Here is a 110,921-nt window from a genome sequence, read left to right on the forward strand (position 1 = left end):
ATTATTCATGTCACACAATCCTTCTGAAATCATTCTAATTGGCTGATTTGCAGCTAAAGGAACAAGTATGTTGAAAGTCATGCTGCTTAATTTTGATGAAAAATTAATTCTGATAAAGAAAAGAACATGTATGTGTTATAGTAAAGGACGATTGTTATAATATAATAATCAGCTGACTTTCAATCAACTAAATCCCTCCTTATTCAGTTCTTAATAATAAATAAATTGCTCTGACGTCAAACTTTTGAACAACAGCATACATCACACACCCAGAGAAAACTTTTGGAAACTGAATATAATCAGAAGGCCAAGCTTTCACTATTATCTGCCAGCCTGTGCTTATTTTGCTTTGCCATTGATGCACTGATGTAACTAAGTGTTTATTTTACATCTATTCGTGTTGCTTCTGGCCATTTCTGTGTGTCCATTGTCTGTCAGCACTGCTACAATAGCTTTGTTTATCTTTCCATCCTCCTCATTTAGCAGACCCTCCGAGCTGCCCGATAACACCTACAGTTCAAACAGCACTGTGGCAGTCTCTTCAGCAGCACTAAATACTGAATTAAACACTTTAATCCAGCCGCTTGAATCCTTTTTGAAAATACATTAATGTATTTTAATTCAAATGTAGCACTCCGCAAGTGTTGTGCACTTTTCGAACCACTTTACATTTAAATTCAGGAGCAGGTCTGCTGTGCCAAGTCATTACCAGACCCGCACTGCAGCATCGCCTAAAAGAGCACATATAACAACAGCTGGGGGAGGATCCACGTGTATGAAATATTTATGTACTTAAAAGAGTGCTGTCAAAATAAAAGCCGCATAAAAGACAGATACACAAGAAACAAGTGAAGGAGAAAGGGAAAGTGTTGTGCTCTGTGAGACATGAATCGTAAGAGACTTTAAGACTGATTTCTTTGAGCTGGAAAGTACAACAGTGCCCTCCTCTGAGCAAAGCAAGGAAAAGTAGAAAGGAAATGGAGATTCATCTGTAATTAACTTTCTAGCATCATTTATTGCTTTTTCTAATCCATATGTCTTCTCTGGGATACTCGACAAGATATTTAGGGAGATTCAAATTTAGTCAGACCATATTTAATTTGTAACAAGAATGAAAACAAGGCCATGAGAGTATGGTGTCTTTAGCAGATTATTATTTAGTTTACAGATTGTTTGAAGAATATGGGAAAGCATTAAGGATTTCGAAAGTTGTAAGTAATAAGAGACATAAATATTGTAAAAGTAACTCACAGCCTTTCTTTTGTCTATAAAAATTGGATACGGAGCCTACCCTGAAGGTCTGACAGGCTTTTTCACAGCTCATTTTGAAATTTGGATCATGTCAGTTGTTAAATTACACAGGTTTGGCACAATATGATGACAGAAACTCCATTTTTAAGAGAGATTAGCTAGCCATTTAAAATGGCTTGAGCAAACACAACAGCAGGATAACAGCCTCTTGTAACAATAATCTTCAACTAGGCCCTCTGGTGGTTGGAACCAAAACTACCTGTGATTAAAATTATTAAAAAATGCCAAACTGACAAGGTTAACAACTTACCGTAAATTAAATATAAAAATATCTATATATTGTCAGCAAGCACAATTATGCCTCAATGCTATTGTTGGTCCTTTTAAAAGAAAAAAGGAATGTGTACTTACTGTCCTGCGGTTTCTCTTTCAGCACTGAAACATGCCTCTTGTAACCCTTTTTCTCCAACAAAATATTGTGAGCTTCAAGTGGAAACAGATTCTCCCAGAGTGTAAATCAATATTAAATGAATGTAAATTTATGGAACCTCTTTCCCTTTTATAGAGGGACTCAGAGGTTTGTAAACATAGATGAAAGCTGAGGGAATCTGAAGGCCAGCGTTGTTTAAGCAGCCACTTTTATTTCAGCGTTATTGGAGATTTTGGTGAATAATCACCTATAAAGGCCAGAATATGAGAAATGATGGTAATGTGAGAGGCGTTCAGGAACAAATGAGCAGCGGCGCGAGGCAGCGCTATTCCTGGATCTGCAGGCCGCGCTCTTACTGGCAGCAGCAGCTCAAACTCGCCGCAGACACATATCATCTCATCTCCTCTCATCTCATCTCTGAGTGACGAGAAACGAATGGTTTCAGGTGTCTAATGAGCTGCGGACGGTTGCAAAAAGGAATGGGGTGGGGTGGTGGGGGATATTAATTGAGGTGTTTAGTCATTGTCTCACCGCAGTGAAATAAAATATTGGTTGGCAGACTTCCTCATGCTAGATGTCAAATTCGTTAAACCATTTCTCACTGCTACAAATTTGAGTCTAATAATGTTAATAGTATTTTCTAACTTTTTGTATGAAACTGTAGATAAAGTGTGCTGTAAAGTATCTTTGCAAAGATTTCATTTTTAATGGTTAACAGGTCTGGCTGCCAAGGGCTTCAGCTTTCAAGCTTTTCACAATCACTATAAAGTAATTTACAAGAATGATATCAAGATATAAAATGTATTTATTTTTGATTTCCCTCAATCTCTTTTTTGTCATATCATTTTCATGCAATAATAAAGACTTCCTGTGTTTTGAAAACCTAAACTCAGCACTTGGGTTGTCCTAAGAACATTTTTTTTATATAACGCACAAATCAAAAAAACCATACAAAAAAAAAGTTTGATATTAATTTGAGCATACGTTGTTTTTGGAGGGGTGGGGTTTAACGTGGACTGGTATTTAGTTCCTTTAATGACCTTGATAATTTGCGCTGAAAAGTAGCTGAACTGCTCTAGAGCAGGTTTCGCAATGTGTTAGAGATTGCAAACCAAAGCTGAAAACCTAATAACCACCTGTAAGCGAAGTGGCATATAAAGCCAGTCCTAACAAATAATAGCAGCTTACAGAGTTATTAATTTTAAAGACAAATTTCCCATTTTTTCATAATCATAATTTAAATTGTGTAATTACAATATCAATTAACATTAAATTGTTAATTAATATCAAACTTTGCATTTAACTTCACATATAGACTTTTTAAAAAAGTTTTTATGAGCTCATAAAGCATTATGGTGTGACTATTTTGATGATCCCTATTGCGCATTTTGTTGACTAAAAGTTGCATTGCAACTACATGCCAATTACTTCTCATTTGAGTATTAGTAGGCTGTCTGCTTAATATCTGCTGATACTCCTCCTTCAACAGACATTAAACTGAGAAACTATAAGAAACTTTGCAAGTACATGTCAACTTACACTTACCCTATCCTAACAGCCAACTTATAATCTATTGATAACTAGTTGGCATGTATATGCAATGCAACTTAAATTCAACAAAATGCGTTAAAGGGACCATCAAAATAAAGTGATACCATCATTACATTAATAGTCCAGTTGATTAATTTACATTGATATAATTTGATATTGTCTTTTAACTGCCTTCTCAAACTTCCTATACAGCAGGATTTACTCCTGCCTTGTAGATTTGCATACCCTTTCAAGTATGTACTTTAATTATTTGTATAAACACATCCATTCTATATAGTTTGACTATCTGTTGTATGACTAATCTAGAAACCAGTCATCCTTTTGCCTACATTTTTATTTAAATGGATAGTTCACCCAACTTGTATTTATCCACTATTTACGCACCCTTAATGTGGTTCTGAACCTATATGTGTTTCTTTTTTTCTGATAACACAAATGATATTTTGAAAAACTTGAACCAGTACAATTAACTTCTATATTAGTATAAACAAATACTATGGAAGACAATGATGGTTTCCAACATTGTCTTTTGTTTAAAAGAAGAAATAAACTCAAACAGGTTTGTGACAAGTGAAGTGTGAGTAAATGATCACATAATTATCAGTTTTGGTTGAACTATCCCTTTAGGACATACTTCATATTCTGCTTGTCACCCATGTGATTTCAGATGCAACTAAACTGACTCTCTTCATGTGCCGTGTGATTCAGTTTTCTGCACGTGTCAGATTCTTTAGAGATCGTGATCAAACTGGTATCCACGTGCTTCACCTTTCGGCTGATTTTCACTTAAATGTTGCTCTAAGCAGCGTGGACAGCATCTGTACAGTGTGTCCACAAGTCATGTGATCTATACGCTAATAAAATAAGTTAATATAACAGCCACCAATATTTGCTGAATTCTGCTTATATAACTCCTTTAACCACCCTGATGAATTTAGTATATTCATAAGGTTTTGAAGACAGAATCATTTGAAATTAAGAGAAACACTGACTAAATAATAAAGATACTTTTAACATATACAATAAATGTTTTAATAGCAATGTACAGAGACATCTTCAGCTGCAGATGAGCAGAATATATCTTTCCCCAGAGAACATGTAGATGTAATACCACAAGAAATATGTTTTTTGGATGTCCTTCCCTCCAGCGACACCAGTGCACCTCACTTCAGCCAGATGCCTTTGTCCCCGACATCTTCATTATAACCTTCAGCGTACCTCTTTCCTGGGAGCTAAGGAGAGATTTTCATGTCACATGTTAAATTCTTTTAAGCTATAGTATGCAATAGCAAAACATTTTACAATGACCTTTAAAGAAATACACTGAAATCAAAATAAAACTAAAGACCAGACATGGAATCTATATTCATGAGTTACTCTTACACATGTTCTCTTGGCTGAGGTAAAGCTCCATATGCTTTAAGGTGAGTACTTACAAGGGAGCGAGCAGATACAAATAAAAGAAAAATCTAATGAGTGAACACACAAGGAGCTCATTACTCTCCAAGATCAATATTACAGTGGCAGGAATCACTAATGGCCATATAAAGTGCTTCTGACACCTATTCCAAAAGTCTATTGGACTACTGATTTTGTAATGCTCTTGACACTCCTGGATGTCCTTAGGTGACACACATGCTCTGAGAAAACACGCAGTCATCGTGCAGACACTTGAAGAAACACTGCTTGTGCTCGTGGAAATACACCATTACTAGTAAGGCTGACAACATTATGGCTTTTCATTTGCATATGTTTTTGAGGTGTGTGATTTTATGAGGGTTTAAACTGCACAGTTTGTAACTATAATAATAATTACATTTATTCAGGGGCGTAGCAACGGGGGGAGTTGGGGGGGATACATCCCCCTCAATTTTAGAGACAGACCATTTAGAAACAGGTGATTAATAATTATATGAACGTAAATTTTGGATCTTATTCAGCTGTCCCCCCACTTTAAAAAAATGTCTGATACGCCTCTACATTTATTAAATTGTTTATACAACAAAGACTATGAAGTGTTATTTTACATTTGATTATTCAATTACTGTATAATGTTAGACTCCCTGGTAAACAATAAAACATTGTTTATTTAATTTGTATATTTGTATCTTTATTGTATTTATCTATGCTTGCAGATCGTTTATAATATTTTATGCAGATGTACTTCCAAACATAATCATCCCAATCAAGCTAAAAATAGAAATTCTTTGCAAATAGAGATTTTCAAGTCAACTGGTAAAATTGTATTCATATCCCAATATAACGAAATATTGCAATGTAGGTTTTTCCACTATTGTGCAGCCCTTATTACTAGTACACATATGTATCTGACAAAACCCTAATTAAAGGTGGATACATCATCACTGACACATTTAATGCTTCACATCATCTGATGTTGTCAAAAGCACCAGTTCTAAAACAACAAGCTGATATGTACAGTTTGAAGGCTTTCAATTACTTATTGGAAAATTAAGTTTCTTGAATAACTTTGCTTGCTTTCAATAGCAATTGAACATTTTGAACAGTTCCAACAGTTTTAAAATGCAAGACTAAATCTAAAAATTGCTATGAGGATTTTAAAAGCATACTGAAACAGTATCTGACATTGACAGGACAAAATAATCAATGCATGAAGTGCCACAGACCTGTCACTGTTTCCACTTCATGATTAAATTAAATGGCTTCCGAAATTGATAAAGAGAACTGTTCAATTTTACTCACTGGTAAAGACTGCTTAAATTATGATACTGTGACAGCACTGACTGCCTCCATGCTGTCTTTAATAATTTAAATAAAGTCACTACTGATAAAATAAACAAGAACATTATTTCTAAAACAGTTCACACTTGAAAGGTGTGGTAGAACAGGGCTAAACTTTGGTTTTAAACACATATGAATCACTACATGTAGCACAGTTTCAGTGGGGATCACATACCGATTTGAAAGCATAATAGGTGGAATCTAACTCATGAGCCCCAATTGTGATTTCTGGGATATAGCTGGGAAAGCTGGTCAGGCTGGTTACCCTCTGCTTGTCTTCCACCCTAATGAATGAGTGGAAAAGGTATGAAAAACAGACCTCTCAAAACAGATGTGCAACTTCTGTAAAGTAAAAAGAAAGAAGTATCTATGGAATGAAAAAAGACACACAAAAACAATACTCACAACATTCGCATATGATGGAAAGTGACATCATTCTGATCCACCCAAGGGCCCTTCTGAAACTTGAGGCATTCAATGTCCTCAACAACCTGCAAAAGCAAAGAATAAAAGAAATAAGTCACATTTGCCTGCCTCAGGTGCTCCATACAAAGACTGGATCATTACCTTCTCGACATCCTGGGCTTCAGCTGAACCATAAGTAAGAACCTCTGCCTCTTCACTGAAAATGAGATTTACCACACCATCAATAAAAACTGGTTGATATATTTTAATTATTTCAATAAACAACAGCTTTTTATAAACATATAAGCAATTTTTATGGTAGTTACATTTCCAACATTAACTTGGTTGCTTTAGTACTTACCTGATTTTAGGGAGGAAGGTCTTCTTGTATGCAGTCTCAATGTTCTTCAGGTAGCTCAAAGGAACATTCTGTAGGTATGGCTGTAGAAGCGATAAGGATGAATTCACTGTCAACATTTTATAAACACCAGTCACTAAATTCTTCAAATCTTGTATATCAAGTATTTAAGCAATTAGGTATTTAATAACAAAGTTTTAGCATTGAAAAAAAAATTATAAGCTGCTTCAGCTAATGTTTTGTGTAAGTTATTTTCTAAATATTCAAACAATGTACAAAAGCTTCCACGCAAACAAAGTTTTGAATACTTAACATTACCTATTATAAATGTTCAAATTAAAATATGTATACCTAAACAAATATTAATTAAATTATATAATAATTAAATTTTAATATGAAAAAAAAAAATAATTATGGCTAACCAAAAACATGTTAAAACCAGACAAATTAATATTTGTATGGTACTTGTGTGCTTATGAAAAATTTATAAAGTAATATTTTTTTGTACATTGAAGTCCATGTGAAACAGAAATATTAATAATTTTTTTTGCTAGCACACATTGTTTTTCTTTGGGTGAACAACTAGTTTGCGCAAGTTAATCCACTAAAAGAAAATTCATTTTTTTGAATCTTCTATTGACGCTTCGCTAAAGCCTGGTTTATACTTCTGCGTCAAGTGATCAGCGTGAGCCACGGCGCATGCAACATGCGTAGCTGTGCATTCATACTTCTGCACACTGTTTCTGCTGCTCTGCAACACATCCGAAACGCTAGTTGACAGTGAGGTGTTTATGTTCCTCTGTGTCGATTTTCTTCCCTGGTGTACTGTTTTTTTCTGAATGCTTCCTTAATGTACAAGTGGTTCAAACTCGCTCATTTTGACACAGGAACCGGCGGACGTGCAACAACTTTAATCACAAGGTAAACACAAAGCAAAATTTTTCATCTGGAGCTCCTTTACGGGACTCGACACTTCGTCACCTTGAAATTATTAGGTTCTGTCTGCGGTCTGAATGATTTTGAGCTTGAAAGTTTTTGCATTCCACAGCAAACAGTATGTGTGTAACATTTGTTTTTAAATGAAAAGTCTTAAAATGTAAACAACTTAGTAAAAAAAACATCCCATAATATAAATAAGATGTCATTTAATAAGAATATGTCAATAACTCAATTTAAATGAGTAAAATGTCAGATAGAACCTTATAATTCTGAGGTGACGACTTGTAAACAGTCACTCCAATCACAGAGCTTACGCTTTTCAGAAATCTGAAGAAGCCAGACAAAAAAAGGACTGCAGTATGCATTACAGGGGTATATTCATGACCTAAATAGCAACTGATTAGAAAATCATTTAATCAAAATTGATTAAGGCTAAACGCTGCCCATTCAACAGCTTAGTTCATGCACAGCAGGACAGGTGAAATTAAAAAATAATCTAATTATATTAGATTAGGCATTAGAAATAATCTTATTATATCTAATAATAACTAATTAAACCGCAATTTCTCTTTTTTCATCCAAAAAGCCTGAAAGACTAATTGTTGTGCAATGAAATATAGCATTACTAATCGAAGAGGAAACACTCATGGAGAGTGCTTTTACATAATTAATTCATAGAAAGAGTAGCCAGAAAGGGAAAATTGATGGATTTGTGTCAAATATTAGCATCATTGACCCATAACAATGTACAGTACCTATAACTGTCAGTACGTTTGTGTGCTCTTTATCCAGTTTCTGTTATAATTTGGAGTTAAGTGGAAAAAATAAATAAATTGAAATGCAAATCAAACTATAAATAGCAGAAGTGAACAAATAGATTTTTCCTACCCGCAAATATGAATCCAACACCAAATATAAAGACAGACACTAACCCGGTATAATTTTTTTTCCAAAAGACCGACAAAAACAACAGTGAATTGTAGCTTTGACATGGACATGAGGGTAATAAATGACTGAAAAACAGCTGCGGGTGAGGTATATTAATCACAATCGCTCAGTTTGTTATGTTTTGTTCTGTTAATATGTAATCCAAATATTATTAGTAGCTTGAAACAACTGAAAAAATGACTGGATTATGCTGCTTTTACGGCCCCTCACACAGCTTGATCCACGTCAGCATTTCTACCCTTAAGTTTTAGATTTTGGAAAAGAAAAAAAAAATTCCACCACACAGTCCAAACTTTTAGGATACCAGGTATCAGATTTGCACAATCCATACACACAACACTTTGGCTTGTTTTCCTCGTTCAAAAGCTTGACAGATCTCCCGCGTGTAGCCACGGTTGTTACGCCACTATTGGTGTGTGGCGGTTTTCGGGTGTGGCTTAGCAAAGGGTCAATTAAAGTCTGACTATTTCTTCTGGGTTTGGAGTGGTGATCTTTCTCTGTTGACATCAGTTTAATGTCTTGAACCACAATATTCTTAACTCCACCCCTCTTACCTTTAGCTTTCTTCAAGGAAATGGTGCGCCCCTACTCAATATTCTTTTTTAGTTAGAAGTACATAAACATACTGAAACAAAAGTCTTAGCAACTTCTAATTCACACAGCCTTAAATCAAGCAGCTAATTATTCTGGCCAACACTTAGTTTGTTTCTGTCCTCACACATACCTTTCCTGATGCTTTGAGCTTCTTCTGGACCTCTTCAGCAGGTGAGTCCACATAGATGACAAGATGAGGGGGCAGAAACTCACAGATACTGATACCCTTAATCTCATTATAGTGATTCACGCCTGCAGGATAACAACAAACACAAACGTTCTAACAAAATAGCTTTGATGTACATCCCAATATGACTCTAGTACTCATTCATATATATTTTTACATCATGAAATTCACACACTATCACTTACACTGCTTGCGGATGTAGCCTTCTTTGAACATGGCCTCCAAAAATACCATGTCACTGAAAGGAGATCGTTCCAGAATAACTCCCTGTCCTGAACGAGAGAAATCAAAAAGAAACCACCTAAGTATGATTGTGTTCTCAAGTGCAACGGTGTTCTCAAAACTTGCTTTATAAAGTAAAAAGTACTTCATTCTTAATTGCAACATCCATCTACAACTCCATGTAATACAATAAGTCTGCTTTGGTAACCTGTCGTGAGCAGGTGTTCAACAGCATCAGAGTACTGCAGAAGCCTCATGAGGTACATCCAAGCCTGCAGGCGGTATGAGTTTCCATCACTGGCTTTGGGCTCCAAGTAGAACTTCTCCAGAGAGCAGTTCCCATTAAAAGCCTGATCTAAAGGAACTTTCTCCTTTGTCATTTTGTCCACATAGTGCGTGTCTGGCTCGGGCATGTACAGCATTCCTGAAGAGACATAGAACAAACCCTGAATATTCACTAAACAGTTACAGAGTTAATACAAATAATATTTCTCTAAGGTAAAGATGATCTTTATGAAGTTCAAATTAAACATCAGAGAAGGGAAGAAGAAACTGTGATTTAAGTGATTTTGAATGTGGCTGCTGATGCCAGATGGGCTGGTCCGAGTATTTCACTAACACAGAAAAGCAAAGAAAATACAGCAGCATAAGAACACACTGGAAACCGGATATAATTCACACAGGCTCAAATCTGAAAGAGGTTGCCAATCTGAATTCTGAACAGAACTTAGTATACACAATACATTTGCATTTACTAAAGTATTGTCTCGGTGAATCCCATTTAATTCTATGAAAATTTGAGTTATTAGTTTAAAAACTGTTTGGTCAGGATTTTGCATCAAAAATAATTCTATAATAAACAATAAAGATATTAATCCTCATCTTGCTGTTTTAATGAACATTTAGTAGGTTTCTGTGGCACATTATTCACTGCCATCATGTAATTCAACTGTTCACTCTAATAAGTACTGGCTTAAGGTTCAAACTGCTATATGACACACACACACACACACACACACACACACGTTTGTTTTTGTGAAAAGTGGGTACATTACATAGGTTTCCATTCATTTTATACTGTTCAAACTGTATATTGTACTGCCCCCACCTCACCCTACCCCAAACCAAACCACCAGAGGAGACTGTGTACAGCTTTACTATCTAAAATAAACTCATTCTGTTTGATTTATAAGCTTTTTGAGAAGTGAGGACATCAGCTATGTCCTCGTCTTTCACCTCCTTTTTGTAATACCCATATCATACCCGTCATTATACAAATTTGTGTCCTGATATGTCACAAGTTTTTAGAGTTTTTACTATACAAATTGTACTTTCTATCCTCAACCTTTAAAGAAATCTTTTTGCATTTTTACATTTTCTTTTTTAATTCTTCATCCTGTGTGATTAAGAAGCATGTTTAACCACTGGGACCTCAAATTAAGTCCCCACGAGACTGTGTGCATGGGGAAATGAAAACAAAAACATACACACAAACATACACAAAGCGAGTCAGAAACGATCTTACCTAGTTTTTCGGCCAATTCTTGTGCAAGTACTCCTTTTCCAGAGGCCAAGTTGCCATCAATAGAAATGATTTTGCTGTTTTCCTTGAGGCGGGAGCTTGTCCTCTCACCCATAACATAAGCCAGCCATCCATAACGCAGGTTTCTGACAGCACTTGTGTGGATTTTAGCCTTTGAAATATAAAATATCTTGTTATTCTTCTCTTTCAGAATGTGGTAGTGTGAGGGCGTTGAATGTTGTAGAGTGAGTTAACGTTATATCTATGCGGAGTCGAATCATTAATGATTTCTGACACTGTTAGAGCCGCTTCTGACAGAACTACAGCCAGTCGAAAACACTCATTTAATATTGTTCATATCTAATTGAGTGTGAATAGACGTTTATATAATCGTTACAATGATTATGTGAAGAAATGGATAGAGACTATCATGTGACAGCACGAAGTGGTTTCCACAGCTGAGGTTCTGCTGTTGTCCTTCAGTCTGAACTACATTAGGCCCAACATAAACGATGAAGCTTTCGCTTGACTAATAGAGGCTGTGTGTATCAATCTTACCGTTTGCATTGGCGAAACAGGTTTCCAAGCTGCTGCACCCGAAGGCACAACTAGCCGAAATAACCGCAACGCCATAGCGAAACTTCAAGATCTCTAGCGAGTCTGATGATCCTCAATGTCGCCGAAGGATCTCGCGTCGCGGGAGATGTACGTCATCGGTGCGACATGTGGTTGTTTCATATGACAAAAGCCTTCGTAAAATAAAATAAAAAATAAAATAAAAAATAATAAAATAAAAAATAAAAATAAAATAAAATAAAAATTTACATTCTTTGATAAATACAAAATCTTCAGTACATTCAAACATTTGGAACATTACAATAACCTGCAATGTAAAAAAAAAAACTATAAATAAAATCAGTTAACTATATGGGTTCAGGGTTATTCATTCATTCATTCGTTCATTCATTTTCTTTTCGGCTTAGTTCCTTTATTAATCTGGGGTCGCCACAGCGGAATAAACCGCCAACAGCTGCAATTGCACCCATCACTAGGAAACACCCATACACTCTCATTCACACACAGTCAATTTAGCTCACCCAACGTTCAGGGTTACATATTTTAATATTAATTATATAGTATATTATGCACATTCTGAATAAACTTTCAATAACAGAATAAAACTTTACTCAAACTAATTGAAAAAAGTGAATTTACTCTCAAAAGACTATGGTAAAAGCGTAAAATAAACAACAGGCCAAATCATGACATTCTGATTCACGTTGAGTAGTAAATAAATAATAATATTATCAGAAAAGTAAAACAGTATAATAGTTTGAGGCATGATATAAAGACATTAAGCTTTTTTGTTCCTAAAACCAACAATAGAGTGAAAATGCAATTGCAATCAAAATTGTGGTGGGCTGATTTTTCCAGGGAGAAAACAAATGTACAAAATGGTGTTCACGCCAAATGTTGACAAAATTTAGTTATTAGAAGATTATTCATAAATAAAGTCAAATTGTTTATTTTTTTTTAAAACATCTTCAGGCTTTGCAGGAAGGTTTTTGAAGTGAACTGGAGATAATTTCTTCATGAAGAAATAAGTAGGACTACCTAATTCTATGTAATATTAGTATAAGTGATTTGGGCATATTTCATTTAGGTTGGTTCTTCATTCTGTGAAAAACAGATTGTGTGTATGTTTGTGTTCTGGAGATCAGTAGACGTGTGGCATGGCAGAGTGAATTGTATCTTATTGCCAGTAGAGGTCAGTAAAGTTCACGTCGGCGTTTAAATCGGTATAAATGCGGACAGAAGAAGAAAAAGAATCTGTTGCCATAGTAACTGTTGTTAGCTGGAGCAGATTTGTTGTTGTTGGCTAATTTTGAAGCTCTTCGTGTTGATGCTGTTGGCGTCAGATGTGTTGATAATTTCTACCGCGTGGAAAAGCGTATCTAATAAAACCAGAAACGCGCTTTATTGCAGCTCTGATCTGGACCGGTAATTACATGTATTTCTTACTGCTCTGACTCTTGTTTTGGATGACCGACACTTGTTCAGCTTCACAGATTTAGTGGCTCTGACACATCGCCAGCAATACTTTTTAAAATCGAGATTGATTTTAACCAATGGGTAGTAAGTCGATGTAGCGTTAATGAAATATTTTTCACATCAGTGTTATTTTTATTTCTCCGCAAGGCCGTTTAACAGTCGCTGTTTTGCAATGGTTAACATTTATTGATTATCAAACAAATCAAAGAAGCCCACTGCTATCGATATGAACGTTGACAGCAGATCAACAGCAGTAAAACCGATCAATCACACACATCTACTTGTACTAATTATGTTTTATTTATATTTCCACATTTGTGCTCTGCTGTGCTCGTGTAATAGTCTGTTCTCGTTCTACATTTGTGTGAGATAATAATTCAGTCATGTCTGTGTTCATATCTCTCTGAGGTACTGGAGGACAGACGATGTCTGGAGATTTGGTAGCTGTGTGGGAAGTGGCTTTGAGTGATGGTGTGCACAGGATTGAATTTGAACATGGCACAACCACAGGAAAACGAGTTATTTACATCGATGGAAAGGTAACAGACATGTATTTTACACACATGCAGGGTAGCTTGCTGACACTCTGGATAATACATGTAGAATTGCAGTCATGGTTGTGAGGTCAATCAATGAAAACAAAAAAGTAAAAATGACGACAACAACAAACAACTTGAGTAAATGAGGTGCACTCAGTCTGTTTGTTGACAAAGTTGTGGAATTTATTGAAGGAAATTGGTTGTCTATAAACAGTGGTGTAAAGTAACAAATTACAAATACTCAAACTACTGTAATTGAGTAGTTTTTTTAATCAGAAATTTTAGTTTTTAAGTAGTTTTAAAATGCAAAATAAAAAAAAATTAAGTAGTTTTAAAATGTGTACTTTTACATTCCCTTGAGTACATTTTTAGTGCAGTATCTGTGCTTTTACTCCACTACTTTCCTTCAACCTGCAGTCACTACTTTATTTTTTCTTGTCTATGGGGATTAGAAAAATCAGTCCTGTCCAATCAAAATATAGAAGAGAAATCGCATCATAATGATCTTAATACATGCAGAAAATTGTTTGGAAGCGTTAAAATTGTCCAAGACGATGTCTAAAATCTTTGCACACAATGACCCAGAGACTGTTTAGATGCATGTCACTGATGAGAAAATGACAGATGTTTACTGTATGATGTCCGAAATAGCCTTAAACACCCAGCAGGCACAAGACATCAGCATGACGTCAGATTGACGTTGTACCCTAATGCCGTGGGGACTTTGCATTTTGTTTGGAAATGAAAATCAGGTTGACGTTAGAACCCAATGTCAGGCCGACGTCAGTGTTCAACCTGAAATCAACCAAATATCAACGTCTAATAATGTTACAGCTTGATGTTGTGTGGACGTTACTTCTATGTCTACTATCAGACGTTGGATTTTGGTTGCCATACCTGATTAATAAATGTCTGTATTTGACAACAATATGACGTTTGTTTAAGATGTTGGCTCGACGTTGGATTTTTCCAACCAAATATCAATGTCATTTGACGTCATTATTGGACATCAAAATAACATCGTCCTTAGACATTGGATACACTGGCTTGGTCACCGGATATCACAACCTAATCTAAGTAATCACCTGACATCTAACCTAATATTAACGTCATATAACATTGTGTGCCTGCTGGGCAATAACTAAATGCACTACAGAAAGTTACGTTTGCACACATCCACAAATTACATGTAAACGCATCAGCTTTTTACAGCGTAATACTCACTACTCACTACTCTTGAGTACTTTTGAAAGGTCTACTTTTTACTTGAACTTTGAGTAATATTTACAACAGATACTTTTACTCCACTTGCACTACATTTTAGGCAAGTAATGATACTTTTACTTAAGTATGTTTTTTCAGTACTCTTTCCACCACTCTCTATAAATAATTAAACAATAAGAGAATAATTCTATGAATGTTATTGAAATAAATACAAACAGCAGGGGGAAAATTTAAAAAGTAGCAGTTGGTTTTTGCTTTAGCAATAATAGATTTTATTGAAGAAGTGTGTATGTATGTGTTCGCGTGGGTTTCCTCTCAGTACTCCACTTTCCCCCACAGTCCAAAGACATGCGCTATAGGTGAATTTGATAAAACTAAAATTGACTGTAGTTAGTAGTACAAGTAGCTTCTTGTCACTTGAAATAATTAAAACATATCTATGTAAGGAGAATAGTCAGTTATGCACTTTAAGAATTCACAATAAAAGAGCTGAATAATTATGCACTTTATATCTCAGCACAGTAGAGTCACACTTTATTAAGTGTCATTGAATACTGACTACAATGTTTGGAATTGGATACACAATAATTGTTATGTACATACATTTTGGTACGTAGTTAGACAAACATACTCTTGCAGGGATTTACTGTACAATTATATTACTATACTGTACTAGTTAGGGTCACCATTGATAGATAATCATTATGAAAATTAGAGTTAGTGACTCTTGCATACTGATGATTTGAAAAATAATTACAAGTGCCTTACAGAAATGTTTGTAATTTTCACAGGAAGTCATAAGAAGAGATTGGATGTTCAAACTGGTTGGAAAGGAGACTTTCAATGTGGGTAGTACGGAGACAAAGGCCACTATTAACATTGATGCAGTGAGTGGCTTTGCGTATGAATACACTCTAGAGATTAATGGACAGAGCCTCAGGAAGTACATGGAGAACCGCTCTAAAGTGACCAGCACATGGCTCCTCAACCTGGACGGCATTGACTGCAGGGTGGTTCTGGGTAAGAAATACCTGCTCACAGCTTCCTCAAATAAACATGATTTGACTTATCTGTGGGTATGTTGTACCTTTTGTTTCCTCTGGGTTAAAAACACTTGTTTAAGTGTATCATACAAAAACTGAATATTAATTTAAGCTGAAATGGTATTAAGCAATAACTTTTGAACAGAATAAGTAACGTACAGTACAGCTGATCTCTGAAATGCTGAAAGCCTTTTCTCACTTAACCTCTGTGATCTGCCACACAGCAGCAGTGATTAGCTTTAGGTTAAATAAAGGTTAAAAAAAGATTAGAAATCCCTTTAACTAATTGGTGCTTCGCAAGAGAAGACACCTCTCTTGGAATAAAAACAAGAAGCAAGATCCTGCAGTACAGCAGTTTCAGGAACACATTTTCTACAGAGATTTTGTAGAATGAAACAAAAAGTGAGAGTGAATAGTGTTTTAAAGCACTCACTGTTCTCTTGTGTTTTTCTATAATTAAAAAAAATATATATTTAATGTTTTAATTACTGATGGTGCCTGGACCCTGTTGGATTTATATGCTCTTAAACAACCTCAAAGCCTAAACATTACCACTGTAACCTTTAGAGAGGAAGATATTCTTTTTTCATAAGCTTTTTTTATCTCATTGTGGCATAATGCTTCTTTATCCAATGTGTGGATGGCTTTATAAAGTGAATTAATGAACAAATCTGTTTGTGCTATGTATATTAGGATAATTAATGAAGGATTATGGAAAATAATAGTTTTCAACATCAAGCAACCTAACATGTTTTTGCACAGCTAATATAAATAAAGCAGCTGACTTCATAAACCTTGCATACAGTTTAAATGGTAGTGTCCACTTTTAAGTTAAATGTAAGTTGAAAATGTCATAAAAATGTAATGATTCCCATCTATGGAGTCAATCTAGGGCCATATGTACTTGCTAAATAAAAGAAAGTTTTGCAAACAAAAAATAAAGTATTGAGCAAGAAATAAATGCAAATCTCCAAAAATCCCAAAGCAAAAATGTATTTTTGCTAACAAAAATAAAGAACTGCAAAGGGAAAATTATGTTTTGAGAAATAAAAATGAAATTTGCAAACAAAAAAAGAACTGCAAATAAAAATCAAGCAGTGCAAAAAAACTAAAATATTTGCAGTTAAAAAGAAAACTATATATATTTGCAAAACATTTTTATAGCATTGCCTTTACAAAACCCTTTCAGTCAATTGCAATGCTCATTTTGATTAGCATTTTAGTCAATCGTGAGTTTACAATGCTGTTTTCTCTTTGCACTTCACGTTTCTGTGCATTTCACTTGTGGCCCCTGATTTGACAAGGGGCGCAGTCAAGGGAACTTGGGCATTTAAGGCAGGCATGAACCTGCATCCATTTAAGCGACGTCATCAGCTAGAGACATAGTATCACCGAGGTGGTCTTACAACCCAGTAGGTCCGAGCCTGCCGTAAACACCCAAGTTCCCTTGTAACGTTTGGTTTGTAAAGGCAGTGCTAAAAAATGTTTTGCAAATATATATATATAGTTTTTTTTAATTGCAGATATTTTAGGTTTTTTTTTGCACTGGTTGACTTTTATTTGCAGTTATTTTTTGTTTGCAAATTTCATTTTTATTTCTCAAACTTAATTTTCTCTTTGCAGTTCTTGATTTTTGTTAGCAAAATGAAATTTTATTTCTCAAAAATTAATTTTTGCTTTGCGATATTTTGAGATTTGCATTTACTTATTATTTTTTGCTCAAGATTTTATTTTTTAACTTTCTTTTATTTTGCAAATATATATGTCCCTAGATTGACTCCAAACCCATCAGTCTTCTCTTTGCACCTGTTGGTTTTGAATCAGGTCTCCTTTTATTTAGAATAACTGACTAGGTGTTACTGTCGCTGAAACTAGGGTTTCAGAAATGCTGTCTAAAAACTGCAGTTTTCTGTTTTGTGACTAACTATGATGAATAATAACAAACATTCTCAAAACAGCAGTTTTAACCTCATGGGGGCGCTACTGAGCAGGAAGTGCGGATTTAGTCAACATTAGCGTTTTTTTTTTATCAAAGCATTTGACTTGGTTAGATTTAACTGTGAAAGAGAAACTAGCAATAACTTTCCAGACCTTTGATTTATGAGTTTATGCTTCGTATGGGTGTTGCAGGAACTGTTTTAAAGGCTTTCCACTATGAGACCAATCACAGGTCCAGTCACATGTTCACATAAAAAAATTTCATTTAGTGATTAATCCTTTAAAAGAATGTGAGCCTAAAAAGAAGACTTGTTAAAGATGAAACATTTAGTGCGATTAAGTCCTCCAAACTGCATGTTTAAATAGCAACATGGATCACTAAAATTAAAGTTTTTTTTGTCAAACATTTTGGGAACATGCCATTCGTGTTACTGATTACCTAATTTGTTTTATGTTTTAAACTGTACTGATGTACAGAGGGTATGTTTCATAACTGACAAGTAACTGAACAAACAACTCAAATGGCAGTGAGAAAAGCTTAGCACAAGACACAATATAACTAATGCAAAGGTCCTAGATTTACAGTGAGTCAGAGTCTAAAGGTGATTAAAGATTGAAAGCAGGATTTATATTGTTGTTTTTATCTTTACCACTCTTCCTGCAACCTGCTAATTCATCACTCATAAACTTTTTCATCTTCAACAGAGAAAGATACCATGGATATATGGTGCAATGGACAGAAAATGGAAACAGCTGTAAGTCCAGCAGCTTTATTTATTCACCATTATTTTATAAGCAATTATTCCTATTATTATAGTAACACTTTTAACAATAAGGTGTCATTGACTACCAATGAACAACATTATGAAGGCATTCCAATGTTTGTTTTTATTTATTAATTTTTTAACATTTCAAGTTGCATAAATTAACATTAGATAATCATGAACAAACACTGAGATAAAAATGAACAGTGTAACATTTATAATGTCAGCCCAGAGCACAAATGTTGCATGAAAGCATTATTTTATAGCTCATCATACCTAAAGCATTAACTAATGGTAACAAATTGATTCTTAATACAGTGTTACTATTATAATTGTATTTTATTATTATGATATTAATTATGTTCCATAGTTTTAGCACCACAAAAGAAAAGTCTCACTATTTTAAGTAAAACAAAGAGTGTTTGGAGTTAAAAACTGTTAATTTAATCTCAGTTCAACAGCACATTATATATACTGCAAACTAGAGGTGGACACAGGACTGGATTTTCAAATCTCTACCATCCCACTACCAAAACATAAATAAACACGTTTGGCATTACCACCCCCAAATGTTATGGATGTGGAGTATGTTCACTTAACCAGCTACACCAAACAGAAGAAGAGTAAAAAGAGACAGGGCAACTAGAATTGAGTTTAAAATTCAAATATATAGCTTTGTATATAAAAGTTACATTTGTGTATAAATTTGTGTATCATATTATTAGGATTCCCACATAATGTCCCATCCCAGTCACGTGGTTTATAGAGATTTTCTTTCCCATCTCATGCTATTCCTGCAGGAATGACTTGATCTGCAGAAAGCAATTTCAACCTCTACAACAAACTTGGTTTAATTTAGTGGAAAAACATGCCCAATTAATTGATATGCATTTATTCATTTTCTTTTCGGCTTAGTCCCTTTATTAATCAGGGGTCGCAACAGTAGAATTAATCGCCAGCTTATCCAGCACATGTTTTTACACAGCGGATGCTCTTCCAGCTGCAACCCATCACTAAGAAACATCCATACACTCATACACTACAGACAAGTTAGCTTACCCAATTCACCTATAGAGCATGTCTTTGGACTGTGGGGGAAACCAGAGCACCCAGAGGAAACCCACACGAACACGGAGAGAACATGCAAACTCCACACAGAAATGCCAACTGACCCAGTCGAGGCTCAAACCAGTGACCTTCTTGCTGTGAGGCGACAGCGCTACCCACTGCACCACCGTGTCGTCCTATGTATTGGTGTGACTTAATGAAATCAAATCATAAAATAGTCTATCTAAATCTACCTAACGCATTAAGTGCTCTGACAAGACAGTTGGTGCAATGAAAATGTAAACATGTGAACAATGATTCAAGATTGTCACTTTCAAAGGACATACTGGCATACCGGTTTTACAGCATGCCTGCTACCATAACTACATCTCTTCAAGAGAAAAGCATTCACCTGTCATGTTGTTCTCCTTCAGGGTGAGTTTGTGGAGGATGGCACAGAGACACACTTTTCTCTGGGTGACCACGACTGCTGCATCAAAGCTGTGAGCAGCGGCAAGAGACGAGATGGCATCATTCACACACTGCTGGTGGACGGCATGGAGATCTCAGAGGCAGAATGAGCTGTCTGAAGGACTGTGTGAGTGTGTCTGGATGATCCATCCTCATCAGAAGAGTGTACAGTATATAAGGATGTTGGGTTAGCATGTGCTCATTTTCTGACCACAAATCAGCATGTGCTGGTTCAGTAATGGTCCACTTTGAGGCATGAGAAACAGACGTGTCTTACAAACTGTTATTTATGCTGCTCTATAGCAACATCAGATATAATTGTGATTATGAAGTGATGTATATGTGTTTTTTTTATTCTTACAGTGAAGTTAACTGAGACACAGACACACATTTGTGGATACTTGGACCTAGATTCACTGCAAAAAATATATATCTTTAATATATCTTTATATCTTTACTATTTTACTTTGATCATGGTGTCCAGTGCAAACATTCTTAAATTAGAATTCAAGATAAATATATGATAAACGTGGCCTAAGTATGAATTAGAAATGAACATGTGTATTGTTTAGAGAATTATGTCTAAAATCTACTGACTCATAAAGGGTCAAAATACAGCAATAATATTGTTTAGGAAAATATGATTTAATGGGACTCTGTGTTTTAAGATACTTTGTCTCAAGGCTTTTGACAATAACATATTTCTGGTGGTTCAAGCTTCTTGTCTGGTGAATTTAAGGTCATGTGCTCGTCTTCTGCTGGCATTAGCTTACTTCTGTAACAACTCTCATATGTGAACATATTATCATGACACACTGTTTAGATCAGTGTTTAGCCTGAACTGAAAAAAATGTACCTGAATCTAAATATAAATCAAGCTTTATTTGCCTAAGATGAATACGGTCCGATTGGTCAGCAGCGAAATTACATTTGGAAGGGCTCATCTCTGTGCCCTAAGTCCCTTTGGAGGGTCCCTTTATGTGACATCAAACAATTTTCCTGCTCAAAGGATCATGGCCTGAAGTGTCCATCAGTTTTAAAATCTTTTATTCCAAAGGGCCCTTCGAATTGGCCAGTTTTTAGCACTTCAGTTTGGAACGACACTTTAATATGGTGCTCATGATGTTTTTCACTCTGAATTGCCCTTCAGAGTGTGATATATCCAGGCTGCATTCCAGTAAATGGTTTTTTCCTAATCAGATCTATATCTCGCAAATATGTGAACAGAATATTTTACCCCTTTTTATGTTTTCTTTGCGTTCTGGAATATATCTGTTAATATTGCACCCCACTGAACCTGGAAGTGTGTGTGCCTGTTTCTGTTTTGTGCAGGTGCAGTCATATGCCGTATCCAAAATTGCCCCTATACCCTCATTCACAATAGCCTACATTAGTCCATTAATGTAGTGAGTGAATTTGGACACTTAGTAAACCAGAAGAGATCCCCCCCCCCCACGATAGTTATTTTACACTTGGTGAGGTGTCTATTAATAATAAAGTTGTTGATTTTATTCCGCTGTGGCGACCCCTGATAATAACAGACTAAGCCGAAGGAAAATGAATGAATGAATGATTTCTGTCATTTATACAAATATTACTTTAATTAAAGAATATTTTTTTATATATATATATATATATATATATATATATATATATATATATATATATATATATATATATATATATATATATATATATATATATATATAAATATAATAATATAAAAAATTCACAATCATGTTCAGTGTTCAGATAAAAGCAATATTGAGAGAAAGTTTCGGGTTGGAATTTAGCATTCTTTTATTTATGTCAAAGCATTCCATATTATTCAGCTGTGCAAATCACATTGAATATGAAGATCTTGATTACTCATAAAATAAACTGCGTCCCAGACTTTGTATTTTATTAATTGATAAATGAATTTAGGCATACTCTTAAACTATTTACCCTTATTCTGTTATGATCAACCAATAGAGAATCCAAGAAAACCATGATTACTTACATTTCACACCAATATTTACAAATGTCTTAATACAAAAAGTTTCAAAAAATTTTCTGAAATTTTTATAGAGAAAGAAAACGTCTATTTCTATTAATCTTATAGTGTAAAATTGAAAATTAACACCAATTGTTATTCTAACCGTTTTGTATTTTAATATATTAAATTTTTTTACTTATTCCTGTAATGTCAAAGCTGAGTTCACATGCTCCTTCATAAATCATACTAATATGTATATTTTGTACATCAATGCTTAAAACTGTAATCTGTAAGATGAGTTGTCCATGCTGTCATGTTAGATCATGGAAAACACTTGTGAAAGCATAATTTAATAATAATAATAATAATAATAATAAAGAATTTATGCTCAACTCAAAATTTTCACCTGCAGAGTAAATGAGATTTATTTAGGTTTAGAACTTATTTAATTTTTTAATAGTGTCAATAATCATAACTCACCTAGTCATATGTGACTAATGATTTCAATTTTCAAATAAAAATGTGAGCATCTAAACAAAGCTTGATTTGGCACATATGATCAGGTATTCAGGAAGAGCTTGTTGACCGCTGAAGATGACGTGTGTTTCTACCTTGTCAGACAAGCTATCATAACGCTCCAAGGGGTCTCCTGTTACGGAAGGGGGCAAAATTAAATCTGGAGAACCATATGCAGATTTCCCAGTGAGGACCTGTGCCTGAATAATGTAGATGTACAGTTCGTTTTCCGGATTACTCCACAGCTTCAGAGCTCCATCCACTGAACTGCTGAAGTAAATTCCACTGCCATACTTTTGTTCTAAAAATGAAGAAAAACATCTTGAATGAAGATCTTGCAACCTGAGGCTGAACATCAAAATAACAGTATTTATACTTTAAAGGGTCAGTTTACCCAAAACTGAAAATTCTGTCATCATTTGCATACCCTTTACTTTACAAACCTTTATAAGTTTCCTCCTTACGTTGAACGCAGAAGAAGATATTTTGAAAAATGCTGAAAACCTGTAACCATTGACTTTCATAGAATTAGTTTTCTACTATGGAAGTCAATGGTTACAGATGTTCAGCTTTCTTCAAAACACCTGCTTTTGTGTTTAATCAAAGACAGAAACTCATTAAGGTTTGGAACAAGTAAAAGGTGAGCAAATAGCAAGTAAATATTTATTTTGGGTGAACTATTCCTTTAAAAAAAACACTGCATAAACTGACAAGAAAAGAACACAAGTTACCAATTAATTTTCCTTTTTATATATATATATATATATATATATATATATATATATATATATATATATATATATATATATATATATATATATATATATATATATATATATTTTAGGGTTTTTTCACCTTTGTTACAGTATATAGGACAGTACAGATGAGACAGGAATACATGAGGAGCAGAGAAAGGGGGAAAGAATCGGCAAAGGACCTCGAGCTGGGAATCAAACCCAGGTCGCCGTGAGCACCTCAGTGCTATATGTCAGCACACTTTATCACTAGGCTATTGGGGCCTACCCAATTACTTTTCAATTACTACCCAATTACAATTACTAATGTTTTCACATCTGTTACCTGCAGGAGGGGCAAACTCCTTCTGAAAGCCTACTCTGCAGATGAGATCACAGTATTGAGCAGACACACACTGGTAGAGGCGCTTCGGCTGGCATTTTATTCTCTGCCCATTCTTGTCAAACAGCTGTTTCAGCACGATGTTCTCTAGCTTCTCCACCTGTAACAACCAGTCCAACCACATGCCATTAGATTATTTTAGTTCTATGGCATTGTGCTACAGTTCCTCATTGATTTCTCCGTTGTAAACTATCATTTGCATAACACCAATATAAACTGTTTTATTATTTTAACACTAAAATAAACTGACATTTATACAAATCTGAACTGAAGCAGTTTTAAATTACTAGAACTACTACACCATCATTCTATACTACTCTTCTGCCTGCCTTAATTGCTGAAATGTTACCCAATTTGAAAGGTTATGCTTTTTACTATGTTAAGCTGCTTTGACACATTGTAAAATGCACTTTAGAAATAAAGATGAATTGAATTGATGCACAGCAAAAAGGCAAATATAAATTACAGTGACTACATTGAGCAAAATATTGTTGGTCCAGCAAATTTGTGCATCTTTATAGATTCATGAAAATAGCTTTCAGTGATGTTCTTGCAGAGTACATTATGTAGTGTGGTGTTTGAGATTACAGTTTACTCACCTTTACGATATGGAGCCTGGAAGCATTGAAAGCTTTCTTTCCATCTTTTTCAAAAGAATCATGCCTGGTCACAGGTACTCTTCCAAAAAATGAACTCTTAAGAGACTGGAAAGGACCCAACAGGCCTGTGTTGTGACAAAAATGACAAAAGATTGAATCCAGATTCATCAGATGTTATGAGACATAAACTTAACATCAACAATAAAAACATGTGCATTTAACATGTCAGAACTTACATTTCCTTTCCACACTGCTTAGGCTCCCCTTGTTGTCTATCACACTTCTTAAAAGAAAGTTGACCTTGTAATTATTGATCTCAAGTCGTTCTTGCCCTGCCAGATAAGCTTTCTCCAAAATTGCACTTATTTCAGGTGTTTGTATCCAAGGTTCATCTTTACAGCTCCAGCGAACCACAGAATAGAGAAGGTCACGTTCTTCAGCTTGAGCAAACTCATCCTGAGCCTTACAAAGCATAGACTCCACCTCAATCGCTGCACAGCTGACACCTAAGGGACTTCCAGTGATGGTTATACCACCATTCCCACTCTTAAAGAACTCTTCAATGCGAACATCAAACATCGTTTGGAGAGTGAGCAGGAACTCATGTTCTTTTTGTCCAAGATATACGACATGGTTATTCTTTATTGTTCTCTCTTCTGGTTGCTTTAGCATATTAAGTGCCCACTCTTTTGCTTCTCTCATGGCTTCGGTGGAGACACTTTGAAACTCAACAGTGGGTGTTTTATTTGCTGAGGTTTCCCTGGATGCTAAAGCAAACCCTGAAAACAATATAAGAACATTTATTTCATGTTTTCATTAGTATCTTTATCGTTACTTTCTAGCTATAAGTACAGTATAACACTATGAAATTGCTAAGAAGCTTTTTTTTAGTACATAAAAAACAAGGTCAGATATTTTGCTCACTTGTTGTGTCTTCGTGTCCTCCTGGTGACTGTGCTTCTTGCTTCCACTTTTTAATTTCTTGTTCAAAAGCCTAAAAAATTATTGTCAAATGAGAAGATTAAAAAAAGATTAACTGTGCTGTGCATAAATCGTATGCATTCAAAACAAATTTGCAATAGATGTTTTTTTGAAAGTGGGGACATATAAATATACAATTTTTTATACAGGATTTTTTTTCATTCTGATGCATTTCATAAAAGTGCATTTGTGCTGCTGCTAATTGAAAGGAGTAGAATTTACCTAAACTAATTAAATTGTGTTAAAACAAATTAATTCCTCCTAATACATCTTACTCACTGTTGTGGCACACACATACATGTTTCTTAATTTTTTTTCCCTATCTGATTTACATTTTATATTTGTCAACATACACACATTTTGTTTTTACTTTGTTTTACTTTCTAATACACCAGCCATATTTATGGAATATTTTGTTATTTTCTCTTGTTTGTCCGATTGAATTGTCAATAAAATACAACATACTAAATATGTACTAATCAGTACTTTAAAAAAAAACACTAGGCCACCTTTGTACTTCAAGTCAAGCTAAAATGATGCTAATTTAATGCTTTACAGGGATTAATATTTTATTAAGGCAGATGACTATATCTGTCACTTCATTCAAGGACTACCAATAGAATACATCACCTCCATCATGCCATTGTCCTCTGGAAACACAACGAAGTTTACATCCAGCTTCATGTTCTGTTTGGCAAATTCTGCCACTGCATCTGTCATGATTGCAGCAACCTCTTGTTTCTTAAAGCCCAGATGACCAGTACCAATTGCTGGGAAGGAAATGGACTTGTACTTTGAACCAGCTTTTTTCAGACATTCCAAGACCACCCCAAAAAGAATCTAAAAACAACAAAAGCAGGACAGAATGTATGTACAGATTACATCAAGAATGATCTGAACAACTGGGGAAAAAAATACAATTTACCTGTTTGGAGTTGAACTGAGACCTAAATGCACATGCAGTATGATAAACTGCTTGACACTTCAGATTATACCCACTGGTCACATACACATTTGTGGAACTATATTTTTGTTTGTTAATGTCTTCTTGAATCTTTTTGCCAGCCTTATTCAAAATTGCCATCGAAATCAACCCCTTGGACAAATTACAGTCTGCTGCAATTGTATTCACAATTACATCAACCTGGAAACAAATGTAAAAAATAAAGGAAGAATGTCACTGCATTGTTTTTTCAACTTAATAGCAATTCCTTGGTATATTTGAATATTCTTTAAAAAAATGTAACGTTATTAGCAGTTAGTCAAAAAAAATATAAAACCTTACACTATTAAAATGTCATTGAGCTACAGATCTTTTTAATTGATGGGTCTTTTTTTTCCCTTAATGCGTAATGATTTAAGTCTTACTTTTTCTTCTTCAATTGCCCCTTTTTTAAGGTGCAACATCACATTTCCAAATCGCATTCTGCTGCTTGAAGTCATGCTTCCCTGATGAGCTCCACTGTGTGAGGTGCTGGACTGCCCTAAAATAGCAACAGTAGCTCTCTCCATTTCTTGTACTGAGGGTTCATCATGATTGACAAGATGGATTTTAACGTTCTTGCCTTGAAACCCAGTAAAATCATTGAACTGTTTTATAGACTTCACAATGATGTCTGCACAGCGATCTCTTGGAAAATTGTATAGACCAGAACTCAGAGCAGGAATTGCAACAGAAGAAATGTTTTCTTTTACAACTATTTGTAGGATACTGCTGATAGCGTCACTTAATAATGGTGCAGCTTGATCAACCTCCTTCTTTGATGGACTTGGCGATACTCGAGGACCCACAGCATGTATGATATATTTACATGGGAGAGCTCCAGCAGGACCACGTACAGCCTTACCAACTGGCACTTTTCCAAATTTTTGTATATAATCATTACTCAGTTTCTGGATAATTGGTCCCCCAGCTGTACTCAGGGCTTGTGCAAGACCTCCTCCATGCTGTAGTTTCTCATTGGCTGCATTGACCACAGCATCCACCTTATGCTGTGTAAGATCATCTTTCCAGACTGATATTTCCACTCCGCTGGACAGGTCTGCGAAGTACCTCTTTTCAGCACGAAAGACTCGACTTGTGTTATTAAAGGAGCCCGCATCTTCTATATTGCGAAGAATAGCAGTGCAATTAAATTTTTCATTTATAGCATGGCAAAAGGCATTTCCACACTTTGCCAGAATGGCAGCCTGCTCTGCAGCCAGTGGCAGCAGACCCTGTTCTTTGTCACTCATGGCTTGTAGCTTCCTCAGGACACAGATGCTAAGGCTTGAGAGAAAATAGCATTTAGATAAAATAAAAACAATCAAAACAAATATCAAAAGTTATATTTGTTAACATTAGTTAATGTACCTTAAAATAACATGAACACTGTCTACAGTCTATTTTGTCTTATAACCAAGACAGCAAAGTCATGTATGATTGCACTACACAACATCAGGAAGATCAGTCTTTCTTTTCAGGTCTTTATCCTTTCTAAGATGGCATATGTTCTTAATATAATCTTCTCTTGAATGTTCTTTGTATTTCCTGCAAGTCAGACACTCCCATTTTTCAGCAACATATTCATTAATTTTCTTTCCGGCTTAGTCCCTTTATTAATCCGGGTTTGCCACAGCGGAATGTACCGCCAACTTATCCAGAATATGTTTTACGCAGCGGATGCCCTTTCAGCTGCAACCCCATCACTGGGAAACACCCATACACTTCCATTCACACACATACACTATGGACAATTTAGCCTACCCAATAGGGTATATGTGGAAGTATGCTAAAGGACTATTAATTCGTCAGTAATCTGGGTTAAGCGCTTCCGGTGAACTTTATGCCATCGCAAAATCACCATGTTTAAGGTCTGTTTTCTTTAAAAATCAGGAATCTCCACTGGCTGAGTGATATCCGATATAAAGTTGGTCTCAGATTGTACAAGAAGCACTGCATTAAATTACATTTTCCACCGCCATGTCTTTAAAATATGAACATTTATCTTACCCCAGTATATTCAATTCTACGCTAGCCTGCCGATTCTGACGGGCGCGTGTGAGTCGTTTTACGTTTGAGCAATTAAATGAATGCCAAAGTCTATTTAACTGATTGTATTTTAATTACATTACAACAATGATGCTATAAAAGGAACCGTATAAAATGGAAAAAAGTCACATTAACCGTTCACCGAAAGTTTATCAGTATGGGAAGAAACATTAGCTCCGCATTTACCCTATTCACCTGTACCGCATGTCTTTGGACTTGTGGGGAAACCGGAGCCCCAGAAAAAAACCCACACGAACACAGGGATTAGATGCAAACTCCACACAGAAATGGCAACTGACCCAGCCAAGGCTCGAACCAGCACCCTTCTTGCTGTGAGGCGAGAGCGCTACCCACTGCACCACCGTGTTGCCCTTTTCAGCAACACAAAATTTTCAAATATCAGCAAAATGTAGCTATCAAAAGGTTAATAAAGCTCTAAAATTATATTACTTGTAGTTGTTAGTGTTACTATAAAATAGGGATCTTTCAGTATTCTCTGATTTTTGACCAGGAATTGACCAAGAAAAAACTCAGTATGACATCTACAATTAAACACAAACAAATACATACATATTTAAAATATTATATTAAAATGGCGACTGATGTAGCCAGCAATATTCTGTACATCTAACTTTTATTGAAGAAGACACGTTTGGGAGGAGACGTTTTTATTTAGTCATTTAGGCCTGCTCTTTTAAGGCTACTAGTTATGATTTTTGTCCTCGTGTAACAACAGTCAACAAAATATTGCAATTCCACATCCCACGAACCGTAAAAAGAAAAAAAAAAAACATTCAAAAAAATCACTTCAAACTTATATCAGGTGAATATTTAATATAAGCTACTATAAGTTAGGCTATTAGATGTTCTGTCAGACTGTGTGTTTTAGACAGCGAACAGTTGTTAATGTAGATATAACAGGGGACTTTCATAGCACGTAGGCTAACTAATGTTAGCTATAAGACAATTGTTTTTGAAATTACAAACAAATCTTACCTTGAGATTGACAATCTTCTGTTAAGGCACAAAACATTTAAAAGTTAGTTTAACTGAAATCGAAAGCGAAAGAATTTAATGTTTTATGTGAAAACGAGTGCGTTTTACTCGACATAAATCTGTAAACTCACCTTTAATTCATTTACTACGGTTGGCTATTTTCCGTCTTTTTCTCTCTAAAACAGCAATGGAGGAAGAAGAGAACACTTGAGCTATGAAACGGGTTTTTGCACGTAGATGAAACAGTTTTTTTTTTGTTGTTGTTGGGGAAAACCCCGCCTGTTGGACGCATGACCAGAAATCAAAAGTGAAAGTTTTATGCCTTAGACTGAATTCGACAAACACATCAGTCACCGGACAGGCAGTCATGGATAATGCTGAGTTCCCTTACGCTGTCTGCGTGGAGGGCCAGTGGGACCCCCGTACTCCTAAACTAAAAAACAAGTTTATAATCTATTTCCAGAGTAAGAAATCCGACGGGGGCGATTGTGTGGTGGAATACAGCGTTTCTGCTGGACAAACAGCGACTGTTCGGTTCAAAACAGAGGAAGGTAAAGTTGCTTACCTGTATGAATCACTTAATAAATACCATATTATCTCAAATGCGTAAAATAATGAGTTAGACGTTTCATTTTTATAGTTTAAGGTCGAAACGTGTTGCTAGTTACAGTGGGAGGAGTCAAGGAACGAAACTTAACAAATGTCATTGCCTAAAGAATATATAAACAAAAACTGGATCTGTCCACTCATGTATGTTCTCATGTTTACCTTAGTGAGACGGCGAGTTCTTAATAAACAAACGCATGAGCTCAAGATTGGTCAAAAAACTGTCAAAATCACTGTGAGTCTTCCGTCATCAGAGGCCTCAGATCCCCAGGTAAAAAAAAAAAAAAACACCATTACGTATCCCAACTGAGTAACATATAACATTACGTCTAATACACTGACTTGGACTAAATAGTAAACTGTTTTCTAGGAAGCAACGTCTTCAGTCAGCACAACCACAGCGGGTAAGTTCTCTCCAGCTTCGAAAAGCGCGGTTCTGCTGCCCTCTGCTGGTCTTTACCACTAGGACACTTTCTCTTCTTTACAGGATATATCGGTTTTATTATTTAAACCTTGGTGGAAAATGGTGCATGTTGTACTGCAAATTAAACAAGGAAATCTGTTTATCTAAATACCAGTTTTGTCGTTTTGATCAATTAAATTTCCAATTTAATTTAATTAGAGAAAAGAGATGGCAACATTGTCTTACACTGTTTGCATTTTATGTTTTAACAAAATCGGCATCATATACTGAAATACTGAATGACATTAAAACTGTCACAATTTATTAAAGACAGTGACAAATTAGATAAAGGCATGGATTTGAGGTTTTCTATTCCACTGTTTTCACTGTTTTCACAATATTTTTCTTCACAAGCTGCTAAATTTAAATATTGGTTTCAGAGTCTAATGTTAATTTTCCCCTTATATTAAAGACTGGATATAACAAATATAAATGTATTCTATACAACAAAAAGAAATGTTATCAAGATTCTTTTGACAAAGTTTGATAGTCAACACTGTAGAAAAAAAAATGTCAAAAAATGATCTGTCACTCCATTGTTAAATTATTAACAAAAGTGTCTTTCCCACAACATTTTTATTCCTCTTACCTTCATTCCTATATGCATACAAAAACTCAAAATCATGTAAAACTGTTTAATATTTCACTGGATTACATGCAAAGTTTGATGAACTCTGACCTGCTGCAAATTCATATCACATAAATATCAGCAGTAAAAGACCTCTTAGCTGAATTCAAGAATATACAGAATAACTATAATATGTAAATATACTGAAGTCAGCATTGTAGTAAAATGCTATAGACTGAATATTTGACATTTAATCATTCATTAATTTTTTTTTAGAATTAGTCCTTTTATTAATCAGGGGGTCGCTACAGCAGAATGAACCGCCAACTTATCCAGCAAATGTTTTATGCAGCGGCTGCCTTTCCAGCCATAACCCAGCATTGGGGAAACACCCATACATACTCTGGCATTCACACCCACACATACACTACAACCAATTTAGTTTATTCAATTCACCTATACTGCATATCTTTGGACTTTTGGCAACCGGAGCACCCAGAGGCCCCAAATCCTTATAGTCTCTGCTCAATCATACTACTCCATTAAGATAGATGGTGTTAGTCCATCCTTCTTCCACTATACATAATCTAGTATAATGTTTGTCTCTGGGCTACATTTTGAATCAATTGGTTTGTCAAATTCTCTTTCTTTTATTTTTTTTATTTTGTGGTTTGCCCAATAAAGTCTTGAATTGCTTGCAGCTAATTCAAAACTCTTAGATACTTGTTTTCTTTCATTTACGAAAAAATAAAGCCCACATTACTTCAAATTTATAGCATTAACATTTGATATACCAGACAAACTTAAGTTTTAAAGGCATTTTAAGTTTAAATGTACACTTCCATAGGCACTTTTATGGGAGTGTGGTCTCATACCTATTACAAAAAATGATGTATATAGTATATTGTGACTGAGATTTTATGCGTGTGGTAATTTGAACACATCATACAAACAGGAGAACACAAGAACACATCGCACAAACAGGATACCCAGCGTAAAGAGACCAAATTCAAAATTCTGTTGTCATTTACCCATACTTTACTCCTTTCTAATCTTCATGAGGTTAAGAAGATATTTTGAAGAAAGCTGAAAACATGTAACCATCGACTTCCATAGTAGGAAAAATACTAATGCTATAGAAGTCAATGGTTACAGGTTTTCATCTTTCTTCAAAATATAGTTTGTGTTCGATAGATTAAAGAAACTCAAAAAGGTTTGGAACCACTTGAGGGAGAGTAAATAGTGACTTCATTTTTATTATGGGTGAACTATCCATTTAATTCATCTTATTTTGAAATAAAAATGAAATGATTTATGAGCTTACTGTTATAATTTTTCAGTTGTGTCACACCATGCTGAATGCAGACAATATTACTGATTCTTATGTCTTCTTATGTCTTCTTATGTCATGACGGTTGTGTTCAGAGTTGACATGATTTCATACTTTTTCAAATGTATGACATTTTATATTCAGATGAACCAGCAAGGGAAGAAGATGAGAAGAAGTCATCTGAGAAGAATGAGGAAGACACAACTATTAGATCAGCTGTAATTGAAAACATTCAAAACAATAGTCAAGAGTTTCTGACAATTCTGGTTGAAAATGTGCTGAGAGGATCTTCAACTGAATCAAACGACTTCAGCATTGAAATAATACCAGAGAGCAACTGTGCTGTGGTGACATTTTCCAATAGAAAGGGTAAGCCATTTGTTGTGTCATCTAGTACTTCTCAGACAAAATACTAGAGGGGAAGACTACCAACATCAGTGTGTTGATCACATTGCCTTTTTCCTATTACCTGTATTTAATCCCATAGATACAGAGAGCTTCATCATATCTTGTCAGAGCAATGCAATGGTTAAGAAGAAACACATGAAAGTGGGATTACTTGAGAAGACTTTAAAAGTGAAAGCTGAAGGTCTACCTCCGAACACAAACTCTGACTACCTCATGCTCTATTTTGAGAAATTTGGAGAAATAGAGGATGATGGGGTTACAGTTGAAACAGAAGAGTCAGCAATAATTACTTTTACTAATCCTGAAGGTGAATAAAAGTGCTACATTTGATTATTGGTGTCATTTGATTTGCTGTATATGTATAAACTATGCAATATGTGCTTACAGATGTGCAAAAAGTCATCAAACTGCCACATCAGATTAAGAAACATCCGTTCAAAGTATTGCCATACTATGAAAAGCTACAAACAGCTCTATATGGCAAAGACAGACCCACCCTGAAACTTCCTGAGGCTTTCACTGAGAAAATGGACAGAAATGTATGGCACCACTTAAAGGAAAACCAAATATCTCTGAATTCAGTCAAGCAAGCAATGTCCTGTCATTTTTGTGAGATGGATTTTCAGTCCTCAGAAGTAAAGATCAGTCCTTTGCCATCCCTACTTCACCAAGGTGAGCAGACAAGAAAACTCATTCAGACATGGAGAGAAAATGCCCTTTCTGGGTTCACTGTGTCAATGTCTAAGTTCAAATCCATTGAGCTCCACATTCAGAAGGATGCATGGACAGATGTACAGCCTGAAATTCACAAAACAGTAGCAGAAGAGGCAGTCACACTAGTTCCCTATGCGGATGAAGGGACAATAGCTGTAGCCGGACTGAAAGAACAGGTGAACGACATTGAAGGAACTCTAAAAGAAACTGTTCAGAGAATCACCCAAAAAATCCAAAGAGAGAAGGGCAGCGAGTCAGATGAAATCAGCATGACTCCATCTATTTACAATCTTGTTCTCTGTGATGGACTGAAGCAAGAAACTAATGACAAATTTCCAGAAATGGACATAACATATCTTGCGCACAGCCAGAAGTTAACTCTTTATGGTTTAAAAGACGAGGTCCTGGAAACAAAAAACAAGATACTGGAGGCCGTTCTTCATTTGATTCGTAAACCAATTGAACTCAGTGAGTCTGTTTTAGATTTTCTGCTGAAGAAGGATCTGGAGGAGATGACCAAAGATTTGTTTTTTAGCAAAGGGGTCAATGTAGCTTTAGAAGCTGATGGACAGAGAGTTTTGCTTGTTGGGAAAACAGACAAGAACTTGAGTGTTGGTGAGAAGCAGCTGCAGACGGATTTGGGTCATCTGAGCTTCAATGTAGATGATCCCAGTGTTTTTAGAAGATCAGACTGGCAAGACCTCGTCTCTAACATAAAAAACAGCGTCACAACTGTTGCTGTACAGACATCTGCTAATAAAGTTGTGGTTTCTGGCTTTGTAGACTTCATTAATGACGTTGAACAACAGTTATATGATTTTGTTCAGGAAAACTCTCACATCGAGAAAACTCTGAATGCTCATAAGACCGTTATCACGTTCATAAAAGATCACAGAAAACAAGACTGGTTTGAAGAGGTGAAAGGTAAAGTGAGTGTGGATTTCAAAGATGACAGCATCGTGATCAGTGGCCCAAAGCTTCATGTCTGTGACTGTGTGCCTCTGTTTGACAACTTGCGCACATCTGCCCATCACTGCACCATGAAAATAGTTAAACCAGGAGCAAAAAATTTCTTCAAAGAGAAAGAGCCTATGTGTGTTTCATATGCCAAGACAAATATGAATTGTTTGGTCCAGTTAATAAATGAGTCTGACCACCCACAAGACACAGTTCAACCACGAAAAGTCAAATCTGTCTATCAATTTAAAACACGTGAGGGAATGGAGATTACTGTCCACAAAGCTGACATGTGTTCATTCCAAGTGGATGCAGTGGTTGGTGCGTGTAAAGAAACCCTCCTACTGGATGGAGGATTAGCTAAGGCACTCTCAGATGCTGCTGGTCCGAAACTTCAGAAAGACTGTGACGAGCTTGTTAAAGGACGGAAATTCACAACAGGAGATGCAGTTCTCCTCGATGCAGGAGGGCATCTGCAATGCAAACATGTCATTTTAGCAGTAGGACCACATTATAATACTTCCAAACCTCAAGAATCTGAAAAGCTCCTGAAAAAAGCTGTCAAGAGGAGTTTGAATGTGGCAGATCAAGAAAGCTTCCAGTCTATAGCAATCCCAGCCATCAGTTCTGGAGTGTTTGGTTTCCCACTGGACCTTTGTGCATTTACCATTGTAAAAGCCATAAAAGAGTTCTGTGATTTTGTCGAAGAGGACATTGCATTGACGAAGATTCACCTAGTTGACAATAATGATAAGACAGTTCAAGCCTTGGAAGCTGCAGTGAAAAAAGTTTATGGTGTCAGTGACCAGAGCACAACCGGAAACAGTTCAAGCAGCCAGCAGCAAAACAAAGCAAGTGTTTCTCCAAGTCAACCTCAGTTAACCACATTCTTTCAAGGAGCATCACAGAAAGAAAGTTTTCAGACAAAAGAAGGTTTAACCATCAACCTAATGAAAGGAAACATTGAGGATACAACAGTGAGTTCAGTATTTACAGATTATGCATTTAATGTCTTACATTTGTGTATTTAAAGTATGAAAATGTCAGTGCACTCTAAACTGAAAAATCTGTATTAATTTCTGCACCCTCATGTTGAAAACCCATATGAAAATTCTTAATCTTTGGAGCACAAATAAAGAAGTTTTTTATTAAATTTTTGAGATTCGTGACTGTCTATTGACAGTCTATTCAAACAAAATAAACATCTAAAAGTCTTTAAAAGTGACAAATCTTTTTAAATGAGTATAAGATTTAATTTAAGATTTTAATCACATCTAAACATTGATCAGCTGACAATATTTGCAGCATTTAAATTTTGTCACAGAAGCTTAAATATTTAACAAGTGAGAACCAAATAAGTAGTTTTAAAGGGTCAGGGTTTAGGTGAATAGAGAGACAGAAATGTCCCAGATTTCAATATTTCCTTCAGTGTGGTCCAATTATGAACAAAATAATTATGGGTTTGGAAAAACATGATGAAAAATGAATGATTTCAGATTTGTCATTTTAGGATTTACTAAATAATTATGTAAAAATATGATTTCAGTACCAACGTGTTGAAATCTGTTTATTTGTACAGATTGATGTTGTTGTGAACACTCTCAGCAGTGACCTGAATCTTAGTGTTGGAGCTGTTTCAAATGCCCTTTTCAAAGCAGCTGGTCCACAGCTTCAGGTTCTGCTCAATCAGCAAGCCACAGGCCCTGCAAGCAATGGTGCAGTCTTTGAAACAACAGGGGCAAACCTGAAGAATAAACTGGTGTTCCATGCTGTTGTACCACACTGGAATCAGGGACAAGGAAAGGAGCAAAAGGTGATACTCGTGATATTTGTGTGATTTTTAAGTGAGTATTACATTTAACTGCTTTTAACAGTGTTTTTATTCTCTTTGAGCAGGTGCTGGAGGATGTGATGGATACATGTTTGAGTAAGGCAGAGCAGCGTCAGCAGAGCTCCATTGTATTCTCTGCCATTGGCACAGGAAACCTGGGATTTCCAAAGCCACTGGTAGTCAGTACAATGCTGGACTCGGTCTTCAAGTTTAGCACTAAAAGAAGTTCTAAGCACATACAGGAAGTGGATTTTGTTCTTCACCCCAAAGATACACAAACCATCCAGGTACAAGATGTATAATTTCTGTCTTATTTTGTAGATCTATATGGAGTCACAGTTCTGTAGATGTTTGACACTTACAGTAATAATGAATTATTGGCAACTCTATGATGTCCATAACAGGTGTTCACAGATGAGTTCAGCAAAAGGTTTTTGGGCCAGTCTGCCTCTGCAAGTAACTCCACACAGACGCAAAGTACAGGTGTCCAAAACTTTAATTTTATATTGTTTCTTACCATTTTATTCTGACTGCCAAATTTGCTGTAGCTTGTTCTCACATGAAATACAATGTTTGCATAGCTATTTAAGCTAAATCCTTATTTAATGCCTTTTGAACCATAATGTGTTTTTTATGATCATTATTATTATTATTTCTTAATGAACTCACAGGCCCCTTCTCAAAAGTCACAACAAAATCTGGTATTCATGAGACTACAGTGGGAGGAGTAACACTTCAGGTCCTGAATGGTGATATCACTACTGAACAAACGGATGCTATTGTGAACTCCAGTAATAAGGAATTCACACTGAAAGCAGGTAAAGTGTCTTATGCTGAATCAGTGGAAGACTGTTATTACATGTATAATGTACTCATAACCTCTAAAGCACTTGCTTCATTGCTTCAAGTTAAAGATGATTGAGCTGAGAGTTATGTTTAAAACAAAGTTTTATTTCAAACTGTCAAGGTGTCTCAAAGGCTATTTTGGATAAGGCTGGTCCAAATGTTGAAGCAGAGTGCCAGCAACTTGGTGAGAATCACATTTTAATCATTAATAAAAAATTAAATAATACTTTTAATGTAATAGTTAATAATCTGCCAAACGTGCACTGATGCATTGAGAGTTTTAGCAAATTTAGGTGGAGGTTTTTAATTGTGTTTTTCAGGAGCCAAGACTGACAGTGGACTGATAATGACTCAAGCAGGGAATTTACAGTGTAAAAAAATCATCCACATTTCAGCACAAAGTAATGCCATTATGATCCAAAAACATGTTAGAAAGGCTCTGGAAATGTGTGCTAAGGAAAAGTTAACCTCCATTGCATTTCCAGCTATTGGTACAGGTAAGAACAAGCTCAACAGCAAACAATGTTTTGTCAAAACGAAAGAGCAATCTATATGTTTCCTAAATGTTATGTTTTCTAAATTATAACTGAAACAAGAGCAGTAAAAGATCGGGTTTTAAGAATATTTTATCATATTCTGAAACAGTATGAAAAAAAATCAAGATATTAAAAAAAGAACACCAATCAAAATTAGAGAACACTTTCAGAAACCTCAAACTTCTTGGAGTTACATTGGAACCTGGTGGTAATTTCTTTAATAATCTGTAAATTTAACTGGCAGCCTAATTTAACAGTTTTCACTGACTTTTCAAGATTAAAACATCCCCCAAAGAGAATTGTATTATTGCATGTTTTCCAGCTGAACTGTTTTGACCTTGACAGAAAATTTTTAGTTGAATTGAACATGGGTCAAGCTAAAACCAAAAACAAAACCTAGTTAAAGATGTTCTCAATTTTTGGCGACAGTTATGGCTAAGAAACCCATTAAAGTCAGTAAACTGTAAGAGACTGAAGGAAAGCTGATTACATCACAGCAGAGCAGCGTGAGAGACTACGGATACTACAGATGTCCTTAACTTGTTCAAAACAAAAGCTAGTCAACTATTTGACTACTGTAACTTTCAGAACTTTTAGTTCTTTGTGCTACAATCATAGCTTTTCTAGCATGGCATAGCCACTACTAAAATTCCTACCAATTTTGATTTATCAAAATTATATCATTGCAAAAATTGAAAAGTTTATTTTTTTTTGTTCTCTTATTTTGATCTTCATTACTTATTTTGATCTTCAAGTAATGCTATTTGTACAATTTCTAACCTTTGGATTAGCATTATTTTAACGTTTAATTATATTTATTCTCATGCTGTCAGTTTAAACTTTTACTTATATCATGAACATGATTTATAGTGACAAAACTGAATTTTTTCTAGGACAAGCAGGTTTGTCTCCAGGTCAAGTAGCAGACTCCATGCTGGATGGTATGCTGGAGATGCTAAGAAAAACTCCACAGTCCAGTCTCAAGCTGATCAGGTTAGTTGTGTTTCAGGCAAACATGCTCCCTGAATTCCTCAAAAGTATGCAGAATCGAGAAACTGGACCTGCCAAACAAGAGAGTACATGGTCAAAAATCAAAGGTAATCAACGTCTCATCACTTCCATATCATCTTAAAGTCATAGAACAGAATAAAGTCTGCATCATTATTAGAACCCCAATTCTGAAAAAGTTGGGACATAAATGCAACAAAATCAATATCTGATTTGCCCACTCTCATATTAGCCTTTATTTTAAGATTCATAATGTTACACGGAGCAAATAAATTGGATTTTGTAATTGTAAATTAATATTGATTTCAATGGCTGCAACACACTTCAAAATAGTTGGGACATATGCATGTTTAGCAAAGTGTCACTGTGACCAGCTTGCTAAAGGACAGAAATCCACAACAGGAGATGCAGTTCTCCTCGATGCTGGATGGCATCTGCAATGCAAAAATGTCATTTAATCATCTGGAAACTCAGAATACTAATTGTTATTCAAAGATTTTGCACAATCTGACATAACACAAAACTTAAAATGCTAAGCAATCAGTGGTCATACATTTTCAATAGCATACAGAGCTGAAAGGAAATCAAGCCAGTCAAGCACATTCACTGTTTCCTAAACCATGCTGCTGTAGTACAGTTAGAATGAGACTTGATATAATAGCCATAGGCTTCCACTGAAAGATGCCATTTTGATGGCAGTAAATGTCTCTGTACTCTCCATATGCATCTATGTCAAAGGTACCTTTGCACACATATGCCAGTGACTCATTTTTATTGTTCTGCTGCATCCCAGAACCACGAAAGATGTTTGGTTCTGTCTCTAAAGAAAGTATGGTTGGTCCATTTGTACTCTGAGACTATGTTTGTTTTTCCCAGAGACATGTTGAAATGTGGAACTCCTCTAAGCCCAGCTCAAATTTTCATTGTCTTTTGACAATCAGAGATGAGCTGTAGTCTGGAGAAACAGCAGCATCACTACACAAAAGTGATGTAAAGCTTTCTCCATCAGGAATAAATATTCAACTGGCATTTCTTGGTGCAGCAGCTTAGAATGTTTAGTGACAGTGATTTTCTAAAATTGTCCTCTGCTTATGTGGCTTTATTTAACAGGACATGACAGTTTTCATGCAATATCACCTGAGATTTCCTGCCTTGCTCTACGCAGGTTGGGATTTCTCTGGATTCCCTCAATGATTGTACAATTTTATAGAAGTTATTTGATGTAAGACCTAAATAGGTTGAAATTTTGCATTGAGAAATGCATTTTTATTTTTTTACAGTTTTGGCCATCTTAACCTTTAGTACAAAATGACGAGCAATGATTTTCTCATGTACCACCAGTTTACATACATATAGTGGACAGCTTCAAAACAGGTTTAATTTGGCTATTCTATAACCTTTTCACTTTTTTTTGCTTTTTATTCATTTATTCATTCGTTTTCCTTCAGCTTAGTCCCTTTATCCATCAGGGAGCGCCACAGCAGAATGAACTGCCAACTTATCCCGCATATGTTTTACACAGCTGCAACCCAGTACTGGGAAACGTCCATCCACACTCATTTACACACACACACACACTATGGCCAATTTAGTTAATCTAATTCATCTATAGTGCATGTGTTTGGACTGTGGGGGAAACTGGAGAACCCGGAGGAAACCCACGCCAACGTGGGGAAAGCATGCAAATTCCACACAAAAATGCCAACTGACCCAGCTGGGACTCGAACCAGCGACCTTCTTGCTGTGAGGCAACATTGCTAACCACTGAGCCAATGTGTCGTCCCTATTTTGCATTTTGTAACTTACTTTTTGTAGTGTGTTGCAGCCATCAAAATCAAAAATTGTTTACATTTACAAAATACATAAAAGTTTGTCTATGAAAACACTGGAGATATTTTCTTTGTCAATTCAGTAAAAGTTGGAAAATTAGCCATTAAAAATTCTTGATTTCATTGTATTTTACGAAATGTCACCTTTTGGGAATTGGGGTTGTTAGATGCATGTTTTGTGGTCAACATGAACAGCAAAGATATCAAATTACAGCTGTCTAAAGATTTTATTTTTGCATAACTTGCAGCATTTGCAGCCACTGCTAAATCATTCCTCACTGGATCTTGGGAAAAGGAAATAAAACAACATGGTGGCAAAGACTTTGTCATTGATGGTGTGGAAGTAGATCCAGTATTTTTTTCTATCTGTGGACCATCACAAGCAGAAGTGGATCAAGCAAAGCTTTTCTTAGAGAACATGATCACTAAAGAACAAGTGTTCCAGTCCATCACAGACACAGCCATACTTTCCTTAACAGATAAAGACCAACAGCGAATCCAGGACCTGCAGAGCACTATAGATGTGACTATACGGCTAGAATACAAAGCTAATAAATCTTCAGATGAGACTCCAGGAAAGGCCACACTCATAGTACAAGGTCTCAGTCGAGATGTACTAAAGGCCACTCAGGAAATCCATGAAATGCTCAAGTCAGCCAAAGAAAATGAGAGCCTAAAAAAGGAAATGGATTTTGTGAGTGAACTTGTGGATTGGCAGTATGAACAGGGTGGGCAATATAAGAGTTTTGATGAACGTACAAATTTAGAATTGGAAAAGGCCCTTGGCAGACAAGCTTCAGACACCAGTATCACCTTCCAAGGCCAAACTTACCATGTCAAACTGCCTGAGGGTCCTGCAGTAAACAATGCTGGTGGAAACCAGATGAACATCAGACGCATTGACAAACTGAAAGGTATTTGTAGACAGTATCAATCACATAACATTATTATTATAGATGCTCATTAGATGTTATTTGTCTAGTAACTTTACCACCGTTTGAAATAACTCATGTTTTTCTCCATTAGCTACTGAAAGTATTCCCCAGCATTGGGATACCATGCCACCTAATGACCTGAACAAAAAATTTAATCTGCAACCAACAAATAAAGAATACCAAGATGTGTTGGGGCGTTTCAAGGCAACATGTCCAAACCAAAATGTATTAAAGGTGCATGTCATTTAATTGCATTGATCTAATTTCATAACAGATTGTCTGTATATAATACACTGAAATGCCTCTCCTAAAAAAATTTATTAAGTTTTCTGCATGGCTCCTACAACACTGTGGGTTTTCCTAATTATTTATTACTTTTGTATGCTATATGTAGGAGGATCAAATATTTAAATTAGACAGGCTGGGCACATCTTGTAAATGACAAATAATAATGTTCATTATGGGATACTTTGCTGTTTTTTGTTTTGTTTTTTACAGATTGAACGAGTTCAGAATCCTGGCATGTGGAAGAACTACCAGAATAACAAAAGTGTCATGGAAAAAAAGAATGGTCATCAAAATAACGAAAAATTGCTTTTTCATGGAACAAGCGAGCAGACTGTCAATTACATCGAAAGGAGTGGTTTTAATCGCAGCTATGCAGGAAAAAATGGTACATCTTTTACTAGTAACTTCAAGATCCTCACTTCACATTTCATCATCTTGCTTCTTTTGAAATGCTGTTGTGTGTTGTTCATCTTGTTTCTTGTTACAGCTGCTGTATATGGAAATGGCACCTACTTTGCACTTAATGCCAGCTATTCGGCCAATAACACGTACTCAGTGCCGAATGCTCAGGGACATAAGCACATGTACCTCTGCAGAGTCCTAGCGGGAGACTACACTAAAGGACAATCAGGGATGATTGTGCCACCTGCAAAAAATGCCAACTGTGACCTGTACGACACTGTTGTGGATAACCCTGCTGCTCCCACCATTTTTGTGGTATTTGGAGATTACAATGCTTATCCGGAACATTTAATCACCTTCACTTAGACTCAGAAAGAGAAGTCATTTTAGACATCACATCAGATACACATATCAGGAAGATTTTGCAAAAAATAATAATAATTAAGTTCCTTATTGACTTGTTAAAATTTGAAAGGGAAATTTAGAAAAAAAAAGTATTGTGCCTTATGATAAATCTATTTTCTGTTATTTCTGCTGTAAAACGTTCAGCTGTTTACACGTTTTTGTCTCTTTAATTCCAATGATTTCACTGTATTTTTATTCAATTTGTATAATACACAGAGCCAGATTTAAGCAAACTGCATGGCAAATAAAGAACTTCAAAACTTATAATTGTTTTATTGCTATTTCTTGCACCCATATACAAAAAGTATCTATCTATCTATCTATCTATCTATCTATCTATCTATATACACACACACACACACACACACACACACACAGAGAGAGAGAGAGAGATATTTATGGACAATCCATGAGTGTTTGTTTTTCCACATCTTTTAATAAATATTAAAATAAGTCAGTGTAGTTAGGTTTTTGAATTGAGCAGATATATAATACATTGGAAAAATAGACCTGAGGAACCTTGAATTTCTATTTACAAAATTCAATATATGAACTTTATATGACAAAGTCAGAATATTATTAGTCATATCATAATCATACAAGGAGTTCATAGTAACACATGCACACACTCACACATACATGCATACATAGAAACAGTTTGAAAGCCAAATAAACATTTGACATGTTAAGAATGACTGTATTACACACATATGACTGCAACTTAATACAGAATAGAAACCTATAGTTTGGCACAGTATGAAACTAAAATGAAGAGGAAATATGTTGAACTAGGAATTGTAAATTCAAATCAAAATCAATGACAAAGTATTTTATCAGTAACATCTAACAGTCTTAGTTATTTTGATCTCAGACTAATGGACCTCAGCTTTGCCCGTTTGTCTTCTTTAGCCCCGGGAGAGTGAGTTCATACCTGTTTGATCAGAGAGAAAAAGTTTTTCATAAACAGACACCATCTGTATACCTACTAAAAAATTATACTTAAAATATTCTCAGCTGTTCAATAAAAGTTCTTCCACTACACATTTAATAGCCAACAACTTCTGCTGTCCTTACCATTCTGTTGAGCCCTTCAACAGATCTATTTCAGACATATCAATCAAAACCTATGGAAAAGGAATGTTACTTGTTAGAAAAAAATCCCAATAATGCATCAAACTGGAGAGGTTGTCTTAGTTTTTAGTTTAGAAGTGGCCTGGTATGTTTATGCCAATACATGTTTGGTATCTACTAACCATTCCAATCTCCTTTCGCTCTCTTTTATGAAGCATTTTATTGTTTTTTACGGCAACGTCCAACTTTCTGTTTCTTGCTTCCTCCGGTGACACTGCAAACTCAAAACTGAGATCAACAGTAAGGTTAGAGATCTTCATAACATTTCAAATAAATCATTTAGAATACTTTGCTTTCAAGAAGTGAAAAATTGTACTAACGTTTCATCAAAGACTGGATTCACAGTCTTCTTTTTAACCGCGGTGCGCTTTCGGTGTTTCCATGTCTGGTCAGGCAGCAGATACATGCGAACGTAAGTGTCAGAGCCACTCTCATTGGAGGAGAACAGATTGCTAAAAGATCAGTGAAGAAATATAATCATTCATATGATTCTTTAAGATGATGGGCAAAATAGTTGCTATAATAGTTATCTTACTTGCAGCTGTTGACTATCACAATAAGCCGCTTTCTTAAGGTGGCATAACGCAATGTAATCTGGATCTGTCCAAAGGTGCCCTGATGATTCAAGATGGCCCTTTAATTAACAGAGAAGTTCACTGGTTAAATCTGAGGATATGTGTAGGATGAAACATTTGCACATTTGGTACTGAACTTTAACAAATCAACACTGAACCAACTCAAACTCAAAGAAATCATTCACATTTTCAGTCATGCAAGTCCTGTGAGTGAGCAGGAAGACCTAGAGGGCAAAACATTCACAGAACAGTACAGATCAAGCCACAGATATTTAGATCACCTTTCAGAGGAAGGAAAATAAACAAACAGCAGGTTTGTAGACAGCACCTTCTGCTTGTTTCAATCATTAAAAACAATTATACATATCAAGAGAGGAATATTTAAAGATCAAATTCAGTATACATGCATGTCAGCCATAGTTTAACTCACACTTTACTGTAGTGCATTCAGATTCTGTTTATCTGCATATAGTTTGTTTAATCAGCCAAGTGTATAATGAATTTGGTCTTTTAAATGTCACTTGATTTGTAACTTAGTACAGACCTAGTAAAATGGGGATAAGCCTTGTCTCTCCAGTTTTTTTTTAATGGAGCCTTCTGCAGAGCTGCTTATAGCTAAAATATTTTACCCAAAAACTCTCAAACAATTCTGCTATTTATCACTCACCCTCTTGCCATTCACAAATTTAGGTGAAATTTGAGAGCTTTCTCATTCTCCATCCCGAGATGTTTAGAGTCCAGGAAATAAACCAAAAACATTGTCAAAGCAGTCCACATGACTTCAGTAGTTCAACTGTAATCATTTTGAGGAGGAAAATGCCTTCCTGCCTCTGGCGCCTTGACTGCAGCTCTGCACAAGACCTTTGGCCAGTGGAGAAATGTTCGTGCCCGACTGAGCCTAGTTTCTATGTTATATGTGTGTGTGTATGTATATATATATATATATATATATATATATATATATATATATATATATATATATATATATATATATATATATATATATATATATATATATATATATATATATATATATATATACACACACATATAACATAGAAACTAGGCTCAGTATGTGTATGTGTATATATATATATATGAAATTATATTATTTAATAGCTGAAGCTGATATTGTCAGTGCTGTTCTTTTCATTTACCAAACCATGTGCTTTCAAAATTGGAGCTAAACAAAAAAAAAAACTAAACTAAACAAAACAATAAACATATATAGAATATTGTACCTACTCTGGGTAAGGGACACTGTCTGTGAGATCAAAGCGTGAAGAGGCAATCGAGTTCTCCGACAAAAGGCTGTGGGAATCATAGCGTCGCATTTGACTGGGGGTGGAAGGGGTCGATTGCAGCCCCTCTGAGCCCACAAAAGTGCTTCGTCTGTAGGGAGGATACTCTGCTTGGAGATCATTTAAAGGCACAACTGAATATGGAACCTGTGTTCTGGAGAGCGGGACTGATGAAATGGGCCCTTTTTCTTTTGGGTTGCTCTGTACAAGCGGAGCTGCAGCTGGAGGTGGAGCTGGATTTGAAGCTAGATTTGAAGCTGGATTTGGAGCTGGATTTGGAGTACGAGGCTCAGGGCGAATTTGGGTAGATGTATTTTTATTCTGAGGTGCTGGAGTGACAACCTTTTCTGGTCGTTTCTCTAATGTAAGAATCTAGTAGGATGACAGATGCAAGGGATTTGTTAACTATAGATTACATTTCAGAACAAACATATCATTATTCAGCTAACATATAGGACTACTTTGCAAAATATCTGAATGAGATAAGGGTTTTACCTAAGCAAGCATCTCTTGAAGCAACACATACCACTACTGTTTAAGCATAATTAATTTCTTACTTAGTTTACAGTTTCCTGAGTGAGGCAAATTGTCTGACACATGTAATATTCTTTAGATGGAAAAAAAAATTGATTTGGAAAATATCAGAATGACAAAAAAAGTAAATCACTCTGCTACTCTGAATTAATTTATATAAAACTGTTGATTATATTTACAGCCTGTAAGACAGGTACATTATAAGTAACTGTAATTAAATGATATAAAAATCATCAGTAATTCTTTACTTTTTGCAGTGTACTGTCATGGCAGATGGCATGCCTTTGACAATTTAACTTACTAAAATAAATTAAGCATGTTTCAACTTCATAGTTGTCAAAGTCTATTTAATGTAATGTAGGCTAAAATTACTTGTAAGTTTAATTTGATTTAACATAAAAAGTTATGATAGATTTATAACCATGTGGATAAGTATTTTTATTACAGTAACTAGTAACTTTTTACACCAGACACTGGCTAAAAATTTGGGATGTTTCGAGCAGACCTTGCATCAGCTGTCATTCAATAGATGAATTACCAACCTACGTCACACATGACGTCACACGGGTTCCCGGTTGCAAAAAGAGACCAGTTGGAAATGCAAACATGTTGTGTTGTGCAGTAGGATGCCAAATTTGAAAGTCCAAAAATAGAAAACTTACTATTTATCTTAACTTACTTAACTTTTACCGTACACCACACTGCTTTAATGCCAACCACAGACGTCTTTGGCTAAAAGGGAGCTGAATGAAGTGACGACCTAATTAGAAATGCTGGACTCTGCAGTTCTCATGTTATATCAGGTGAGTTCATGCTATGTTGAATCATTCACATTACTCGTTTTTTATTGCAGAAATGATTTCAGCAAAAACAGTTACATATGGTTAATTAAACTGCGGACACCGAATGCTAAGAATGAAACGTGAAAGTGTAAGTTATTAAGGTAAAGTTGGTTTTGTATTCACACATTCATTCAGTGACAAATTGTGACACACTCCCTATATTGTTAACCACGACACTTTGAATATTCGGTCTGAAATAACCTGCAAGTGTGACTTGAAAACAACAACACTGTTTTTTTGACTGTGAACAATTTTGTACTTTGATAGTCATTAGCTGCAAATATGATTTCGCTGTGTAGAGTTTGCAAATAATACGTTTATAAAATTATATTATTAAGGAGAAAGTCTGAATGTGTGAATATAACTCCAACTTTACCTCTATGTGCGTTCACATACCCTGCCGTACAGGTGTAGTTCGCTGTCAGAATGCAGTTGCTTGTTGATGATTACCCAGGCCTTGTATAGTCCCGTCTTCTTTCCTTGTCTTTGGCTAGGCAGAACCTTGGTTTTTAGCTCTACATAGTGTTGAATCTGGTCATCATGGACCATTATTTCTTGCACATGACCACACAGAACAAAATTGTAGGCATCCAAAGACTTATAGGCCTTTAACTTCTCTCTTGTAAAAACACTTTGAGTTTCAATGAGAGTGTGTATTTGGGGCTGGATGCTTTGGGAGGGTACTATGGCAAATGGACCTGTCAGATGAACGCCACTCACTTTAACGGTAATTTTGCCGAATCACTGTGCTTATCACTGGGTGACAAGCTGTTATATACGCTGAAAGCATTATGTAAATAATATATAAAATATGTAATCAAAATATCTTTTTTTTAAGACAACAACAAACTCTGTACCGCATCGAATGTCATTCCTTCGCTGTAAATACTAGCGCTCTGGGTATTTTCTGCCACCTCACTGCATGCGTATCCTGAATGTTTGCAAACATGGTAATTCATCTATAGTTGACTGAAAATGCACCTCCAATGAATGTAAAAAAAACAATAAAGGTCTGTTCCAGGACTTCATTCACATTCAAGCTTCAATATTTTATGCTGTTTGTAATAAACTGTTCAAAATTAAAGCCACAAAACTGTCTGGTAATTTACTGCAATAATGCACTGCTGTGTTTCCTGCTTTAAGAAAAATAAACATGCTAAAAAAAATTAAAAACCTAAATTAAAAAAAATCCCTGTTGACATTAAAGTAATCTGGTTCTTGGAAGAAGCTAGTCAAACATGGTCTGTATTAACCACAATGTATTTCAGTACAATTACTGACTAACAAGTTTGATTGTAACACTTTACAGAAGGATAAGTTAGTTTGTTTTAACGTTAGAGCTGATTTATTTCCCCTCACCCACTCACCCTAAGAACAGCTTTCAACTTGATCTGGCTATTGGGTGTGGAGCGCTCCAGCTGAAAGCGCTGGTCCAAAGTCATGTCAGAAACATTGAGCAGCCGCACCAATGGCAGACTGAATTTGCCCAGTAAGGATTTCTTCTCATGCTCCTTTACCTGAGGCCAAAGGGTAGAAAAGTGAGATTTTATATGGAACATTCCTGCTTTTAGTCCTTTTATTTCTGTTTTGAATGGGTTTAATATAATATGAACTATAATCGTGATTTTAAGAGTCTTACCTCAACATTTAACACTTGGTTTTTCACACTGTGCACAAAGAATGTGAAGCACTCATCAAAAATCGGGTCTTTTGAGCCAAACACAACCTGTCAGAACAAATAAACACTCTGATGAAACACTTCAGGTTCTAAACATCTGATAAACTGTGTTTATAATAATTGAATTATAATATTACACTATAATAATATAAAGAAGTTACCCTGCTTTTCTGATTTTGCCGATCAATGGAAAACTCCACATACGAGTTGGGGTTATTTGTTTTTCTGGTGACCTGTGATATAAAATGAACATCGCTGTAAATAAAGCTCAATAAGACCCATAACCACCAAATAACCCTGTCTATAGTTTAATCACAGCCTTTCTATTGAGACTAGACAGACTTTCACAAATCTGGCACAGAATTTCATTTACCCCTGGAATCAATTCTTGAAAATGACAGATTTAAACACTTCTGCACATTCCTGATTGCAAAACAGCTCCATGGAGTATTTGGATAGCAATGCAACAAACATTTTTATGATTATAAAACTATGACACAGAGAAAACCACTAATATTTCTCTTTTAATTTGCATAATGTGTACGCGGTTAACGTGATCATTTTCATAGTTGAGCCACTGATAGAAACCAGTTGAACAGGTCGAAACAATTACAAAGCAGCAGAAACTCAAAGCTGCGCCTTGACTTTATCATGCTGGCCGTTGAATATGATATAATCTCTGGAATGCTCAGTGCAAGATGGCAGGAGGCTGCATTCCAAACACATGAGACGAAACAGCAGTGAAATAGCTAGACATCTAGCTTGTCGAGGTTTCTGTTTACATTGTTGATGAGGAAGTATAAAATCAACTTCCCAGAAAGGCTAAAATTAATAAATCCCAATTATAATTCTATCATCGTATACTACATATTTTTCTTTATTGAATAAAATATGCTTCCTCCACTAGCAAATCATGTGCCAGAATAATTGCCAGTTTATTTGCTGTCCTTGCTAAAGAAGGGAATAAGCCAAAGGAAAGTGAGTGAGTGAATAAAAAAGTGAGTAAAAAATGGTTGTGTTTAAACTATGTATAAAGGTTATAGAGGAGTTAAAACCATTTTTTTTACCCGAGACTCTTTAGGTGGTTTTCCATGTTTTTCATTATGGGCGAGTTCACGCTGATCTTTCTTTGAAGCATAGAAAAACAGAAAAAAAAAAGAAATATCACATATTAATGCTTGTTCTGATTTATGGTTTCTATTATGACAGGCTGGCAGTCATTTGATCTCATTGTACACTTATACTCACAGGCAGATTAGACGCACAATCTAGATACAGGGCCAGCATAGCACAAGCAAGCCCATCACTGGTCTGAAAGAAAACAAAAAAGACAAATTAGAAAAAATGTGTTCAAATAACCTTAAATTTGATGCAGATTGTTGTTGGATTTTTTACAAATATATTTTTTTAGAAAACACACTACTCAAAGGTGCAGTGTGACATTTTCTGCCACTAGAGGGTGTGTATTTACAACGAACAAAGGTGCAGTTTGATGACGCTGTGACAGAGTGTGGTATTAGGGGTCAAAATTAATTGTTTCTTCGGTGAACCGCGATGCAGATGCGGACAATTTGGTATCAGTTCAGTAATAATCGTAACTGGTTATTATGTAGTGATGTCATTTATCTCATATGCGCTCTGTCATGAGGGAGTCGAGCGCGGGTATTTACGACACTACAGGCACCAACTACTTAAAAATTTCACTGTGTGTGTGTGTTTTCTGGAGAGTCTTTCACTGGCACTTACAGCAGAAGCCCCTATTTCTCTGCGATTGAGGGAATGAAAGTACTCCATTATTCTCTCTCTCTCTCTCTCACTGTGGCCCATTTCACCTGCTGGCGTGACTTTTCCTCTCGACTGCTGGTGTGACTTTTACTCCCCTTTCTTTTCCTCTCGGCTGTAAGCATTCCCGCAGCTGTACCTGTGCACGGTTGCGGGACCCGACCAGATTTCATGCGGCGCGTGATAAATTTTCTGAATAAAGCGATGCAGCGGTCAGTAACTCTGGTGTAATTTTAACAGGAGTGGGCGGTCTCACAATATCGTTCCCGAGCGAGCGAGCAAGCAAGCAAGCGTGGCGTGTGTGTGTGTGTGTGTGAGTGCGCGTGTTTGGTGCTGTCTATGTTTGTGTATGTGTGTGAATGAGAGACAGTGTGGTGCTGTGTGTCCATGTGTGTGTGTGTTTATACAGACAGCTTGTTATAGCCACCCCCCAAAATACAACACTGTGTATGGAAAACATCGTGATGCACCGAAATATTGAATTGAACCGAATCCATGACATGATAATCGTAATCTAACCGAACCGTGAGACTAGTATAGGTTCACACCTCTATGTGGTATCATGGGATGGAGCTCCAGCAAAAATCAGGTTTGTGGATGAGCTAAAGTATTCAAAACTTGAATGTTAGTATGAAGCAGAGTAATGCCTCCTTCACACTGCACGCGTAAGAGTTATGCTATTGTCGCAAGTACGTTATTTTTCAGCATCCATGTTAACAGATTAGAGCAGAGCTAAAGTAGAAGTGCCATGATAGTTTTATTGTTGGGTCTATTTTTCCAGCACTGCTTATTCTCAGGGTGTGATGGTGACACAGTGGGTAGTACAATCGCCTCACAGCAAGAAGGTCGCTGGTTTGAGCCTTGGCTGGGTTAGCTGGCATTTCTGTGTGTAGTGTGCATGTTCTCCTGTGTTGGCATAGGTTTCCATCTGGGTGCTCCGGTTTCCCCCACAGTCCAAAGACATGCGGTACAGGTGAAATGAATACACTAAATTGGCTGTAGTGTATGTGCATGATTGCAAGAGTGTATAGGTGTTTCCCAGTACTGGGTTGCGGCTGGAAGGCCATCCGCTGCGTAAAACATATGCTGGTTAAGTTGCCGGTTCATTCCACAATGCTTACTCTCAATTAGTGATGTGTTGATCATGACCAAAATCACATTGAATGGCAATTTTACCATATACCGGTAAGGGTGTTGAAAATATTCACTCATTTTTAGTCAATCAAATGCATTTAAACTATTAAAAATACAACAAATATTTAAAAATATATTTTACCCAAACTATAAAACCAAACTTTAAAGTTTCATTAGTATTGTTTTATATTTGTCTAAAAATTGATATGTGACAAAACGTAAAGTACACAAGCTAAAAGTCAAGAACAAAGTTTTTATAACCTTTCAAATCCAAAAACAAACACAAAAGCAGAGAGCAATGTCTCACGCTTTCTAATTTATCCACATTTTAAACAGAAACCATATTCCGTGATGCAGAACTATTTTGCGAAATATCAGCCATAAAATGACCTTAAAATAAGTGGATTAACTTGACACAAGTTTTAAAACAAATTAAACTGGTCTTGAAATTTTGGCAATGAAGCAGAAAAATCTCCATATAACGTGCAACCCAGGTAAAATTGACCTGACGTTTGCGCTTACTGGAGAAATATTCAATTTTTGTTTTAGCCATCTCTAATTGTAGAAAAGAAACGTATTAACAGAATGATATGGTTTTGCTCAAAATTATAAGACTAGTATTGATACAATTTTTCATTTCAGTATTTATCATGTTATTAATGTAAATGTAGCACTGTATTCAATATAAACCTTTGCATTTATTGAACAGATATCCATTAATGACATGCATTTAAATAGGTCCACGACTAAGTTACTTGGTTTTATACAGAACTTCTTTAAATATGGTAGAATTTGTAATGAACTGTATATTTACAGAACAAGATTAAGCATGTTCTGCGAGTGAGTTGATAACCAAAATTGAGTTGCAATGTGTATATAGCTAATTAAAAGGAATAAAAATATGATTACCTCCTTCAGCAGTTCTGGGTTTGAGCGCAAAGAAAACCACTGCAGTTTAAAACGTATCTGACCACTCTCAATGTCCTCCAGAGTGTACCACTGCAAAGAAAAAAAATTAAGCGATTTAGAAAACTAATTTCCCACTCCAATTAACTGCCATTCAGTGAAAGTGCAGCATGAAGCAGATCTTTCCAAAGCTCACCTTATCGATCTCTCTGTCTTTTCTCACATCCCCACAATCCATACTGAACCTGTGGCAAACAGTCTAAGCTCTCACACTAAATCACATACAATGGGTGAAATAATTGCTATGATCGACATTACCTGCCCAAAAAGTCATCAGCGTCTTTGTCTTCATCGTAGAGTTCCACCTCCAACTCCTGCCCTGGGGCTTCATGAATGACAAACTGTTAAAACATATAATAATGAGATCTCTTTAAATTTCTCATTTCCCAACTAAAAAGTCCTGCATATAAACCAGAATGACAACTCATAATCACCTCATAAACTTCATTCCAGCGTGGATTCAGAGTTTCTTTGATAGTCTTTGTTTTGAAATGCTTGTTTCCGACTCTCAGCACAGTATACGGATCTGACTTGCCCTTCACTAGTCCCATCATGTGTGTGTCCTTTGCAACAAGATCGCGGGCCTCCAAAACATGGACCCGTACAACACCCTGAAGATGTTCACATGGTCTAACTTATTCTCCAGTTTGAAAACAGACATTGACAAAAACAACCAATCATTCCCAGTCTTACTCGAGGAAGAGGAAACCTCATTTGTTCAACCTTGACTTGATCAATCAAAGGGAAGCACATGCGATTGGGCAGAACCATGAGAGAGGCGATGACGTCCACAATGGCTGATTCTGACAAATGACTACAGAGTAAACAGACATTTAAATTTGCATGGTGATGATGAACACTGAGTATTACGTTTGTCCTATTTATTGAGAAAAAGCGATTAGATGTGTTAGATTTCTCAACTAAAGGTCTGTAAGGGCAAGAGTTTCATAGGAAAATGGGTGGCAGATTATATTAGTTCAATGTTGGATTATTTTAGAAATGCATGAGATAAGAGCTTGCTGAAATAAACTACATTTTGTATTAAAAATGAAATATTTATGGTGGCTTGAGAACGCCAACATACTGTTATACTACAGATAAGCTTATTAGTCGTTCTTCCCAGTGCTGGAGCAAGCTGAACTGCCGCTCTAGGCAAAGGACAATCACGCCGCCCTCAACCCGAAAGTGAAAACGAAAGTGGCCAGTTAGCAAAGTGAGGACCAGGGGGGGTTGGGGGGGGGGGGGGGCAAGGAAGTGTCGCGAATAAAATTGAAGCTGCCTTCTTTATTTTGCCGCCCTAGGCGTGGATATAACTGCTGAGGAAGCGGGTGGTGAGGGAGGTGTCGCGGACGCCACCCTTGCTATTTGCCACCATAGGCGGCCGCCTCTATGGATGCGTCGGCGCTGGTTCTTCCGTCTTCTTCTTCTTCTAAGACTATTTTAAGAATGCATCTCATCCTAGAGCGTTCATACTACAACCACCAAACTAACACCAAACCTCCAAACTATACTGGATTAAGTTGCAATATCTTTTCCAACTGATCAGATTTACAGTTTTCCTAAAATTGTCCCAGAAAATTTGGAAAAGTCCCATTGACTTAACATTGGACCAAACTTTGTGACCTCGTAACTTTACACCAGACTGTCATACAGACTTAAGGTTGGGCTCATTTAACACAGACTACCAATCTGCCAATCACTGATGACCTTTCAACTTACTAGCCACACCCTAGCCACCACTTACGGCACCCTAGCAACTGTACCATAGACTTCCATTTTAAAAAACTGCCATTGATTTTACATTTGAACATACAAACAACATACCAGATCATACTACCAATACACCAATCCATACCAGCAATATACTGATCCATTCTAGAAACATACTAATCGCATTAGCAACATGCTAATTCATACTAAATTTATGCTAATAACATGCTAATTTATGCTTGAACCATGCTAGCAACATGCTAATTCGTCCTAGAACCGTGTTAATTTATGTTAGCAACACCTTAGCAACCACCTAGCAACGCCTTAGCAACCACCCAGAACAACCTAGAACACCTTAGCAACATCTAAACAACCACCTAGCAATGCCTTAGTAACCAATCAGAACACCTTAGCAACCGCCTAGCAACGCCCTAGCAACACCTATGCAACCACCTAGCAATGCCTTAGCAACCACCTAGTAACCACTTAAAACCATAGCAACCACCTAGCAACACCTTAGCAACCACCTAGCAACGGCTTAGTAACCACTAAGAACACCCTAGCAACGCCTTAGCAACAATTCAAAATACTATAGCAACCCCATAGCAACCACTCAGAACACCCTATCAACCACCTAGCAAGAAACATGCCGATCTATACTAGAAACATGCTAAACTATATGTAGTAATCTCTCTATGTCAACTGTTTCAAACTTTTTGAAAACTACTTCAATTATTTTAACTTTAAAACTACTTTAAACTTTCAGACTAGACTTTCTCAAGCCACCATAAAGTCTGTCTACAAACTTTACTTTTCTAATTTGTTATATATATATATATATATATATATATATATATATATATATATATATATATATATATATATATATATATATATATATATATATATATATATATATACTGTATATATCAAATTCATAGCGAATGAGGATCCCTGAAATACTTAATGTCGTGTCAGGAGTACAGAGTACATCGTCCGTAATATTATTTCTACAATACTGGAAAAGGGACATATGATCATGAATATTACTACATGTACTATCTGCAATGTTTTTTTTTAGTATATACACTCTAGACTGGTATGACAACATTCCTTGTCCTAAGGCACTTTTGAAGGCGAGTTTAGGGTGGCCAGATAATTTCCTGTTTGTTTTTCCCTATTGTTTTGTTTAGTCACCACAGATTAAATGTTATATGTTCCTACTTTATTATTAATTTAACATTTTAACGTTCTAGAAATACATTATGGACTGACAATCTAAAAACCCATTTATTAATTTTTCCAGATATTACAATTTGTGTAGCGTACTGTAGCTGTTTCTGAATGTAAAAGGTAAATGTAATAGTTCTTCAGAGTTTTATAGATCTAAATGCAAAACAAATAAAGTTAGTGCCTCCTAAAAGAAGGAACCTATTCTGAACAGGCAAAATAATCAGCATTTCTAAAACTGATCTATGGAGATCTGCAACAAATTTGCATAATATCAGCCTACAATCTTCATTGGCTACCTGGAGTGCCTGTGAACAACATCTGTTCAAACACTCTCAAACAGTATAGTTGGTAAATGTCAGGTTTGGGTTGATCAACTAATTAGGTTGGTCAACAATCTGTGTTGTTTACATGGTAGAGTAGAATGAGAAAGCTCTGAAGCTGAGATTCAGATATGATGACTGGCGTTTTCTTTCAGACACTAAGCAGTAGACCAATTACAACAGACTAGATCAATTTAGACTCTTTGAAATATGAGATGACATAAAATGTACATTATGAAAAAGTGATTTTGAACTTGAACGCATGTTAATACATGCTTAGGAGGTCTTAAAAACTAAATTTAAAACCTTGAAAATATTATAATAGGGACACTTAAATGTACCTTAGACCTGGACCATCCAAAACATTTGTCATTCCAGTCCAATTGATTTGGAAAGCCTATAAGTTCAATGTAAAATGTTTATAATAATAATAATAATATATATATACTATATACTTTAAACAAGCCAATTTTAAGCATTGTCCATACTCACAGGTCGACGAATGAAAAACATAGTGACTCCACCTACAAGGGGTGCCTGGCCAATCAGAGGTTCTAGAATTACACGCAGCATCCCCTGAAGCTAAATGACAACAACATAAATAATATTAATAATAATAATAATAATAATAATAAAACATACATAGCTGTCATTTTCATATTCTTGTACATTGAATGAGGGCAATGAGGGCATCACAGCAAGAAGGTTGCTGGTTCGAGTCCCGACTGGGTCAGTTGGTGTTTCTGTGTGAAGTGTGCATGTTATCCCAGTGTTCGCACGGGTTTCCTCTGTGTGCTCCAGTTTAATTAGGTAAAGACATGCGGTTTAATTAGGTAAAGACATGCGCTATAACTCAATTCAATAAACTAAATTGGTCGTAGTGTACGTGTGTGAATAAGTGTGTATGGATGTTTCCCAGTACTGGGTTGTAGCTGGAAGGGCATCCATTGTGTAAAACATATGCTGGATAAGTTGGCGGTTCATTCTGCTGTGGTGACCCCTGATTAATAAAGGGACTAAGCCGAAGGAAAATGGATTAATGAATGAATGAATGATTGAATGAATGAATGGACAAGATGCTGGCACATTTACAGTCAATACCTATAGTGGCTGAGAGAGTTCAACGCGCTGCAACTTAAGAAAACAAATGCAAATAGAAAAAAACACCCTCAAATTAAGAAAATATATGAATTGGTTTGGCAGCACATGCATTGCAAATCCTCACAATGCAAACACAAATCAAAAATGTGCTGCAAATCTTCACAGCACATTCAAATAGCATGGACAACAACAGAAAAGCTTCACATGGATGAACTGAAAACAGTGATGGACCCGGCTGTGATTTGCTTATTGTGCAGTTGCTTTTCGCTCAGTGAAGTTGTAGGTGACCTGAAAGGTGAGCTTTTTTGTTTATTTGAACACCCTGATTACATGATTCCTCTGTCTTTTGCATATTATCAGTCTAAATAAACTATATAAAATAACTAAATTGACTTAATATCCTCAAGTAAATAAAATTTCCAGACTGATAAAACTAAATTCGCAATGCTTCGATAATTGTTTAAAGTGAGAGCAAAATAAATTGCAGATAAGAATATTTTAAAATAATATTTTAGTCGGCTAATGATGGAAAAGGACCACATAATACAAATGCAACATGCTGAGTACAGCATTTTTTTAGATCAAAATATGTGTGTTGTTAGGATTTGCAACACATTTTTTTTATTTGTGTTTGCATTGTGAGGATTTGCAACACGTGTCCTGTCAAACCGATGAAGACATTTTCTTAATTTGCTGGTGTTTTTGCTATTTGCTATGCAGCATGTTAAGCTCTCTTGGCCACCGTACAATTCTTTTAAATGATGCTAATCAATTTAAGCAGATAAACAATTGAATCACTATCTAATATTTGTAACAATGGCTGAAGGATCTACAGGTTTTCAACACTGGTCATAATAAGAAATGTATCTTGAGCATTAAAGCAGCATGTTAGAGTGACTCCTGAAGGATCGTGTGATGGCTGAAGACTGGAAAAACTACTGTTGAGAGTTTCAGTCTGAGAATCACAGAAAGGCATGATACATGGAAGTATCACTTCAAACAATCAGTACTTTCCTTCACTAACCTGAAGCCCTTTGATTCCTACTTTAATGGCTCGGTTAACATCAGCATCAATGTCCACATCAGCCTCGTAACTACAGTAGATTAAAAAAGAAGAGATTTATAAAACATATCAGATTTAGATGGTAATAAGCCCACACATTACAGCAGTCATGAATGGGTCAGTATGATAATCTAGTATCCGACCAATGTTTAATGCCATAGCTCACACAATGTTGAGATCAAGGATGACTTCTCTTGTTTCCAGCTCATGTGTATATGCCCGAATGCCAGTAATAGTTGGAGCCTGAAAAACAAATTCACAGTTTTAAGCTCTATAATGTTTGCTCAGATACTTCTGATAGTGGAGTACTTCCTGTTAAGAGCACTGCGCTATTGATTATGCATGGAATTATACCTTCTGTCCCATGTGAACTTTAGTGAAGGTGAAAGTCTTCAGATGAGGGGTGGATGATCTGACGGATGTCTGAATGTTTTCAATGAGTAGTTTCTCCATGTACACTCCAAAGAATGGCCATGACTGCTGAAGAATCTACAGCAAATAAGTACATTTAAGGATGTACATTTAAGGCAAAAACATGGAAAATGTACTGAATCTAAGCGTGCAGCTAAATTTGTGAAATATTTGTCTAATAGATTCATTTATTTTGTTACAAGTGTGCTTATACATACAGCAGGTATTTGCCTGGGAGAATCTTGCAATGCAAGTCAAAATAACAAAAATAAAATGGGTCTCAGAGAAAAGTCCATAACTTCAAAATGACCTCCCTTTTTGAAAATGTTAAGTGATTTTCATTTATGCCAGGGTTTTATTTTAAATCACACCTTTTTGCTTAATATGCCTTTTATAATTGTAAACAGAAGAAAGAAATTGACATTATTTATACTATATCGCACATTACACTGACTTTACACTCAAAAATTGGAAGAAATTTCAAGAAATTTACAATTCCACTGTTTTTACTGTATTAAAAAAAGTCAAATTTATTTTACACCGCAGGAGCAGACATGTAATAAGACGGATATTGTACATCCAGCCAGTTGCCAAATAAAACCCCTAACAAAACCACCGTGCATGGGCAGAAATCTTACCTTGTTGATCCAAGCAGCCTTCTCAACATCTGCAAACTGAATCTATTACGAACAAGGCAAATGAAAGTAATTAACAAACAAGAAATTAATAAAAACATACTTGATAACATGCAGACAGACTTTTTAAACGCCAAAGAGATTTTCAGACCTACAGTCAGACATTTATTATTATTTTTTACTTTATATGGTTATGGATATCATGTGGCTTATTTTATATTATATCAAGAGCAAAAATAAGGTGCATTATTTCACCCTGTTAATGTATAAAGAAGACAACTTCTCTTCATTAGACAGGTAGCCTTTTGGAACAAAAAATCATATGGCTAGTTTTGTCATAGTTAAAACAATAGTTCACCACGAAATGAAAAATCTGCCATTATTGACTTACACGATACCTTTTCAAAAGTTTATGAGTTTTTTCTTCTGCTAAAAACAAATGAAGATATTTTGAAGAAAGCTAGAAACCTGTAACCATTGACTTTCATGGCATTTGTTTTTCATACAACGGAAGTGTATGGTTACCAGTTGAACAGAAGAAAGAAACTCAAAGGTTTGGAAACACTTAGGAGTATCTTTTTTTTTTTTTTTTGGATGAGCTGTCCCTTTAATTTATCTACCAGTATCCTAGTATTTAACTACCTTGTGTCTCATTCTGCTTCACAAAAGAAAGCAAGTTTTACAGGTTCTGAATAATGAATGAACCCTAAACAAAACCTGTTAAGTTTAGCTTGGAGAAACATGACATCTTGGGAATTGCAGTTAATATAAAAGCTAAAGAATGTAATTTAAAAGGTTAAATGCCTATTAAAATGCATCATAATCCATTTTATATTTTTCAGCTTTCAAGTACCGCATTAAAGGGTGTGTCCATTTCTGGTTTTAAAGCAGGGCTGGGTGTTTTCATTAAAAAAAATCTCACCTGACACCTTTGTGTGTGATGTTCCTAAAGCAACACAACAAGGACCCACACCTTTCAAAAGCATTCATTATTGTTTTGATATTAAGCAGTATGCATATACACATAGAGCGTAGCCTACACCATTTTCTAATCGGTTTCCATCATCAGAATCAACTCACGGATACTGTATAGCCCACATGTTGCACAATTATTAATCCAGGAGGTCAAAAAGAGCACCCACCCAAGCTGGCATGTCCATGGCTTGGAGTTCAGTACTGATCACGTCCGTCTCATTTTCCAAAAAGTCAATGGCTGTGTCGATTCTCTGCTCTTTCCACCTGCGGTTGTTTTTCCACATGGTCCACATAAACATGCTCAGAAGAATCCAGCTGACACTTAGTCCAAATGTGCCCGTCAAATACACAGGGTAGCAGATAGCTATCGCCCTCATCATAAACATCAGGAACTCCAGGATCATCTGACTGACATCTTTCGGACTGAGTCCCTCCGGCTCTTTGGTGGAGAGGGGAGGCTCGTTGACCCCGTTACTCATTCTGATTACAAAGTCTGACTCTTTTCAACTTCTCAAGTAGTAAAAAGTAAAAGCGTCCTAATTAATATGTCGTTAGAGATCGTCTGTCGTTGGCTGATCGGTTGTTTTCCCAGAGTACCTGATATAGTAGAAACCATCAGTTCGACACGGCAGAGCAATCCTTCACCGAGCCGTGCACAGCATCACCTCACCCATCACCGCTTTACTTCTCCGCTGAGTCGTCGTGATTGTGTAGGCTCTCAGTTTCTGTAAACTTCCGTGTTTCCCATCCATTGGGGTTTTGTACCTGCCTTGGCCTCGAAGTAGACACGCCTAAATTCCACCCTTTTCTCGGCATGGGAAAGAGTAGGCTAGATCTGTTCATGTTGACAAACAGGATATCTGCCTCGCCTGTTACGAGTTTAGAAATTATGTGTTCTTGGATTTATTAAGATAATTAGCACAGATTTACTGCAGACGAGGGTTTTTTTTTTTGCACGGTAAAATGAGCCGAAATGAACGTCAAAACCATAATCTCATTATAAGCTCTTTATAAGACAACATTCATTTTTCATAGCCTTGAACTTTTGTGAAACTGAAGGTCAAAAATGTGCAATAAAATAACTTCAATTTACAAATAAATGAAACCGCAGTTCATGCACAAAATAATACTTTATACTTTTTATATAAAAGACTTGAAAATGGTGTAAAACCAATGTGTTTGAGGCAAAGTGGTCATTGGTCAAAGTATATGTGAAACGTTTTGGGGAATTTACTTCTTAAAGCCTTTTAATATCTAATGATTATTGTTGTAAATATGAAATATGGTTTGTAAACACGATGTTAAGCTAAATAGCATTTTATTTTGTGTCTTCTGTACATCATGGCAAAATGTATTGTACTACATTTGATGTAGCCTAGTATATAGCAGTTTCCAGTCACATTCATTTTCTGTTTTGCACCATCTCGTGGCGCTTAAATGCATTTACAGCAATATGCCTTTAATGCAATGCCTTTGCAGGTAGGTACTCATATAAATTCTATGAAAATTACAAACAAGGAAATGTCTCTAAAACCACGCGAAACAGACGAAAAGGTATATGGAGGACGAAACCTGCAAAAACAAACAAACAAACAAATAATTAAATACGCAAATTTCTAAATAAATGAGTAAATAAATCCATATCTGCATAAATAAAATAATAGCTAAATAAATATGCAAATAAATACATAATCCTGCCTGCATAAATCAATATATAAGTGCGGCCAGGTACATAATCAAATAAATTACACAAATGTTGGGCGAATAAATGCTAAACTGAAAGCTGATTTTTCCACCCTTTCAAACGTTTACTCATTCTTGAATGTATTTCGTATTTACTTTTCCTCAGCTCATGCTAATGAGAGGGTGTCTGTCAATCATCAAATTTTTACTGGCTTCTGACGATTGACAGACACCCTCTCATTATGTTGAGCTAAGGAAATTAAATACGAAATACATTCAAGAATGAAAAAACGTTTGGGGGGGGGGGGGGTGGGGGGTTAAATTTTCAGTTTAGCATTCACCATTCTCCCATTCGTGTAAATTATTTAATTATTTACATGCCCGCACTGTTAGTATATATATATATATTAACTTTTGTCTATTAATTTGCCTGTTGGTTTTGCAGGTTTCTGTCTGTTTGGCAAATTGATAATCAGCAGTCTTGCTTAATTAAGATATATGATGTAATTAGATAAACGCTGATCGCTGAATAATAATATACAGAGTGTGCTTTATCGCCTTAGTTTCTTTCATTTAACTCTGTAAATTCATTCTATTACGTTTATAGACATGCGAAGAAAAAGTTCTGTCAGAAGTGGGATTCGAACCCACGCCTCCATTCGGAGACCAGAAGCCCCATATTACGGGAAGGCATGAACCTTGAGTCTGGCGCCTTAGACCACTCGGCCATCCTGACAACTGATATTCTCCCGTGAAAAAGCTGCTATATGTTTTAAAGACTGCCCGACCTGCACTGCTGTCTGTTTTAACTACTCCATAGAACAGAATATGCGATCCTAATTTTTAAAGGTTAATTGCTACCAGGTGCGTACACTCGACTCTTAAGCCGTTTAACCTAAAATAAGACGGCATTATGTTATAGGATCAAAATCTAGGCCACATTCTTTTCATATATTTAAAAAACTATTTTCAAACAAATGCCCATAAGGTTTTCATAAAGCAATAAAATTGTGTAAATCGATTTTTGCGCATGTGTATATCCGCGCTTATTTTTAGGGTTGCCAGATCTCTGCATTAAAGTTGGTTGGCTGTTGACGGACTGTATGTTCAGAGCATGTGACGGCTTTATGAATGAATGGAAAAGTAATATATAAGGGCCCATTAATTGCTTCCAAATGAACGTTCCGCAGTAAATATGTAGAATGTTCACCATTGAAATTTGTGAACATTTGTTCAGTTATCTACCCTGTCTTCTGTCCTGAAATGTTGTTCTTTGGGTATATTGCTTTAGGTTGCAGGAGCCAGGTTGAAGATATCAGTGTAATTTCTAAAATATCAAAATGCTGTTTAAGTGCATTTGCTATACCTGGCCAAATGTAACTTTCAATCATCTAAATAAATAAAACCAGTACAGCTTTAATCATTTACTGTTTTCATTGCTGCTACAGACAAGCTGAAACTGATCAGTAACGTTACTTTCCAAACTGCATTCTGCATATTTTGCCACACAGAATTAAGTACTCTACAGGTTCCCATATTAGCAAAACTCGTCACCAACAGTTTAATCACGTGTGGAGAATACACATTTCATTAAGCGTTTCATTCAACTCAGCCAAACAGTGAAAATCTAAATTTTACTTGAAATCCGCGGACTTGGCAACTCTGCTTACAACACACTCAACACGTGATCTGTTACCAAACGCTACAGGGGCGTGGCGCTTGATAACGTGCTTGTTGTCGTCGGTTGTAGTATGTTATGACACCGTGAGTGAAACCGTAGGGATGTCTATCTACCGAAACACCGTCTGGTTCCTGAAGGGTCTACAGGAATATACGAAGTAAGCCATCAGTTATACTTTTTACTTTAGTCTCTGCTTGTCCAACACTCTGATAAGCACAAGTCATACGAACGGTTCTTTTCTGAAATGTCACCCTCGGTAGTGTCTGCAGTTAAATAAAATCAGGTAACGTTAAACTGTCTCCAGGAGCGGTTATGAGGCGGCGGAGAGGCGCTTCACTGCGGCCGATCTGGATGTGAGTGTAAACGGCCGCTCGTTCATCATCACCGGGGCGAACAGCGGCATCGGTAAAGCCGCCGCCTGCGAAATCGCCAAAAGAGGTGAGAAAACATGTCTTTGTAAATACAGCACAATGACTACTGCTATTAAAGCTGACCGTCCATGAACCAAGCAGCTGGGAAGATCTTGTTCATTCATTCAATCAAAATCCTAACGAAAGGTTAAAAGTTTCACCAACAAAAGGGACACAACAGTGACTCCTACTGGCAGATGAAGTGCAGCATTAAAGAAAATCAAAGTTCATTCAAACCTTGCTTTGCTTCAGGCGGGACTGTACACCTGGTGTGCAGAAATAAAGATCGCGCAGAGGAGGCCAGAAAAGACATTGTGGAGCAAAGTAAAAGTGAGGTACATATTTTCAAAGCCACAACTGTGCCATTTCAATAATTTTGTGTCTAAAACAAAAACAGCTAGTTTATGTCTCTCTCTTGTGTTTTCAGAATGTCCATGTTCACTTGGTTGACATGTCCAGCCCCAGGAAAGTGTGGGAATTTGCCAGTGGGTTTTCTGAGAATCATAATCTACATGTTCTGGTAAATTAGAGTGTGTAATAAAGCAGACTGCTTTAATGTTGTGGCAACAGCATGAAAGTGCTCAAACACTGTGCAGTGATTGTATTTTCATTAGGTATATCAAATTGTTTCAACAGAAAGATCTTTCATCTACCCCTAAGTAATATATTTAATTTGTCTAGCTATGAGTGGTTTGCATTCATCATTACAACCATTGTAGGGTGTAAAATGTATGTATAATATGTGTGTTATCAAGTTGTCTGTACTATTGTATTGTTCATCCACTTATTTATTACCATAGATCAATAATGCAGGTTGCATGGTCAATCAAAGAGAATTGACTGAGGATGGCTTGGAGAAGAACTTTGCGACAAACACACTCGGTATGAAAGTTAATTCATAACTTTACTAATTTGATACTGATCTTTACTTTTTTCCATAATGTGTGCCACAAAAGGTGAGATTCTATAAAATCTTAGTTTTGCCTATTTTATGATATTATGGTACCATTTTTTTTTACAGAGATTTTAAGTTTTTAGTGTCACCTATTACAAATGGAGAGATAAGAGATTGGCACGCATACTTTGTTTGTTTTACAGGGACATATATACTGACAACAGCACTGATTCCAACACTGAAGAGGTCAGAAAATCCAAGAGTGGTAAGTGAGAAGAAATGCATGTTCTTGTGTGGGTCTTAATGAATTATGTAGTAAAAAGCTGCCATTTATACAGTGCCACCATATATCTCTTTATTCTTACATTTACACTTATAAAGTTTCCAGATATGCATGACTTTACTGACATGTTTTCAAGTTCATAATTCAGAAATAAATTTTCCCCAAAACTTTAATAACTATAATTTAGCTATCTTTTTTTCATTTTTTATAATTCATTAGAGATTTTTAAAAATCCATTACTATCATTGTTTTAACAGATCAGCGTGTCGTCTGGTGGAATGCTGGTTCAGAAATTAAATGTGGAAGACCTTCAGTTTGAAAAAGGTTCTTTTGACGGCACCATGGCTTATGCGCAAAACAAGGTACTATTATAATAATTTTTTGTTTTCCAGTGAGCAAACTTTGCACTGCCTCTCACATTATATAAGTATACTACTATTTGAATTTATCAATGAGAAACCATAGAAAAATGTTGCTTTTATACTTTTGCTGGCTTATCAATTCAGTCCATTGCTGCTAACAATAATAGTGGTGCATAACAACAGGTTCCAGCAGCATCCCCGGCCTACCTTTGTTACAGTGATCATTATATTTTACAAAGATGGAGCCGATTCACTGCATACATTTTGTTAAATGAATTGTTGTTAACGTTATTTTAAGTAAAGATGCCAGAGTTGTTAAGTGTTTGTGACCTTTCTCAGAGGCAACAGGTGATCATGACCGAACAATGGGCAACTCAGCACAAAGAAATTCACTTCTCATCCATGCATCCAGGCTGGGCAGACACTCCAGGTAGGCAGCTTCTGTCTACGTCATCATCTTGTAGACTCTGTCTTATGGCAAGTCGTTTTAATGTTTAATCTATATAATTTACAAGTATCTACCACTAGTATGTTCTTCTACTTCTTTATTAGATACTAGTATATTTTCCATTAAGTACTACTAACCTGTTCAACAGTGTACTTGCCTAAGAAAGTACTGTGCTGTATAAGGTTTAGGGGTAGTACCCACTTATTACCCAGTTTATGTAATGACTATGATAAGTACAAAGTATATACACGAGGAACGACTGAAATAAAGTGCTACCAGTAGCTCTAGTCTAGTATCTATTGATTAGATGGCAGACTAGTAGCTAATCAAAAAGCACTAGTCTGTAACAAGTACTAGCATCTATTTAATATATATATATATATATATATATATATATATATATATATATATATATATATATATATATATATATATATATATATATATATATATATATATATATATATATATATATATATATATATATATATATATATATATATATATATATGAATACCTAATGAATAAGTACTAGTATCTAAAAATTAGAACTAGTCAAAACCGAATAGTCGATATCTTGACCTATCCTCACAGAAGTCAAAGGCAAAAATCGAAAGTCTGATAACAATAGAATGGTTTCTATTCACGAGTGAAGTATGTACTAGTATGCAATGACAAGCACTGCCATTTATTTAATGGGTAATATAGACTAATAGTTACTAATACATACTAAGGTTTACAGATTAATTGTTAAATGGCTTGCCATAGATGTCTTGCTTATAGTAGTCATAGCCATTTTTCAATTTCAGCCACTAAGATTTTTTTCCCCTGTTGACAGCTGTACGCTCATCCATGCCCGATTTTTATGAGAAAATGAAGAATAAGCTGCGTACTGAAGCGCAGGGTGCTGACACAGTGGTGTGGCTGGCCGTATCAGATGCTGCCAGCAGACAACCCAGTGGCCTCTTCTTTCAAGGTCAAGAAAAGTTTTCAATTTGCATAACTACCTGTCACGTAACACAGTGGTTCTCAAACTTTTAAACTAGCGACCCCCAATGTAAAATCGTCAAGAACTCGCTACCCCCCACTACCAAAGCATATCCAAACAATAAAAATAACTTTTTTAAGCTGTTCACAATATTTTAACTATATTTACTATACATTACAGGGCTCGAAATTAACATTTTTATTGGTAGCTCTGGTGCTCCTAACTTTTTCAATTTAGGCGCACCAGCCAAAATTTAGTGGCACCCACCAATTATCGCACTGTTACTACAAATTTTTATAAACGGATTTATTGCATTTGAAATCAACACTAATCAAAACTAGCAAGCAAATATATATATATATATATATATATATATATATATATATATATATATATATATATATATATATATATATATATATATATATGAATGCGTGAGGAAAATATGTCTCAACGAAATCCTGTTATCACAAGAAAATACATTTTTATAGCTTAATTGAGTGACCAAGATACACGGACCGCTTACTGGCCCTGCAAGCACTGTTTGACATGAGTGAATCTGTTAACGATAACTGTGCTGTGTTCTCACGGGTGCTGTCTGATATTGCAGATGCTTTTAACGTATACCTTATTATTTGCATACATCACTCTAATAGCAATACCGGTCTTTTCATGAGCTGCAATATTAGTTTAATCTTAGTCAGTGCAAGCCCTTTTGCGATAGTGTACGTGGTGTTAAATTTTACATATAGCTGCCACTTGCACAGTTGACAGCATCTGGAGATTAAATGAAGGATTAAACAGAACCTCTTGTGCTTAAAATGTGTCTGTGGCAAAACAGTTACCTGAAAATTCTGTCCCACAGACTTTACAGTGAATGCTTTAGTTATTTTCATTTTCATAGCCAATGGAAGTCTTTTAACCACTCTTCGAAAAGTGTAGATGATCAGTAATCAGATGTGCCATTATTTGTAGCTTTAGGTGTTTCTAAGACAAAATCTGTCAGTGTTGTTTCTCTCATCTTCAGCAACTTACATTTTCGCGGTTGTAGTTCCTGTCATCTGAATGCAGGAGGCGTTGACTGAGTGATTGACAGCTGATTTTAACCAATCCATTCGCATTCAGTTCTAGAGCCGTGGGCCAATAAGAAGAGCGCGAAGGCGGGGCAAGCGTTGAAGGCTTTGTTTACTGCGTCAAGTTAACATGACATCAGTCTTAAACTGTTCCTGAGCGCTGCGTTTCAAGTGCAAAGATGCATTTTGTCTGAATGTGTCCTAAATACTTTATGAATTCATCAGTAATATCTTTAAAAAACTAAAAAAATATTAGCTTTCACTTGTAATACTGAAAAAATATATATTATAATCACTGAAAATTACACCGTTTTTAAATCACTCTCTCGCGACCCTTTGAAATTATTCTGTGACCCCCAGTTTAAGAACCACTGACGTAGCAGAAGGCATGCTTTAATATTCTGTGCACATTAAACATGTCTCTGTATAGCAGACTAAATGTCTCTTTAACAAATAACTAAAATATCTTTCAAAAACATTTACTTCTGCAGACAGAAAAGCGGTTTCTACACATTTGCCTTTGGCCTTCTCCAAATCTCCTCCAGCTGAAGACCAGAAGTTGATGAACTTGTTGGAGGAGCTGGCTGACAAATTCAAGAATTAATCAGCTGTGTTTCAAATTTCAGCGGCCAAATCTGAAGTGTAGCCATCATTCCACAAAAAGACTGGTATTTATTCTTAATAATGGTAAGAATTGCAAAGATGTAACAAAAAGGTGTAATCACAACAACCTGAATTGTTTTTTTCAATATTCTAAAAATCTACACTCCTATTCGTTACTCTACTCAATTAGTTGAGACACTAAAACACCCACTTCTGCTATTGGAAAGGAGGAATATGGAGTTTCTCAAGTAAAAAGTTATCAATGTTGTTTACATGCATTGCACCTAGTCATATTTGAAACATCAATGTTAAAGCTGCTTTTTTGGTTTTTCAGAAAACTGTTAAAAATAAAGTACAACAAAGTTTACATTGATTAATCAGACAACCTCTGCAATCTCTAAATAACCAATGATTTTGTTAAATAAATAAATTTAAAACTGCTATGCCAAAATTAAATCAATTTTAAATTGGCCTCTTGCTGGCCTACAAAGTGATTTCAAGACTGAATAGCTGCGTATGACACAATAGTCATATTATCATGAAAATAATATTATAATAAAATAATCACTGTGTGAACAAATATCATATTAAACAAATAAATATTATAGATTTTGTGTTTGTCCCGTATATACACACACACATACACATGTTAACAATTTACTAACTCATCATTAACAATTAAATCTTTTGTATAAGCTAATGTGTGGCTATTGATATGTATTTTTTGTATTTAAAAAAAAATAAATGAACAATATAATTTGGGGGTATTTTGCATTTGTAGTAACATTTATGTACTTCAGAAAACAACTTGAATCCATGTGTTAAATGCGTATATTGAAACCAAACCAGAGGAATTGTATACTAGGGACACAACCAAGCTTTTTAACTCATGGTGAACATTGTCGTTATTAGCATTTATACAATTGGTCAATTTTTTTGTGATTGGGATGCAATAAATAGATCAAAAGTGACAGTATGCCCCTGTTGAACATCCTATTCTTACAGAATCCTTTATAAATGCAGTTTCCATAAAAAAAATTAAACAGGACACCCATTTTCAATTTTTATTTGATCAACAAATCATGTGCATTTGAATGATTTCTGAAAGATCATGACTTTCAAAAATGACAATTTAAACATTAGAAAACCACATAAATGATGTCTTGGTGAGCATTAAGAGCGTTAAAAGATTTTTCTAAAATCCTTACCTTAAAAGTTAAAACGGCACTGTACTTTAAAATGAACTTTATAAATAATACAAAATAAAACCCTTCAATAAAATAAATCCTTACAAAACCCTAGTTTAAAATTCAACCTCCACATTTGCAACTAATTGTCATTCCCGCTGTTTATCTCTGTGCTTTGTAAACAAGTAGCGTTTAACGTATTGTGTAATGCCCAAATCACGCTAAAGGAAACTCACTTTGTAAAGTCACTGTGAGTCAATATATGTATTCATGCCTGACGGAAATCAAATTATGTTTTAAACCACCATCATATTTTCTGAGCCAATGATGAACCAAATACAACAGTGTTTCTACAGTAATAAGATGTATATGAAACATCAGCTTTAATCAGATCAAACACAATGTTATTACAATGAAGCATCACTGAACTTGTACCCTGTATAAACAACAATATTTGTGAATATGTGCATGTTTAATACTGGTGTTAAAATGCCAGTAAAATTAAGTGCTTACATGTACAGTCAAACAGATTAGTGGATCATGACCAAGAGGCAATAGTAGACATTATTTTCCAATGCCTAAACCACTGATTGAGCTGCGGTAAAGGCACTTGAATATAAAAACACTTCCAGCATGCTTTAATGCAATAACACAGGGATTCCTTGATGACAGAATGAATGCGGATATTTTTTACACACAACATAACACAGGTTTATATCAATATAAACAACCTGAAATGAGCAGATTTAGACAACAATATTTACACATTGGTTCCCATAACCCACGTGCACATGCACAAATACATACTGTACAAACGCACATGCTGAACTCAAAACCATGATATCCTTGAGTTTTTCCTCCGTGAGATGAATCCACCCACGAGAAGTGACCTAAATCTGATCGTTCTCCACAAACATGATTTTCGGTTCAGGTTCAGCTCTGGTTCACTGATGCTTGCAGATGATTTAGAGGATTCTCATGACACCACTGGAGTCATGTCCCATAGCTGCATAAACACACCCCACACTCAATGTACAGCCAAACTTCACTTAACAATTCAAGCATAAACAATTCTAACTGAAAATCACAACAGCCATGAGAATAAAAAAGTTTGCTTTAGCTTGAAGAAACTGACTATAATGTAGGATCATTGGTACAGAATAATTAAATGTACTTCTCAAAAGTTATAACAATAATACAATTATTAAAAGTTTGTAAATGCAGAATTATTTATATATAATTCATGACTTCACATGTTTTTATTATTAAACTAGTATTCAACCATTTGTAAAAAAAAAAAAAAAAAAAAAGAAATCCAGAAACATTTGTGAGTAGAGTGACTGACCTTGATGACTTTGTCTGTGCCGGAGGTGAGCAGCCAACCTCTAGTTGGTTCATACTGCATATGTACGACGCTGTGCTTGCTGTCATGGAACGTGGCAGTGGGTGCCCGTCTGAACAACAACAAAAGCTTTGGGTGATTCTACCATTTAAGAGACACAAAATATTCAAGACGGTATGAATCTGACTTACTCCTCATCTGTAATCGAGTCATGACAACTGTCACAAACCCGCACCTCAAACTCAAATCCCATGAGAGGAATTGTGGAACGTTTCGAGGAACACTTGCCACACACGGCCTGGCCACATTTCCTGCAATGATGCTGGGGGGAAAAAAAAACAGTAAAATCAATATTATTCCAATTTAAAATGTCATTTAATGCATTTTTTGCATAAAATAATAATAAAGATCTAATGTTTAAATCATTTTGGGCAACATAATTCCAACGTTCTGACTTCAGGAGAGTTTGAAATCAATATTTGTATGAAAAATCTGTCAACAAAACTTTTGTTTATCTGACATTTTCAGAAAAAAATGCTTTCAATTACAGCATTTTTTCACTTAAATTACAGCCACATTTCACTTAAACCTGTGAGAAACTTTCAAATGATCTCTTAATTTTTTCCAACACTGTACACCTTGAGGTTAGTACGTTTTGTGAAAAATATAAATAATTTTAATCAGTAAAGCTGCATTAAAATAACATGACGAGAGAGTAAAGACATTTATTAAAAAAAGAGTTTTCAATTGTACTCAATATTATTCTATAAAAGGTCTTATTTTATACATCCCAACTAAACATACCTGGCTTCAAAGTTTTTTATTTAAGATTTGGCTGTAAAACCAGAAAGCACATCTATATTCGTGCTGTACCTGCCGCAAGCCAATTTTCTTACTGTCCCACATCTGTTTGAAGTTCCAGAAGAAAGGCTGTTCACACTTCTGACACGAGTCACTGTCGAGCCACTCTGGGGTCTGAGACACAGAACAGACATGCTCAAGCTATCTGAACAGACACATGTAACATAAACGGCACACATCCTGTTGTCAGTCCGCTTTGTGCTAAACGCTTGATTCTCACACTAGGATTCTCTCACCTCTTGTCGAGTGACGTCCATATTCCAGATAACGATTCCCCCATCTGAGCCACAGGAAATGAGCTGACGAGTGTGAGGAGCGTAACACAAACCCTGCACTTTATCACTGTCACACACACACACACAAATAGCAGGACATGATGAGCTTGACTTACTTATCCTTCTCTCAAATACAAGACAACAATTCAAACCTACTTGTGGCCCTGCAGTTCAATAGCTGTTCCTTTTCGGCCTCCAATGTCCCACATGATGATTGAATGATCAGAACTTCCAGAAAATAAAACCCTTTGCACGGGATCCCAACACAAGGCCGTAACATTGCCTGCATGCATAATTAGACACATAAATCATTCAACAATATGGCCTTTTGCAGGATCGGTTTAAGTGTGCATTTTTCCATTAAACAGTATTGTGTGGATGCATCCATGAATATTAAAATACTTGTGCGTTAAAAAAAAAAATCTCTGCAAAGTGGTTGTTTGTAGATCTACAAAATATGTTCAAAGTTTGTGTCTCCCAAAAGAAAAGAAATGTTTTGAATTCTCTGAAACGAGTGAAAATGTACTTTTTTTTTTTATTTGCATAATGCCAGCCTTTGGTCTTTATCAGGTTGATATGGTAAAATATGTTACTGTTTATATTCCTATGTTCACAAGGAAGCCCCATCTGAAGCTAAAATTTAAGATGACAGGTAATTATAAACAGTGTTTAGCCATCTGACCAATCAGAGCAGAATAGGCTCTCAGAAAGGAGGGGTTTACAGAGACCTATTTTTTAACCTGTTTTATTCACGTTACAAAAAAAAACCAAAAGCTGCAATGTATAGAATGAGAAAATGTTTTTGAACTTTTGGATTTAAACCTATTTTAGAGGCTATAGTGTATATGCCGAAGCATGCTAATAGGACTTTTAATTTGCCAGTAACCTGGGTTAATTGTTTCCGGTGAACTGTATGCTAATGCAAATTCGGCGTGTTTAAGGTCTGTTTTCTTTAAAAATCAGCAATCTCCACTGGTTAAGTGATATCTGATATATAGTGGGTCTCAGATTGTACAAGAAGCACTGCATTAAATTACATTTTCCCTGCCATGTCTTTATAATATGAGCATTTATTTTACCCCAGTATATTCAGTGGAGCTTCTGCGGTAGCCTGCCCATTCTGGCGCATGCGAGCAAACAACTTTTTGTCTCGTTTTATGCTTGAGCAATTAAAAATGCCAAAGTCTGTTTAACTGATTGTATTTTAATGATATTACAACATCGATGCTGTAAAATGAACCGTATAAAATGGAAAAAAACTCACAATAACAGGTCACCGGAAGTTTATCAGTATGGGAAAAACACTAGCTCGGCATATACCCTTTTTAGGCAGAAAAACAATGTTATAGCTGAGTCAGTTATCATCCATGCCACCAGAGGACGACATCCACAATGGAATGATTGGAGGCAGTCATTTAAATTTTAATTATTGGTGCATTCATTTTCCAATAGTATCTGGATGCAGCCTTTATGATGCAAGCTGAGAGTGCATCGCTCAGAAATGCAATGTCAGACTCAATGCACTCAATGGAGCTAGTGATGTCACTGTTAGGGGTGGGGTTAGGTGAGCACATTAAAAAGCATTGGATGCAGCTCAGATTGCATCTGCACCGAGTCTGCAGCCAGACCCCTCTCTCATTTTTGGACAATAAGCTGATTTGAGCACACCATCTGCTTTCACTTATGAATAAATAATTGCTAGTAAATAAATGCTAGTTTTTATGCAACTTCTTTGCTGATCGTCTAGGAGTTCGTTACTTATATTTTGCTTTTGATTGAATTGCTTAATTTGAATTGCTTAAAAAAATCTTAAATGTATTCTGGGTTAATGATGAAAGTGCTAATTCCTTTAAAAAAAAAATTCTATTTCATCGTGTGTCTAATTGTTGCAATGTGCTGTCTGTGTAAGCACCTGTGTGGCCTTTAAATGTGGTGACCAGGCTGCAGTTGTCCTGTTCCAGCTTTAGGATTGTCACTTGCCCAGAATGATCTCCCACGAAGGCATGTCTGGTCTCCACATCAAATCTTACACAGACTGTCAAGAAGCACAAACTCTGAAAGTTCTGAAACCCCTCCAGAATCTCAGCTATCTATATGAATACAGTAGAGATGCACCGGAGGAAAATGAAGTTTACAGCCCAAACAAAGTGTTGCAGGAATGGTGTTAGAACTTGGAGGAAACTTGGTTTTTCACTTAAGATTTGACTTTTACAATAAATGTTCAATTAAGATCTAAAAAAGGGTCTGTATTAAACATCAGTTGATAATGCCACAGCTTAATCTGCCCATAAGCTACTAGTAATAGCTACTACTACTAGAACTGCTACAAATTTCGACATTTTAATTACATAAAAATAATAAATTTGTGTGCACTGCAGAGCAAAACATTAAAGTAATTTAATTATTATTGTTCTTCAGACATTGTGCTTTCTACAGAAGCAGGTTACTACCACATATTGTCCTTCATATTTTACAGGATGTAACTCAAACTGGTTTTGAGCACGAGGGTGAGTAAATGCTCAGTCTCTTTATCTAGGTATATTAGTAATATAAATTATGCATACTTAACATTTAAGTTAATTATTTGTGTTGCTGTTGATATGATTGGAAAGATGGGAAATTTGTCACCTTGGAATTAAGGTTTTATCTGCTCTCTGGATGATTTTGAGATATTGAGCTTCAAAGTTTTTGCATTCCATAGCAAACAGTATGTGTGTAACATTTGTTTTTTTTTTTTTTTAAAAAGTCTTAAAATGTAAACAACTTTAAAAAAACATCTCATAATAAGTCAATAACTCAATTTTGACAAATGTCAGATAGACCCTTATAATTCTAAGGTGACAAATTGTCTAAGACAGTTTATTACCTACAATTAGCTATATAATAAAGTCAGTTTAATTTAATCTTTCATCAAAGGGCAGAGTTATCTGTGAACATTGAAAGCTTGACTAATTCATAAGCATATTTTATAATGTCTGGTTATAAACTGGCAGGTATTGTGGAGTGGTGTATAAATGGATACTGTAGTCCAGACACCCATGCTGTGGTCCTGTATGTGCCCAGCTGCTGTCCGCTCTCCGAGCAGTGCCACGTAAAGCTCTTGTCCTGACCTGTGCTTAGAACCCACTCCATCTCTAAGACAAACAGCACCACGGTCACTCCACCCTGATGAGCTAACAGAAACAAGAGACAAAAGACAATGAGCAAAGCACAGACCGCTCACTTTACTACATTCAAAAATACAATCATGCTATCCTATTCACACAAATACAATACAGAACAACTAATGACATACTGGATTTCAGTAACAAACCACCACACTTAAAACCACAGCCATTTCTGCACTTCACTCTGTGTACAAATAATGCTATCAGTTTTCTGTGCTGGGATAGGCCATTTTAAAGAAGGTTAACTTGTCCATTCAGGCCCTAATGAGGCATGGTAACTCTGAGATGAATGTTCAAAATAGGTGCGTTATGGAAGAAATATGGAAATATGGAAGAAACTAGAATATCAATCATCTTTGTTTTCTCACATAGCATGGACCTAAAGGATAGGTCACCCCACATAAAGATTATTTGAAATCATTTTTTGTTTGTTTGTTTTCAATAAAACAGATTTAGCTGGGTAGGGTAGCATAAGATTTTAAATGTAACAACATTTGAATGTATGATGATAAACCACAAGGGGAAATCCAGACAAAAGACCAAAGAAATTAAGGGTATCAACAGAATAAATAAATTTTCCTGACAATTCAAATCAAAGGGGGAGATAAATGTGATAATTCTACATGTTTATTTTATTAATGTTAAGTTAAACATGAAAAGCGATACTAGATTTGTGACTTACCCTGATATGTCCGAGCAGGAGTCATTTGGTTGTAGTCTTCTGACAGAACAAACTCCTGCAAAGAGAAGCTCCTGTCTTAATGAACCTAAGCAGCTGTGTGTAAGAGAACAGCAGCAGTTGCACTTTGTGATCGGTAATAATAATATTAATTTATCATACCGATACAGTGCCGTTTTCCAACCCTACAGAGATCCTCCTTGTCTCTGGGTTAAATGACATGCATGAACACACAACTGCAACATAAGAAAGAGTATATCTGTTTAAAAAAATCCACAGAGCAGCAGTAAACTTTAAACACACTCAATTAAAAGCCAGTGACCTCTTAAAAAGTCTGCAAAAGTTAACTAGAAAGTAAGTAAACAATGTGGCCATCACTGCATAGAAATGAAAGTCCTGTCTGAACCTGCAAACGAGCTGAACTTCATGTCTAAATTAGTTTCACTTCACATTTCACACGTTTATAGTAAAATTCCTGAAGATCTGTGGTTACCTGTTCCATAATATCAAGCAGTTCAGGTACCCAGTAAGCTGCCTAGAAACCCAAGTTGCCAAGTCCTCATACACAACTGCTTTTTAAAGAAGTTGCTTTTATATTTAGGCATTTGCAGTTATGGGGCCTAACTGCACAATACTGTTGCGTAAAAGGCTTTTTTTGGCAGTTGACAACTTTAAGACTAAACATACTATATGTTTGCTTTTTCCAATCCTTTTCTCTCCAATCTATTTTGACTGCTGAAGTAATTTGACAAAGCTTAAGGATAAGTACCATGATGATAGCTAAACAAACTCCTAGGATAAGTTTCTGTTTGACAAAATCAAAGCAGTTCAATCAGGCTTTGTTTGGTACAGCAAAATCGCATGGATTAAAACATACTCATGAATCTGCCTAAGATAAAAAGATTGAAGTACATGGCGAATGTAAACAATTTTACACAGCAAGAAGAAAATAGCTATCCATGACAATAGACAACCAAAAAGAATAATAAAACATAATAAAAATGTTGGTGCAAACTTAGACTTTACCATGCAAGCAGATAAACCTAATGTTAAACCTAATAAGCCTAATGCTATAGAAAATTCTATTGAAAATAACAGGAATAAATGTTTTATAAGCGGTGACCAATGTACAGCACATAATACTCAACCAACCAAAAGCAGAGAAGCAGCTCATATATTCAAACCAGGTTTCTAATTTTGGACTTGTTTTTCATATGAGGTTACTACTCCAGCAAAACTGCCAGAAAGTGTTGGGCTGAACACTCACCAGGCATTGTGTGATAGACACTGGGCCAATACTGACCACTGTCCCTCTTCAGCCACACACGGATTGTCCTAAAACAAATTTAAATATATAAGCTTGATTACAAATTTTACATGAATGTACACACAACATACACTGTGCTATCAAAGTGGCAAGCAAAACAATGCACAAATTACCAGGAGTAATAATACGCAAGTATACATGTCTGCTTGAGACTGATCTCTAATCACTTTAAATCACCAGACACAATAAGACCTCAAATGGAGCTAAAACTGTGGCTGGGATCAGAGATGCCAACATGATAGAACACATGGATGGGCCATATGCATTCTGATTTTAGGACGCATGGAAAGTGGATTTTGCTTTGACAAATTAAAAAGCATGAATAGAAAACACTTTTTTTGAAGTGTGTTAAATGATTTTGAATGTGTTAAATGATTAAAAATTTAAAACTATTAACTGTGCATTGGTATAAAGTAAACACCATAACATGTTCTGTCTTGTTGAAGAACAAAAGTATGAAGCAAGCGCAAGATATTTTTGCAATAGGGCCTCTACTAACTTACACTTTAACCATAAGTTTTTGCTATTTTTACCCTATCAGATGTAAAATATTTTTAAACCAACATGCTTTCTCACCCACTGCATTTCACCATGTGCTGACTAACATATAAGCTCTCCTGTCTGGTTACAGAAGTCAACATGGGTCTGACATTGACCTCTGTTGCTCTTAGAGTGTTTATTTGCCTGAACTGAAGGTGTGCTTGCAAACTCAGTCATATGACACTCATTACTCTGAACTGTGAAACATCTCATTTTGAACTGGAGTATTCAGTATTCAAGAGTAATTATCGAAGATTCAGGTTGGTTCAATGATTCCATAGATAACCTTTTTTTTGTATGTAACACTGTTAAAGCAGTGGATGTCCACAAGCAAACTTCTGTATGTTTGTAACACCTCAGTTATTAAAGAATTGTATTCAAGTATTTTCCTGTTAATTTACCATCAGATAATAATGTTGTAAACAATATTTCTTACACAGACCATCCATTTTAGTTTATAAGACCTCAGTGCAGAAGCTACAGGAAATCAAATAAATGTTACCAAGGACTTGGGTTTTAGCCAAAAAAAAAATCTAAAGATTCTACAGGAGAACAAAAAAAACGTTCCTACATTTTGTTTAGACTGAGGGTGAGCAAATTATCATTACATTTGCAATGGTTGTGTAAACTATCTCTTAAAATAATGATTCAATAATTTAAACAAATGTGCCTATCGTTATTTTCATCCAAATCCTTTCTTAGTAAATCTACTAACACTTTTTAAACATATTTTCCTCACAATAATGCAGATCTATTATTTCCTCAGAACACTGAACTGCTTGCCATGATTTGAACCGAATATATTATAGAACAAACAAAACAATAATAGCCTAAAACTTATTTTATTTCGTTTTAATTAACAGCAATGCTCATGGACATTAGTTAATAATAACCACAAGTTATTCTTCTACTCTTTCCATCCTTAATTTAAACAAAACTGGCGAGTGTATTTTTTTTTTTTTTTTTTTTTTTTTCCCACTGCCTGTACCTTACAGATAGAAATAAGTGATTTCTTCATCAAATAGTTTATTTGTCATATTTGTCAGTAGACTATATATAATGAAATACTCTACAGCCCGGAGCAAAAGCGTTCTGCTTTGGTCAGTGTTTTAGGCAGGAAAGGAAAATGTAGTCACGCGCATCAGAAAGAGATGCTTCAGTGCACAGCTTCAACACATTAAACACACACAAAAATATCTATATTTATTATTATCCAATGAATTTTCATTCTCTGTTTAATGTCACTTGGAGATGATACTCTTAAATACACCACAGTCGTTTATTTAGCCACAACAAATGAGACAAACGTGCCTAATCTGTATTCCACGACAGTACTTAACATGTCACATACATTATATATTTTAGTCTACTTATTAAGATGTCAGCGGCGCTTATAAGATTACCGTCTGCTAGTGCGCACTGTAATGTAACGTTAAGTCATTGTTTTGGGTTTCTAATCAAACGTGTTCTGACCTGTCTTGAGATACGCTGATAACGCCGTCCTCTTTGGGGATGATCACAGCCGTATTTACCACATCTTGGAAACCCTCGATCTTGCTCAGCAGGACGGGTTTGCGTGTCTGCGGGCGGGGATGAATCTCTGCCGCCATGGCGCTGTAGTTTGTCCGACACCTGAAGCCTCTTTCGGCAGCATAACACAGACCTGCTGCGCGGTGAAATGCGGTCAGAGATGTTGCAGGTCAGCTGATTTACCTCTCAGTCTGTTCTGTTTACAGTGACACGCGATCTCTATGTCATGATGCCTACGGTGTGCTTTCAGCGTCCATAGACGCAGACGATCCGACTTCTGAGTGAATCACAGATGAATGCGTTTGCGATGTGCAGCGTTGACGCAAACGAATACCATAATTGTAAAACCGGAAGTTTTTTTCTTTCTTTTTATTTACATACGGTTATGTTAACATACATTGGTTCATTGCACCATTGTACAAAAATGCTGTTTGCTCAAATTAAACCATTAAATTAATCATCTGTGTTTGGTTAGTTATTCTATTTTTTTGTTTTACTTTGGAGTAAATAATAAAACCCAAAAAGTGGAAATTGTTCTATTTGCCTTACCATGTGTATTCAGACACCACAGAATCAGGCTACTGTAACGTTACATCCTCCAGTCAACTTCAAGAAGCCAACTTAACCCAACTGTTATTGACTAGTTATAATCTCTGTAGAGTGCTGTTGATTTGGTTGACTTATTTATTTATATATATTAAATTGCTTACACATTAGATTACTTAAATTACAACTCAGTAATATAATCTAAATTACAATATTTAGTTAATGTATTCTGATTACACAAATGCGTTCTGAAGAAAAAAATATGAACATTATACTGTTTTTGTGATGGATTTGTAATTATGTAAACCATGAAAATGTTACCCATTTATATTATGAGCATTATGTATTTGTATAAATTCAGAGCTTAGTCCCTTTATTAAATAGGGGTCGCCACAGCGGAATGAACCGCCAACTTATCCGGCATATGTTTTACACAGTGAATGCCCTTCCAGCTGCAACCCAACACCGGGAAACACCCGTACACTCTTGCATTCACACTCATACACTACAGCCATTTTAGTTTATTCAATTCACCTATACCGCATGACTTTGGACTGTGGTGGAAACTGGAGCACCCGGAGGAAACCCACGCAAACATGTGGAGAACATGCAAACTCCACACAGAAACGCCAACTAAGCCAGCTGGAGCTCGAACCAGCAGCCTTCTTAGTGTGAGGCAATCGTGCTGCCCACTGCACCACCGTGACGTCCGTATTTGTATACAATCAAATAAAAAATGGATCTACATTTAACACCATCTTGTACCAAGCCTATACCATTAGACTGTTTCCTGTAGTGATGTGCTGAAGGTCTTCTTGAAGCTGACCTGAGCTCCAAAGGAGTTTGAAGAATACTTCAAGTCCATTCACACCAAGGAAAATTAATTACAATAGCAGTAAACCAGGGCGGGATGGGGCAGTGGGTATGGTGTCGCCTTACAGCAAGAAGGTCACTGGTTCAAGTCTCGGCTGGGTCAGTTAGCATTTCTGTGTGGAGTTTGCATGTTCTCCCAATGTTTGTGTGGGTTTCCACTGGGTGCTACAGTTTTTCCCCCACAAGTCCAAAGACATGCGCTATAGGTGAATTGGGTAAGCTAAATTGTCCTGAGTGAATGAGAGTGTATGGGTGTTTTCCAGTGATGGATTGCAGCTGGAAGGTCATCCGCTGCGTAAAGCATATGCTGGATAAGTAGGCGGTTCATTCCGCTGTAGCGACCCCTGATTAATAAAGGGACTAAGCCAAAAATGAATGAATGAATGAATGTGGTTCAAAACCACATAGTTTGAAAATGTGTGATACAGTTGGATTAATCTATCTTTGGTACAATACTGTGCAATTTTGTGAATGCTTAAACAGTTGTTATGTTTGGTGTGAACAGGCTGTTAGGAACCATTTGACCTCATTTTGCAGTAAAGGAGGGATAACCATTATTGCAGAATACTAAAAATAACAAATATGCTGCTGCTGGTATTAGCTTGTCTTTTTGTGGTTTCCATTTTATTTTATTTATTTTTTAACCTTTTGACATTCTGTATACACTCTCCGAAATAAAGGTACGCGAGCTGTCACTGGGGTGGTACCTTTTCAAAAGGTACATATTTGTACTTAAAGGGTCCATACCTCAAAAGTATATATTAGTACCTAAATTTTTTAAGAGGAACACTTTTGTACTTTTTAGGTACTAATATGTACCCTTGAGGTATTATTATGGACCTTTAAGGTACAAATTTGTACCTTTTGGAAAGGTACCCCCCTTTGACAGCTCCCGTACCTTTATTTCTGAGAGCGTAAAGAAGGATCATTCAAATACCAATAGCATAGCAAACAACAATAAAACACGAATAAACAACTGTATTTAACATTTCCCCTTCTACTTGCATAAATAATTATCGCTTGATGTTTGGATTTGGACCAGTACATGTTTATTTATTCAATAATATGATAACCTAACGCGCATGCTCCTGTAAACACAGAATATGCTAATTCAGTATTTTCAGATGCCAATCGGTTGAGGCGTTTTGACGCATGGTTCTCGGGCAGCGCTTGGTAGGCGGAGTCAAATGCTGAACGCAGAATAAAACCACTGCAGCCCGCGAGCGAACCTCAGTGTGAGGAGAATCATGGACGTAAACTAAACAGAAAGTTACCATGACAAAAGTTAGGCATTTATTTGAAATTACAGCAACAACACCCGTTTCCCTTGTAAATCAACAACCTTTCCCCCCCAGGGTCTGAGGTTTGCTTAAGTTTACAAGGCATCGCTCTTTCAACACTAACTACAGTTACACTTGACAGAAAGAATGCGCGAGTCAGTTAGCATTAGCCGGCTAGCAGCGTGCTGACAGCAGCGACAGGAGGCGAACAAAAGATTACTCTGCATTTGTCCGATTTCACTGACACTCGGTCCATGTAGAAGGGGCGATTATCAACACAATGCCCGTGCTACTTTTTCTGATAGACACGTCCGCCTCCATGAACCAGCGCTCCCATCTGGGCACTAGCTATCTGGACATAGCGAAGGGCGCAGTTGAGACTTTCCTGAAGGTAAATGAACACACGCCTTTGGTTCTTCGCGCTCTTAATGTATTGAAAACGTAAAACCCTGCTTTCCACTCACTTTTCTCCACAGTTGAGAAGCAGAGATCCGGCCAGCAGAGGAGACAGATACATGTTAGTGAGTTTCGAGGAAGCACCGGCTGGAATTAAGGTACAAACTCTTTTATTACATTCCCAACCTGCTTTATTTAACTCCAGACACCTTCATCGCTCGCTTTGTCTTTTTGCCTCTGAAGAGGTCGAGACTACATCTGTGGTGTGAAAACATTCTGCCCAGCTTAAATTTGAGTTTAAACATGGCCGACATTTTGTTCAGTGTGGCAACAGAGCTCTCTCTCTCTCTCTTCCTCTCTCTCTCTCTCTCTCTCTCTCTCTCTCTCTCTCTCTCTCTCTCTCTTTCTCTGTGTGTGTGTATGTATGTATGTATGTATGTGTGTGTGTGTTCGCGCGTGTATGCGAGAGAGATGGAGGGGGGTAACATAACTTAGTTTTCCCACCCATAGAGAGAGTGCGCTAGGAGTCTTCAGTGCCCTCTACATTACTACCTCAGTCCATTTCAGATCAATGTGAGAAACTCTTGAGGCATAACTAATCCTTTGCTCTGTCTTGATTTCACAGGCTGGATGGAAGGACAGTCATGCCACTTTTATGACCGAGCTGAGGAACTTGCAAGCAGTTGGACTGACATCGGTTGGCCAAGCTTTAAGGACAGCTTTTGATTTGCTCAATCTTAATAGATTAGTTTCAGGGATAGACAACTATGGACAGGTATGTTATAAACCATTGACTGGTATAAAGTCTGTGGCCTAATCCCATGCACCCATCCCCAACATTACAGTTAAGCAAGCACCCAGTAGACTGACACTGCTCCAACACAGTCCCAAGCGCCCCTGGTAGCCCACAGTAATAACAAATAAACTCTTTCTTGAATGCAAATAAGGGCGATGAATACTGAGAAAGCCGTTTTATTAGTGTAGCAATGATTTATTCGTGCTCATGTTGCACAAATCCCAATTTGATTGTGGTGTTTTAACTCTGGTTATGAATCCTAAAAGAGCTCATGTGTTCTGGAAAATATTTCTTGCGTATCTGGATGTTGAGCGGTGAAACGACAGAAGATATGATGCCACTTCACATAGGTGTTATAATAATTCTAAGTTAGGAAGGCCACATGTAGTATTATATTTGGGCATTATAGATTTTTTCTATTGAAGAAATTTTATAGATGTCTATTTTGCATTATATATTTTTTGTTGACTTTTTTTTTTTTTTTTTTTTTTTTAAACTACTGTTATGTTGGCACTTTGTTCTCATGCAGTACACCATGATATGTAGGTGTTCTGTGTGCTTACCAGGATGCTGTTATGCAGTTACGAAGGTTCTCACTGGTTTTATTTTGATTACTGTTTAGTTGCTAATAGGGCTGTACAATATATTGTTTCAGCATTGATCTCGCAGTGTGCGCATCTGCAATAGTCACATCGCAAAGATATGCAATGTCCAGTCTGAATTATAGTTGACCAGGAGCTACAAAATTGTATTTATATGATTTATGCAAAAAAAAAAAATTCTTACTTAGAATTTTTGTCTTGTTTCTAGTCCAAATATCTTCATTTCAAAGCGAAACAAGATTCTTTCACTTACACCACTGGCAGATAATTTCCTTAAACAAGCAAAAAAAAACTTATTTTTCACAAATTTCTTCTGATAATGAAAACGAAACAATATTTTTACTCGGTCTAATAATTTTTTTGATATTTGGACAAGAAACAAGACAAAAAGCAAGAAAAGCATTTTTTTTTTTTTTTTGCAGTTTGATTATTTAATTTCTGTAACTGAATACTGTAAGACTCCCCAGAAAACCATCAAATAGAGCTATTCAGACCACTTTCTAAAACCGTATTCATATTGCAATATCACAGAAAAATAAATTATCGCAATATCAGATTTTTCCAATGTCATGCAGCCCTGCTGTGTTGTTTATTTAGTTAAATGGTTGTTGCATACTAGTTTTAGTTTTGCGCTCATTGGAATATTTTGTTTGTGAGAATTCTTAATTTTGGTTTATGTAATTTTACATGACCATTTTATAAGACCCCAGTTCACCCTTTTTAAATGGATTTTTGCACCCATGATAAACTAATTTTTAATGTTGACATTTACAAGTCTCCACACAGATGTTACAACAACTTCAAATTGGTTTGTTTTGAAAGTAACATCTGAGTGTGCATTATACATCTCTACACCATTGATAACAAACAGTGGGTATTCTCCAAAATAGCTGCATCTTTTAGCTAATCAAAAGCTAATCAAGGTCTTAAGCTGCAGTCACACTAGAGTTTGAGCTTCCGAAATTCTGTCGTACATCGCTGCGAAAAGGGGCGGGATTAGACATTAATAAAGCGAGCGATTGCTCCATGTTTTAAATTTCTGTATAGAGAGGTCATGTTTTGATCCTCTGGGTCTCACACAGTCAAGTGATGCGGTTTCGCAGGTCAGAGCTCCACCAAGCTTGAACTTTGTACCGCAGCGAACTGCGAAACTTAAAGCATGACCCTGCATTTCCGGTCTATTCGCGTTCGTATGAATGGAAGTCTATGGGAGGAAAAGCCCAGTGTGACCGCAGCTTTACTATGTATACTTGAAACACCCAGGCAGGTGTGTTGAGGCAAGTTAGAGCTAAACTCTGCAGGGACACCGGCCCTCTAGGACTGAGATCGGTGATCATTGCTTTAGTGCTTGAAATATTTTTTTTTTTTATAGTTTAGATGATATAGTTTTCCTTGAGTTCATAGATTGGGCTTATAATAGAGCTTAATGTTGTGACAAAAATTGTGCCATTTAATCTTTACTTCTGCCTGTGGTAAATTGACAGATTCTTACCTTGTAGTGCTGTTAATGCTTGCTAATAGATGTCTCTTGATTTCAGATTCGTGTATTTGTTTCAGAAATGACTCATCCGTAAAATCTGCCATTTTTTGAAGATACAATTAAGTGTAAATTGAAAGACCTGAGCATTTTTATTATGCGTTACATTCATACATTTATTACTGCATATGTGACATTTTCGATTTGTTGGATCAGTCTAACTGGTTAACGTGAAAAGCTGTGTGCACTTTTTATGCTGTTGCTTTGTCTAATGAGCTTCTGCTTTTAAGGTTATTGTTTTGTAATTGTTGTTTTTTCTGGGTTTTGCAGGGTAGAAACCCTTTTTTCTTGGAGCCTGCTATCATTGTGGCCATAACTGATGGCAGTAAGCTGACTGGCAGTTCTGGAGTACAAGATGAGGTGGGTCATGTGTCAGTATGTGCTGAACTTGAGCACTTTCTCCATAATGGTCATTCTGTCTAGTCATTTTATTTTTTAAATTAAGCTTCTGTTTTTATTTTTTATTTTTTCTTCATTTCTTTCATGTCCATTTTTTAATTTTTTGTTTATGGAACAATGCACAATAATTCAATTGTTAAAGGCAGTAACCCGTACATGACCTTTTCCCGTATATGTTAACTTGAATTTAATCATCCCTTTTCTTTGCTCCAGTTACATTTACCGCTAACAACACCATTGCCTGGCAGTGAACTGACCAAAGAGCCCTTCCGATGGGACCAGCGACTCTTCTCTTTAGTGCTTCGTGTTCCTGGCCATGCCTCTGCTGACCCTGAACCAGTGGGTGGAGTGCCACTCGACTCCTCCCCTATTACACCTATGTGTGAGGTCACCGGAGGTGTGTATGCTTTACTGAATTTAAATGAAATGAGTGACACTGTCTTTAATTTCTTACATTATATTACTGAAATAATTAAAACCCAAAAACATTTATTAATTCCAAATTTAAATTTTATTGTTTCTGAATCAGCCAGGAAATCCCTTTCGGAGTTTGCAGAACATACTTTTCAAACAAATAATAATCCAGATTATTCAGCATTTTTTTTCATAAGTTAGCTTTTATAAATTTATAAAGGAATACCAGGTTGCACGGTCCATTTTGTCCATTAAAGCTTTTGTAGAAAAACTGGAAGTAGACATTAACATTTTAGAATGCACATTTTTGCTAAATTCCTCCATGGAGTCTTAAAAAAAACCCAAAATATATCAATACGCCTATACCAATACCACACACATTTGGACATATGAATCCAAATCTACAACTCAAGTGTCTGCAGGTTTTGCATCAAACTGTATCAGGGTGTACACCAGTTTCACTGCACCAATATTTCATCCCATTCATCTACACACAATGCCAGAGAGGACATTAAAGACTCACATCATTTTTTACTATCAGGAGGAAATTTACCAGTGTTCATGTCAGAAATTTGGTGTCTAATTAAAATGTAGCTTTACTCTAATACTTGTATACCCGTTTTAGTTCTTTGAAATGGCGTTGAATTTTGTAGAGATTTGCTGATTTGAGGTTAAAGGCAGATTCTACTGAACCTGTGTGTGCTGCCTAAAAAACTGTGTAATAAAGACAAACTGAACTTAACTATAGAGGGAGGAACAACATCTGACCTTCATGCTGATTAAATGCTAAAATACAGTAGGATTGTGTGTGCAGCCATTTGTCAATAGCTGTGGCCTGAAAAAAACTAACAAGAAAAAAGGGGCAGTAAAAGGTGTTAACCAGGGGTGTTCAAACTCGGTCCTGGAGGGCCGGTGTCCTGCACATTTTAGATTGAACCTGCCTCAACAAAGAACAATCAAGAAACCCTAGTAAGAGCTTGATTTCCTAGCCCAGGTGTGTCTGATTGGGGTTGAAACTAAACTTTGCAGGACAAAAATTGTAAATGTCATCAAATGCAATTACTAAAATGTACTAACAAAGAACTGTTTCCTACTGTGTGCTTAGGCCGTTCATACAGCGTGTTTTCCCAGAGAATGCTGAACCAGTGCCTGGAGTCTTTGGTACAGAAGATACAGAGTGGTGTGGTCATCAATTTTGAGAAGACTGGACCTGATCCTTCTCCTACTGAAGGTTTAAAAAAAAAAAAAAAAAAAGCACATGGGTTTTTGTTGTTCTCAGCATTTATAATAAAAGTGTAGCAGTGTAATAAAAGTAATGTTTATCAGTTTTACCCACTACCACTATATGCATTTGAATAAATGAGTACTTAATTACTTTAGAGGGGAACATTGTGGCATCCTAAAATGCAGAGATGGTGCTCAAGCAAAATCACTTAATGTTTTTTAAAATGTATGCACATTTTTTTAAACCAGGTCATTTATAGTGCCACTTTTTTGTTTTTCCTAGATGGTCCAACAGAGGTGAAGTATGGACCTCCAGTATGGCACAGCTGTCATAAATTAATCTATGTGAGACCCAACCCTAAAACTGGTGTCCCTGTTGGCCATTGGCCTATCCCTGAGTCCTTTTGGCCTGACCAGAACTCTCCTACTTTGGTATGATCAAAATGTGCTTCAGTCTGTTTTATCTATTCATTTATTTTCTTCAGTTTGGTGTCATTTTTTCAATGCACTCTTGGTCTTTTTAGTGTACTGTAAACTTGAGTAAGCTGTCAGCTCAATTGTGTTCATCTGCAGCCTCCACGTGCAGCTCACCCTCATGTGAAGTTTTCATGTGTGGATTCAGAGCCCATGGTGGTGGATAAAGTACCCTTTGACAAGTATGAGCTAGAGCCTTCCCCGCTCACCCAGTACATTCTAGAGAGGAAATCACCACATACCTGCTGGCAGGTGATACTCATATCAATATTTAAGAATTGTTATGCGTTGTAATCATGCAGCATGTTTACTTAGACTACAGTTACTTGTGCTATAGTTGAGTGTTCTGACAATTTTTTTTTTCCTTTCCCAGGTTTTTGTGTGTAACAGTGCTAAATATGGAGAACTGGGTCAACCGTTTGGATATCTGAAGGCTAGCACTGCTCTCAACTGTGTCAACCTGTTTGTTATGCCCTATAACTATCCTGTGGTGCTTCCGTTGCTTGGTAAGTTTTATCAGACTGCTCATATTTAGTAGAATTAACCATATGAAGCTATAAATGGGAAATTTGGTTTGTAGAATTGGTGAATTTGGTCTTGTGCAGTCTTGCCTTTACTTTTAAGTAAAATAATCGCTTGATTATGTATTTGTTTTTGTCATGTTTCTAGACGACTTGATTATTGTACATAAGTTCAAGCCTCCAGTGAAGTGGCGACAGTCTTTTGAAAATTATCTTAAAACAATGCCCCCCTACTACATCCCAGTGAGTAATGGAATCTCTCTTTTGTTTAAATTGCAGCAGTATTTTTAAATCATTTTGTTCATCCTGATTCTCAGGCCCTGCGGAAAGCATTAAGAATGATGGGAGCTCCAAACCTGTTAGCAGACAACATGGAATATGGCCTCAGCTACAGTGTTGTGTCTTATCTCAAAAAACTCAGTCAGCAGGTACATTCTGGCAAAGCCTGTTTACCTGTTAGATCTCCATTCATTAACTTTCATGCAATTTCATTGTATTGTGTAAATTACAGGCTAAGATCGAGGCAGACAGAGTTTGTGCTTCAGTGGGGAAAAAAGTAACACCAGAAGGCGGAATTAAACTTCGTTGTAGGAGCTCTGCTCTATCTCTGGCACACAGGAAGGATTTCACACAGCTTCTGCAGAGTATCATGGGAGATGGACCAGCACTGCCAATGGAGGCAAACACCAAGGAGTTTGCTGGCTTTCAGCTGGCTGCCCTGAATAAAGTATGTACATGTTCTGTGTAAAGGCATAAATAAGACATGTAAATGTCTAAAAGAGAAGACTCAGACCTACCAAATACACCTTGATCAAAGTGTCCCAAACATCTGCCACTATATAGAAATATAGAATATATATAGAGATGTATAAAAAATACACAACACTGCCAAAATGTCTGTGCAAAGTAAGATCCTGTTACGATTCTGTTTTAACCAGAAACAGCTTAAACTGGCACTATTTTAATGACTCACCTAAAGTTGAAGACCACATCAATGAGACTATTTAATGTCCAATTTATTGCCCCAAGTGTTGCACCTTGTATTTTCTGAATATTTTCAAATGCCATGTATTATCCTGGAAAAAAAACCCAGTCTGCATAAGTCAAATATTGAAACATACATTTCTACTGCCAATTTATAACATTTTGGCTGTGTGAGATTCTACAGTTTTGTGTAGAATCTGACAATCTGAAACAGGAGTAGTAAATGCCTGCCCTTTTCTTTAAGAGGATCGGACAGCAGCAGCTCATTTGCAGTTAAGCAAAACTGCATGTTTTTGCTCTGACAAAGTGCTAAATTGGACTGGACGAACAGGGTTTTGTTACGGTTTGATGCATGTGTACTGTTTAGCATGTAGTGCTTTTTTTATTTTTATAATTTGGGAAGCGAGCGTTTTGGTATCTGAGTGGTATGTGTGATCCCACAGTATGGATACCTGACCTCTGCAGCGGACTCTCTCTTTTGTGCTTTATTTCTTTCTTTCTCTCTCTCACTCACTCACTCACTCACTCACTCACTCACTCACTCACTCACACTCTCTCTCTCTCTCTCTCTCTCTCTACTCCAGCACTCACTCTGCCCACCACAGTCTATTCTGTCCCCTCACAGTTTAACTTTGTTCGTTGCTTAAGTGTTTACAGCATCTTTCACGGTTAATGCAGCAATACTAGTGCTCGTTTGTGTCTCTCAGCACATAAATGCTTTTTGGTTAATTAAACATGGTTTTGCGCTGCATCATAAATGTAGAATGCATATAACATAAACTCAGCAGATTGTTAAATCTGGGTGATGTTGAGTTTAAAGTGAAAGTACACATTTGGGCTAGAATTTGTAATGACAGCAGCCAAAATGAATGTGCTGTCATCGTTTAGTTTTTATTTTGTGAATACATTTCAATTTAGTTTTTATATATCTGTTTTTGTTTTAGTACATATAGCTTATCAAAGTTAACAGAACATGACCATTTTTACAACGCTTAAATTAACATTTGTGCACAAGCAGTTAATCAATAGTTTTTCTCAATTCACACCCATCATCTTTGTCATCCTCCTGTTCCCCCAGGCGTTAAAACCACAAGGCTTGCGCAACCCTTACGATATCCCAAGAGCTCATCTTCTGGACCAGCTGAGCCGCATGAGGAGGAACCTTCTGCACGCCAGTATTTGTATTCTCAAAGGGCAAGATCAAGGTAACACTCGCTTAGTCATGAATGCTTATTGATTTTTCTTGAAACAGTTTCTGAATGTTCGGGAAGTTTACCTAAAAATATTGTTTCTGATTGATTTCTGAAAGAACCACTAAAAGCATCATTTTCATGATAATATTTACATCTGTAATAGGGCTGTCAAATGATTAAAAAAATGAACTAATTAATCACACTTTTTTTGTAATTAATTACGAAACGCTATGTTTATTACAGAAATAAAAACACAGGCATGTAAGTGCCATTTCAATTTCAAGACAATCCAATACCAATAAAAACAAAAATGATTTCCATGTTGGATTCTAAGTGGACTACAAACACACACACACAATGCGCGCAGTACAGTGCACGGCAACGTGAAGCAGATGCTTTACAAAAGTTGCATGAAGGGGGAAACGCATCAAACTTATGAAATGTGAGGGCTCATGGAAGCAGCTTGAAGGCAGAGAATAGGGCTGTCTTTGACAGCTTGCGACTTCATCTAACACTTTCTCTGAGTGCATTTACATGGACACCAATACTCTGCTTTTTTGATTAAGATAATACTGATTAAGAGTCTACCATGTACGCAGGTTATATATATATATATATATATATATATATATATATATATATATATATATATATATATATATATATATATATATATATATATATATATATATATATATATAATTTTTTTTTTTTTTTTTTTTTTTTTTTTTTTTTTTTTTTTTTTTTTTTTTTTTATTATTACCGTATCACGCGAGTCACATTCCATTAAAACATCCTGAATGAAAATATGCTAAATGAGAGTGAACTGCTAAACTGCAGTTAAAGACTAAAGATTAAAAACAAAACACCGGAAACTGCATGAAACTCTGGAGGAAACGCAGGACAGCCTGGTGATGCGACATTAATTGTTTTTATACTGAAACTTTCCTTCTAAAAGCGCGTCCTTGGTCTTATCCAAATTTCTTTGCACGTTAAACACACGGAGGGCCAGAGCAAGCTGAACTGGCGCTCTAGGCAAACGGCAATCACGCCGCCCTCAACCCGAAAGTTACCGGTTCATTGATGAAAGTGAGGACCGTGACAGAGGGGGTGGGTGTAGCGGATGAAGGTGAGGACCGGGGGGTGCGCTCACTATTCTGCGGCCGCCTAGGTCGCCTCTATGAACACACGTCGGCCACAACAGGAAATAAAAAAAAAAAAACTGCAACCGCTTTATTTGCATTTTTTTTAACGCGTTAAATATTTCAAATTAATCACGTGCGATACTGCGCTAATTTTAACAGCCCTAATCCATAATTTTCTATAACTTGCAATGAATATTTGTATTGCAGATCAGCTTCACAGTGTGCCTATAGCTCAGATGGGCAACTATCAGGACTTCTTGAAGCATTGCCCATCACCTCTGAGAGAGGCAGACCCCGATCAGCCTAAACGTCTGCACACCTTTGGCAACCCTTTTAAACTGGACAAGAAGGTATTTTTGATCTCTGACTTTAAAAAAAGGAGCACTATAAAGACTGGAATTTCAGGCAAATGATGTTTTCTCTTCTTTTCTTGTCAGGCCATGATGGTGGATGAGGCAGATGAGTTTGTTACTGGCACTCAGGGCAAAGGTAAACGTCCTGGTGAGTCCAGCAGTCCTACTGTGGGAGGGGCACCTAAACGCAGGCGCTGCATGTCTCCATTGCTTCGGCCTGGACGGGCATATACACCTCCCAGAACACCAACCAGAAGTGAGTATCCTACACGCATGCAGAAAAGCCCTACCAGGTTTGGTTTCTCCTTTGAGAAATCTATTTGAAAATGTATTTATTTATTGTTAGTTTTTTGCTCTAGAGAGAATGTTCAATTAAGATAAAGCTTTGCATCAGTGTATGGCTCATTTTGTACTTTTATTTAGAAATATAGCTCCATGATTTAGATGTCAAATGCTTGCGAACATTATAAACATTTTAGTTTCACTCGCTCTACAGTGAAATCTTACCATTGGTAACTAACTTCAAAAATAAAGATACTTTATTTTTTCTTAAATGGGTTAAAATCTGAACTATAATACTTATGTTTGGACTAGGTGCTGTACAAATACTCTTTCATAAGTCAGCAGTGCACACGTGTGTTTTTCAAGTTGCTGCAGTTTTCTCTTCAGTTTCAGATGCTCAAATATCTTGTATTCATCAAGAAATGTAATGCCACATTTTGCACCCTCGCGCTGTACATTTTTTTTTTTTTAGTGACTAATTCTTTAATAAAAACTTCTTGATGCTGTTTGGTCCAACACAGCTCCAGATAATGATCACTTGGAATTGGAAAACCACATCACCAATCATCTTGAGCCAAACTGCGACTCGGACAGCGATTTAAGTCCTGTGCCGGAGTCTGAAGCGATCCAGCAGAGCAACCATCTCCAGGCGGAAGAGATTGAGAACCAGCAGGACTGCGTGCAGGAGAATGGCCAGTCCAGTGACAGTGAGCTCTCTCTGGGCAGCGAGGGGGAAGAGGAGGCCCCGCATCACTACCCGTCCTCCTGCCAGCTGAAGATGATCAGAAACCAGGAGAGTCAGGAGCTCAACTCTGAACTCAGAGTGCTCATCACCAAGGAGATCAGGAAACCTGGGAGACGTAAGCAACAACACCCACACATGCAGAAAATGTCTACAGCTTAACATCGCTCGAGTGTTTCCATTATTTTCACTTCCTCTCCTGATGCTCTTTCCTGGATGGCGACCCAGTAAGTGAAGGAGGAGTCTTCTTCCACAGGCACTTTTGTCTTGGGACTTGTTAAATGAACTGGTCATGTCTGCCGCTCTTGATGAATGTAAAAAATGTAACATTATCACAGCTGGTTTTAATAAGTTAATTTGTTCCTGTGGTGTTCTACAGGTGTTGTTGTGTTGGGCATTGCTTATGCGATACATGTTCCCATTTCTGTCTTAACAGGTTATGAGAAAATCTTCTACCTTCTCAAGCAAATCCAGGGCAGTTTGGAAACGCGTCTGATCTTCTTGCAGAGCATAATCAAAGAGGCAGCAAGGTAAACTTTCATCTTCACATTTAAACCCAGGTTTAACTGCACAGAATACACTGGCCATCAAGTACATTTGCTGGCCTTTTGGCTTCTACCGCTGTGAAAAGGCTTTTAGCCAGTTAAGTACAAAATAAATTTTAGAGAAGTTAATGTAAACATAATTTTTTTTATTTGTAATAAAATGTCATAGAAGCTAGCATAGCTTTTTTTAATTATATTTTAGATTTTGTATTCAAGGTATTAATGCATAAGAGCATATATGTTTCATATGATTGTATTTCTTCATCAGCATGACTGACATGCAGACAGTTTTGTATTTTATTTTTCTTGTACGCTCAATTGTTGCACTAATCAATTGGTCCACAAGATCCATCTGTGTTTGTGTGCAGTCAAATAGTTTTATATATATATCAGAATCAGAATCAGAAAGAGCTTTATTGCCAGGTATGTTCACACATACGATGAATTTGTTTTCGTGACAGAGCTTCTACAGTGCAACAGGATTACAGAGACAGGACAAAAAACAGATAATAAATATATATTTTTAAAAATAGAAGTAAGTAGTGAGTGCAAATATACAGATTGACAAGTGTATGTACATGTTTTACTATATACAACGTTATATGTGCAGCTGTTATGTGCAAATTGGCATGTAAAGTGTGTTGTTAAATAAGTGTATATGTGTATAAAAGTGTATAGCAAGTAGTGATGTTGGTTCCGCAATTATTATCATCAAGTGTTCATGAGATGGATTGCCTGAGGGAAGAAACTGTTTCTGTGTCGGGCTGTTCTGGTGCGCAGTGCTCTGTAGCGTCGACCAGAAGGTAAAAGTTCAAAGAGGCAGTGTGCTGGGTGTGAGGGGTCCAGAGTGATTTTGGCAGCCCTTCTGCTCGCTCTGGATAAGTACAGTTCTTGGGGAGTAGGAAGGGTTGTACCAGTGATTCGCTCAGCAGTCCGAACTATTCGACGTAGTCTTTGGAGGTCGTATTTAGTAGCTGAGCTAAACCAGACAGTTATTGATGTGCAGATGACTGATTCAATGATGGAGGTGTAGAACTGTTTCAGCAGCTCCTTTGGGTAGGTTAAACTTCCTCAGCTGACGTATATATATATATATATATATATATATATATATATATATATATATATATATATATATATATATATATATATATATATATATATATATATATATATATATATATATATATATAATTATTATTATTATTATATTATTATTATTATTATTATTATTATTATTATTATTATTATTTATTCATTTATTTATTATTTATTTATTTATTTTTGCATATGGCTGTGCACATGTGCTAATTGTTTGAAACCGAAGTATACTTAAGGCATTATGTGCAAACCGATTTCTTTACACTTTGGGTGACGCCCTACACATTTACACTGGGTTGTCAGACTTCACAAACGTGATTCCCATTTGAGGCTGTAAGTCACTGAAGTCACACTGGAGGAAAGTGTCTGACATCTTCTGCCAGTACTGCATTTGGGGTGAGATTTGATGACAACAGCCATCAAGCGACTGTTGGTGAACATGTAAAACCAACAATTAAAGGTCACAGATGGGATTATAGGAATCTTAAGATTTGTTTTTGACCAAATTGTGGCTGCAATGACTGTGAGCAGGGCTTCACGACTGCAGCTAACGGTTATTTTTGGCAGCTGTTTTTTGAATTGCCACATGCTGATGCAAGTGTTCACCAGTTAACTGTATTACTTTTGTATCCATCAATCTTTAAGTTTCTTTTCCATTACTGCTTTCTTGAGGAAAAAATTTTACATTTTTTGCAAGTTTTTATATAAATGTCTATTTTAAATCACTGTTTGCACCACACAATAAGTGGTCAAATAGGTGTAAATGTAAAATATTAATAGTCTTTTGCAAAAAGATGGATGAAATTTAAAATCACGAAAATAAGAATTACAGGTCAACTAAAGTAAATAAATACAATGAGCAAAAACCAAGATGACTGAAAAAAAATTGCCAAATCACCATCTAAGTATTTTTCCAGTCTACCATTTTGCTTTCCCATTGGTTTGTTTTTTTCTGTACAAACAAATCACTTGCATAGAAAAGTTAGTCGGTGTTTGCGTCTTATCTTATGCTCAATTAAATGCATTCTATAAATGACTTAAAGGTAGTTCGTCTTGCATCTTAATCTTGATTTTTTTTTTTTTTTTTTTTTTTTTTTCCTCCTTTGTATTGCACTGATTGTGTCTGAAATCCGAACATTTTTCCAGCCCTAGTAACTCCAAATCGATGGCATAGATGAAGCTCTTTAATTGCTAGTTAAATTGCATGCATTGTGTGTTTGTGAGTGCAGATTTAAGAAGAGGGTCTTGATCGAGCAGCTGGAGATCTTCATAGAGGAGATTCACTTAAGAGCCAACGGCATGAATCATCTGGATAGTTTCTGAGCACTCCATCTACCCTACTTGAAGGACTCGAGCACAGATCTGCACTATTTATGTAACGTTACATGGGACTCGTGTGTCTCCAGTCTTTATCAGTATTGAATCTGATTTTATGGACATAGACTTTTGCTGGGTTGTCTCTAAACCTCAGGATTGTGGAATATGGGAAGTGTTGCTCTTTCTATAACACGTTTCTAAATATGCACTGCTTTCTTTTCTTAAGCTCTCTTTCCCCTCATCTGCTCAGTTGTTGCATTCACTAACATTGACATTGATTGCCATTATAAACATTACATGTCATTCAGGAATCTGCTCTGCAAGCTCACCGAACCAAACTCTCGTATAAAGAGACTAAATCAGCAATATTCTACACCAATAAACAGGTCAATTCTTTATGGTTGAGGTATGACTGACTGAGGTTTTATAAGTAAATATAGACTTGCACACTCCAGAAGTCGTCGTCTTTGTTTGGAAAAATAACATCTCAGGAATGATGGTGATGCAGAAGACATTGAATTTGCCAGCAAAAGAGCATCGTTCTGGAAATGTTTCCCGATGCTCTTACAGACCATTGTTGTTACACATGGCTTCATTATAGTTACAGCAACTGCTTAATTGCTATCAAAAAACATTTCAGACCACTAAACTTTTGCAGAAGTCTGTCGAAAACTAAGGACCGTAAAATCTACATAAGGTAACCTAATTTGATATTAATGAAGCAACATCTGAATGGACATACAAAGGAAACTTTCAAACAGTGTAGTTGCTGTTTAAACATCCAGGACAGAGTTAAGAGCTACTTAATTACTGGCATGGAATTTATGCTGCTAATGTATTCCTACATTACTGCCAAATATGTAGTATTCCTTAGCCTTATTTTCTTTTCCCCAAGGGTTTGTCTTTGTGTTGGACCAATTCTTTGCCATACATGTTATATGGAGAAAGGTGAATCTGAGGCTTCTTGGGGGAGGGAGTATTTTTTACAATGCTGTATATATTGTACATGGTGACTCTGGAAATATTATTTAAGAGGATGTTTTGGTAGAAAGCCTGTTTTGTATGTATTTGAATAAAGTCTATTTTACGCTGTCAATAGTTATGTAAATAAATGACTAAAGTTCTCAGTGATGTCATTCAAAAAGATAGCAAGTCTTATTTGTTTCTCTCATTTAAACCCAAATGCTAGCGGGGATTAAGAATCAGTATGTAATCATTCATTTATTTATAAATGTGTTTCCTCTAATACAAACCAGAAAGCTCAACAGGAAATTACTTCTGACATGCAGATGTAGCTAATTTTGTTATTCGTGAGTAGATAATGTTAGATATACACTACATGATAAAAGTCTTGCCACCTATCGAAGTTTAAGAAACAACAAATTATAACATCTATGTGATCATTTAGTATCAGAAGTGGCTTATATAAAGGCAAAAGCCTCTAGATTATGCTTTTTTTTTTTTTTTTTACCAAAAGAAAATATCATGCCTTGATTTTTGAAGGAGCGCTGTCCTGCTGAAGAATTTGCCCTCTCCTGTGGTTTGTAATGTGATGGGCAGCACAATTGTCTTGAGACCTCAGGCTGTTGATTTTGCCATCCGCATCTCTCGCAAGCACTATACTGAATGTAACCCCAAACCCTTATTTTTCCTTTAAACTTGACTGATTTTTGTTTTAATCTTGGGTCCATGCAGGTTCCTACAGGTTATCTGCAGTATTTGTGATGATTGGGATGCAGTTCAACAGCTGATCCAGCATAAAAATCTACCTTCTGCCACTTTTCCAAATGATCAACTAGAACTCAAGTTATTATTTGTTGCTCTTAGAACTGGGATTGATGACAACTTTTGTCAGGTAGTGTATGTCTTTAACGGCCTATTTTTTCCTTTGTAAAGTTTATTCCTGTCACCTTAGCAAATCTGCAGTTTACTTACATTAGTGAGGATTTGTGCATCTTATAGTTGTTTCATTATTCTGTTTTACAAAAAGTAATGTTTGTCTTAGATATCCCCTAAATTGTCATTTAATTTCAAAATACCTCATTGGTCAATTATTATCATTATTATTAAATTCCCAGCATTGGGTTGCGGCTGGAAAGTATCCGCTGCATAAAACATATGCTGGATGAGTTGGCGGTTCATTCCGCTGTGGTGACCCCTGATAAATAAAGGGACTAAGCTGAAGGAAAATTAATGAAAGAATTATTATTTTTAAAAAGGTTACATTGAAAAACAGCACCCCATTGTGGGGTCTTTTGTGCTTAACTGATTGGTTCATTTTATCAAATCTATCGCCAAACATTTACCAATACAAATAATACAATTTATTGAGGCTAGAGGGGAAAAAATGACAACAGACACGTTGAAGTGCAAAAAACCCTGATGTAATAAAATTTTATTTACAGATATGTACAAAAGTGTTGTCCCTCTTCCAGAAGTGTCAGTGGACCCTCCTAATGGTCCTCGGATATTCCTCTGACCCTCCACCCATATGAGGGAGGAGAGCTATGTGGAGTTTGCAAAATCATACAGGTTTCTGTCCGTACAGGTGTGTGTTCATCTTTTGAGGCAGTTGATTGAGGCACATATCAAGGCATTTCGGCTGGATTTAGAACTCGACCTATAAACAGCAACGAACCTGTCAAAAAACACATTAAAATTATCATATGCATTATACTGCAAAAAATAAACTTACAGTCTTAAATTTTGGATTGAATTACAAATACACTATCAATGTCTATTGTCAATTTCAAGAATATTTTCTATCAGTGCTAATTGCAGTTTCCAGTTTTTACCTGTGCTGATTTGCCGTAAGATAAAGAGGAACGGTCGATCTGCCTTAAAAACTGCTGAACGGGATCTTTTCAGTAGCACCATTGCTGGAAACAAAGTCAGAAAGAAATATCCATCAACATTTCGAAGTAGAATAACAGCTTAAACAGACTGTTCAGCTGTGTTTATTTACTACAACTGATTCTCAATCAAATAAGTCTTCATTAAGTGCCCCTATCATGCTATTTTAAAAGTTCCTGATTTTGTTTTGGTGTTCTCCTAAATTAGGCTCAGATCCCCCCAAGAAAAAAAAAAACGTTTAAAGTCTTTGTTAATGATATATGTTGCAGCATCAGCTCTTATCTCTGAATGTCTCAAACTGTTTGTTCAAGGATTCGCTCTTTCTAAATGCCTCCTTTCAGAGAACTTCCTCTGCTTTGATTGGTCAGATAGCCTAGTCAGTTGTGATTGGTCGACAAATGAATGAACATGTTGTAAATCAGTAGTTTTTTCCAGGAAGTGCCATCAACAGTAGCAATGTCAGCAGCACTCAATACACCATTTAAAATGACTACTGTACTTAGAGGGCACATTTACCAACATTATACACTGCATTAGAGTAGATATCTAAAAAGCATAACAGGAGCACTTCTTCAAACGGACAATTCAGATATTCAGTTCTCTACTAATCTTTTACTTAACTAATCAGTTCACTTTGTTCTGCAAATAACAAGGAATAGAATTAGGAATAACAAACGGTCAGCAGTAAACTGTCAAATTACTTGCTCTACAAACAATTGTGTTTTTGACTACATCAAAAAGTTAAAATAATAGAATAAAAAAAAACTGTTTACAACATCAAGCAGCATAACAAGATGCCTTTTTTAACAGTTAAAAAACAATGAAACATAATAAGTCTGAAAGTTTCAAGATAATTTAAGTTCTAATAGCTGCGCCCGTTCTTAAGTGGAAAGAAATATGGTCAAAAGAAATGATATACCTGTAGCCGAAGCTGCTTTTGTGCCTGCCTCTGTCACCTCTATTCTTGCCTCATGGAAAGCCTCTGATACGAAAAGCCCATCTGTATCTGTAGAGAGACATAAACCAGAGTATACAGCCACTGATTTACATTTGCAATTATTTATGGCATTCTTAGACTGTTGTAAATCGTTTTCAGTTCCACTTTCGTACCTGAGATGCCTCTAAAATCAGCAGCTGATGGATTAAAGATGTCAGAGACACCGAGAGACTGTAGAACAGGCTTCAGATTGATCTTGCTCTGCATCTTAAACCTGAAATACACACAAGCCCAGGATTCAATTGCTATTTTAGGGGACTGTCATCTGATAAGTTATGTATGTATGTTGAAATATGTATGTTTCATTTTATTTTCATGCTGTACCTGGGCAGAAATATATCCATTTTAGTGCGCCTTAATCCACTATCCCACAGTCCCACAGCACGGGCCGTGATCTGCTTTTCCAGCTGTGACAGAGGAGTTTTCCGGTCACTGGGTAATGCCACCAGCAGCCTGAGAGAGTGGTCCAGATACGGCAGTTCCAACACGGTGTACTCCTGCTCTGAGGGCAGCCGGAAATGACCTGGGACGAGTGGACATGTAAAGTAAGGGAATGTCTGTTTGTCAAAACATGGATTTATAGGCTTCTTGTTAATTCCCTTACCGATATTGACTTCGCTTGACTGGTACATCATGGGCACTTTTACTGTGCTGCCATCTGAGAAGGTAAAGGGCAGGTTTTGTGTCTCAGTGAAGAGGAACTGTTTCTGCCAAGCTCCATGGAACACCAGTGTGCTCACAAGAGCCATGTAGAGTAAATGGTCCTGCCTGGTGGCCTCTTCCTCTTCACTAGAGTGAAGAAGCTCCTCTCTTGTCTGGAGATGGTCATCAGCTTTACAGATACAATCATTTACATTATATGTAAGAATTCAACACATGCTTTTATACAAAGTGAATTAAAAACAGGAACAAATGAACTTATTGATTCACGATCTTATACATGAGCTGAAAGTCCAATAAATAATCTTTCCACTGATATATAATTTGTTGGGTAGGACAATATTTGGCAGAGATACAGCTACAGTTGAAGTCAGAATTATTAGCCCCCCTGTTCATTTTTTTTTACCCAATTTCTGTTTAACGGAGAGAAGATTTTTTTATCAACACATTTCTAAACATAATAGTTTTAATAACTAGTTTCTAATAATCTATTTATTTTATCTTTGTCATAATGACAGTAAATAATATTTGACTAGATATTTTTCAAGACACTTCTATACAGCTTAAAGTGACATTTAAAGGCTTAACTAGGTTAATTAGGCAAGTTATTGTCTAGCAATGGTTTGTTCTGTAGACCAGTGTTTCCCAACCCATTTTCAATGTCTCCCTAATCAAACACACCTGAATCACCTAATTAGAACATAAGAAGAGACTCCAAAACCTGAAGTTAATTAGTCAGGTAAGGGAGACATCCAAAATATGTACTGTTGGTGTGCCTCCAGGAAAAGGGTTGGGAAACACTGCTGTAGACTACCAAAAAAATAGCTTAAAGGGGCTAACAATTTTGACCTTAAAATGGCTTTTAAAAAATGTAAAACTGCTTTTATTCTAGCCAAAATAAAACAAATAAGAGTTTCTCTAGAAGAAAAAATATTATCAGACATACTGTGAAAATTTCCTTGCTCTGTTAAACATCATTTGGGAAATATAAAAAAAAAAAAGAAGAAAAAAAATCAAAGGGGAGCTAATAATTCTGACTTCAACTGTATTTGAAAATCTGGAATCTGAGGGTTAAAAACATCTAAATACAGAGAAAATCTTTCTTAAAGATGTTCAAATTAAGATATTAGCAATAATCAAACATTACATTTTGATATATTTACATATTTGCACAAAAAATCTTGATGGAACATACTGAGATACTTAATATTCTGCAGTCATATAAACATAAATCATGATTATCTAGTGGTTTTAGGGACCAGCCTAATCAAAACATACTCACCTTTACTTTGGTAATGTGCCCATTGTTGTAGCTGACTGTGAGTGTGGTTGGGATTACTGAAGTTTACACTCAGTAGACTAGTGTTACCCCATCCCAAAGCATGCTGGGTAAATTCTGGCAGGAGTTTTACCCCACTCTGGATGAATAAGGCATTGGCAAGCTGAAGCCTCAGGCTCTCACTGGAGTTACCCAGGTCTCCCTGCGGCCGAGACAGAATGTTCTGCACACGAGCATCTGCAGGAAAACATTGTTTATTGTGGAGTCAGAATAAATGATTTAATTTTCTGTTGCCAATAAATTGATATTAATTTATTTATAAAAGCCCTAACCACTTGTTAAGTGTGATGTCACGCAAAGCGGCTTCCAGATCCAAGTGCCGTATCAAACTGTATGGGGAAACTCAACAAATGGTAATAATAAACCTTTAAAAGGCGATGTAAATTCGAAAATGCCTAATAACCGATGGCCAGAAAGTGATCTATTTTTATTAATTGTTAAAATATTGGTCTCTGTGATGCAGCAAGTCTAGAGATCTTGTAGTCTATGTTTTATCCTTTTGTTGTATGTAACTTTACTGTAGTTGTATGTGTGATAATATGTATTTTGCTTTTAGGTTGCCTTTTGAAATCTGGCAGGGGCAACAGATGAAAATTAGCCCTAAGTCTGGCTTATTTAATGTTGATTAATGAGCATTGTCCCTGTTAAATAAATACATTTCAAGATTTCAAATTTCAAGACCGTTATGTACACCATGATTTTATACAATATTAATTTTAATGTGTGATATGACTAAAAAGTGGGTCATAAACAAAACATTTCTCAATTCAAATGAGCAGCCGCTTGAACCCAGAAACAGTATTACATACGTCACGACTTAACAAGTGGAAAATTCATTTAATTAACTAGTAATATAATTCTGAAACATTAAATTGTAAAAAACAAACAAAAAAAAACAAAACATGTGTATCCATAAATCCATTACCACTGATTATATCTGAAGCAGTAAATACTTTGATCGGAAACATTCTGATACACTCCAAAGTTTCTTTTTGTAAAATGTCAAAACTAATTACCAGTGCATCAAAAGAAGAACAGAGCTTATGATTGATCACATACAGCGGGCCATTTAATAATAGTCTTTTAATAGTCTATTAAAATGTTAATCATTGCCATGTTCTTAAATAAATAACATGTATGCTAGCAAGTGGGATTTTGTCAGTTATGTTACAGATAGTGTCACGGTGGCGCAGTGGGTAGCACGATCGCCTTACAGCAAGAAGATCGCTGGTTCGAGCCTCGCCTGGGTCAGTTGGCATTTCTGTGTGGAGTTTATATGTTCTCCCCGTGTTCGTGTGGGTTTCCTCCGGGTGCTCAAGGTGCTTCGGTTTCCCCCACAAGTCCAAAGACATGAGGTATAGGTGAATAGGGTAAGCTAAATTGTCTGTAGAGTATGTCCGTGAATGAGAGTGGATGGATGTTGCCGCTGTAAGGGTATCTGCTACGTAAAACTTACGCTGGATTAGTTGACGGTTCATTCCGCTGTGGCGACCCCAGATTAATAAAGGGACTTAGCCGAAAATAAAATTAACAAATGATACAGATAAACTCTTTGTTAGCATTGTAATAGAGATAACTGTAAATAAATATTTTTATTATAAATATATATGTGACTTGTGTTTGGCATGCACTGAATCATTCAAACTCAATGTTTTTTAATAAGACACAGGAAAAGTATTGTTTCACAAACAGTTTTTCCTTAAGTTTGTAAAACGCAAACCGTATTTCCAATTACGGAGTCACCCCTGCATCATCATACTTCGAACAATCCCATGCAAACAACAGGACAGCAGCAGGTCAACAGGAACAGCTCATTTATATTTTGCACTATATAGCACATTACACCTCATGATTTAGCCAAGTATGATGCGATCCTAGATTAACATCTATGTTGACCCTGGAACATCATTTTTGTTCAAACATGTGATCCATACCTATTTCCCATCCCTAAACCCAACCATAACTGTAAATTATTCCCAAAATCATAGAAACATAACAATCATGGAGAAGTGCTTAAACCTAACCATAAGCCTAAACTTAATATAAACTGTAAACATAACCTTTAATTCTGATAGGCTGATTGGAATGTAGTTCCAGGATCAACATAGATGTTAATCCAGTAACATGTCCTACTTGATGATATCAGGTTGGTGTAGGACATCAGCATAATGCAAATCTCTAAAGTGATGTGAATGCAGTAATAGTTTATTCTTACCATTGACATCATATCCCAATGTACCCTCGAGCTGAACCAGAGTGTTCCCCCTGGCCCCGAGCTGCAGAAGACCCAGACACAGTGACACGCTGGCCGGAGACACTATCAGGTTGGACTTATTCTCCGTCTCTGCGAGCGTCTGGTAGAGGCTGAAACCAAACTGTGTGTGTAGATCACTGAAGCTGCTGCTCAAGACACTGTTGGCTACATTGCAGAGCTCCACCAGCCACAGACAGATGAACAGAGACGATGCAGACAGCAGAGGCATGATCAACGTGTCAAAATCTGCAAACACAACATTATCTGATTATTAAATCACACCAAAGCCATCTATGGTGAACAGCAGCACCAAAAGTGATGCCAGGGCCTAGGAAAAATTATACCACAATCCTCTAATCAAATCATGTAGGCGCACACCGCATTATTGTGCTTCGAGAGAGCAAAACGTTCATATTTTGTTATAATGACCCAAGGAATCGTTGCATGCAAAAGTAAGTCAGTTAAATGTTAAGATGAATTATATTGTATTATACTGTGACACTGTTCATTTATAGAAGTTAGCTCATTTATGAGTTACTCATTTTATTTACTGATTTATCATCCAAAATCCACATTCAGACAGTTTTAAATCAATCCACAGAACCCCAAGCATAACATAACTCTTTTCATTCCCCAAAACATGCTGAACAAAACTAAATGTGACCGTAATGCGACTGTATTACATGTCGGTCAGACTTCTTTTTGGTGTTTCTTGGTCAACGGTTTATGACTCTAATATTAAACATATTTATGCTTTAAACTATTTTAATATCAAAAACTGTGGTTTGGTCACCACTTGTTACCAACATTCTTCAAAATATGTGAGTGTTACTCAACCACAAATTTATCTCAGATTTGCAGAGCTATTGTAGGTCGACAATACACTGTATGAGTCAAAACTGTCAATTTTACGTTTATGTCAAAAATTCCATGAAGACATTTTGTAATCTGAAAACATATTAAAGATCATTTTCTAATTAGTAATAAACATTGCTAAGAACTTCATTTGAACAACTTTAGAAGTGATTTTCTCATTATTAGTTTTTTCTGAATCCTCAGATTCCAGATATTTAAGTGGATTTTGGACAGATAATGCCTATCCTAACAAACCATACATCAATGGAAAGCTTATTTATTCAGATTACAGATGATGTATAATCTCATTTTCAAAATTGACGTATGACTTGTTCGCGTAGCTTGAAACATTGAAATAAGATGAACCAAAATACAGTGATATTAAATATCTGAACTGAAATCTGATGCAGTCTTTATACTGAATGTGACAGAATCTTGATAATAAAAATGCAAATATATTACTGGTAAGAACACTACACACCTGTCGGATTGTCCTGTGTGAGCTGCTGTGGTTCTTCTGCTGATGTTCAGCCCGCGGTCACTGTCACTGTCCCTCACGCGCTGTGCTTTAACTGCAGGAGGACGTGCGCTCGCCCTGATCCTCCACGCCAGGACAACTCATTGAAAGAGTTGTCGATCATGAGACCTTGTTTAAAGGGTGAGCTTCGTGTTTGTGGTCTCCGGCGGCGATGTCCGTACCATTCGTTGAGAATTCCTGCCTCCCGCCCGGCACTATAAGGAGCCAGGCAGAGGGAGGCATGCGCTCACCCAGCAAATCCGCACTCGAGAAGTTTGCTCGCGCGCCCACACACATTACAGGCAGAGGAAGTCATTACACAAGCAGCCTGTTCCTTTCATTAGAGTACAAATACCACAGCAGCTATCGCAGAAGAAACATGCTGCATCAGCATTCCTGCATAACATGAGATTTCATTTTAATGAAAGTTCAGCCTTCAGAAAATGACAATTAAGTTGAGAGAACTACAAAAATAAGTTGAGCCAATTAAAAAAGGAAGATGTGGGAACTACAAAATTTAAGTTGTGATAACTAAAACTGAAAAAAATGAAGTTGTGGGAACTATAAAATGTAAGTAGTTATAACAGGAAAAAGTTGTGGGAACTATAAAAATCAATTAGTTAATAAAATAAGTTTTGTAGTTCATTACAAAAAGTTTTGATAATTTGAAGAAGTCAAGAAAAATATTGGCTAAATTATTATAATATATTTTGGCCTGTGTTTCTTCAACAATACATAACTCAGGAGAGATATACACAGATAGCTCATTTGCTCCTAACAAACGTTTCCACTTCAGTTGAAATGAATGTGATTTGACAAGACTGACGTATGATTGAGCTGTGTGAGTATTAAGCACATGAGAGATGAGCCCTATAGAGAGATCTGAGACCCCTGACGGGAACATAAGAACAGAACTAAAATATTCATGACCCTTCCAAAAAGCCAAAAACAGAGCTTTTCATTCTATGGCCAGTTCCTGGGATTGTAAAACTGCTTCTGGGAATTTTTGGTACTTGCCTAAGCCACATCCCCTCAATGTAGATATCAGTGAACAATTTAATCAATGTATCAGTGAGCTCTATGGCATCTTTAAATCTATTATCCAAGTAAAATATATTTTAAGATATTTAACATCGGTGGTGAGATATAAGGGTCCTGAGATCAAAAGAACAGACATAAAATTATAATTTTGTCCCAGATGAGATGATATGGCGTTATCATTGTTTTGTAACAAAGTTGTTAGGGAGCCAAACAATAATAGGGTATTGTCTCTATAGGGTACAGCATTGGTGAGTTGAGCAATTGTGGATGAATGGATATCTAAATTAATAGAAAAACGTCAATGGCAAAATAGATTGATACCATTTTAGTATTATATCTGTAATCCTAGTTGAACATTCAAGCTGAGATAAAAGAATCTTGTGGTTGACAAAATCAAAGGCCAAACTCCAAAAGCACCAAGGATATTGTATCACCAGAATCTGTGGTGTGCAAAATATCATTGAAAACCTTCAAGGCAGTACACTCAGTACCATGAAGCCAGAATGGAAAACTTTATTTGCTTCACATGGATCTGTATGCAACTCCTCAATTTCTGTTGTTAACAAATGTATAACATTGTAAATAATATACACTATATTCACAAATTTCTTGCACATTCGTTTAATGTCGTCTGTATATTGTATGTTTTTGGACTCGTAAAATGCGTTCTTTCAGCTAAAAAATGGAATATGCTAATTTTATGCCTAAAAACAGAGTTGCTGCTTAATATCTTTGTTGAAACTGCTAAATTTTCAGGAATCATTGCTGAAAGTTCAAAAGTACATTTAAAATAATAATAATAAAGAAATATATATATATATATATATATATATATATATATATATATATATATATATATATATATATATATATATATATATATATATATTAAAGCATTTACTGTCACTTTTGATCAATTTAATGTATTCTTATAAAAATATTAATTTAATTAATGATTAATAATGCAGGTTTTCTTTAGTTAATATAAATAGATAATAATAGAATAACTGTTGTATATTCACATTGTCAAAGTCAGATCTCCACTGTAATTGGAGCTTCCATTAATGACCCTAATGGATTGTAGACACATTTTTCCCATGGTGAACCACAAGCGGGAAATGATCAGTAAGCATCAGGTATTTGGATGGTGCCCATCAGAAGGCATGTTAATTGGTAGAGCCAACTTGGCAGCAGTCAGCAGAGAAGACAAATTCTTTAACTCCAGTATCCCATTCATGGAATCTGAATTTTTAAGATGGGAAATGATGATGGGAAAGTCACGGTGACTTGAGCATGGACAATGAGTCCAAAGGAATGGCAGCCAAAGTAAAGAACAATGCTTTCAACTTGAGGTCTGATATTTAAAAGATGCATTGAAAACATAAGTTGAGTAATGTTTGTTCAGAAATATTTATGCAATCAAACTAAAAATATCTATAAAAATGCGTAGAACAAAAGAATATGACATAGGAAAATGACTAATGATTAATTTAGGCAATTAAGTGGCAGTATAGATTAGCATAGCAGATTTGTCATTTCTTTTTCATAATTAAGTATGTAACTGAGAAGGAAAGCAAACATTAAAAGTGTCAGGGAAAGTGGATTTCTACTGAAATGAACCAATGAACAATACTTGAACAGCAATTAATAATCATTGTTCAACATTTACTAATAATCGTAAATACTATTGACTATAGTTAATACCTCATATAACATAAATAAATACAAAGTATTACCTTATTGTTATTATCAAATATTCATGCTAAATATTCATACTAAATTCAATAGTATAAGTAATGTTGTTAAGTTCAGCAGTAATACACAACATGAAATGTAGTTATTTTATTGTATTATTATTATTATTATTATTATTATTATTATTATTATTATTATTATTATTATTATTATTATTATTATTAGCATGTATTGTTAGTGATGATTGTGATCATTGTATTAAATAAGGTTATAAGTGAATATTAAGACATTAATAATAGCAAGTATTATAGATTGAAAAATACTACTTGATGATGATGATTATAAAAAAAGAAGAAGCTGTCTGTGATCAGACATCCAGGCTTGGAGAAGCAACAGGTTTAACAAGACAGATGAACATAAACTCAAGGTAACTGAATAGTCGAGTTTCACTTAGACTGGTAATAATGTTTTCTCTCCTTTTATTATTAAATGCTGTTGTGTTTAATAATAATAATAATAACAAAAACATAATGTGTGCATGTTGTTGAAATTATTTAGGGTCTGCAGTACTACATATTGATAACTAGCAGTGGTGTAAAGTAACTAATTACAAATACTCAAATTACTGTTAGTAGTTTTTCTCAAGAATTGTAATATATTAAGTAGTTTTAGAAATGTGTACTTTTACTTTCCCTTAAGTACATTTTTACTGCAGTATCTGTGCTTTTACTCCACCACTTTCCTTCAACCTGCAGTCACTACTATATTTTCCCTGACTATAGGGATTAGAAAAATCAGTCCTGATTTTTGGAAGCATTAAATTGTCCAAGAAAATGCCCAAAATCTTTACATGCATTGACCCAGAGACTGTTTAGATGCATGTCACTGATGAGAAGATGACGAATGTTTACTGTATGTTGACGAAATGGCCTTAGACACCCAGCAGGCACAAGATGCCAACATAACGTCAGATTGACGTTGTACCCTAACGTCATGGGGACATAGCATTTTTTTGGAAATGAAAATAGGGTTGACGTCAGACTCAACATCAGGGTAACGTCAATGTCTAACGTCCAATCTAAAACCAACCAAATATTAATGTCTGACGATGTTACAGCTTGTCGTTGTGTGGATGTTACCACTATGACGTCTATCAGGATTTTGGATTTTGGTTGCTATACCTTAAGAATAAATGTCAGTATTTGATGTCAATATGACGTTGGTTTAAGATGTTGGTTCGACGTTGGATTTTGGTCACTTTCTAGCAACCTAAAATCAACCAAATGTCAACGTCATTTGACGTCGTTATTGGACATCAAAATAACGTTGTCCTTAGGCACTGGCTAGACATTAAATTTTGGTCACCCGACATCACAACCTAAATCTAACCTAATATTAACATCATATGATGTTCTGTGCCTGCTGGGCTATCAAATGCACTACAGAATGCTACGTTTACACACATACACAAATTACTTGTAAACGCATCAGCTTTTACCAGCGTAAAACTCACTACTCTTGTGTACTTTTGAAAGGTCTACTTTTTACTCATACTTTGAGTAATATTTACAACAGATACTTTTACTCTACTTGCACTACATTTTTAGGCAAGTAATGGTACTTTTACTTGAGTATGATTTTTCAGTAGTCTTTCCACTACTGATAACGAGTGATAATAATATTAACAACACACATGTCTGTTTTTATTATCATAATTATAGTTACTTTTGTTATTAGATTTTTTATATTTGCAACTCATTGTGTGTTCATTCAGCAAAACATTCTGGGTTTGATTGTTTCATGATTATCCTGTAAAGGAGCAGCGTCTGTCCTGTAAGAGATGTGTGTGTGTGTGTGTGTGTGTGATGTTTAGAGACTGCTCTCTGTCGTTCACCTCTCCTGCCCTATTTCAGTGGCTCCGTACGGCTGCAGGACGGGATTAGCAGAATGGCGGAGCGCGGCAGCGCTGAGATCCGGTGTCGCCGGACTGATGTGCCAGGTACTGTACGCTCATGGGATTATCAGGGGAGAGCCAGTACTCTGGCAGAGAGACTGCCATATCTGTATGAACATCAGCAGTTTACATCAGTCTACTGAAACATTAAGAGATAAACTGACCTTTGACCTTTTACCCTACAGCGAACCATGTTTAAAAAGAACTGTGAGACTGAATTAATCCAGCTGAATGGCTCATAATTAAGGTTTTGTGTAAAAAAGAATGTAACTATGAAATGAAAAGAATATGGATGACATTAAAGAAATACAGATTGTATGTTAATGAGCAGAAATTGAATGTGACATGATAAAACCATTATGAAGTTTAGCATCCACTGTCTGCATTACACATCATGTTGGACATGCAAGGTGGGGAAAATGTAATTGTAATTCATCAAGATACAATATAGGCTATTACCTAATGTGCAATCACAACAAATAAAAACATCTGTTATTCTGACCAATTGCCATTTTCTCTAAAAAAAATGCTCCAAATGACAGATTTACAAACAAAATGTGTTATTTTACTCAAATCCAATTTAATAAATCTAGCAAATACATAGAACTGCACAATTTTCAAGCATCCTGTTAATTTATATATATATATATATATATATATATATATATATATATATATATATATATATATATATATAT

At 36.0% G+C, this 110,921-nt stretch overlaps 9 protein-coding genes and 1 non-coding gene across 12 annotated transcripts; 4 read left to right on the forward strand and 6 right to left on the reverse strand.

The window, feature by feature from the left end:
• Window positions 1-4,240: 4,240 nt before the first annotated feature.
• On the reverse strand, window positions 4,241-11,889 carry ndufa10 (NADH:ubiquinone oxidoreductase subunit A10). Its single transcript, XM_056465648.1, has 10 exons — window positions 11,726-11,889; window positions 11,171-11,339; window positions 9,854-10,069; window positions 9,609-9,695; window positions 9,367-9,488; window positions 6,759-6,838; window positions 6,560-6,614; window positions 6,398-6,483; window positions 6,168-6,276; window positions 4,241-4,464 (listed from the first exon to the last, which is right to left on the reverse strand). Exons 1-10 carry the CDS (start codon window positions 11,798-11,800, stop codon window positions 4,396-4,398), a joined length of 1,068 nt encoding a protein of 355 aa, XP_056321623.1. The 5' UTR covers window positions 11,801-11,889; the 3' UTR covers window positions 4,241-4,395.
• Window positions 11,890-12,996: 1,107 nt separating this feature from the next.
• faima (Fas apoptotic inhibitory molecule a) lies at window positions 12,997-20,961 on the forward strand. Its single transcript, XM_056464897.1, has 5 exons — window positions 12,997-13,168; window positions 13,628-13,758; window positions 15,774-16,002; window positions 18,669-18,718; window positions 20,209-20,961. Exons 2-5 carry the CDS (start codon window positions 13,645-13,647, stop codon window positions 20,353-20,355), a joined length of 540 nt encoding a protein of 179 aa, XP_056320872.1. The 5' UTR covers window positions 12,997-13,168; window positions 13,628-13,644; the 3' UTR covers window positions 20,356-20,961.
• Window positions 20,962-22,020: 1,059 nt separating this feature from the next.
• On the reverse strand, window positions 22,021-30,354 carry parp9 (poly(ADP-ribose) polymerase family member 9). Of its 3 annotated transcripts, XM_056465266.1 has the most exons (11): window positions 30,252-30,354; window positions 29,615-29,659; window positions 29,484-29,501; window positions 26,825-27,725; window positions 26,382-26,600; window positions 26,087-26,296; window positions 25,400-25,469; window positions 24,712-25,254; window positions 24,476-24,600; window positions 23,820-23,976; window positions 22,021-23,040 (listed from the first exon to the last, which is right to left on the reverse strand). In XM_056465266.1, exons 4-11 carry the CDS (start codon window positions 27,689-27,691, stop codon window positions 22,754-22,756), a joined length of 2,478 nt encoding a protein of 825 aa, XP_056321241.1. In that variant the 5' UTR covers window positions 27,692-27,725; window positions 29,484-29,501; window positions 29,615-29,659; window positions 30,252-30,354; the 3' UTR covers window positions 22,021-22,753. The 3 variants fall into 3 exon arrangements, with proteins under 3 accessions (XP_056321241.1, XP_056321240.1, XP_056321242.1); XM_056465265.1 differs by lacking the exon at window positions 30,252-30,354 and having other exon boundaries at window positions 29,615-29,866; XM_056465267.1 differs by lacking the exons at window positions 29,484-29,501; window positions 29,615-29,659 and having other exon boundaries at window positions 30,252-30,346.
• On the forward strand, window positions 29,790-42,876 carry parp14rs1 (poly(ADP-ribose) polymerase family member 14-related sequence 1). Its single transcript, XM_056465264.1, has 17 exons — window positions 29,790-30,034; window positions 30,257-30,360; window positions 30,460-30,493; window positions 32,595-32,819; window positions 32,938-33,165; window positions 33,246-35,506; window positions 36,109-36,342; window positions 36,426-36,647; window positions 36,765-36,843; window positions 37,032-37,178; window positions 37,328-37,390; window positions 37,527-37,703; window positions 38,636-38,839; window positions 40,828-41,493; window positions 41,606-41,748; window positions 42,013-42,187; window positions 42,290-42,876. The coding sequence occupies exons 1-17, from the start codon at window positions 29,851-29,853 to the stop codon at window positions 42,568-42,570; spliced, it is 5,427 nt and encodes a 1,808-aa protein (XP_056321239.1). The 5' UTR covers window positions 29,790-29,850; the 3' UTR covers window positions 42,571-42,876.
• A 149-nt stretch (window positions 42,877-43,025) lies between these two features.
• On the reverse strand, window positions 43,026-60,744 carry esyt3 (extended synaptotagmin-like protein 3). The gene is made up of 23 exons (XM_056465268.1): window positions 60,168-60,744; window positions 59,029-59,070; window positions 58,334-58,468; window positions 58,146-58,222; window positions 57,941-58,010; window positions 56,308-56,397; window positions 56,157-56,212; window positions 53,246-53,366; window positions 52,987-53,163; window positions 52,811-52,893; window positions 52,689-52,737; window positions 52,496-52,585; window positions 49,919-49,981; window positions 49,738-49,797; window positions 48,832-48,903; window positions 48,632-48,718; window positions 48,360-48,509; window positions 45,561-45,988; window positions 44,276-44,374; window positions 44,061-44,192; window positions 43,863-43,968; window positions 43,684-43,733; window positions 43,026-43,540 (listed from the first exon to the last, which is right to left on the reverse strand). Exons 1-23 carry the CDS (start codon window positions 60,477-60,479, stop codon window positions 43,492-43,494), a joined length of 2,598 nt encoding a protein of 865 aa, XP_056321243.1. The 5' UTR covers window positions 60,480-60,744; the 3' UTR covers window positions 43,026-43,491.
• Window positions 60,745-62,309: 1,565 nt separating this feature from the next.
• trnal-caa (transfer RNA leucine (anticodon CAA)) lies at window positions 62,310-62,419 on the reverse strand. The gene is made up of 2 exons: window positions 62,382-62,419; window positions 62,310-62,355 (listed from the first exon to the last, which is right to left on the reverse strand). It is a non-coding gene; the product is annotated as a tRNA-Leu (tRNA).
• Window positions 62,420-63,398: 979 nt separating this feature from the next.
• On the forward strand, window positions 63,399-69,038 carry dhrs12 (dehydrogenase/reductase (SDR family) member 12). Its single transcript, XM_056465270.1, has 10 exons — window positions 63,399-63,521; window positions 63,669-63,802; window positions 64,027-64,109; window positions 64,202-64,294; window positions 64,575-64,656; window positions 64,873-64,934; window positions 65,210-65,314; window positions 65,654-65,744; window positions 66,601-66,738; window positions 68,315-69,038. Exons 1-10 carry the CDS (start codon window positions 63,466-63,468, stop codon window positions 68,425-68,427), a joined length of 957 nt encoding a protein of 318 aa, XP_056321245.1. The 5' UTR covers window positions 63,399-63,465; the 3' UTR covers window positions 68,428-69,038.
• A 438-nt stretch (window positions 69,039-69,476) lies between these two features.
• Window positions 69,477-79,414, reverse strand: wdfy2 (WD repeat and FYVE domain containing 2). The gene is made up of 12 exons (XM_056465269.1): window positions 79,278-79,414; window positions 77,205-77,272; window positions 76,100-76,173; window positions 75,941-75,995; window positions 75,114-75,264; window positions 74,004-74,116; window positions 72,248-72,374; window positions 72,053-72,158; window positions 71,829-71,930; window positions 71,147-71,277; window positions 70,959-71,067; window positions 69,477-70,619 (listed from the first exon to the last, which is right to left on the reverse strand). The coding sequence occupies exons 1-12, from the start codon at window positions 79,412-79,414 to the stop codon at window positions 70,590-70,592; spliced, it is 1,203 nt and encodes a 400-aa protein (XP_056321244.1). The 3' UTR covers window positions 69,477-70,589.
• Window positions 79,415-81,966: 2,552 nt separating this feature from the next.
• ints6 (integrator complex subunit 6) lies at window positions 81,967-97,154 on the forward strand. The gene is made up of 18 exons (XM_056465271.1): window positions 81,967-82,424; window positions 82,510-82,587; window positions 83,055-83,204; window positions 85,635-85,724; window positions 85,977-86,160; window positions 87,283-87,408; window positions 87,685-87,833; window positions 87,975-88,127; window positions 88,249-88,381; window positions 88,545-88,639; window positions 88,714-88,824; window positions 88,908-89,123; window positions 90,459-90,585; window positions 91,926-92,068; window positions 92,156-92,327; window positions 92,875-93,213; window positions 93,532-93,625; window positions 95,971-97,154. Exons 1-18 carry the CDS (start codon window positions 82,314-82,316, stop codon window positions 96,062-96,064), a joined length of 2,565 nt encoding a protein of 854 aa, XP_056321246.1. The 5' UTR covers window positions 81,967-82,313; the 3' UTR covers window positions 96,065-97,154.
• A 1,266-nt stretch (window positions 97,155-98,420) lies between these two features.
• On the reverse strand, window positions 98,421-105,813 carry serpine3 (serpin peptidase inhibitor, clade E (nexin, plasminogen activator inhibitor type 1), member 3). Its single transcript, XM_056465018.1, has 9 exons — window positions 105,498-105,813; window positions 104,123-104,407; window positions 101,851-102,084; window positions 100,513-100,740; window positions 100,233-100,431; window positions 100,022-100,122; window positions 99,831-99,917; window positions 98,854-98,937; window positions 98,421-98,696 (listed from the first exon to the last, which is right to left on the reverse strand). The coding sequence occupies exons 2-9, from the start codon at window positions 104,388-104,390 to the stop codon at window positions 98,647-98,649; spliced, it is 1,251 nt and encodes a 416-aa protein (XP_056320993.1). The 5' UTR covers window positions 104,391-104,407; window positions 105,498-105,813; the 3' UTR covers window positions 98,421-98,646.
• Between the last annotated feature and the right edge of the window lie 5,108 nt (window positions 105,814-110,921).

This window comes from Danio aesculapii, chromosome 9, assembly GCF_903798145.1.
Source record: "Danio aesculapii chromosome 9, fDanAes4.1, whole genome shotgun sequence".
Lineage (NCBI taxonomy): Eukaryota > Metazoa > Chordata > Actinopteri > Cypriniformes > Danionidae > Danio > Danio aesculapii.

What these genes read in the sequence shown, in the direction of transcription:
- ndufa10 (XM_056465648.1), bottom strand. Translation starts at nt 11,800, where the DNA reads ATGGCGTTGCGGTTATTTCGGCTAGTTGTGCCTTCGGGTGCAGCAGCT. An exon ending in AGAATTGGCCGAAAAACTAG is followed by an intron (nt 10,070 to 11,170) that starts GTAAGATCGTTT and finishes ATGTCTCTTCAG; the next exon opens with GAATGCTGTACATGCCCGAG. An exon ending in AAGCCCAGGATGTCGAGAAG is followed by an intron (nt 6,484 to 6,559) that starts GTAATGATCCAG and finishes TTGCTTTTGCAG; the next exon opens with GTTGTTGAGGACATTGAATG.
- faima (XM_056464897.1), top strand. Translation starts at nt 13,645, where the DNA reads ATGTCTGGAGATTTGGTAGCTGTGTGGGAAGTGGCTTTGAGTGATGGT. An exon ending in TTATTTACATCGATGGAAAG is followed by an intron (nt 13,759 to 15,773) that starts GTAACAGACATG and finishes TAATTTTCACAG; the next exon opens with GAAGTCATAAGAAGAGATTG. An exon ending in GACAGAAAATGGAAACAGCT is followed by an intron (nt 18,719 to 20,208) that starts GTAAGTCCAGCA and finishes GTTCTCCTTCAG; the next exon opens with GGTGAGTTTGTGGAGGATGG.
- parp9 (XM_056465266.1), bottom strand. Translation starts at nt 27,691, where the DNA reads ATGAGTGACAAAGAACAGGGTCTGCTGCCACTGGCTGCAGAGCAGGCT. An exon ending in CTCAGTTCAACTCCAAACAG is followed by an intron (nt 26,297 to 26,381) that starts GTAAATTGTATT and finishes TGTTGTTTTTAG; the next exon opens with ATTCTTTTTGGGGTGGTCTT. An exon ending in AAGCAGTGTGGAAAGGAAAT is followed by an intron (nt 24,601 to 24,711) that starts GTAAGTTCTGAC and finishes GTCACAACACAG; the next exon opens with GCCTGTTGGGTCCTTTCCAG.
- parp14rs1 (XM_056465264.1), top strand. Translation starts at nt 29,851, where the DNA reads ATGGATAATGCTGAGTTCCCTTACGCTGTCTGCGTGGAGGGCCAGTGG. An exon ending in AGTCAGCACAACCACAGCGG is followed by an intron (nt 30,494 to 32,594) that starts GTAAGTTCTCTC and finishes TTTTATATTCAG; the next exon opens with ATGAACCAGCAAGGGAAGAA. An exon ending in GACATTTTCCAATAGAAAGG is followed by an intron (nt 32,820 to 32,937) that starts GTAAGCCATTTG and finishes TTAATCCCATAG; the next exon opens with ATACAGAGAGCTTCATCATA.
- esyt3 (XM_056465268.1), bottom strand. Translation starts at nt 60,479, where the DNA reads ATGAGTAACGGGGTCAACGAGCCTCCCCTCTCCACCAAAGAGCCGGAG. An exon ending in AACCACCTAAAGAGTCTCGG is followed by an intron (nt 48,904 to 49,737) that starts GTAAAAAAAATG and finishes TTTATATCACAG; the next exon opens with GTCACCAGAAAAACAAATAA. An exon ending in GGCAAAATCAGAAAAGCAGG is followed by an intron (nt 48,719 to 48,831) that starts GTAACTTCTTTA and finishes TTGTTCTGACAG; the next exon opens with GTTGTGTTTGGCTCAAAAGA.
- dhrs12 (XM_056465270.1), top strand. Translation starts at nt 63,466, where the DNA reads ATGTCTATCTACCGAAACACCGTCTGGTTCCTGAAGGGTCTACAGGAA. An exon ending in TGGCTTATGCGCAAAACAAG is followed by an intron (nt 65,315 to 65,653) that starts GTACTATTATAA and finishes GACCTTTCTCAG; the next exon opens with AGGCAACAGGTGATCATGAC. An exon ending in AGGCTGGGCAGACACTCCAG is followed by an intron (nt 65,745 to 66,600) that starts GTAGGCAGCTTC and finishes CCCTGTTGACAG; the next exon opens with CTGTACGCTCATCCATGCCC.
- wdfy2 (XM_056465269.1), bottom strand. Translation starts at nt 79,414, where the DNA reads ATGGCGGCAGAGATTCATCCCCGCCCGCAGACACGCAAACCCGTCCTG. An exon ending in TCCTGCTCGGACATATCAGG is followed by an intron (nt 75,265 to 75,940) that starts GTAAGTCACAAA and finishes TGTTTCTGTTAG; the next exon opens with CTCATCAGGGTGGAGTGACC. An exon ending in AGAAAATTGGCTTGCGGCAG is followed by an intron (nt 71,278 to 71,828) that starts GTACAGCACGAA and finishes TTTTCCCCCCAG; the next exon opens with CATCATTGCAGGAAATGTGG.
- ints6 (XM_056465271.1), top strand. Translation starts at nt 82,314, where the DNA reads ATGCCCGTGCTACTTTTTCTGATAGACACGTCCGCCTCCATGAACCAG. An exon ending in TATGTGTGAGGTCACCGGAG is followed by an intron (nt 86,161 to 87,282) that starts GTGTGTATGCTT and finishes CTGTGTGCTTAG; the next exon opens with GCCGTTCATACAGCGTGTTT. An exon ending in CTTTTAAACTGGACAAGAAG is followed by an intron (nt 92,069 to 92,155) that starts GTATTTTTGATC and finishes TTTTCTTGTCAG; the next exon opens with GCCATGATGGTGGATGAGGC.
- serpine3 (XM_056465018.1), bottom strand. Translation starts at nt 104,390, where the DNA reads ATGCCTCTGCTGTCTGCATCGTCTCTGTTCATCTGTCTGTGGCTGGTG. An exon ending in GGCACATTACCAAAGTAAAG is followed by an intron (nt 100,741 to 101,850) that starts GTGAGTATGTTT and finishes GTATCTGTAAAG; the next exon opens with CTGATGACCATCTCCAGACA. An exon ending in AAAAGCAGCTTCGGCTACAG is followed by an intron (nt 98,938 to 99,830) that starts GTATATCATTTC and finishes CTTTGTTTCCAG; the next exon opens with CAATGGTGCTACTGAAAAGA.